The 124,024-nt window shown below is 49.0% G+C and overlaps 5 protein-coding genes across 5 annotated transcripts in view; all 5 read right to left on the bottom strand.

The window, feature by feature from the left end:
* Positions 1-2,442: 2,442 nt before the first annotated feature.
* Positions 2,443-14,582, bottom strand: CIAO3 (cytosolic iron-sulfur assembly component 3). Its single transcript, XM_078594798.1, has 11 exons — positions 14,325-14,582; positions 12,474-12,569; positions 11,445-11,588; positions 10,039-10,171; positions 8,158-8,292; positions 7,592-7,710; positions 5,908-6,037; positions 5,107-5,182; positions 4,264-4,404; positions 3,491-3,648; positions 2,443-3,403 (listed from the first exon to the last, which is right to left on the bottom strand). Exons 1-11 carry the CDS (start codon positions 14,391-14,393, stop codon positions 3,147-3,149), a joined length of 1,458 nt encoding a protein of 485 aa, XP_078450924.1. The 5' UTR covers positions 14,394-14,582; the 3' UTR covers positions 2,443-3,146.
* A 1,561-nt stretch (positions 14,583-16,143) lies between these two features.
* GPANK1 (G-patch domain and ankyrin repeats 1) lies at positions 16,144-20,520 on the bottom strand. Its single transcript, XM_078594797.1, has 2 exons — positions 19,589-20,520; positions 16,144-18,203 (listed from the first exon to the last, which is right to left on the bottom strand). The coding sequence occupies exon 2, from the start codon at positions 18,194-18,196 to the stop codon at positions 17,111-17,113; it is 1,086 nt and encodes a 361-aa protein (XP_078450923.1). The 5' UTR covers positions 18,197-18,203; positions 19,589-20,520; the 3' UTR covers positions 16,144-17,110.
* A 1,603-nt stretch (positions 20,521-22,123) lies between these two features.
* On the bottom strand, positions 22,124-72,880 carry LOC144719044 (trinucleotide repeat-containing gene 6C protein-like). The gene is made up of 22 exons (XM_078594796.1): positions 72,588-72,880; positions 60,595-60,703; positions 60,035-60,059; positions 45,039-45,371; positions 44,464-44,517; positions 36,219-37,949; positions 35,031-35,236; positions 34,466-34,546; positions 33,628-33,685; positions 32,988-33,112; positions 32,681-32,794; positions 32,387-32,506; positions 30,317-30,391; positions 29,288-29,732; positions 28,598-28,795; positions 28,195-28,341; positions 27,918-28,052; positions 27,076-27,240; positions 25,869-26,072; positions 25,493-25,578; positions 25,034-25,173; positions 22,124-24,448 (listed from the first exon to the last, which is right to left on the bottom strand). The coding sequence occupies exons 2-22, from the start codon at positions 60,661-60,663 to the stop codon at positions 24,019-24,021; spliced, it is 4,941 nt and encodes a 1,646-aa protein (XP_078450922.1). The 5' UTR covers positions 60,664-60,703; positions 72,588-72,880; the 3' UTR covers positions 22,124-24,018.
* A 7,397-nt stretch (positions 72,881-80,277) lies between these two features.
* Positions 80,278-103,307, bottom strand: LOC144718582 (uncharacterized). Its single transcript, XM_078593956.1, has 18 exons — positions 101,974-103,307; positions 101,528-101,624; positions 99,119-99,149; positions 96,618-96,662; positions 96,238-96,326; positions 96,031-96,127; positions 95,237-95,379; positions 94,397-94,566; positions 93,715-93,818; positions 92,851-93,119; positions 92,092-92,179; positions 91,506-91,578; positions 91,113-91,173; positions 88,836-89,270; positions 87,913-88,005; positions 84,853-86,314; positions 83,608-84,821; positions 80,278-82,312 (listed from the first exon to the last, which is right to left on the bottom strand). The coding sequence occupies exons 1-18, from the start codon at positions 102,137-102,139 to the stop codon at positions 80,731-80,733; spliced, it is 6,219 nt and encodes a 2,072-aa protein (XP_078450082.1). The 5' UTR covers positions 102,140-103,307; the 3' UTR covers positions 80,278-80,730.
* An 18,965-nt stretch (positions 103,308-122,272) lies between these two features.
* The window catches only part of CACNG1 (calcium voltage-gated channel auxiliary subunit gamma 1), a 9,589-nt gene continuing 7,837 nt past the window's right edge, over positions 122,273-124,024 (bottom strand). The window contains exon 4 of the mRNA XM_078594788.1: positions 122,273-124,024. This exon is cut by the window's right edge and continues 1,440 nt beyond it. The gene's annotated coding sequence lies outside the window, so the exon portion shown is untranslated.

Here is a 124,024-nt window from a genome sequence, read left to right as displayed (position 1 = left end):
TACACGTTTTATTAACATTTATTTTACCAGGTAAGGCCCACTGAGCTATTTAGCTATTTTTCAGAAGAGACCTACAAATGATAGCCCAACGAAGTGGTTTATCACGTGGACATTTTAGCAGCAGACATCTAAAGCGCAAGTTGATTCTAAATGTGGATGGAAAAAACCGGAGGACCCGGAAAAAAAATCCACGCGACCACGTGGAGAACATGCAAACTCCAAATATACAAGCGCCTAGGGTCTGGATCAATTCCACGGCCTCCTTCATACCAGGCGAGGGAGTTAACATCTCGCCACCGCGGCCAGATGAAGACGTCAGTGTACCGCTGTTGGTTGCGTGTTGACCCTGCAGCAGCCTTTGGTTATTTATGTTTTCTATTTATTTTACCGTGTATCGATCCCTCCTGCTGCCATAGGCAGGGTGGCTGTGTGGGATTGCTGCTGGGTTTGAGTCCCAGAGACCCAGATACATGCGTTCAAATCTGACAAGATGTTCCTTTTTAATGAAGCTAAATCATTACGCCGAGACGAGCAATTAGTTAATTTTGTTCTAAATCGAAAGCATTACATGTCAATGCTCGCATTGACAATCGCTTAATAACTAGAAGATTTTCACCGCAACCACAGTGGTAACACCTTAGGCACACGTCCAAGGTTGAAATCCAGCTTTTACAATTTTTGTATTATTATGATTTGCATGATGATGTTAGACCACCATTGGAACCTCATTTGCCGGTAAAAAATTGTTTTTTTACCCTTTTATCTGGCAACAAAACTGACACCTTTTTTTTTACGAGGAGTCATGTTTGCATAGGCCACAATACCTGCAGTCATAATGCCAAAAGTGCGCCATTTGGCGTCATCTGGTCCAACACCATGTGAGACTAGGCTCTAAGGAAAGCTGCCTCGGGTGTGGACCAGTCAACTTCAAGGACAGTGCATACATTATCAGAGTTATGTTTTTTTTTGCATTATGACTGCAGGTATTGTGGTCTATGCAAACATGACTCCTCGTAAAAAAGGATGTTAGTTTTGTTGGCAGATAAAAGGGTAAAAAAACTATTATGTTAGACCAGTAAACCTTACGCTCTTGAAGAGCTACGTGCGTGCAGTTGCAATCGTGACATCGCCTGATGTCCTCTGCTGAGCCTGGAGAAACGCAGTGGCCTCAGCGAGAGGCCAGCAACGCAAAGTGTCTGGGGATTCAAATCCCACCCACAGCGAGGAGCGAACAATACACGCCACATTGATGTGCCTATGATGTGGACGTATGAACGTGCGTGCCTCTATAAGCAGGAAAATGTCCTGGAGAGGAGGTACCTTCTAGAACAAGGCACCCAGAGGCAGGATCCCCGGGTCTCGGGTCCAGGTGAAGGTGTCCCTGGGTTCAGGGTTCAGGGTTCCTGCACCTGAACTCTCACCCCCGTCAGTGGCTTCCACTGACCCACGGGGAGGTCAACTCCTGCTCACGACCACCACGGGACGCTCACACCCGGAGTCCAACCGGGGAATACCCCGAACCCCGAGTAAACCTCCTCCACCACAGCCTGGTGTCGAACCGAGCGGCAGAGGTCGCAAACGGGTTTTGATTCCTTACCCGTACCCGGCCGCACCAGGGTCGCAAACGGGTACCCGTACCCGTACCTGGCCGGGTACGGGTAGCCGGGTATCGGGTAGGGTACGGGTATCAGGTACCCGGTTGCGACCTCTGCCGAGCGGCTCCTTGAGCCCGGTGGCTTCAGTGTGGAGTTGAATCTGCGTGGAGCGCCCTCGCCTGGATGCTCTGTGCGGGTTCCCGAGGCTGCGAGGTTAGATTGCACGAAAGTCACTCGATTTTGGACGATTTTTGACCCCCCACCTCTTCGTCACACGACGTCACAAAGTCAGACCCCCCTCAAATATGACGTCACAAAGCTCTGCCCCCCCCCCCCCCAAAAAAAAATAAAACATGCTTCAAATCATCATTAGACCTCCTTTGCCAGTACCAAAATAAATCCTTGTAAAAAGGTTTCAGTTTTGTTGCCAGACCCTCCACTGGCTCAGGGTTTGCATTGGAGATGAACACCACCCCATGCTGTATGGGTGGCAAAGTGATATGCCGTGGTAACACTTGGAAGCCTCAGAAAAACGGGCTTTGGGTTCAGCTTTTCTGTGTGGAGTTTGTACGTTCTCCCCCTGTTTGCACGGGTTTCTTTGTGTGCTCCGGTTTACTCCCAGGGATAGCAAAAAAAACACATAAACTGTAACTGGTATTGGCCAAACCCCTACTGGGAAAACTTGGCAGGATCCTCCAAAAAATTACGTTGAGACTTTGTGAGCCTTTCCTGGGTAACAAGCGCAATAATCACAATGTGGCAATGGCGACACGTTCGATGTTTGCACGAAATTAAAACATGTCCTTGTGAATCGATGTGCGAAGAAATTCAAAATCGTGTACAGTCGCACGCTGGCCTCCAATCTTTATTGTACACCGTAAAGTACCAGGAATTGCAATTTCGTGCGTGTATATAGATTTGAAAATTAGACTGTACTAAAGATGCATTAATATTTACATGTCAACCGTCACTAAACGGTTCCATTCAGCTCACAAGCCGCTCGCGCACGCCGGTCCACCTCCTTCCGTCACTGCGAGCCGTATCGCCGCTCCCCACAACCACCCTCAACCCCCGACCTACCAGTGTCACTCAGCTACCCAACACGGCGCAGACTCCACTGCACGTGGTGCTCGACACAGCACCTCGTGCAGTGGCATCTGCAGTTCGTGTAACAAAGTTCAAGGGTGACTCGCACCCTCTCGCACCCCACCATAGAGACTCGAGGCCTCCCTGGCACTCGTGAGTTGACGGGCTCTACCCCCTCCAACCCAGCTTAAATAGACGCTCCAAGCCTGGGGTTGTTTCATTCAGACTCTGTCTTCTCGACAGACCTATTCTTCACCTGAGGACGGCGTTGTGGCCGAAACGTCGTGAGAATTATTTTATTATGTTTTATTTTTATTATTTTATTATTTCCATTCTACGTGACTTTACCGAAAGAACCAAGAAGATCATTCGGATTAGCGATTGGCGAGCGGGCAGGCTTGCGGGCAGGCCGGCGGGCAGGCAGGCGGGCGGGCGGGCGGGCAGGTGGGCGCGCGACCACGCTGGCTACCACTTGAGGTTGAGCGAGCTGGCCGGCTTCTCGAGAGCGTGGTAGGATGTGTGCAGCGCCGCCTTGGCGCGCTCGCTGCCCTCGTCCCCCAGCCACTCGCGGTAGAGTCTCGTGACGGCGCCGTCGCCGGAACCCGGCGGCACAGGCGCGGCGCTGGAGTACGCCTCTTCCACGCGCCGCAGCAGCTCCTCCGCCGCCACCCCACCGGCCTGTACCCCCTTCGTGCGCACCTGGCCCCCGCCGTTCAAGCAGCCTGCAAGGGGGCAGCCGAGGTCGGAGGTCAACGTGAAGGTTAGGGAGAGAGGCCGGAGGGTGAGGGGCGAGAGTTCGGGGGTCGTACCAGAGGGGCAGGCCATGACCTCGACGTAGTCGTAGGGGGACTTGGCGCGTTTGAGCCGCTGCACCAGGTTCTGGATGTTTCGGAAACCGTAGGCGGCGGCGAAACGGAGGAGGACACGGCCGTCGCTCTCCAGCAGCACCTCCCGCAGATCCTTGTTCCTGTACCGCAGGTGAGGGGTCACGAAGCGGGTCAGGAGAGAGACGAGTGACCAGTGGGGATGCACGAGTGTGGAGTCAGGAGACCTGAGAGTGGGGTCAGACGTGTACAAACAGACACGCACAAATATCTACACACACACACGTAGACACGTACACACACTCACCGTTGTTAAGACACAAGCATAGACAACAACAATAATAAATTGTAACTTAATGATAGTGACGTACTTGGGTAAGCACACGTGCACATACACAGACGTACATGCGGACGCACACAATAAGACAAAGATCCCTAATGTAGCCTTGAGAATAACACCTATGAAGACCGGCATGGCATACGAGGGGGTGAGTGGGCAACACCACGCCTGGCTGCCTTTGTCTCCCCAGTGCTGATGTTTACACACCACACCAGATACTCATTTGAGGCCGAGTCTACCTACGGGAGGGGCCAGGGCCAGTTCAAATATTGTCACTGGTGTTGGCCATGAGCGCAGATGGAACTCGGATTGCTGGGTTCGTAGCACAGCGTGCTAACCATTGCAACACCACTCCTCAGAACATACGCACGCACGGAGACACAAATACATCGACACACGCGCACGGACACGCGCTCACCGCAGGGTCCTGTAGGTGATGTCGGTGACGGTTGCTCCGAACAGCTCCTGGGCGGCGTGGCGGAACACGTGCTCCAGGTAGCCCCCCGAGCCTCCCCCACCGTGGCCCAGCACGGCCCCTCCCTCATCCACGAGGCTCAGCCTGCACGGACGTGCACACGCACGGACGCACGCACACGTCAACAAAGATAAAGGCAAAGATCCCCCGTATAGCCTGTAACAGACTGTTGAGGCAAGTGCCGTTGCGAGGACATATGAAGGCTGGCACGGCACACAAGGGGTGGCTGGCCAGCACCACGCCCGCCCGCATGTCTCCCCAGTGGCGATGTTGACACATCGCACCAGGTACGCATTTGAGGCTGAGTCCACCTAGGGGATGCCCAAGACCAGTTCAGATAATCATCACTGGTGTTGGCCGTGAGCAGGAATCGAACTCGAGTAGCTGGGTTCGTAGCGCAGCGCGCTAACCGCTGCACGACCGCTCCGCACATGTGTATGTACACGTGTGTACCTACACCTGGGGAGCGGTGGTGCAGCAGCAAGCGCAGTGCGCTATGAACCCGGCGATCCGATTCCCGCTCATGACTAATAACAGAGGCAGCGAATATCTTCTCCGAGGTTGGCTCAGTCTTAGCTGAGTAACCTGGTGTGGTGTGTAAACATCAGCACTGGGAAGACAAAGGCAGCTGGGCATGGTGCTGGCTTTCCACCCCCTCCTGTTCTGTGCTGGCCTTCATAGGCGCTACTCGTAAACAGCACTTGCCCAAGCAGTCTGTTAAAGGTAGACTGGGGATCTTTGTACACGTGTGTAGGTGTACTGTGTGTGTACGTTACCAACACTCACTCCGTGTCTAGAGGCGCGGGTTCGGCTTCACGCAGAGAGACTCCCACCTCATCCTCCAGCAAACGCACCACCTCCTCTGCAACGACACCACAAAGGGTCCCCGCTGTAGCGTTAACAGACTGTTGGGGCAAGTACTGTTAGCGAGCTCCTTTGAAGGCCAACACGGAACACGAGGAGGTGGTGTGGCGGCCAGCACCATGCCCGACCGCCTTTGTCGATAATGTTTACGCACCTTAACAGGCACTAAATTATTTAAGGCTGAGTCGACCTAGGTGAGGAACAGGCCCGGTTGCGAAATCAATCGCCACCGATATTCAGTCAGACATGCAACATGTGCTCGCACACGCATCATCACCATCAGTCAGTGGGGTAAGAGGTCTTGACTTCGGGGGAAAAGATCGAGGTGATTAGAGGTGAGAGGCAAGGGGTTAGGGGGTGAGAGGCAAGGGGTTAGAAGTGAGAGGCAAGGGGTTAGAGGTGAGAGGCAAGGGGTTAGTGGGTGAGAGGCAAGGGGTTAGGGGTGAGAGGCAAGGGGTTAGGGGTGAGAGGCAAGGGGTTAGTGGGTGAGAGGCAAGGGGTTAGAGGTGAGAGGCAAGGGGTTAGGGGTGAGAGGCAAGGGGTTAGTGGGTGAGAGGCAAGGGGTTAGGGGTGAGAGGCAAGGGGTTAGAGGTGAGAGGCAAGGGGTTAGGGGTGAGAGGCAAGGGGTTAGGAAGTGAGAGGCAAGGGGTTAGAGGTGAGAGGCAAGGGGTTAGGAGGTGAGAAGCAAGGGGAAAGTGGTTAGAGGTTGGGGGTCATCCCTACCGGACGTGATGACGCAATCGACCTCCCTGGTGTCGAACTCCCGCAGGTGGAAGTCCTCGCGCGACGCCTCCAGCTTCTTGTCGTAGCACGGCATCACGGTCACATGGTACACGTGGCCAGGTGCACAGCCCTGCCGCCACCGCAACGCACGCCACACAAACACACAACACGCACGACAATATACAACAATCAAACACACAAAATGCACGAGAATACACAACATGCAAACACACAGGCAAAACAACACACATGACAACACAACACGCACAGCACGCTCTGTGTCGGCATAACCCTGTGTCTCTGTGTTCCCACGTCTCCTTGTCCGTGTCCCCATGACCCCATGTCCCCATGACCCTACGGGCACCGCGGTTGTGAGATGTTAACTACCTCGCCTGGTATACAGAAGATCGTGGGTTCGATCTCGACCCCGACGCCTGTGTACTTTGAGTTTGTATGGATGTATGCTGAACTTCTTTCGCTCTGTACGTAGCCAACCATGCTAATCGGAGGTGCGGAGTTTGCATGTTCTCCCCGCGGTCGCGTGGATTTTTGTCAGGGTCCTCTCGTTTTCCCTCCACAATTAGAAACATGCGGTTGGAGTATTTGGTTGCTTTCAATTTCCACATGATAAGCCACCTCGGTGAGCTATCATTCGTGGCCAGGCCGCTTCTGAAAAAGTGCTACAGTAGACCCTGGTTAATTCGACACATATGGGGCTCTGGCCTTGCCGAATTATCCAATATTCCGAATTATGTACAACGGTACCCCCTAGTGCCTCCTGCCCCAATACAAATACAATCACACCCATTATACTTCAGTCCCTTTCTATTACTTCTTGATGTGGGTGTAGACGACATTTCTGAGAGAGTTGGCTTGCACAGATTGCAGAAACAAGGTACAGTCTAAAGCGACGGGTCTGCACCGACGCTCACCACACTCACCACACTCACTACACTCACCACACTCACCACACCCACCACACTCACCACACTCATCACACTCACCACACTCACCACACTCACCACACTCATCACGCTCGCCACGCCCACCACACTCACCACACCCACCACACTCACCACACCCACCACACTCACCACACTCATCACACTCACCACACTCACCACACTCACCACACTCATCACGCTCGCCACGCCCACCACACTCACCACACCCACCACACTCACCACACTCATCACACTCACTACGCTCACCACGCTCACCACACTCACCACGCTCACCACGCTCACCACGCTCACCACGCTCACCACGCTCACCACGCTCACCACACTCACCACACTCACCACACTCACCACACTCACCACACTCACCACACTCACCACACTCACCACACCCACCACACTCACCACACTCATCACGCTCGCCACGCGCGCCGCCACCAGACCGAGTCGTTGTTTTGGTCGTGGCTCGCGGCATCGCTGCACGTGCGTGCCAAAATTGGACCATTTGGTACAGCAATTCGGCTCATGGCGAATTACTAACATAGAGTATATGCCGAAAGCGCAGCCGTGCCAAATTATCCCCAATTACGAATTTTCAAATACAGAAATAACAAGGTTTTACTGTATTTAGCTCAGTGGGCCTTGTCCGGTAAAATACAAAATAGTTTTAGTTTAGTTAATGTCCCTGTGTCCCCGTGTGTCCGTTGTTTGTGGGGCAGCCTCACTTGCTGCCGGGCAATATGGTCCTTGACGAGGGAGCCCATGACCTGCTGTGGTGACCGCACAGTGCTGATGAATGGTAACACCGTCGAACCCAGCGTCTTCTCTGCATAGCAAATCCACCCTGTGGCAAGGGAACGCGTACCGCACGATAGGACACCCTCCATTGCAATGTATAGCTCGTGATATCACACCCTCATCGGTACACGCTACAACGTGGACAGCCGAAGAGGGGGAGAGTAAGGGGAAAGTGTCGGCAAAGTGGTCAGGTCAAGCCAATTTTGTTTTTGTTAACATGTGGCGCCTTTTTCTAGCAAAAATCTGCCACTCAAAGCGCCATCACATTAATACTCAATATAACATTCTAAACAATGATCAAAAAAATATATTTACATACCAATCTAGACTTGTTTAAAATGGAAGATAAAAGCAAGTTGGGGCTGTGAGTTAGCTGTTGTCAGGAGAGACGAGGAGGCATTGCGGTAAGAGGGGCAGGGCTGGTGGAGCAATAGGGAGCGCGGGGCAGGGGAGGCCTCGGAGCCGTGAGGGCAGGGCAAGGGCAGGAGCGCACCTGGGCAGGCGGACGCGAGCATGGGCAGCGCTGCGGGGTCGCTGTCGCGGCGACGGAACCGCTCCACAAACTCGCGGCCACTCTCCAGGAGGCTGAAGTCACGCGAGAACGTTGTGTCGTACACACGGTGGACGCCTACCGGCAGGAGGATGTAGGGGGGCGAGGGGGGGGGGAGACAATGCAGGGTCTCGGTGACCATTGCTGCTGTGACCCCACTCCCCATCCCCCCCGGGAGTCCTCGCTTTGAATACTGGAGGTGAGCGGGTGCTGACACGGCACTCGCATGCGGACACACCAGCCGCAGCTTTTTGTCAGCTGCCCAGCCTCTTATAAAAATGTATTATTTAACGTTTCCTTGGAAACGCACGACCAAGGGATTCATATGTTAGTGAAGTCATCACCTCATCACCTAATTAACACTCCCGATGAAAGAACCGACCGCTTATCCGGTGCGGGCTTCTGGTTTGGGTCGGCGTTCGGGTGAGGGCTGGAAACCCGACCTTGCCGCGCCCGCAGTTTCAAAACGAAGTCCATTGCCAGGGTCAGCCAAACTATGTAAACCTCGTCGCCGAACGGTGTGCGAGGTCACCGCGTCACACGAGCAAGGCCAGGGCTACGATTAGGGGCCAGGTGGTGAACCAACTGCCCCAAGCGGGGCTCAGCCTCTCTAATCGGTGAACTTTGGGGGATAACGGGGGCGAGATGCCAATAAGACGAGCATCTCTCTTTTTGCAGGTGAAACTCGGGATGCAGACGGAAGAACAAATGAACCTCATGGCGGTACCCCGAGGTACCATAGTACCCCGAGGTACCATAGTACCCCGGCTCTCGCACAATGTCCGTGATGCAGTCGTTTTTAGTCTGTTGATGGTCGGCGATGCGGCAATCGACTCATCTCGACGAGCTGTACACGATGCACTATGGCGCATACGAGCGTTCAGGGTTTCAGTGCGATCGTCCTCGCTGGGTTTCGGATTGATTGGTACCCCAGTCGCAGAGTTAAGTACACCCCTGGAAAAAATTGTGTCCAGAAATAAAGTATTTAATTGCCTCGGCCATTTTGTATTATTGGTATCCCGGGGTACCGCCATAAGGATCAAATGTACAACGCGACTACAGATCGGTACAAAATTACAATAAAAAAAAAAAGTGACGAGTGTTAAAATCAAGCGCAAATAAATATTTGAAAAATAATGTACGCAAGACAAAATCTCTTGCATACGACGCAGAAAAACGTTTTCAACAAATTGTGTATTGACACACACAGTAGAACTCCGGTTATCTGGGGTAATGTGTAGAACACCTACCCCGGATCCAGTTATCCGTGGTAGTTATCCGGGGTTTCACTTGGTTACCTTGGGTTTGGACCCCGGATAAACCTGGATAATTGGAGTTCTCACTCGTATAACTCCTGCGGCCGGACAATTGGAAGAGTGAGCTGTGCGTCGCTCATCTCGGATAACCAAAACCCCAGATAACTGGACCTTGAACCTCGGAGACAGGATTTCTCCTGTACTTATTACTCGGTGTAAAGGAATTGACTGCCATGTGATGAACTTCTCTCCACCAGGGCACGTGGGATAGTGCGGTGCTCCAAATGCTGACAAGAGGTAACGCGATTGGATCTCAGAAGGAGTTCTGTGATATCTCCTTTCTTAAACCATTCTCCAACTCGGGGTGACGGGTTGCTCTCCAAGAGTTCTGAATGAATATTCAAAGGCTCATCAACTCTGTAGCCGTGATCTTGTTGAAAGGGGGAGGTGGGGGAGGGGGCATGCAAAAAACCTAGGAGGGCACGAGGCAGTCAATATGAAACAAACTTTTAAAATAAAACATCACTACGAAGCCAAGGTGATTGGCAAGCATTGTGCGTTTGAGTACCCAGTGCCTTGAGGGCCCCAGTGAGGCGGGAGGCCGTCTCCTGGAGGCCCAGGGCATAGTGCACGGCCAGGGAGGCGCGCGCCTGTGGGGAAACGGAGACCACCACGAGGCGGCGAGACGCCTCTCCAAGGGCCTACGCACACAAGCGCACACACGCGCACACACACACACACAGACGCAAACACATGAGCACACGGTGGGATTGCCACCTTTTAATTGAACAAAACGTGGATAAAGATCATGCAGAAGTGATTTACTTCAGATACATGAATCCTGGCATATAGGTATTTGTGACAATGGCGTCAATGCAGTGGAGATACGATGATTGTGAAATAGGCACTGTCCAAACTGATTACCAGAATCAGAACCAGAATCAGAAACGGTTTTAATCGCCATGTAAGTTTGCACAGACAAGGAATTCACTATGGCAGGACGGTGCATACATTTAACATATAGGAATCTTAAGAAACTTATATAAAAGGTATACACTCTAACTATACTAACGTTACAAAGTACAACTAATACTAGGGGGCTAAAATCTGTAAAATTATGAATAAGTAGACCATATAAAATGTGAAATGTAAGATGTGAATTAACCGTAATAAACAATCTTAAAATACAAAAATACAAATAAGATTACACGTTGTAAGTATGGAAAGGTGTAATTATGTAGGTAAAATGTTATAGTAAGTGTAAAAGTCATTTTAAGTGTAAAAGTCATTTTAAGCCCTTGGCCTTGTTGAAGAGGCCAACAGTGGATGCGGGTGGATGTGTGTGTACGTGTGGGGTTGAAACGGGGAAGGCAGGAGTTTTCGTTTTCGGGAAACTCGATGAATGTGTCCCATCAGCGTGTCGCAACTCCAGTCCTCGTGACCAGACACATCTGTCATTTCGCCACGACCGATATTATCTGTTCGTATGAAAAATGGAGCCACTGCTCCCACATGGTGATAATGACAAGCCGTGCCGTGGGGAGCTCCCGAGAACTGCGCGAGTGGTGTTGCGGTAGTGCAGCAGTTAGCGCGTTGCGCTACAAGCGCGGCGACCCGAGTTCGATTCCCACTCATGGCCAACAACAGTGACGATTATGTGAACCGGTGCTGGGCCTCCCCAAGGTCGACTCTGCCTCGAATGAGTACTGGGGTGCGGTGTGTGTAAACATCATCACTAAGGGAGACAAAGGCGGCCAGGCGTGGTGCTGGCCACCCACCCCCTTCGTGTGCTGTGCCGGTCTTCATAGGTGCTCGCTAACAGCACTTGCCCCAACAGTCTGTTAAAGGCTATACGGGAGATCTTTGTTTTGGGTGTTGCGGTGCACGTGGTCAGGCCCCGAGGCAGGAAGGGCCGGTGGATCTCGCAGATGACCCCACTCCTTGCCTCTCACTCACCTCTCACCTACAGCTCACCTGGTTTTCTTGGAGCACGCGGAGCATCTCGACGTGGCTCTGCTGCTGGATGAGGACGCTCTCGGCCGTAGTGACGCAGCCGCTGCACGCCAGGCAGTCGTCCAGTGTGATGCTCGCCTTCTGCAGTGGCCGCGTCGTCCCATGCTGCGTGCGCGTGACCGGCGTCGGGATAAAAATGAAGATGGTGCCACCCGAACAAACCAAACGGCTCTTGTCGTTGACCAAAACGGCTCACTGACGGATTGATCTAAACATCACAACGTGGGTGCAGGGCCCTCGCAGGAGGTCGCAGGTTTGATCCCATACCCTGACGCCTGTATATTTGGAGTTTGCATGTCTCTCTTTCCATGGTCGAGTGGATTTTTCTCCGCGTCCTCCGGTCTTTCCCTCCACATTTAGAGTATTTGGCTGCTATAGATTTCCACACGATAAGCCACTTCTCATTGGGCGATCATTTATGGCCAGGTCTCTTTTGAAAAAGAGCGATATAGCTCAGTGGGCCTGGTAAAATTAAAAATACAGTAGACTCTCGATTATCCACGCTAATGATGGCGAGGACGACCGCGGATAAATCTAAATTATCGCTGATCCAAAAATGTATATTTTCCATGGATCTCTATACCGGAAACCACTAATATAGGTATAAATTATGTTTAAGTTAAGAAAATTGATAACGGATACTAACAATCGACCAATCGATGCGCGTGTTCAGTGATAATACTTTCCTGCTCCGACACAAAGAAGACTCTGGCTACAAAGCGGATAGCAGAGCCACGCCAACAAAAAAAAATTACACTATGCCCACTGTTGTAAAGATATGCAACTACTGTACTGCAGAGGCGATCACGTGGATTTCGGATTAACCGGAGCCCATATTTGTTTGGTTTAAGCACGTGACTTGTAATACATATTTAAAAGAATAACAATGTGTCACTGTTTTTAGACGATTAATTTTGGCAAATCCGATAAAGCGCACATGGATAATCGAGAATCTACTGTGGTTGAGTGATTAGTTTAGATGGGTCTCACCTCGTCCGTCTCCATGAGAGCCCCATCCTCCTCCACAGTGATCTTCCCCAGGGTGCGTCCCGGCGTTTTCTCCACCACCACGGGCTTCACGCACTCCTGTCGGTGAGCGGCACGAGAGACATTGGTGAGGTGAGGTGCGAGATTGGTGAGGGGAGGCATGAGATTGGTGAGGGAAGGCGTGAGAGCTGTGTGAAATTGGAGATTGGAAGCTTGAGATTGGTGAGGGGAGGCATGAGAGGGGCGTGATATTGGTGAGGAGAGGCGTGAGATGAGGTTCCAGCACCGTACATTGGACCTGGGGTCAATTATAATTGCAATTACAGAAACACTCTCCGCTCAAAATTTCAAAGTACAGCCACACTGTAACTGCAATTAATCACGAAATACACAAAAACACAGCTGTCAATCCCTTACCGGTAACCTACCTTATCACAGACCAATTCAGACCTTATTGGTCACCCCGTGCCCTGAAAAATCTCAACGTTCATCCTGCAAAGTCCCATCACAAGGTGGGACTGCTGCTACCCCCTCACCCCCATGTCACTGCTACCGCTGTCACTCCGCTTGTTCCACGCGGTACTTCGTCCAGCCGCTCGACAGACATCGTTATGGATTATAAGTTCATTATTTAGTCTGTGCCCCAATTGGATGATTTGGGCGCTGTGTGCCGCAGATAAGCCTGAAAACTCAATTAGACCTGAAAACTCAATTTCCCTGTACGAGAATACGGGATAAACCGTACGAGTTGACACTGGCCAGCGACAATCAGGCGATAAGAGGGGACAAGGTGGGGTAGGTGGTGTGGAGATCTGATCACGACAGCGAGTGTTGAGAGCACTGAGAGCATGAGACAACAAGGTGATTTGCGCGAGGCTTGGGAGCTGCTCATGAGGTTGAAAACCCAAGTCCCCTTCTTCCTCCCGATGTCCCAAACCTCTCTTCCTCCTCCACGCTCTTCCCTCCTACACCTCAAGTTTGCAGGGCCCCAATTAATTATCCAATAGGTCACAGTGGGCAATGTGCCTCGGGGTCTACGAAAACTAAATTTGTTCATCGATGAAAATGAACGGCGACCTTATAAAACCGCGTCATGCAATATAATCATCGCAAAAAAAATAGTTTAAGACATTTTCGCTTTCAAATTTGGTTTTAGGCTTACTTAGGTTTTTTTTTGCTTCAATAATTGCAAATAAAATCTTACTTATCTTGCAGCACACAGCGCGCAAACCATCGAATTGGGGCACAGACTAAATCATGAACTTATCATCAATAACGACGTCTGTCCCCTTTATTACACGCTTTCTTTTAACTCACTCTGTTGTTGTTGTATCCTCAAATCTTGTAACTTAATTTTAACCCACTTCCCAATGTGGTATCAACTGCAAACTTGGTATACTTATGTCATACTGATGACAATACCATATTCTATCATAAAAGAACAATATTTGTAAACATTATTTTTTTTATTTAAAGCTTTCGTGACTGCAGGGATTCATATTCTTGGTTCTTTCGGTAAAGTCACGTAGAAGGGAAATAATAAAATAATATTAAACAATAAAAAGTATTACGACGTTTCGACTGCAACACAATCATCATCATGTGTGAAATCCACAGCAAACATTTTTGTATTGTTTTATATTTGTATTATTGCCCACGTTATGGCAAGCTTCGGGGCCACTTGCTGGGGTCGTGGAGTTCTGCCATTACTCGTACGGTACATTTCATAAAAGCGTGCTTTTTAAAAGTTTGTTTAAATAGCACTTATTTGTTTAAATTAACTCTCCAATGTATGCATCGGGCGTCATCCGCATCTTACTGCCGCGGTTTGTCTGCGGGGTGCCTCGCTCCGACCTGAGACGGAGCGATGAAGTCGTCGAGGTCTGTGAGTCGCAGCACCCCACTCCACCCGGCAGCTGCCATGGGTCCCCCCGCCGCCCTTGGTGCCCGGCACCCCCCTGGTGTCTCCTGCTCTGCTCCCTCGCTCCCTGTGCCCCCCGATCGATGTCGTCTGCGTCTCCCGCTTGCCGTCCTTCACTCCGAACGGGGCCCGTGCGTTCGGTCGCCGGCAGATGCCGTCACGGATTCTGATGACCAGCAGCAGCAGCCACTTTGAGTTCACTGAGGCCCTCTGCTGGCGGATACATTGCCTACACGCAGAGCTCACACAGGGCACCCCACCCCAACCCATCCCAGCCCACCCCCACCCATCCCAGCCCACCCCCACCCATCCCAGCCCAGCCCCACCTAGCCCAGCCCACCCCCACCCATCCCAGCTCACCCCCACCCATCCTAGCCCAACCCCACCCATCCCAGCCCACCCCCACCCATCCCAGCCCACCCCCACCCATCCTAGCCCAACCCCACCCATCCCAGCCCACCCCTACCCATCATAGCCCACCCATCCCAGCCCAGCTCACCCCCACCCATCCCAGCCCACCCCCACCCATCCCATCCCAGCCCACCCCCACCGATCCAAGCCCACCCCCACCCATCCCAGCCCACCCCCACCCATCCCAGCCCACCCCCACCCATCCCAGCCCACCCATCACACCCCCATACCACCCTCATACCCCCCCCCCCCATCCCACGCCCCTCCATGAGAATGACAGAATCAGAATCCGATGAGCTGTAAAGAAATGTTTTTCTCTCTCACACAGATGTCCGGTAGTGGCACGGGGTCAGAAAGTTCCAACAAACAATACCAACAACACGATAGAAGTGCAACGTACATTAGAGGCAAAGCAGATCACTAAAATAATAAAAGTACATTTTCTTTTACCAGCTTTTAGCTTTTTACAAGATATTCGCTTCTTTTGTAGAAGCGACCTGACCACAAATGATAGCTCAACGAAGTAGCTTATCACGTGGAAATGTATAGCAAGTCGAATAATAGAAATAATTACACAGTTGCCACAGAGTTCATACGGGACCCAATGGGCTCAGAAAGTCAACAGACGGCCCACACAGGGCCAACGTGAGAGGGCCGCATTGCACGGTCTAATTACAATATATTAACGGCTGGAGTCAAATTAAAGCCACATTAATAGCAACATGCATGCGTTGGTGAATGTTTACAATTTTGTCTTGATTTTTGGTAAAAATGCTGTGGTAATGTTGGGGGGTTTTTTTCTCTTCAGAATGACTACAGCAAAATATGTCCCTAAGGGTGTCTCATTCATCAGAGGGGGGAAATTCTTCCAAAAAAGAACAGACCCAACATCATCACAATGCACGATTGTGCTGGATGTCTTTGGACTCACAGAAGCGTTCATGCATAAATGACAATTATCATGTAATATCTGCTTCTGTTATACAAAGTAGTTCTCATTTTATCAACCCCCTGAGGATAAAGAGTCAATTCTGATCCCAGGGAGGTCGTTATATTTTCAACTAATCAAAGGAAATTATTAAATTAACAGGGCAACCTTATCAAGGCAAGGGATGTCCTGTTGAACAAATTAACTGCCATTCAGAGTGCTTAATGTAAGATTTTAAAGATTATATTACTGACCACTACATTATGAATATAACTCATACAGGTTACAGCAATTATAATATGATAGCAGCCATGTGTCTTTACATGCATCCTATGATATCTTTACCTCCATCTCCCTTATGTGATGATGAGCTTTATTAATGTTTTGGGTAACAAAAATAACACAGCCACTTATTTATAAAGTTGGATTTTTTATTGCCAAAAAACAAGAACATCAGTTTCCACAAACAATAATTTGGGTCACCGTCTCAATCGGGTCTCACCGAGTTCCGATAAACCATGTTAATTAATCTTAGCAGCATTGGAACATGCACATAATATATTTACTATTGTGATTAAAACATTGTCCTGGTTTTTGTTCCAGACCCTCACTGAAATCGTTTAAAAAAGGGACTTGGTTGACTCTTTCATGATGGCAACATGAACCACGGTGTTGTCACTGGCTGAAAGAGACGATTGCACACATCACGAAGCCAGCCCCAATCTCCCAGCATCTGTGCTTACAAAACCACGCGGGCCTCACTCGTCCCCATTATTGAATAACGTTCTGTATCTGTATGAACGTCAACACGGGTGCTCACGGCAAAATATACCGCAGGCTGCTTTAGGAATCACCATAACAGAGTTTTGTAAGAAATGTTTGATGTGCTGGAAAATGTTGCCACATCAGGCCTGCTGTTCGACATTAGTGCGCACCGCTGTCAAAACATTAGTGTGCTGCAAGCAAATGATGCCAACATGTGCATCATTCCCAACAAAAATACTGGAATACAAGGGCTATTTTGAAATCAAATTTACATTTTAGCTGAGCGGTGTGAACATTTATAGAACGATTACAGCAACAGTGCACACAAAAGTATGATTTTTATACAGCATTTGGTTTACCAGCACCATATAAACCAGCTGCTTTTGTCTCCCTAGTATTGCTGTTCACAACCGAGATATTTATTTTACTATAATAGCTACCTAGCTGAAGCCCAAGCCATTTTTATTACACGTTCCACGCATGAAATGACACAAGAATCAATTTCAGGCAGTGTGTGAAGTATGCGCAATACAATAACCACTACACCACTGCTATGGGGTCCACAGACATTCTCCACACACACCATGTTCATTAAACACCAGCTTGTCATCCTCATCAGTCGGTGTTCATGTAACTCCGCAGATCTCTCTCCCAGTCCCGTGCCCGCGCCTCCTGCCTGCTCGCCGCCCGCCGGCCCAGTGTTGCTGCTCGCTCTATGCGGCTCACAGGCGGCTGGGGCCCCTGGGCCCTACGGACAGCATCCTCGTCGTGCGCCGAGAAGTGCGTGACGCGGGCTGGGAGGTCGCGCTTGAAGCCCAGGCCAGTGAGGTCGCGCTTAAGCACTGTTTTAATGGGGAACTTGCGGCCCTTCCCATCGGGGCCCAGGCCGGTCTCCTTGTCCCAGCCGTCACGCAGCATTAGCCGGAAGCCCACGCTGCTCTCGGGGATGTGGTAGTGTGTGGGCGGCAGCGGCGCGTCACGGCTCAGCAGGTGCACGGTGCTGGCCTCGTGCCGCGAGCCGGGCGCGTCGCAGCATTCGGCGGCGCAAATCTCACACCACCGTCTGCGAGCCGCCTCCTGTTGTGCGCGCTCCAGCTCAGCACGCTCCCTCTCCTTGATCCCCGCCAAGTCCCGCAGCGCGACCTCCACGTGCTCGTGTCCTTGCCTGCTCGCCAGCCTCAGTGCCTCATCGTGCCGCTGCTCCTCCCCGCCCTCCTCTAGCAGCATTCGCACAGCACTGATGTGCCCGGCGTGTGCTGCACACATGAGCGCCGTCCAGCCAAAGGAGTCCCTGAAGGTGGCATCGCAGAGCCCCTCTGCCAGCACCTGACGTTGGCCCTCTACATCACCGAGCTGTGCGCACTTGAGCAGCCGGTGCCCGGCTCTCTGCCGCTCAGCTGGGGTCACTGCTCTGTCGGTGTCTCGCTGCCCACCTATCGGTGGGTCCTTTTCGCGCCTCCTCTCACGCCTCCTCTCACGCCTCTGCTGTTTTCGCAGTTTGTTCTCCGGGAGCTCTGCAGGTGTCGTCTGTGCTGAGTCTGCAGTCAGGAGGTGCTCGTAGAAGCTCCTGGCCTCGGTGCCACTGATGACCTGGCGTGGGACAAGCAACTCCTTCTCGCCCCTTGTCCGTGCCTCACCGTCGCACCAGCGCTCGGTAGCTGCTCTGGCCGGAGTGAAGTCGATCAGCCTTACCCTGTCCATGTCTCACCTGGAGGACAGAAAAGACAACAACAGGAACACGAAACACACATAATTAAGTAGGGCCCGATTCATGCCTTTCATAATCATCAATAAAGAGGCTGATAAAAGCAGGTTGGCGTGCTTATTATCTGAAGTCATGTGGATCAGGGCTTTTATTACTGAGTATTGTTCAGCCATGCCTTCACCAGGATGCCAGGGCGATCAGAGTAAATTTCCTGTAGTTTGAAAGAGTGACAATTCGGCAAGACTCACTTCCCCGATTTGTAAAATTTGCTCCACCTGAACAGATCTTCAGGGAAAATGTAAAACAGTATAGCTGACCTCTATGCTGACGGTGGACGTTTCTCCATCTTCATTAATACCACTTTGTAAAAAATAAACGTGGAGCGATAAATTTAGACAACGGAGTTTTCTTTAGATCAGCCAGATGTTAGGAATATGTATCTCAAGTTGTGCTTCTGATTTTCTGATTCGGCTCAATTGTTTTAGAACGGTGCTCAACTGCGCGTGGCGTAAACCCTGGGGGGTTTATAACCTCAACCCTCGCACAATCCCAACATACATTAAGGTTAAACCGGGTAAAAGTCGAAAAGCCACGATCGGTCCACTGCTGGATGAAGGCATCCCCAAGCCGCTGCAAGTCCTCCAGCTGTACAGCAATCTACCCAAACACCGGCAGTGGACGTCCTCGCAGGCGCGTTCCCTCCTCCTGGGGAGGCTAAAGCTACCTCTGAAAATAGCCCTGGACCCCGTTTCTAACACGAGACTAAACGGGAAGATAATCTTGATTTGAAGCTTTCGTGACTGCAGGAATCTATATTCTTTGGTTCTTTCGGTAAAGTCACGTAGGTAGAAAGTAAACACAAGCGTGTCCGTCATCAGGTGGGAAAGCATGGTCCTGCTGCCGAGGCAGACTGTTTTAAAAGAAACGTCGTGATTTATTTTATTGTATATCTTACGTGACTTTACCGAAAGAACCAAAGAGTAAGATAACCTGGGTTAAAGTTAACCCGTGGCTCAAGCCTCAAAGTTACCAAACGCAGAGGCCACTACTCGTTCTATAAGTTTGGTGAAAAACCCCAGAGCGAGGGCCTCACACGACAGCTCCAGTAAACGACGAATTTGTAAACAAACGAAATGAAGCCTTGTTAATTTAATAATTTCCTTTGATTCGTTGAAAATATAACAACCTCCCTGGGATCAGAATGGACTATTTATCCTTAGGGGGTTGACAAAATGACAACTACTTTGTACAACAGAAGCCGTTATTACATGATAATTGTCATTTATGCATGAACGCTTCTGTGAGTCCCAAGACATCCAGCACAATCGTGCATTAGGATGATGTTAAGTATGTTCTTTTGTAAAAGTATAAAATACAACCGGAATTACCCGTGACGAGACGAGACCGACGCTGCGTCTGAAGCCTCACCCTTGCCTAGATTCCTGCCGGGAGTCGGGTGACGTCGAGGCAGGCGGCGTCGCTATCCGACTCGGGGGGGAACTCGCGGCAGTCACAGGCCCCAGGCCTCCCTGGCCCCTTTTCGTCGCTATGAATCGACGAAACGACGAACGAATCAACGTATTGTTAATCGCTTTACATCGAATAATTACGAGCGCGTTGTTTTTGTTTTGTTTGTCTGTAATCTAATTAACAATTCGGATTTATTAAACGTCGCGAACGCGGCCCGCGCCCGATCGCCCCGTGAGTGGGATTTGGGGCCTTGTGGCCGCCAGGTGTCAGCCGAGTTCAGGGGATTCCCATCCAGAATCCAGATTCACCGTCGGTCATGGTCAATCCACTGCTGCATGAAAGCCTCCACAATCATCGCCTTCTCTGTCCTGCTATGTTCATAATCCACCGTGCCGATTTCGTCTGCTCCATCTCCCCGGTCGACGTCTTCTCGGACACGTTCCACGTCTTCTCGGACACGTTCCAATTCTTGGCTGCCACTGTTCTTTATCATCGCTGATCGTCCGTCTTGTGTCGAGCCCAACACTTCGTCATTAACCTGAGGATGTTCAAGAATCCACTTGTTTTTAATTATCTCTCAAAGTAATTCCGAGTCGTTTTAACTACAATGACCGTTAGGTTATTGACAACAGCGGTACGGCCCAGCGATCATGATCGTTGCGGGACGCGATACAATTCATCGCAATGGAATTCAACGGCGGTTGTTCTTTTGACAAGTCTCCCGTCATAGGAATGTGTAATTTCCCAACATTAATTCAGGACCAATGGATAAGAGTGCCACCCCATTGAGCAGCGAGGCACTCTTGCAATTTAAAACACATTCCTGCGGAGGGAGCTGGTAGGAACGTTGGGTTGCTCGGTCAATGGCCAGGGTCAATGGCGGCGTGGTGTATTCCGCAAATATGCCCGACTGCGAGGGCGGGCACAAGCCGGCGTGAGTAGGTTAAACGTTGAGTTTTATAAGGGCACCACGGGGTGACCAGCCCCTCCCAGCCCCACCCAGCCCCTCCCTCCTCACCCAGCCCCTCCCTGCACGACGGACGGACACAATAATCCCGTGGGCTGGTGTAACCAGGAGATTCCTACCAGTATAACTTGAACAAAATATTGACCCAGTCACGCCGAGTTTCATTTTTTTCTGGATCTGTTTGGGATGTCTGGTCATTTCTTTAATGTTTGAGTGAAAACACCGCTGCACTGCCGCGAGAACACGCACTCGCGTCTGAAAAATCTAACATTACAAACTTTATTGGAAACGGTTTCATACCTGTCAACCCCTTATCAGTGCCGACTTTATTACAGCCCAATTCAGACCTTATTGGTCACCCCGTGCCCTCATAAATATCAACGTTCATCCTACAAAATCCCAACACAAGGGAGAAAGACATTTTATTTTACGGGCAAACCGCATGGATTGACAGGTATGCTGTTTTTCGTGATACTGCATTGGAAATGGTGTACAAGCAACAAAAACTTTCGTTAATAACACTGCCCTAAACGTGTTTTTTTAATGGGCAACGTTTTAGGCAGCGGCCTTTCTTCACAGAAAATGTCCCCGTCATGAAGGGCCATTGTCGAGATTGCCTCTGAAGATGTGGCATTGTCCGAAACAGGTTTTCCATTGTGTGGAGTTGAATACATTTATTATAGCCAAGCAACCCATGTTGTACGGTCTCAATACAAACCCTCTGACCAGAGGAAGTGTCACAAATTGGCTCATCCCCTGTGCGAGCTCGAAACAGCCACCATATTCATGCATCAATCACAAAACACACAACTGCATTAACATCCTATCAAATGAGATATTTATATGTAGGGATCGTTTGAATAAAGTGCATGAAAGCACAACGGGAAAATATATAAAATGCACAATTACTTTGGCAAGATAACTTTTTTTTTTACTACAAATATCACCATAACCAGTTTTTTTTATTGTTCTGTTGTGAATGTGGGACACGTTAAGCTTATTTTTCAATGGCAATGACAGCTTCACTAAATATTAGCAGATACAATATTTGAACGTTCAGTGGCATTGCGTGGTAGGCATGGGCCCTGGTGCAAGGAGTGAAATAGGGGTTTCCTGTCCAATTTCCCTCCTTGGTAGCCTGCCACTTGCGCCCATGATCCCCCCCCGGTGCCCACTACACCGCCTACACACTTCATAGCTACACCATTGTGAAGGTAATTTTCCATTTTTTTCAATTTCGTGACCTTTCAAACTGTTTTTTTTATATTTTTAACCAGGATTTTGCTGCAAAACAACCTCAGGCTCACTTTTTCAGTTTGCAAAATGCCATCTCCCCCAAAATATGGCAGAAACTACATTGCAGACAAAACATCAGACCTGACGAAGAATCAGATCGATTGTCTCACACTGCTCACACCTAGATTAAATGTAAAAATACATAGATATAATGAAAACTACACACACAAGTGCAAAAGAGAACACGCAATGTATTTTTGTGATTTTAATATTAAGCAGCAAAAAGATAACATTTTTCCATTAAACCAGTAATTCAGAGTGCCTCTCCCGCTCACGTCCCACAAAATAGGTAAGCGGAGGTCTTTGCAGGTCGGGTCTCTCAGGACCCTGCATTGATTCACGTTTTCATGTCACAAGGCAAACACGTTTGATGCTTTCTTATCTCGTTTTTTTTGCTCAGCGTTTTAAAACTCAACGTTTCAGAGCCGCACAACTCGGCAAAAAACACAGTAACCCTACCGCACGAAAATGCTGCATCGAAAGGAAACGTTTTTCTTCTTCAGCAAAACGATAAAATAATACAACACTAATCCAACCACCCCCCTCCCCAAACAACAATGAAAAAACTGTAAATACTCAAACATTATGTGTAACCAAGCATGAGCATTTTAGATAGCCCAACAACAAAACAGATTCTTCTTAATCTAAATGCCTCTAAGGAGATGCATAGTGCGAGGCCCGTGCCCCATGGGACCCGGGTGGGCTTGAGGGTGTGCCCCCTCAAACAGGATCACCAGCCGATATTCGTCTGGCATTTGGCAGGAACCAGGGACCAGGGTTTGTGGAATACTCTGCAATGTCAGTGCTTGTTTAATTTTATTTTTAAGATTTTTTGTACTTTTATATATAATCTTAATTCATACACTTCTTAAAAACTTGTTTTTATTTTCCTTTCTTTGTAACATCCCGAAAGGTTTATTTTTTTATTTTTCTGACTCAGTGTTTCAGCGAGGTTTCCTGAGAACCAGGAACGCAGTTTTAGTCATCTTTTTGTTTTTTTTGGAAGTAAAAAAAAAGAAATAAAAATACTGGAATACGTGTTACCTTAGTATGCGTTCTACAGCCATGAGCCAATGATTTGAACTGAGTTTTAAATCAGCTCCCCCCCCCCACCCCCCGTTATTATGGAAGAGTAAACTTTCTCTGCAAGAAGGAAAAAAATATATAGAAAAAAATTACTAAAGGAACCCATGACTACGGACACACGACGACTAGTATGGGCTGTAAACACTCGGTATAAGGACTCCATGCCCCTGACGTCACCGTCAACAGTTAAAGTGCTGTCACTGGTGGCGGGCAGCTCGGCCTTTGTTGCCGTCCACGGGCCACCCATTAGCATTCTGTTTAATTCTCTTTTGTATTTTATGTGTGTAAATAACATGGTGCAATCAATACAAGCTGTAACTTTTTTTTTTATATTTTTAAATTTGTGTTATTTATCCAAATTTTTTTTTTTACTAAACTGAAACGTCATTTAAAAAAAACACTTATACACACACACACGTTTGCACACACGCACGCGCACACAACCATCTTCACTCCGAGATGTGTGAAAGGTGTCACCAGCGACGGTGAATCAATCCCCTTCGGTAAACATTCAAATGCGTACGCACGACGCCCGTATTGCGTTGGTAAGGAGAGAGAAAAGCCCAACCAGCATTCAGTGCAAAGTAAGGAGCTGGGAGTCCCCAGGCTGCCCCTGTGGGCTCGCCCGTCAGACAGGGGGGCGAACACACAGCCGTGTACCAATGCCTCCATCTCATGGGAGAAGGAGAAGTGACATCTTGGAAGAGAGTACAACGTCATCATTAACATTTTTTTTACCTTTTTCACATTTCAGCATTGGCTTGCACGATTCAAGTATTCAAGACGATATGTTTTTTGTAAAACAAAAATGAAAAAAACATATCGGACGAACCTACAAAACGTACGAGAACGTATACCTACAGTACACGCTATGTGAAGTACGGTGTTCCACATTTCACTGCACTTCAATGTGGAACCCGAGTTAAAATATAAACACTTGAAATAAAAATAACAAAAGTAGTGTAGACTTAACAGCACGGTCTTGGGTTTGGGAGAATTCTAGTGGGTGTCTCCACCACCGAGCAGGTCTCCAGGCAGCAGCGGGGATGAGGCAGGGATGCCCCGTGGCTCCTCATGCCCCACCTTGGGGGCCCCCACCCCCCATAGGGTGTCCGTCCCATAGTGCGGGGCCCCCCAGAGGGATGGGGAGGGAGGGGGCATGTCGCTGTTCCAGCGTCCGAGGCCCACGCCCCCACCGCTCCCACCCACAATGCCATTGCCACCCCCGCTGGTCCGGCTGAAGGGGGGCGGCACTGCAGTGACCCCTGCCCCCAGAGCCGAACGCTGAGCTGGGCCGGTTGGCCACCCCGATGGGGTTGACGGGGGACCCATGGAGGGAACCATTGGGGACTGGCCCTGGGCCAGGTAGCGACTCGCCTCCTCCTCGCTTGCCAACTCCGCAACGATCGTCGTGTTACCCAGCACGCACCTGGCCAAGCACATAACCCACAACACAGCTCACCACACACACTACCCAGAATGCACATCTCCATATAACCTGGATTGCACCTAGCCACTCTCTCCACCATACACACTACCATACTACCCAACATGCACTTGACTGCACTTCTCAACCAGCAGCTAAGTGAACCAGAATTCAGATATTGACCAGCATACATCTAAACAAAGATGAACTCGACTCATATTCTTGGTTCTTTCGGTAAAGTCACGTAGAAGGGAAATAAAATAATAATGATATATATATTATTTTATTATTTCCCTTCTACGTGACTTTACCTACTCAACCAGCAGCTAAGTAAACCAGAATTCAGATATTGACCAGCATACATCTAAACAAAGATGAACTCGACTCATATTCTTGGTTCTTTCGGTAAAGTCACGTAGAAGGGAAATAAAAGAATAATGATATATTATATATATTATTTTATTATTTCCCTTCTACGTGACTTTACCGAAAGAACCAAGAATATGAATCCCTGCAGTCACGAAAGCTTTGAATCAAAAAATGAACTCGACTATAAAGCCTGGCAGTGCGTGTGTGCGTTATGCTCACATGTGCAGGGACTTCTGTGCCTTGCTGGCCTCCTGGCGCGAGCTGTAGTGCACGTGGGCACTGCCCTGCGGCAGGTTGAGGTGAAAGGTCAACAGCGGCCCGTGCTGCATACACAGAGTCTGCAGCGTCGAGCCGTCGATCTGCAGCCAGAGGCAAGAGAAGGGAAAAGGAACAGGCCGGATTTATAGACAAGGGCTGGCGTAATGAGTGGTTCACTCACAATCAATAGGTCATGGGTTCAAACCCGGACGTGGCGCGACTATATAATGCCCCTGGGTCAACCGAATGAGGACATCTTTTGTGGGAAGTCAACAGTGGTTGTCAATAGAACAGAACGGTTTCTGACAAATGCATGAGGAATTTCACTCATCGGTTCTTGATTGATAATCAACACTTGTCCGCGCACACTTTAATTTTGACTTTGCAAATCAACGTCAGAAAAGAGTCTTGTGTGCCCACCTGTGGGGTGAGGTTGCGCAACACCAACCAGGCACTGTTTCTGCCTCCCCCTGGTGCTGACCCTACCTCGTTATCCCAGGCTCCTCCTGCACGCACGTGCACACACAAGAATAGGGCGCACGCAAGCGGCAACAGCACACACAGGGCTCAAACCAACCAATAATTTTCATACCTTCATAAAAATGAGCCAATTAATAAGGAGACCTTCATATATTCCTCACTTGCTGTGTAATTTAATCTAAAGCTTACTGTGATGCTCGTAGGTTGTTTCGGTAAAGTCACGTAGGTAAAAATAAAAAAAGATAATAGAAATGATAAGAGAAATATATAATAATATACATTTAAATAGGCCACAAAAGCGGGAATGTGATCTTACCTGGGGTCAAAGTTCTTGACTCGGCATTGGCCCACAGGTTCCCAGGTCCGCCCCAGGGTGAAGTGGGCTTCTGATTGGTCAGTCCCGGTGGGGGTCGCGGTGGAGGGGCTGAGCTTTTGGGGACCTTCCAAGGGTCGTGAGAGGTTAACGAGGGCGGGGCCTGGCCTAGGGTGGACCACGATGACTTGATGTCATGGAGCTTGGCTGTTTTGGGTATCGGGACACAAAACAAACATTACATCATGCCGGTCATAAAAGGAATCCTTTATGTGTGCCATTAAAATGCCCGTAACCTAGGTTACCGTGAATCAACATTTGCAGCTCTGGGTTGAATGTCTCATATCATCTACCAGAATTTCACGGCCTTCAGCCATTCCTCTTCAATGACACATAGTAAACTCATCTGTGAAAAGCCAATCTTGCTGGACAGTATTGTGGGCGATTCAAATTTTTAATATGTACACAAACATGTAAACTGTGTATTAAACCGATACAAAAAGTATTTCCTTCGTGCAGCACACAGGCGTGGTGATGTCACAAACCACGCCGTGCTGTTTTCAATTACGAATTTGATGATCTGGACCGGGTGTGGACACTAATCGAGGCCAGAACAGCTCCGCTCCAAAAAATACACTGCTCAGGGAAACAAGGCAGCAGCAGTTTGGCTCTCCTGTGCCCAACCACTGCCCTGTTAACAAGGGTCTCTGTGAGCAACAGAGATGACAAGATGGCAAAAACTAAACATGCCTGATTTTGCTAATTCCCAACCAAACACTAGCCCCTACCCATAACTAACGAGCTAATCAGCCCACTAGTACTAGCTGTCCCACTGACCCTATTGTAACCAACCAGCTAACTAGCCACTATGACGAGCTGTCCTCCTCTATGCATGTATGTTGAACTTCTTTTGCACCGTACATAGCCAACCGTGCTACTGACTTCGAACCAACTAGTCAACCAGCACAATAGAGTTGAACGTGTAGGCTTTGGCCACCCATATTGGTGGCGGGTTTAACGATGCATATATATTCATGCGATCTAACCCAAAAAAAACCTCTATTGTGTACTCGCGCCACCCTCACCGACCAACCCTACCCCCCCCCACCTCCAATGTTTCGCCAGGGCTACTCTTAACCGTTTTTTTTTCAGCTTGGCGGTGTCGATTCTCCCAAAGTCCTTGTTACAACAAACAGGCGAGCGTCATTACCTGTGGCGCTCAGGTCGGAGGGGGAGCCCCCGCCGCCCCCGTAGGCCGCACGCCGGTACACACTGGGAGAGGCGGAGCCCCCACCCAGGGACCAGGCACTCGAGCAAGGCAGGGCGGTGGGGGGCAGCGGGGGTGAGGCAGGGGGACCGCCAGCTGATACAGCCACTGGTCCCCGGTGGATAGATGGGGTACGGGTAGGGTGGCCAGGATAGAGAGGCAATAGCTCATTTTAAATGTTATGGGTGAGGCACACGTCATGATTGGATGTTTAGATGCTGTGCGAGTGAAGTGTTACGATGTCACGGGTTCAAGCGAATATTTCTTGCGAGAATTTTCCGCATTACATTCTATATTCACCAACATGTATTTCTATAATGTTTCTGCTAACATTGCATGTTGTGAAACAGTGCCTCAGATAAGGTGTGTTTTCTTTTTATAAGGAAACGATTCAAGATTAAAAAATAGATATATATTTAGATCCAACATTTTTATTGAGGATCATTTCCCGCCCTTATCACTCCTAAATTGTTATTTGCTATGGGTCTTTTCCCATTTTTTATTTCAACAGAAAAAAAATATTTGCTTCCATTATTATGATCAACTTCAAGTAAACAAGTCAACTTATTTTGCAAGGGTTGTTCATTTAATACAGATGCCCTTAATTCCAAAGCCAAATTAAATGAAAGGGAACATCAGGGATCAGAAAAGGCTCCGTTAGTGTACGTCTCCACTTCTAGTGAGTCCTCAAGTCAAGGGAGTGAGTGAGAGTGTAATTGCCGTAGAATTCAGCTCCATTCCTACTACGTATCGGGTCGCTTCACAGCGCGAGACTGTCAACTGACCGGGGCTGACGCTTGGGAACATGCAGCGGTCGGCCTGGCTGCTGGAGGTCAGGCTGCTGGGGTCACCGGTATCGCTGGGGTCAAGGCTATCCTCAGGGCTCTGTAGTCCCTTCCAGGGCTCCCCAGGGTGGAACTCTGTGTGTGGAGGAAGAAAACAAGGAAATGAACACAGCAGGCAACAACAAGCTGAGCGAACCAATCCACTAAGGAGGAGGAGGCTCTCTCTCTCTCACTGGGTCTGCTCGCTTCACCCAGGGATAATGAGAGTGCAGCGTACCGGGCGGCCAGCTCCCCGAGCTCGCTCCGTTTGACACCTTCTCTCCAGGCGCCTTTGAGCTCGACCAGCACTCCGAGGGGTCGGATGTCATATCCCGGCAGGGCGAGAGGTCGTAGGGGTCAAAGGGAGAGTCATCCAGCGGAGAGTCTGGGGGGGGCGGGTGAGAGGACAGGAGAGCGGCGAGACAGGCAAGGCTGTTATATGGAGTTGCATTTACACGAAAGGCGGAGATTTCTCTTTTTTTACCACGCATGGTTTTAAGAAATTGTGTTTTCCCTTTAAATGAATGCAGATGACAATGTGAGTAAGTGCACACGTTCACATGTTGGTGACCCACCATCACCTTTGCTCAAGGTCGATCACACTGTGTCGTCACCCACGCTGTCCCGCAGCGCTCGCTCACCATGTTTGCAGGGAGCGCCGTGGTCCATGGAGGGACCCCCATCCCCAGAGCCGTCCAGGCTGTGAGGCAGGGTCCAGCGGCGTAGGCGTGACTGCCCGGGCTGCATGCCATCCCGCGGGGAGCTCCCCACGGCCACGGAAGCCGGCCCCCCTGGCAACGGGCCGCCCAAATCACCCACGCCCAGCGAGGAGGGGAAGCCTGGGGGTGCGCCGAGGCAACAAGGGGGAGAAAAGAGTGAGACCCTACCTGCAGTTCAAAAGGAACTTGCAGCAAATAATGAGAATAGACGTCTCGGAAAAAAATACTAAAGGGATTGAAGGTGTCCTAATAAACAATGGAAGCATGAAAGCAACAAAAAGGACATTCCCCTCTGGGTAATTTGTAATAATAGCACTTGAGAGAAAAATGTAACCTTAGAAAATAATCAACATACTAATGTGTATTTACACCTAACAAAATCACTAATGTGAATTTGTTAGGTGGTTTCTGTACAAATCCATGAATATGCATCATTGTGATTGTATGGTTCTGAATGTCTGTATGCATGAGAATGCTAGTATTTGTACAGCACACTTTTTAGTGTGTATGTGCATGATAGTGCTTATGTTCGCATGCGTCTGTGTGCGTTGTGTTAAATCGAGTGTGCATGCCTTAAAGAGTGTGTGCTAGTGCCTGCATGTGATTGCGTACCCCTGCGATCTCCTGGTGGCTGTCCCTGTCTCCAGCTCTTCCGCCGTCCAGGTGACCCAAGGCTGGGCCCCCGCCCATAGGGAGCTCCTCCCCCTGGCATCACACCCATGCCTCCCCCCATCACCCCAGGACCGCCCATCACCCCTGAGCCTCCCCCCATCGGACCCGGCCCAGCCCCCATGACATTGCCGGGTAAAAAGGGTAGGCCATGAGGCGTCTGAAACGCTGGAGACCTTTGACCTTCTGATCCTGGATGCATGGGAAAGGCTGAGGGGTCGAGAAGAGAGGTAGGAGAAAGGCCATCCAGGGGAGGTGGGGGTTTGGAGGAGGCTGGGGGGCCGTGAGCGGGTCCTGGAGGAGGACCGGGAGGACGGCCGCCCAAGAGCTGCGCCAGCTGCCGCTGCTGGATCTGCTGCTGCTGCATGGCACTGATGTTGCGCGACACCTGCACACACAACACAGACGGAAGGGAGGGGCATGGACTCTAAATGTTCGGTCACAGGCGTGGTGCATGTGACACCACCAACTCATTCGATGTCCCGGCCTGTACAGGCACTTGCTAACAGCACGAGTCTCTACATTGTATAAAGACGCATTGGGGGCCATTGGCTGCGTATGCGTGTTTGTGTGGTGCGCAGGATGACACAGCGACTGGTCAGCTCACTGCGTTGCACACCTAGAAACTTGGGTCTAATTACTGAAAAGAGGAAATCGTCAGCATGTCCTGAGTCCTGCCAAGGTTGACAAAACCCTAAACGAGTGTCTTGCGTGGTGTGAATGTCAGCACCGTGTCCGCGAGAGTGGTGCTCGTCACACCACCCCCCTCTTGTTTGCCACGATGGCCTTGACAGGTGTTAAGTACTCGCAAACAGCACTTGTCCCTAACAGTCTATGTAGGCTACATGGGTAATCATTTTCTGCGTCTGGTTGAACGCATTTGCTCAAGTGTATATGCATGTCTGTTAGGATACACGGCAAGGACCTGTGTATGTGTGTCTCTGCGTGTGTCTGTGTGTGTGTGTGCAGTACCTGCTGCTCTTGGTGGCGGAAGGCAGCACCGGGAGGACGCGGGCACTGCTGCAGCAGCAGCTGCTGATATGCCTGCTGGACAGGGCACAGACGGTGGAGAAGACGCCAATACAAATTGAGGTGCACGAACAGCCCAACACAACCACTATAAGCACCTCCTGGAATCTTTATTTTACTTAATATATATGTGGAGTAATTATCCTTTAATGCATTTGTTCTCTCCAATTTCGTTTTTTTTTTTTGCCATATTGTTCTATTCCCGTTTGTCATCTCGGTGGTCCAGGTCACTCTTGAAAATAATACTATACTGGTTTGAAGAGTTCTCACATGGTTAAACAAAGTAAGATCAACTCGACTCCCACCTCCCAACCCAATAAGCACGTGTCAATTCATCCACACCCTTCACAACTCAATGAAATGTTACGATTTTAAGTTGCGACTTCATTGAAAAATACCAACTTTAATTTTGTTTCTACCGTCTCATTTGCATTGTCTTCCATGCTCCATATCGTATCTACAGTTCCTGCATGCTCAATGAAATGTACCATAATTTGTATAAATTGAAGAGTAAACAATTATCTGCCGTATGATTTGATGCATGCGTCATAAACACAAGTCGTCACTTTAACTGATGGATTGATGCACAGCTACACGCTAATCCAACGCATCACCAAAAAAATCAGGCACCACCAACTTAAAACCACCAATCGAGTCACTCCTCCTCATCACCAACTAATGAATGAACCAACCACATTAAGTCAGCAACTAAGCACAAAGAAACAATGGGCCACAACTGCTGCCCTTGCACCTATCTGTCAATTGTGTGCACATCAGAGTTGCCATGCAACAATTAAATTACAACGGGTTCTCGTGCTCACTTTTACATATCCAATCTTGTGTAGTAATTTTATACGTACAGTAAGTAGACTATTGATTATCTGCGTGCGGTTAATCCGCAAATAGGATAAACCGCACACCTGAGATTGTGGGTGGAGTTTGATTGATTTTGATTGGCATGGCGCTGCTATCCAACTTAATAAAACATTATTAGTGGTGTTTGGCATAGAGATCCACGGAAAATGGATATTTTTGGATTATCCACAATTTAGAATTATCCGCGGCCGTCTTCCCCGTCATTAGTGTGGATAATCGAAAGTCTACTGTATTTTACAATTTGTGGAAATAATATGTAAATGTGGCCTTTTGGATAAAAGAATGAATGTAACTGTATGTAGGGGACAAAAAAAACAACTCGTGAAGCCAATCGTGGCAAATCACGGAACTACGTTGGGGGAGAGCTAAAATGTTTGTCAAGTGCATATTCCCAAGGCAGCTCATTCACAAACCATTAGGTAACCACAAACCAGTCATCCAAGACAGCCACACGGCAATTATGAGGCACATAGCATCAACCACAAACCACCACACAACCACCCCCCCTCGACTCCAAACACAAGTTTTCAACCACTAACCAACTACACCACCCCACAACAGCTGTCATGTTTAATCGAAGCTCAATCAAGACGATGGCAAAAAAGCCGGAGTGGATGGAGAGACACTTTGGGGAAAATAATACATATTTATTTTATTTACATAAAAAGGTCTAAGAGCTGTTTTTCTTTATTCCCCAAAGCAGCATGCATTACGATATTTATTCAATTCCACTTTCAGGAGTTTTGCAAGTGGGATGAAACCAGAGTACATGGATGGGGCAAGCCAAGTTTCAACTAACGGATACACGGGTGCCAATATAAACAACCAAGAACCCGGAGAAAATTTTAAAAGGTGAACACAGAATAAATCAACCCACTTGCTGTTCGACCATTAACGGTCACCTAGCAACCCCACAGCTTTGGGAGTCTCACACATCTTAATAATTTACCAAGCATTTCCTCCAAAGTACTTGACACAGACAGGTGTGTTTCAAATGATTACTAAGGGTGTTGTTAATGCTTATTGTGCTTCTACTGCAGCTTGTTTGTGCTACTGACTTTGCTAGCACTACATCTGCTGCTGGTAACACGTTTGCTCTTGGTGCTGCTGTGGCTGCTGCTGGTGCTGGACACTCACGAGCTGCAGCTGGTTGAGCTGGCTGAACGAGGCGAGAGTCTGCGGCGTCACCTGGGGCAGAAGTGCGGGGTTCAGTCCGCTATTCTTCATGGCGTACTGCAAGAGTTGGGCTGCAGGCACCTACATGGAGCACACAGCAGCAACAGCAATAACCGCCAGTCAGCAGTTTGCATATGGACAGACCAAGCACATATTACCAACGCAGCAAAACATTTGCGGCAACCTCACCACCACATGCCGTGCCAATGATCCCCCCCCGTCCACCCCACCCCACACCCTTCCCCAGCCATGCACCTGCGGGTTGACAAATGGGGGCGGCGCCTGAGCCCTCAGCTGTGCAGGGGAGGGGCCGTGGCCCATTCCGCGGGATGGGGGGACATTGCACCCCCCACCGAACAGGCCAGAACCCTGGGGGAGGGGATGGGAGGGGTCAGACGAGGGTAAAAGGAAAAGTGGGAATGGAGGTTAGAAGTGAGAAGCGGAGCACAGACGACCACAATTGGAACGCGTGAATTTTATTTGCACGCATTCGCGCGCATTTGTTTCAGCGGCAAGATTGGCGGCAAGAGAGGTGAGGGGGGGGCAATCCCGACGATCGAACCTTGTCTGGGAAGAAGGCAGAGCGATCGAGGGGAGCCTCCTTGGCCAGCGGGTGTCGCGGCCCAAACTTGCTGAAGTCAACACTGCCGCGTTTAGTGCCATCCGCTTTCCGGTCGAGTAGCGCACCTGCATCGAGTGCACAACAAACAAACATTACAATAAAATCCAAATTCATATTAACTTTCTCAAGCCACTGCTGGATGATGATAGCAGGTAAGGCCCATGGATCGAGAGCTCTTTTCAGAAGCAAGCCGGCCACAAATGTTAGCTCAACAAAGTGGCTTATCGTGTGGAAATTCATATGTGGAGGGAAAAACTGGAAAACCCAAAGAAAAATCCATGCAACCACAGGAAGAACATGCAAACTCCAAATATACAGGCGCCAGGGTCGAGATCGAACCCACAACATCCTTCATACCAGGCGACAGAGTTAACATCTCACCAGCGCAGTACACCGATGGCGAGATGTTAACTAAAGAAACAAATTTCCACACAACAGCATGTGCAGGGTCTACAGCTACTTTACTTAATAAAAACGATTATCACACAAAGCCATGCATTTATCTATTATCCACAGCCCCCTCTTCCTCAGCACTGTCAACAGAGTTCATACACGGTGGAATAGTAATTGGAATACTCACTCAGCGCCATATCTAGGTTCATGCTGTTCGTCTTGAGAGCTTCCTCTGCCGGGTCTCGCTGCAGGTGCAGGAAACGAACGTCACCACAAACATTAGCTTGTGCCCACGGTAAGAAGGGCACACGCACTCCGACTTAGCATCTTGTACCCTCATCATTCATCGGAGTGATTGGCATTGAGCCACACGTCTCTCCTCATGATGGTAATCAAAGCAACGATTGCCTTGGCTTCTCAGTTAGTGGGAAATCTTCAACTGTACAATTGCTTGCTTGCTCATATCACTGCTGGTGGAAGGTCCTCCACTGGAGGAAGCTCTAGTGTACTTCCATGCTGACGAGGTCGGAGTACCCGTAATTTAACCCCACCACATGTCATCTGCCTGGAGTAACTGTGGTGTTTAACCATTGAAATTGGGTACCATCAGTTGTCCCATTAGGTCAACTGCCATGCCGGGACAGAATCAAACCAATGATCTCCGGATTTGAAAGCCCAGTGTGCTTAGAATTACACCACTATGGTAGCTGCTTTAAATGTCCTAGTTAGAAGAAAAACGGTCATGTTTCTTTACCTAGAGATTACTATATGTGCAGCCGAGAAGTAACCGTTGTTAGAATGTTTTCATGTTAGAGACTCAAGAATGATATTCAAATATGATTTTACAGAGCCAAGAGTCAAAATAGTCTGTCCCATATCTGAGAGTCTTTATACAAACAGGTGACAGGCTGTTGAGATGAATGAGTCTCAGTGGCTCTTGCTGCATGAGTGACATGGGTAATCAAGTTACATAGAGGTTATTTCTTAATTAAAAGCTAAAAGGTCAAAGCATGCGTGGGACTCACGGGGAAGCCCATGTCCATGAGTTGCCGAGTGAGTCTCTGCATCCTCCCATCGTCATGGCGATTCATGCCCCGCGGAGGACCCTAGACACACCAATACACATCCCCGTACACAAACACACACGCCCGGATTCAGAAACACAATCACAGGAGTGCTTTATGCGAGTGATGTGGCACGGTTAGGTTAACGTGTGTTACGCGGTATGGTTCACAAGTGTTGTACTCTTTAGCTTGTGTGGGTTACAAAGTGTAATGAGTTACAAGGTGCAGTAAACACGAATTACACATTGTGGTTAAGACAGTTTGGTTAATGTGTCTTACACCGTGTGGTTAACATGCATTAAATCATGCGATTAATGTGTGCTGCGAGGTTAAAATGTGGTCCAGTGAGTGGTTGATGTATGCTATGCTGTGATTAACACGTCTTTTGGCGAGTGGTTGAAGCGCGTTATACGGAATGGTTAACGCGTTTCACGGCATAGTTTACGTGTTATAGTGTGGTTATAATAATGGTGACACGGCGTCATCAACAACACGTGCGAGCTGCACATGTGCTCGAGGTGGTTACCCGGTGTGGAGGAGCTCTGCGGCCACCCCACCCCGACGAGCCCTGGTAGTGGAACCCCGGGTCGTGGCCACCGCCATCACTGCCGCCTCCCCACATGCCGATCTCGGCCTCGTCTTCGTCCCAGCTCGAGCCTCGCGGCCCCCCGGTACCTCCGGGGCGGGGGCCACCCCCTGGGCCTTCCCAACCATCACGTCGCATCCTGGGTCCTGGAAGAGAAAAATTGAAAGATTTTTGTTTAAGTCGCACCCCATCACCGATAACATAAACCATGTAACATTGTAAGTTGAAACTCCCAAAATGTGCATTCACTTATAAAAATCTTCAAAATTAGTGGAGCAGGCTTGAGGCTCAATGTTTTGAGACTCAGGGCCACAGAGAGGGGGTTTCGCGATCGGAATCTCGATTGAGACTCAGCTTCAGGACAGCAGGTTCTAGGCTATGGAGTGGGCATGCACAAATTAAGAATTATGGCTTCATTCCAGAGACAAGGCATCTGGCGTTCTCTCACCCCCCCCCACGGCACAACACGCTTCTCTCGAAGTGCTCTTTTCCCAGTTATTTCTGCATTCTATAAAATGTGTCCCAGGTTACATCGTCCACATTGTTCTTCATATGAGCATTTCAAGACTGCCTTGCTGATGAGTTCTATAAAATGCATCAGACAAAACAATGACCCTGGTTATGTTGTCGGAAATATTTAACATTTTCTGTCATGGTACCCAAGAAGTGTGCATCACAAATGTCACCCAGAAATTAGGTATCAGGATGCTCGGGGCATTGAAGTGCAAACTGCAGTGGATAACCACCACCTCATGGTCTTAGTAGAGAACTCGAGTTAACTCGCACGCCTTTTACGTGGCGGTGTGTAACCGCTCACACGGCTCTGCTTTGGTATGGGTTCGGTTTCAAACCAAAAAAACAAAAAATTATCATGCCATTGTTAGTGGCAACCAAACCCACAACCATCCAAATATTAGCCCCAATAAAGCAGTCAACCCTTTCTTTATAAAGATCAAAAATTGGCCAATCAGATTCGCTGTTTAACCATTTGCACTATCGTTATTAGCCCAAGCCGAATGGTAACAATGACCTGGCACCATGACTTAGCCCCTTCCATTTTCCCTCACTCTTCATTTTAGTCCAACTTTGCGACACAGGAAGGCGGTGGCGTGCAGTGTGGGCTATTACCTGCGCCAGGAATAGGCGAGCGCCGCTGTTGGTCCTGCTTGGCACCACCCGGCAGCCCGGCCTCCCCACGGCCTCCCCACATGTTAACCGGCTTATAGTTGTAGGCGTCTGGGTCACCCCAGGCAGACGTCCCGTCGTCCACCGCAGGCCGGCGTCGTAGAGAATCTGCCGGTGACTCCTCCCAGCTGCCGGGGGGCCTCCAAGTGCCCCCCTCCACCTCCCCCCAGCCCTGGCCCGAGGGACTGTTCCCCATACCCACGCCGCTGGGGATGACACCTCCACCGCCACCCAGGACCTCGCGGTCTTCCCCTCCATCCCAAACGCCGCCGCCGCCGCCGCCGCCACCACCACCACCACCGCCGCCGCCACTTTGCCGGTTCTCCCAGTCCTGAGTCCAGTTCCCAGAGGGAGTGGAAGTGGGACCAGATGCACCCCAGCTAGGTCGCTGCTGCCGACCTCTGGCTCCGTAGACACTCGCCGCGACTGTCTTAGACTCCGAGTCCCAACTAGGGCTGTCACGGCTACTACCACCACTAATCGCACCTGGGTAGCCACCACCGCCACCACCGCCACCACGGCCACCACCGCCATTTCCTCCTGTCCATCCACCCCGTTCACCTCGCTCACCCCGCCAATTGCTCTCCTCCCAGGCAGGGCCCCCCCTTCCGCTCCCGCCTCCCTCATCCCAACCACCCCCGGTCCCACCAGCATGGCCCAGAGTGCCTGACGGGCCCTCATCCGGGCTTTTCCAGCCGCCTGCGTCCTGTTGGCTCCTCTGCAGCTCCTCGGCTTCCCAGGCAGCGTTCTGCTTCACGGGGGTCTGACCCCAGCCCAGGTTAGAGAGCACGCGGGGGTCATAGTCCCGGGAGGGCACCAGCGCATCGGAGGGTTGTTCCGCCGCCGTCACCGACCCCACTTCCTCGCCGGGTTCTTTGCCCTGCACGGTACCGGCCGGGCCCGGCTCTGAAGCCCAGCCCTGACCGGGCCATGCGGCAGCCGTGCCCTCTGCTTTTACCTGCGTCCCTTCCCCCTCTGGCTTCACGTTGCCATTATCATCGTCGTCGTCGTCGTCTTCATCGCTGCCATCTCCCTGTCCAGTCGCGCTAAATGGCTGTTGCTGCTGCTGCTGACTCCAGGGGGTGGTGGCGGAGCTGGCTTCTGTTGCCCCCCAGCCTGAGCTCAGCTCGGCCTCACTGCCCGGGCGCCAGGACGATGGACCAGGCCCCTCGACGCCGTCCAAGCCGCGAGCCTGTGGCCTTTCCCACGCATCGCTAGAGAAGAGCCGCCCAGGCCCGTCTGGCCGGCCCTTCTCTCGGTGCTCATTGCGTCCATTGAGGCTGTAGCCGTGGCGACTACTGAACCCAGTGGGGGCCGTCCACATGGCAGGGTCGGAGGGACCGGCATCGGCGGAATCCCATGCATCCCAGTGGCCCGTGTCACTGCGCCCCTCCATGGCGACGCGCTCCGAGGTCACTGTCGCCGATGCTGTGGACGTCGTGGCAAGAGCTGTTGTGGTGTCGGCCGGAACCGGCTGCCGCTTGCCGTCTCCGGTTGCCGTCGCGTCTTGGGGAGAGAGGGCCGGCCAGGCCTCACGGTCCGAGCCGTCCACGATCACAGACTCCCAGACGGCGCGCAGGCTGGGCTCCCCCTCCCCCTGGGATGACAGGGAGGACGGGGACCCCCACGGGGGCGAGCCCTCGCGCTGGGAGCCGCCGCTACCCTGGCTCAGCCCTGCAGCATGCACCATGCAGGAGGGGTGGGGGGCGACAGAGAGAGGGAACAGGCACCGCTGTGTTAGCTACGGCGACGGGAAAAAGGCAGCCAGCGCCATCTCGAGCTCACGCTGCTCATGGTGAGAGGCGGAGCCAGGTCAGGGCTGCTGGGACTGATGAGCGCCACTTTCGCCGGCCCTCCATGGGTACCGAACAACGCCCAAGCTCAATTGTTTTTATTTCTCGTGTTGACTAAACGAAATGCTCCCTCACTATCATGGCCTGAATGAGTCGATTTAGCCAGGGCCTTGCCGTACTTCTTTCAAACACGAGACATATCCTCCCACCCAATCCAGCATAAACTCACTTCTGTTCGCGGGTCTGTTAAATTTCAATTTTCGGTAAAATCAGGATTTGGTAGCGTCATAGCCAAGCAAGGCAATTGTGGCTGAACGCAGTGTGGACCTCGCCACCAGGAGCGTACCCATACCACCCCGTCTCCGAAACAACGTGCGGCACACGTTACGCAACCACCGTACGTATCCGGCTTAGTGCCACAAAAAAAAAACAATTACCACCAGAAAAATAATGAAAACAATAATAATTCCATAATCCTCTATGTACTTTTCTTGACTTAAATAAAAAATTAGTGTAGCGGACATAGTGCCGCAACAAGGAGAGCGGCTGTGCAAGAACACAGCGGCCATCTTAACTGTGAGAGCGATCGCTTTGCGGCTCGGCGACATGATCCACGGCCGGAATCCGGCACACGACAAATAAAAACACGACGACATCAAACTAAAGAAAATAAAACATTAAAAAAATTGCAAGAAAATATTAAATGCCTCTCCATAAACTCCGGCACGTACATAAGAAGGGCGAAGCGGGCGAGCAGCCGGGTGAGCAAGCAACCGGATAAGAGAGCGGCGCAGTTCGAATCGGACACGGAGACGCGAAGAGAAAGAGGGAAAAATGGCCGGGCAGGAGGAGAGCCAGCGCGCAGACGCGAGTCCACACATACCGCGATTCTTCCAGAAGATCCTGTGCCAGGACGGGGCCTACAGATCCTGGGTGTCCCGTGCCAGCCGCCTCTCCCCCCCCCTCCCCCCCACTCCCCTTTTTTATCCTCCCACTTTATTGGGGAGGTGCATTTATGAATGCGGTGGGGGTCGCAGTCCCCCAAACCGGGCGGCCAAAATCCCGTCACCCGGAGCTGGCGCGATCCAACATGGCCGCACGCAGCTTGCATGCAGACGGCACCAAGCAAAGCAGCCACGTCGAGTGCGAAACCGCACGCGCACGTACACGCACGTACACGCACGCGCACAGACACACACATGCAGCATGCCCCGTCCCTGCGCTCTGCCGTGCTGACGGCTTGCCAAAGAGTCGCCCGAATCCGCGTGCAGGCAGGGAGGGAGCAATCGTGAACGGGAAAAGAGGATGGCGGCGCACTGCAAAAGGGACGGCGAGCGAGTCTGTATAAAACCAGGGCGAGTCGGGGAGCATGGCGTACGCTCACCAGCACGGTTACGTGCCGCCGGGCGCAAGCCTACACCGCGGCGCTAGCTGCTGCGACAGCGCCCCCTCCTCTCCGCCCCCGGTCTACTCTACCTCTCGTGGAAAACAGAGCTCCTATTCCCCTTGACGGGGCCTTCCTAACCCGGCCAAACCACAGCGCTTGGCAGCAGGCTCAGACTCTACCTAAAAAAAACCGCTTCCTCTACCCTGCTTGGATGAAATAAAACGTAAACAAGAAACAAAAACAGGGCCAAGAAAATAAATCCAAAATAATGGAAAACATCACAAACAACCGCGGCCGCCCCCCCCCACCCCTGCTCGCTGCCCAATTCCGTGAAACAACAAGCATGGAAGCAGACGTAAAGGCGAGACGCACGCACGCACACGAGCGGACGGGCGGACACACACCCGCCGGCGCCCTCGCCCCTCCAGTCCCAGGCCGTTTAGCAGGGAGCGTTCGTTCCCTTTTGAAAGGCGGCCAAGGATATTAGCGTCTCCCGTCAGCTGCCGGGGCCCGTACACAGTCACGGCCGCGTCCCGGCCCAGAGCCCGCTGACGGCAGAAAGCACACTGTACATTCCGCCGCCAGCTCGATCGCAACTAGAGCAGCTTGGGAAGTAATCGCGGGGTTGGAGGGTGGGGACGCCCAGCGTGAGCGGGGGGGGGCATGGGGGGGGCCGGGGCGGCAAGGTTTGGCAGGCACGGGGTGGCAGCAGCAGCAGCTTTTAAAAATGCAGGAGCACGCGCTGGGAGCGTTGGCAGTCACGATGGACTGGCAGCAATGCCAACTCGTGCTCGGCGCCCCAACCCCACCCCTCGCCTGCCCCACTTTACCCCCTCCCCCCCCCCTTTGCCAATCTGCCATGCACGCTGAAACAAGCAGGCAGAGACAACTCACATACGCACAAACAGACACACGCATTGATACACACATGGATACACACGCGTGCGTGCGCGCACACACACACAGGCATACAAGGGCGCGCGCACACGCGCATAGACACATGCACAAATCGGCAAGCAGGCCAACGAGCACACACGTACGAAGACACGCACGGGCTGGAAGACCCGCGTGCCAACACGCCGTGTGTGTGTGGCTCATGAAATAATTAACACGGTGGCGAGCTAATTAAGAGGAGCAGACGGAAAGGGCCTCCACGGCAGGGCAAGGCCATGAAGGGGGCCCCCCCCCTGTATGGCCCCCCGCATCCACGCTGTTGTCACGATGTCTGCGTCATCGTGTGACGGGCACGGCTACATGCACCATGATGTCTTCATCCACCGCTATCGCGAGGAAAATTAGGACGGCACCAAAAATCATCCAGCACTGGGCATCGCTAGTATTTGACATTGTTTTTACCCAAATGGGCACCTGCTCGCAAAAATGATCACTTTGTAAAATTCTATTTGCAAACTTTTTTTTTAAAGGAAATAAAACAGCTTCGATTTGGTGTTTTTTTCCTTTCTGTGGGATGAAGGCTGACTGCCTCAGCAGCCTGGCCCAGAGCCCAGCTCTAAAATAAACCCTTTTAAAGGAAAGCCAGTGGGGGGTTTGTGGGTGGGGTCCCGACAGGCCACCTGGCTGCCGTCGATGCCACCCTCACACCTCATTCCCTGTTTTTACCCCACCAGGATATGGCAGGCAGAATGCTGCCTAAGACAACACCTACGGGTGCCAGGGCAGCAAGGATGCAGAGAATCTGGCAGCAAAGATGCTGCCCTAAAGTCACACCTTGACTTCTCCCACCCAGCCGTGTTCCAGCCGCCAGCAAGCGAGACACTGCAGCCACCACGAATGCCGTTGCTGTGGCAACCAGAACGTCCGTAGACAGGAGCGCAACCCCAGTGAGTGGTGATAAGGTGCGAGGGTTTGAATGGACGGCAAAGTTAGAGGAAGCACGGAAACCACTACAAATGCCCTGATGCCCCCAGAACGGCCACTGTGAACCTCGATGAAAGCCAAATCACCACACCCTGCCCACCAGTGTGATGTCACCACCGGCTCAAACCTCCCAGCAGTCCATTTTGGTGTTCACAGCTAAATGTTGCCCTGCGTCCTTTAATGATGCAATGAGGAAAAAAACCCATCTCACTTTGTACCTATGCACTCAAGTCTACGTCCCAGGCTGTCCATCACGAGTTTGATCGTTCGTTAATGTTAAGAAAAAAAAACTGTAAAAAATGTAATCAGGTGCTTCACCATAGCACTGCACTGATGTAAATACAATGGCAATGTATAATGTGTGCCGTGATAACAGTGATGTCACTACATAAGCCATGAGGCGGCTTTACAACATCATTCACCTTCCCCAGTCACTATTATGACAGCATTGGGGAGGCCTTGGCCTGGTGGTGTCTCGTGCAACATAAATGGCCTAGTCAAGGGTTCCACGTAACTACCACCAGCGCAGAACCTCACTGGCGCCTGTCATTTACTGACGGCCTCATTGGCACATTCTTGAGATTCTCAGGTTAAACCAGGGATGAATTCTCCTGGTTTTTGGCTCTATTTAGACAGTTGCAATAGCTCATCGCGTCCTTGATTTCAACACTTTTCAAATCTTGCTGCTTTTACCAAAGTGGGGTAGTGTGCAGGTGAAACCTGTGGCATAACCTCTCGTGGCTATAATGCTCATCATGCTCTGTATCAGTAAACCGCTATTGGTACAAACGATTTGTACACGCAACATAACTGTGGACATTTTTGATGTGCACGATTTCACATTTGGGATTTTGGGGGCGAAGCAAAAAGCTCAGGATGGCCTTACAATGTCTTTGTAGAGTCGTCATCGTCGACTTTCCTGCAGACGGCACCCGTTTGTAGCCAGAAATGAATCCTTGCCTGGTATGCAGGAGATCAAGGGTTCGGTCCCTGACGCCTGTATATTTGGAATTTGCATGTTCTCCCCGTGGTCGCATGGATTTTATTTTTCAACAGGTCCTCCGGTTTTTCCCTCCACATTTAGAAACACGCATTGAGATCATTTAGATAAATTTGCTGCTATAAATGTCCAAATGATAAGCCACTTTGTTGAGCTATAATTTGGTGACCAGGTCACTTTTGAAAAATAAGTTAATACCTCAGTGGTGTTTGCCTGATAGGATGGAGATGGTTTAATTGTATGTTTCCTTTCTTGTACTTTGCACTACTATCATGTTTTTGTATTGTTTGTGGCAGTAACAGTGCCGACGTTAAGACTGAGCAATCATATTGGTGTGTGGTAATGTTTAAGAGGGGGGGGTGAGCTCGCAAGAGGCAGCGGTGAGGATGGAGAATGCACCTCACACCATGGAGCCTCTGATTCAGAGATGGATGCCAGTCTCACATGTGCGTGCGCGAGTGAGGAAGGCAACTGGTATTTCAAGGAATACACAACCCAAAGCAAGCTCTCAACTTGCTGATACACACCTCGGTAATGTGTGAACCTAACCCTTGTGCTCGACTTCTATCACACGACACCCATTGTGGTCCGCGCTTCTACCCCACCGCCGCCTGCCAACCAGGCTTCCACCCGCAGCCTTGCCGTGCATGGGGGCTCTGCACAAGGTCAATGCGTGGCCAACGAGGCCCCATGGGGCATCTGGGTTAGCCCAGAGTGTAAAAGCAGACAGGTGCGGACTGTGATGCACGTACGGGAGAGGAGGGGAATTGATTTCCCTCTGACCAGACTAAATGGATGACAGCACCGAGCACTGCAGACGAAGACGGTGTGGCAAAGTTCCTGGCTGTCTGGCAAGTTTGAAGCTTCGTGAAGGAGAAAAAAATCTTTTAAAGTTACAGACAGGTGCTTAATTGTAGGATCGAGCAACGTCACTCTTGCACATTTTAATGTTAATGCAGTGGATAGCACTATCGCAGCATAACCGCATGGCCAAATGTCAAAGTCAAGTCTATCGTCTCGTGAATGAAGATTTAAGGGTGCATTGTGTGTCCACAAGTGCTGCTGGTTATTTTGGATTGCATCTTCATGTAAATGGGTAGGAGTGGTTTCACTTTAATAAGACACATGGGGGCGATGCACCGCACGAACAAGGCCAAAGTCGAGGTTTCCACTCACGTGCATACGTCTCCAGGTACAGAGAGCCAGGATGAGTCTTTCGGCCTTGAAAATCTTTTGAAGCACAGGTCTAACGCGTATTTTGTGTAAATGAAAATTGGATTGCATAAATGCCAGTTTGTAACCAATATGGGTTCGGGCAATTTGCAGCCCTTGCAATGCAATTAACAGTCTCTACCAAGTATTGGGATACAGCAATCCATTTGATTTGAATGCTCTTCTAGAACCTGGAGAGGTAACGATCACCAATTGTATACGTGTATAGATTTTAAAAGATCAATTCTTACATAACTGATTATACTCATGTATCATGAGCTGAAGAAGAATCGATCTTCATCAATAAATTGACCCATCCACATAACAATATTTATACACACGCATGCACCCACGTATACAAATGTGTGCACATTTACACGAATATTTCAACGGACATCCAACAGTGGAAAACCCAAGGCGTTGTGACGGAGAGGCGGGTACAGCGAGGTGGAGTACAAAAACACTCGCCCTCACTTCATTCAAACCTTCAATCCCTCCCTCCCTCCCTATCCCGTTTTCCTTTCTTTACAACCCTTACGCGTGACTGCACTTGTATTTTTACAGCTCGACAAACGCACGTCATGACGGCGCGTGTCTGGGGGCGATGCGGGGTGGGGGGCGAGAGACGACGAGACGTCTGAGCAAGAGCGTCGATGCAAACCGCTTCGTCGCCTTTAATGGCGGCAGCGGCTTGTGCATTATCCCTTGAGCAAATAGGTCATTGCTGTCGAGTCGTGTGAAAATTTGCCTTGTGTTGTTGTCTGGTGTCTGGCTGGTTAATCCGTGAGAACCACTTCTAACAAGGGGGGGGATGGGGGAGGTTACAGTAAGAGTGCAGGACACAAATAAATAAAGGCGCAGTGGAAGACAGAGGGAGGTAATTAAAGCGGAGTGTAGAATGGCAGAGCGAAGACTTACCAGCCTGGGTTGACGAATGGGATCCTGCGTCTCGGATTGGAGCCATCGCTATTCCTGCACAAATGCACACCCAAGCATCCGTATGGAAGGAAAAGCACACGAAGAAATGTACAAACGTATGTACACACAAGCATATGAGCAGGCATGCATGCGCAGAGGACAAGCATGAAAATAGACCCACAAAAATACGCAAACACACATATGCATACACTCGGACACGCAGATACAATTGCCCTTACAAACACGCACGAATGCATTCGCAGAACTTGGCTATTAATGTTTACACCAAACATACCCTTTGCCTCATTACATTCAATGCTGCAATTTGAATAAACAATCTTTAAAAAAATTCAACACAAATCATAACGTTCACATGCAAGCATACGCACTGACACACACACACAAAGGCACACCAGAGAGCACACTTCCCATTTACATACACGCACATATACAAAAACACAGCAAACACGCGAGACAAACTACAATGGGTGCACCAGCCAAACCACCATTCCAGTACGCGAGCAATCATTAACCCCTGTGTGCTCTGCAAACGAGTGACAGGAACGCTGGCGCACCTTGGTGAATAGGGAGCCTGGCCACTCCGGCTTCACCGCACGCCCCTCGCCGTTCTTCGTCGCTGCCCGCGGCCTGCCCAACAGCGTCCCGGGCCTGTGGCACCAGTGTCACGCCACGGTCCGCTCCGCGTTCTTGCGCCGCCGCTGCAGCAGGCAGTGGAGCAGCGGAGTCGGACGGCGCCCAGTCACGCTGCCCTCCTCCTGTCCCTTCGCCACCCCCTGCCAGCGCCGCTCTCGGCTGCTTGTCTGGGACTCCAGACGGCGCCTTGGCATCGCCACGCCCGACCCCCGGGTCGCGGCCTCGCTCAGGGTCGCTGGCTCCGGCCGTCACTGCTGCATGCGACACGCAGGCACCAGTGGTGGGTTACAGTACAAGCAAGTGCACGCCGTGATCCGGACACGGAAAAGCAGGCTCCCAAAGGCACCGTCTGACGCGAGGTGAGCAGCACTGCCACAAGCTCTGCTGAGCAGGAGAGAGTTGAAATTGACCCAGTTTAGATGTTTGTCTTTTTTGAAGTTTTATTTTTATTCGTCCTATCGGTGTCATGAGATAAAGTGTATGTATAAATACTTTTCACTTTGCTCCACGCTCAGAGAATGACCAGCAGAAAAAGACACTGCAGAATTGCTTTCGAGATCTCTTCGAGTGACCTTTTTTTAGGCATACACTAGAGGGTGCACTTTCCCACACACCTAACAAGAGAAAGAAATGGCAGACAATCCAATATATTTTAATTCTCACAACTGGAATGATTGGCAAATTGAAAAAAATACATTAAGTGTGATTTGTTTTTGTTCCAATGACCGGACTATCAACTAGCTAAACTGGAGAACAGCCTCCTGTATTGAATCCACAATTCTGGCGGTGGTAGCTCAGCGCTAACCTCCAAGTGACGCAAATTTTACGTACAAATCTACAATATAAGTACCACGTTTTTTTATGTTTCATCCTCTGTGATGTTAATTGAACGAGTAGGTAATTACGTGCCAACATTACAGCCCAAAGCCAATTATATTTACAATTAGGTTCAGCAAAAGTGTCTTCTGGCTCAAACAAGATACTGCACATATTTCAAGTAATTACATTTGTAGAGCAAACCCGTAGCATTTCAAATTTAGCAAATACCATACTGAGTGCTCTTCTTCCCATGAGCTGTATGTACAGGATAGGTGTGTTTAAGTAGAATAAAAAATATCACCACATTCATCACTGCCCTTTGACAGGAAAACATAATACACCAATGCTTTGTGCAGTGACCCTTCAGAATGATGAATGTGCCAGTTTGTTTTATTTGCGCCTGTGCACAACTGCCAACACAGCCTCTTTAATATATATATACACTTTTTTTGTTACGGGTGCTTACATTTGTGAACAGCACAAATTATACTTGTGTGTGCAGTTAAAACTTGTCCTCAACATCCAATGTGAAGGTAAGTGCACTGCTCTATGAATCCGGCGAGATGAGTTGATTTTTCGGCCACGGCAAACATCAGTGGCAAGTGATATCCGTAGCTGTCCCCCGCTTTAGAAACCTACCCGGACCAGCGAGAAAAATGTATATGTGGTGAGGTATTTTCATGACGAACATGGCATGAGAATACCTTCATTCAGCAGTGGACTGATGTCTGGACATTATTTATAATATCTTTGAAGGTCAATAACCTCTCCTCTCCAGCATTATCACCGTTGGGAACTTTAATGGAGCACTTCATTACGATCTATCTAATAAAGACACAACCCCGTGTTTAATAATACCGTCCAGGACAAAAAAATTGTGTTAAAAATACAGCAGGTGATTTTTTTTATTGGCTACTAATGCGAGTCATTTAACTTTTATGCATGCCAGTGCAAGTCAAGTTTTTTCCAAGAAAATCATTCGGACGAATGGCAATATCGCCACCTGAAGACCAAACCAAACTTAAAACAGACATCAATGCGAGTCTCCAGACACACATTAGCTGCTGCACACTTCTAAAGTCCTAAGGTTTTCTGCAACACCAAAGCCCTCACCATAAACTGTCTTTGCCAAGGTCACGTAAAGGTGTCACCACACATCATTTTCTTTGTTCTGCCAGATGCCATATTTGTGGTACATCTGACCTTCAACGTCTGCTCTTACCATATTCTAACAATTGACGTAAGGTCTTCCCCTTGGTCAGTGACCTCTGGGTGCCACTGCCATGCCAGTCTCAGTAACTTGCCTTCTCCACCCTGCACAAGTGCCCCACCCATCACAGCCTCCTTATACTGATTATATCTGCAACAGTTTCTTTCCACGTTCCATAAAAAAACACTTCCATGTTGTTTACAACGTTACTCCATGACAATTTAGGCATCCTCCACATCAAAGCAACTGACCCATATAGCAAAATGGACACTACTCTTGCATAAAACATCTACCTTAACACTTAATCTGAATTTTTTTCCAAACCAATCTTTGTCGTCACGAGTTGTTTTTGTCAGATTCCAACCAACAAGCGATAGACTAATCAACGAGATTGGTAAATGCTACAAGCGGCTAGCGCCACAAGGATCCACCGCACCTGCTGCACTACTCATGCCTCCTCGTTGAACGCTCAACCCAGGCCTCAAGGACGTTTGGTGTCCCCGCAAGCCTTGCCGCTACCCTCCACCGGAAAAGCGCCGGGATGAAGTGAGATGCTAGTGGTCCGAATGAAGATGCGGCATGATCGGAGGCATGGTGCAAAGAACATAGAATAAGTGATGGTGGGAAAACAATTAGTTTGTAAAAAAAAATAGCATGTTTTGCGCACCCAACATTTGTCTGGCTTGGCCTCTTAATGCTCAACAGCGTGGGCAACACCTACAACGGGAGCATGTGGAGGGTTCAGGTGGATGCGAGAAGTTGTGATGAGGGCGAGTTGGTGGGAGGTACGGCGCCTGGAAAATCAAGCAGACAAAGCAAGACTCCGAGAAGATAGACTGGGGCAGTGCTCAAAGAGCCGCAGTGAAATGGCAGCGACCCAAGCAAGTCCAATATCGATAACGATGTACAGTAGTCACTCGGTTAACAGTTAGATCGGTTAATGGTTTTTCGGTTAACGTTTCGCCTTCCAGAGGAACCCATGGTTGACTAACGTAAAAAATATACTTTACGGTCATGTTTACGTTATGCACGCGGGCGCCAATTTCGTCCAATCCGAGCGCTCGCAAGTGGGGCCGAGCCATGCCCTCGGCCAATCAGCAATGCCTATTTATGAGCGTTTAGACGACTGGCTTTGTTTACATTATGGTTTCTGTTTTGGCAGTGGAAACAGCTCTCTTGCAGACTGTGATTTTTACTTATTTTTAAACTTATAAGTGAATTCGATTAACAATTATTTCGGTTAATAGTAGTTTTTGTGCAACGGATTAAAAAACGTTGAGGTACTATTGTATTCCCATACCTGTTAGGCTTCTAATAACTCACCACCTCAAATGAAATCAATCCTTGGGCTCACAACACGTGCATCGAAATGTGCACGTGACCAGCGAATATTTATAATTGTGCAAAAATTCGTAAAAATTTCTACTTTAAGTCAAACGGAACAAACAAGTACAATAAACAGGTATAAATGAGACTGTCATTGAGAATCTTGAAAATGCATCAAATGGAAGGGTGTTACATGTCTAACATTCGCTCAACCGCATCATTTAACAGTTTACTTTCACACCAGTAAGAGTTCACCCATTACCCATGCTGCAAAAAGGGATGACACACCAAATGCCATCTAATTTTATTAAAACGAATCAATTGGAATCCTGATTGGAAAGACTGAATGATATGAAAACAAACTTGAGCACACAGCTTGGAGTCAGAAACAGCTGGAGAGAAGCCATGCATACATTTTCACGAGGTCACAAACTCACATTGTACAGCAATATTCATACACTTGCACAGAACACATGCAAGCGCCAGTACACTCAAGCTAGTCAAATATGCCCTATATAGTCTTTAACAGACTTGAGGAAAGTGCTGTTAGCGACCACCTATGAAGGCCGTCATGGCAAACAAGGGAGTAGAGGGTGGCCAGAACCACGCCCGACCACCTTTGTCTCCCCAGTGGCGATGTTTACACACCGCACTAGGTACTCATTTGAGGCTGAGCGGCCGTAGGGGAGGCCGGGGACCAGTTCAGATATTTGTCACTGGCGTTGGCCGTGAGCGGGAATCAAACTCGGGTTGCTGGTTTATAGCGCAACGCGCTAACCGTTACACTACCGCTCAAACTAGAACACACATATACCACGACACTAAAACCACGAGTGCATATGCACCTGTAGTCAGCAGCATAAAACACCTCAAGTAAAATTGCCACTGATTGAAATAGTAGTCGGGGGAACTTTTCACTTAATTTGGTTTATACAACCGGGCTATGGTCGTAAAGAGACATTATGCAGACACACACAGTTGCACAACAGCGCATTCTGCCGAAAAAACCCAAGCTGCAATTAAGCAGCATGCACAAACACACACCAGGTCAGGCAAATGCGTGATAACACAAGCACGTAACCTTAGCTGTCATACTTCAGCGTCAAACTCAGCAGAGCCTAACGAACAAACTTTCCATCAAAACGTCAACATATAACCACCCCAGCCATGCAGAACGTTGTCAAACCCGCGATGAACACAGTGAAAATGCATGGAGAGACGCTAAGACCCCAGACACTCACGCCGAGATGTTGACTACATGCAGCTGCGCAAAACCCAGGAGAGGGTCATGGGCGGTCACTGGGAAACAGGCAACCGCTGTTGCGCTCGTCGCCTAGGAAACGCAGCTGTTACCAGGACGAGGTGAAGATGGTGACGGCACAGGTTGCCGTGGCCCCCCCCCCTGCCAGGCAAATAAGGCAGTGGGGGGGGGGGTGTTACTGCACCACGCAGAGTAGAAACACCACCTGATTCCAGAGGCATCATGCAGGGGGCTTCGCAATGTCTGCACATGAATGTGGCCGAGGCTGCCAGAAGGGGGGTTAAAGTTGGTTTCATCTGCTCTTACGACGACAAGTAGGTCAAAACACATAGGGCTTTCACAATTGTCATTGTATGAAGGGCAGCTGCAAGTCACTAATCCATGTGCAGTTGCTAAAAGAAATTGGACAAGATGAATATCTTGCTGCCTACGTAGTCCGGAACTCCCCTTTCCTCAGCCATCTGTGCACTGGACTCCCTGCCACTGTTCAAGTCCAATCCTTAATTTTTTCCTCTGCCTATGACTTGCCTATTTCGGTGTAAAATAATACCTCCTACAGCTTCGTTCGTATATTGAAACTTCATATATTTAATAACTTATACCTTTAGTACTATGAGGATGCAATTCCCAGCCTTCGTAGCATACTATTTCATACGATAAAAACTTCGTAACTTTCCATTCATATTGTAAACAAAAACAACTTATAATTAAAATAAGTTACATTGTACTATATTACAATTTACATAAATAAAATAAATCTAAGACATTCTTATTCTCATTTACATAGTACCAGAGATCGGCAAATGTATTATTTATTTCGTGATTTCAGTGTTTATTTATTATTTAAATGCATATTTCCTATAAAATTATAATAAAGCAAAGTCTGTTTTTACTCAAACTTCATACATCGAATATTCGCATATCGAGGTATTACTGTATACAATATGCATGCTGTTTCTGTACAGCATCTTCAGATGTGGTGGCATTTTGATGCAATATATTCACATCAGTCATGACAAATAGGCCAGAAGAGATGGCCATTTGCCTAATGCTGCTGACGTCTTGGAGACATCAGTGCATTGTCACCAAAAAAAAATCACCAACAGATAAAATTAAGTGAAATGGGGAATCCTTAAGATACATTTTCCATTCAGCATAATTCAAAGCAGCACAAGATAGGGAAAAACACTACATCACTGTGAAATTTTTGCAACCAACCGCAGTTGATTATCGTTAAGAGGGCTTGCCGTTGCCAACAGTTGCTTTGTATTTCGGCCCTCAATACCTCGATTAAACTATGGATTGTAATCTCTACATAAGAGCCATTGCCCAAAACCTCAAGGCAATGTTAATGGATAAAGGAACTCCTGCCAACGCAGTCTAACATTGTAATTTGCAGATGACTAAAAAATACACATTAAAAATCAAACAGCGATACACACTGCCGCACACGACACCTCCCATCTGGCAGCTCTCGCTGGCTATAAATAGTAAGGGCAGTGTTCACTAGCAAGCTCCACAGCTCTACTGGACCCACATTTGTGTTTGTTGGATCAGAACAGAGGGTGCTGCCGCCAAGAAGATCCAGTGCTTTGCAGGAGGGGGTGGGGATAGTAGACATTTCCCTCTGTGCCCGAGACCACCAGCTTTGCAGGTGGCCAGTAGATGGCAATAAAGCAAGCAGACGACCAATCAAGGTGTTTCCTTCAGGAGGGTCGACCCCCTTTGGATAGTTGGTCAACTGCGTTTGGAAGTAAAGTACTGTACCATGTTTCGTAAGGCGGAAGGAAACTTTGGGGTTTGGAAAAAAGTCATATCAAAATCCAGCCACAGCTCAGTAGTCTATTTATATTGGCTCAAGGCACCAGCTGTAAAAGACAATGTTACTCTACCCATACAGATTCAATCTTGATGTGAAGCTTTCGTGACTGCAGGAATCCATACTCTTTAGTTCTTTCGGTAAAGTCACGTAAAGTAGAAAAATAAAACAAAATAAAAATAATATATCACGACGTTTCGATCGCAACACAAGCGGTCGTCCTCAGGCAGAACAAATTATCCAGCAGTGGAACTGCTGAACCAGCGAGAGAGCTGTCACAACAAGGTTATATATGCTTGCCCATCGCCACATATATAACCTTGACAAAACGGGCTGAAAATTATGTTTGTACTACTCTGATAACTCGCACAAATAAAACAAGATCAACAAGAAATTTCTCAAACATCCAAATGTCAGGGCTCTAGTGAAAAGCCTCGATACAGTGAGGTCTCCATGGAGTTGCCAGACCCCAGAACCTGCATCCGAAAAGTGACTGTAGCAAAACGTTCACCACCAAATTTACCATCAGCGTTGTAAATCCACAACTGCCTTTACTCCCCGCAAACACCACACAACCAGTCAGCTCGTCCTTGACCCGACGTCAAACATGGCCACTGTTCCTGATGCAGATGCCCAATCATTACAGCAGTGCATTACCACAGTGAGCCCAATATTATAAAGCAGACGAAAGGCATTAAAGAGTATCATCCCACCATATGGTCGTAGGTGTTCCCCTTGGTCACCGGATACTTGGGAGACCATTCCAAATTCCCATCTCTGCAACGAGTCCTCCACAAGCCTGCACCGTCTCCTACCCAGTGCAACCTTATTTTCCTTAATCATCTCATATTGTCTAAACAGCATACCACCACTGTCCCGGTGTTATGGGCCAAACCCTACTTTTGAATTTTATCTCCACTTCTAAAACAAAAAAGGCGTGTCAATAACAGTGAGTTTTCATGGCTACTGTTATCCATGTCTCTCTTAAGCAGCGATGAGTCTCAACCACGCGCCCCAAGTGGTTTAATAAAGCACACGTAGTTATTGCAATAAACTCATGAGGTCGGCTCCGATTTTACTTGGGGAATGGAGGCGGCTGAGACCGAAGTGCTGGTGGTGGGGGAGGGAGAAAGTAGCCTGGGCACCCCCGCCCGTTTTAGACGCTACCCAGGGTATTTTTATAGGCGAGTAACTGCCGGGTACAATTAAAAGTCCTGGATATGCCGCTTTCCATTACACGTGTGGGGTTTGGTTTGCAAGGAGAATCGTCAACTAAACACGTGTCGTATAACGCCCGGGTATGGTTTTGATGGCCTTCCAACACGATAAGGGAGTTCTTTGACCGTACTTTACTACGCTGGTCAGTGAGTGTTTCTGAAAAGGGGGGGGTGGGAACGACATGCGATTTGAGTATTTGGTTGCTGTAAATGTCCACGTGATAAGCCACTTCGTTGAGCTTATCATATGCGGCCAGGTCGCTTCTGAAAAATAACTGTTTAGTTGAGCGGGCCTTACCTGGTAAAATGAACAGTTTAGTTTCCTATGGTGGGATCATAGAAAGTACAATGTATGTTGCTGCCCTGCCCTCTGCTGACCAGCACGTAGCATAGCCCCGAAGCCGCCTATGACATATCTGGCGTGTGTGGGTGGTCGCCCATCTCGGCTCAAACCACTAACGTTGTGAACAAATACTGGTTCACGCCAAGAAACACACAAACACACAAAACCTCAACGACCGTTGCAGTGGGCACTGTACACAACCACAGCATGAGGAAAGGTGGGATTTGTATGGTTACGGCTAGTCACGGCCAGAGTGAGCAAGCAGTTTTTGGATTAGGACCAAGGCTTAGTGGTGGTAGATCTCGGGCTAGATATAAAATGGTTGGGTTGTGTGTGGAGCCTCACGCTCTCTACCCGTAGTCAGAACCCACGTTGTTACTGGTAGGGCAATAGCGGGTGTTACGAGTGTCAGAGGTACGGCTAATAAACACGGAGTTAACGATGCGAGTTACTACCAAACATTGGGTTGGGCGTGACAGGTAGAGTTCAGGGTTAGGGGTAACGTATTAAGCCTGTCAATTTTTTTTTACCATGAGACGTTAGAGTAGGGTAGATCAATAGGGTGGAACAGTGTTAAGTAGCGCTTGTGCATCACAGAAAAAAATTATCGGTTTGATTACCCAACTCTGACGCCTTTCTGTGTGGAGATTATATATTATCCGCCTGTTCTGCATGGGTTTCCTGCTCGTTCTCAGTTTCCTCTCGGCGCTAAAAAAAACACCATCAGAATGTAATTGGTATTGGATCAAACGTCCCAACGCTAAAATATACCTGCAAATTACTCAATTGTGAACACATTCCTGCGGAGGGAGCTGGTAGGAACGTTGGGTTGCTCGGTCAATGGCCAGGGTCAACGGCGGCGTGGTGTATTCCGCAAATATAGCCGACTGTGAGGGCGGGCACAAGCCGGCGTGAGTAGGTTAAACGTTGAGTTTTATAAGGGCACCACGGGGTGACCAGCCCCTCCCAACCCAGCCCCACCCCTCCCACCCCCCACCCAGCCCCTCCCCACCCTTTCCCACCCAGCCCCTTCCCACCCCACCCCTCCCCACCCCTCCATGCACGACGGACGGACACAATAATCCCCTGTGGTCTGGTGTAACCAGGAGGTTCCTACCAGTATTATTGACAGCAACAATCATACCATTCTGGGACAACTTGGCAAGACCCTCGTGACAAAATAACATTGATACTCAGACTTTCCCAAGTACACAAAACGGAATAAAAAAAAATGAACAATTATTATCGTTATTTAGTGCACGTGTTCTATTTAGTGCTGGAATTATGTTCATGAGTCCAACATATCGTTGTTTCGTAAATTCTAATACAATAATTTAATCGCGTAATTTTCGCCGTATGTTAGTTTTTTGCAATGTGCGATATTGCTTTGGAGCTTATACTTCGCGACCACTTTAACAAGCCTGTCATTAATCTAATTAAAATAGTTTTGTTTTCACGATGCGATCACTCTCATCGATGTACACTTTACGTGATGCTGAAGTTACTTGTTTTGAAAACGCCAAGGGTCAACCCCGAGGGAGGCGAGGGCACAAAGCTCCCTCCTCCCCCCCTAGCGATGTCAACATTCGCGACGACGACGCCTGCGATATCCTGGCACAACACGTGTCCCGCGTTTGTGTCTAAATCCATCGGCAACACCGTCTACAGCGCCACGCTCACAGATAGGAGATGGGGGGGGTTAAAGTTTACATAACACGTGCACTGTACGCAACACTGTACCGTGGTAAACACAGCCGCGGTGGTGCCAGAATCCCCGCCTCCCTCCGCCTCTCCCTCTGCTCCTGCTTTCTCTCCCTCTCTCCTTTGCGCTCCTCTTCCCCCACGCGTCTGTCTCCAACCTCTTTCTCCTCTTCCTCCGCCTCTACACGACGCTAATTCTACTCCAACACCACCACCACCACCACCTCCTCCTGCCCTGGGGCCACAAAATGGAGGCCGCGACCTTTCCTCGTCAAATCTCGCGAGAAGGAAGCGGGGGAGGGGCGGGGTAGGGGGAAGGAGGCGGGGGGAGGGGGGGTAGGGGGCGGGGCTCTCACTCACCCTACCCCCGCCCCTCTCACCCCCTCCCATCCCCCACGACCCCCCAGGTCCCGTCTCACACACCCACCCCCACCTTCCCCCATGACACCCAATTCGACCAATCAGCGAAGGGTACTCGGGGAGAAGTCATGGGAGGGGCCCCAACCAGCCGCCACTCAAAGCGGACCAATCAGAAGAGAGGACGACGAAGAGGACAGAAGTCACGCCCACTGTCCAGTTCGACCAATCACAACCGAGTCGTGGCAACACCGAGGGGTATACTCTTAGTTATTTCGGTAAAGTCAAAATGAAATTAAAATTAATTTTACCTACGTGACTTTACCGAAAGAACTAAGAGTATGAATCCTTACAGTCACGAAAGCTTCAAATCTAGAATTAACACCGAGGGGCTTTGCTGGTTAAGACCGTAAATGTTCAACTAACGACAATGCGTTTATTTTTGTTGTTTTAAAATTACGCGGTTTAAAAATCCGTCTGATAGGTCCCTCGGCTCGGTGACCACAAGCCATAATTCGACATTCACCAACCGAGGGACTCCTTATTTAATTACGCAAGAACATCGATTCAGATTGTGGCACGCATCTCTCACGATAACAAAGACAAAGCTCCCCCGGTGCAGCCTTGACAGGCTGCTGGGGGAAGAGTGCCATTAACAAGCACCTATCTATATGAAGGCCGGCACACGAGAACGGGTTGGGGGTAGCCAACACCACCGCCCTAGGTGCCAATGTTTAACACATCGCACAAGGTAACTCATTTGCGGCTGAGTCGACCTAGGGTTTGGATAATCTCGTCACTGTTGTTGGCCGTGAGCGGGAATCGAACTCGGGTGGTCAGGTTCTTAGATGGGCGCGCTAACCAATACATTACCGCTCCCCACACAACCATAAATGACAAAAATCGCCATTCGCCACAAAGTGGCGGTGATGTCACCACGACGCTTGTGCCAGGCTAGGTGCACTTTAAGGCCACGTGAAGTGTCAAACACCCGCTGGCAGGAGGTCACGAGACAGACCCAGGTGGTGCCATGGGTTGACTGAGACGAGACTGGCCGATGCACCACCTGTGCCCCCTACTGTGCTAACTTGCTGCGCTTTAGCCACCCGGCGCTCCGCTCGTTGTTGTGAGAGTCGCTACTCTGCCCTCCGTTGTTGCTGGAGGGCGACTGCCTCCAACTGCCCAGTAGCAGCGTCCTTCACGAGCCTCCTCCACAGAGGCCGATCTTGACACCGCTGGTGCCAGTCATAGGCAAGTCCACATCCTCTCGCGTACCAGATCACTCCATCCCTTCTCTAACCATAAACACACACACCCCCATATAGTCTAGCGGACCCATACAAATAAAAGAAAGTGTCAGATCGCGCCCCTACGCCCAGCCAATCAGACAATGAGTTGGCAAGCGAATTGCAGGTGCACGATAACGCTCTCTTATCTTGAAAACGTGGGCGTGGAGGTGATTTTGTTGTTGTTGCTTGACCGCAATTGGTGTTTGAGAAATAGATGAAGGTTCGTTGATGACGGGAAGCAGCGCAACATTGACATAAGATTCCAAGGACCTGTTTGTGGGTGTAGAGAAGACTTGACAGATCCATTGCTGTCGACCCAAACGGTTTACCCGTATTGTTGTACAGGGATATTGAGTTCAGGTCCATTCGGCGAACAGCCGTTTCAAAACGGGCAAACATTTTTTTGTCTATTTGTGTTTCTCCCTTGTGATGGGACTTTGTAGGATGAACGTCGAGATTTATAAGGGCACGGATGATCAATAAGGTCTGAATTGGTCTGTAATAAGGTAGGCACTGATAAGGGGTTGACGGGTACGAGTTGGCCAGGTGACATCTGGGCTGGACGGAATGACAAGAAACAGAGATTGAGGCGCATGTCCAAAACTCGTCGTCCCCCACTGTTGCAATAATTCTAAATGCAGAGACTGTGTGTAGAGTAGAGAGGCGGCCACCCACATGCACATACCGCGTATGCCAAAATACTGCGGGAAAAATTAAGGCACTGGCAACTATAAACGCAAAGTGCCCTCCCCCCCCCCATTTAGCAGTGCAGGCCATGCACGGATGAGGGCCAGTGCTGCTAGCAAGGACTTATTTAGGCCAGCACGGTGCCATGGTGCATCTAGCAACACGCTTAGCCGTCTTTGTCTCCCCAATGCTGATATTTGCACACTGAATAAGGTACTTCTTTTAAGGCCGAGTTAACATAGGACAAGGCCAAGTCGCGTTGCACATGCCACTGATGTTATTGGTGGAAGACACCCAGGTTACAAGGATTGCAGCACTGAGGATGAAACCACAAAGACAAATATCCCCCGCATAGCCTGAAGAGACTGTTGGGGCAAGTGCTGTTTGAGAGCCCCTATGAAGATCGGCACCGCACACGAGGGAGTCATGTGACCAGCACCACGCCCAGCCACCTTTGCCTTTCTCGTCCTGATACACACCGCACCAGGTATATATTTTAGGTTGAGTCGACCTAGGGCAGGACTGCTACCACACACATGCCCCATTTAGCCTTGTAAACCTTTGGGGCATATGTTGTCAATGAGAACCTATTAAGTCTGACACAGCACAAGACACTAGAGAGTTGTGCATCCACAAAATCCATGAACATATTGTGTCATGCACTTAACAAAAACACTATACCACACTTGTAGAATTGCAACAATAAAGACTCCTGTTTAGCCTTGAAGACTGTCAGGCCGAGTGCTGTTTGTGAGCAACTACCAAGACAAAATAAAAACAAAGGTCCCCCGAATATCCTCAACAGACTTTTGGGACAAGTGCTCCTAACAAGCACCTATGAAGGTCGGCACAGCACATAAGGGGGTGGGGGTTGGCCAGCACTATGCACGGCCGCATTTGTCTCCCGAGTGGCGATGTTTTAAATATCGCACCAAACACTGAGCGGTCAGCACGACCGCTCCCGACACTACAGTAAATGCACGCGTCCACTCACTCACACACAAATGCTTGTGACCCCGAGAAACAGGGTCGTGATTGAAGCGAGCACGTGCAGTGGCGCATGTCCGCTCCACGTGAGACGGCGTCAACTAAAACCTGTGACACTGCGACGAAAATAAACACAAATTCCCTCCAGAACCGGTACCCGCGCCTGTGAGACCGGTTACAACGCGAGGTTGCCCCGGGAAGCGAAAGGTCTCAACAAGTCGGTTTCCTTTTCAAATCGGTTCTCAGACAAAAACATCAATCGGCGAGATTTATTTAGAACCAGGCGAGGGCGCGGCTGAGACGTGCGCGACATGTGGCGCGGAACTAACTCAAGAGTTGAAGCGTCTCTCTGCTCAAAAGAGCAAAAAGGAGGTTTGCTCGCGGCCGCTGCCACTGCTGGAAATTATTCTACAGTTGCCATCAACACAAAGCAGTGATCGTTTTATCGACCCCGGAAGCAATGATGGGCAAAGTCAATCCCCGACAGCGATTTTGACTTGTAACCTTGCAAATGTGCGTCAGTCACCCTAATTGTAGCACAAACCAAACGGGATACACTTGCGTAATCAATAGTTATTTCCATCCATTTGTCAATTCACTGCTGGATAAAAGGCCCTCCCAAGCAATGTCGATCATGACAATTGTTTGGCTATTCTTCACCACGCTGGTCAGTCTAGTTTTACAGATATCACCTGTCATTGATGTAATCCATGGCCGTGAATCAAACGAATTTTTACTGGATTTCATAAAATTATACTGTTACTACGGAAAAAATAAACAGCACAAAGGATAATCATAGAAAACAACATAGGAATGCGCATAAAACAAGTGCTGTGCTATAGAATTTATTAAATAATCAAGTGACTCTGTCCCGATGACAAGATCTGGGCTATAGCCACAGGAGTAGAGATTCAGTTTAAGGATTGACCCAGAAGTAACTTTAAACCAGGCACGTATGGGGCTGCTATGTCTAGGTTAGACTTAAGGCCAGGGCTAAACTCAGGTGCAACCTTAAACCTTACTTGAGGCTTTAGCTGGACTCAGCCATAATCCTAATCTTGATTAACTTGACACATTGGGTTAGGTGTTAAGGTGTAACTATAACTTGGTTTATTCACGTGAGCAAGAAGGCTCATCCTCCTTGAGTGGGAAACTTGGCCAAATACAAAGTTACATTCAAACCTAAAATCCTGCCCTCACAATGACAACTGATCTCACTTAAACATTGCGCAAGACTTAAAATATAAAAAATTAACCCGTAAAAACAAAGTTTTTCACTATAAATCCTTTATATGCGTGGCGGCTAGAGTCCTCTCGTCCTCTGGCTTGAGATGCCTGCCACCTATGGGTCAGATGATTGCCTGCCACCTATGGGTCAGATGATTGCCTGCCACCATTAAGCAATTGGTAATTAAATATTATTTATTTTTTCCTAAAAAGTGTAAAATGTAGGAAAAAAATTTTCACGAAAATAAATTGTCACGCACAACGAGTCTGTGTGCAAAATGTCAGCTCGATTGGATCACGGGAAGTGGGTTAAAAAACGACAGAAAGATTTGCACGGTCGTAAGCGTGCAAGCAAGCAAGTGAACTTAATATAAAGGATTAAAAAAGCGACAAGTTGAGCACATTTTAATCGTCCATCATTCAAAGTCTACGTCGATCGCAGCGAATCCAATCTCCCCCCGCCCCTCCTCTAAACTCAGGAGCACAGGGTTCAGGACTTCTGTCCGCGGAGTTTCTGTACACCGCCCCCCCCCCCTGCCATGTTGCGATTTGTTCTCCACTCGGCAACTCAACCACGACTCGTGCCCAACCACACTTTACCACAACCGCATGTTTGCGGGAAGCCTACACACGTGGTCACCTGTGACCAGGTGTGAACACAGGTGTAGACTCACCTCTCAGTGCATCCTCACCTGCGGCCTAGGGACGGGGAGTGAGGGCGACACACGAGACAATCGGCGGTTAGACAGCTCACATGCGTGTGCAGGTGAGTGAGCGAATGAGTGCAGGTGAGTGAATGAATGCATGTGTGCAAGTGATTGGGTGAGTTCAGTGTAGGTGTGAGTGCGTGCATGCGGGCGAGCAGGTGAAGATGAATGGGTTGTGGGTGAATGGATATGTGCAGGTACGTGTATGCACAAGGTGCACTTGGCCTGGCACAAGCGTCGTGGTGACGTCACCGCCACTTAGTGGCGAATGGCGGTGTTGTAGTTGCATACATGGGCAGGTGATTGTGTGCAGGTGTGCGCATGCAGATGAGTACATGTGCTTGGTGAGTGAGTATAGATACGTGCAAGAGAATGCTGGCGAGTGTTTGCAGGTGAATAAATGGAGGCAGGTGTGTGCAGATGCATACATGTTCAGGCAAATGAGCATATGAACAATCGCTCATATATACGTGTAAGAGTGCGTCCGTCTGTGTCTGCGCATGCGTTGGGTGCTTGTGGGTACTTACCGCCCTTTGCGAGCAGCCGCCCTTCTTCCTGTGTCGCTCTTCCTGTTTCTTTTTCTTCTTTTCTTCCATCAACTGCTCGTCGTGCTCCGTCCCCGTGTCATGGGATCGCCTGTGGGGACGGGGGGGGGACAGAAGGGAGAGTGGTGGGGGGGGAGTGGAGGACAGGAGGCGGGGGGGGGGGAGGCACATGTACATGTCAGCTCTGCCTGTAGCGAACCCTGTCTGGATGAGAAACTTCAAAAACAATACAACATAAAAAAAACACTTTGCTATAATAAGACCCCGCCCGGAGCAGTGTGGTGAAGCACAATCAACACAACCGCCATGTGTCACAGTAGACGACAATTTCACTGCAATTCAACTGAGTGGATTTTATGGGTGCGTGTGTATATAAAACAAAAACACCCCGAATTGCCTCAAGATACTTTTTGGCAAGTGATGAGCACCTATGAAAGTCGGAACAGCACACGAGGGGGTGGGTGGCCTACACCACTCCCGGCTGCCTTTGTCTCCCCAGTGCTGATAAATATCGCACGAGATACTCATTTGAGGCCGAGTCGACCTAGGAGAGGCCTAGGACTGGTACAGTTAACCGACACTAGTGCTGGCTGTGAGCGAGAATTGAACTCGGGTCGCTAAACTGCACATGTCCACTTATTCTTGTAGACTCTTATGGCAAATAGTTTGCAAGCACCTACTCAGAGGCCGACACAGCACATGACGGGGTGGTGTTACTAACACCACCCCGCCATGCAACACCTGGCAACATTCGTCTCCCTACTGCTGACATTGACACACTTGCACTCGTTACTCACTTGAGGGGTAGCCCAGGCAAGATGCTGATCCCATGTAACACTGGTGGGGGTGTGTGTGGCGAGGAACGTAGCCCTGGATAGTAGCCAGGATCGTAACGCAGGCATGCGAACTTATCCACCGCCGCCTCCCTTGTTTGTGCGTACTATACACAAACTCGCCACGCACCGCCGTGTCACGCGAGCAAGTGTTCTGTCGTTGGGTAACGTTGGACTGCGGGATCTTCACACCGAGTACCCTGGACCCGGCTTGCCGTGCTTGTGTAAACCTCTCCGGAAGTGTCGACACCCTCCTCGAGATTCAAATCTCGTCTCTCCTCACTCCTCTCCGCCCTTTGCAGAAACACTCGACGCCAATATTTGATGACCATCGCACACCAGCAACAAAACCTGCACGCTGCTCATCCTCCTGCTGCTGATGCTACCCTTGCAACTGATTTTTCTGCTTCTGCTGCTGCTTCTGCGGCTACCACTGCTGCTATCCCTGCTCCGACTGTGGCTACCGTAATTGCTGCCGATTTCGCTGCTGCTTCTGATGCTGCCGCTACCATCCAGGCTACTGCCGCCTCTACTCCAACTACCTCGGATGCTGCTGCTACAGGATTTGTGATTTCTACAACTGCTGCTCCCTCTGCTACTCCTCTGTTGCTGCTGTTGTTAATGCCGTTGCGGCCCTCTGTTTCCTGTTGTAAGTGCAAGTTGCTAAGAGACGTTTGCTCGTTTGAACGAGGTGCCGCTCTCTCTCTCTCTCTCACCCAGCTACCTTGGGTTAGTTTCAGCACAAGGGCAAACGTTATTGTAAAGGCTATGGTCAGTACGATGGTTCGTGTTGGAGTTAGCAGGAACATAAAGAGTCCTTAGCGTTAAGCCGAGGGTTAGTGTTTAGATTAATGTAAAAAACTAGGGTGAGTGTTAGAGCCAGTGTTAGCATTAAGCCTAAGATTAGTGTTGTCATCAGTATAAAGACGAGGGCTAGTGTTAAGGCTAGATACAGGGCCAGGCAACTGGATAGGATTTGCGGCACCTATGTTCGTGACTCGCCATTCCCTCATCGCCATCCCTCCCTTCCTCGCTCCCCCTCCCTGCCCCCCCCTCCTGCCGAAGTCGAACCACCCACTCAGACCCCTGCGGGGGCCCCCTTCCTGCTGCGTTTTTCGCCAAAACAACACCGGCCATCTCAGCATGGCCCGCCTCATCCCAGGCAGGTCCGACGGCTGCCCCATCATGCCCTCCCACGGGGGGCCGTGGACCCCCTGAGCCGAGCAAGCGAGACCTAAAATACCAGTTCTGCGAGGTCGTGACGACAGCCGCAAAAAAACCAAACAAGGGCTCCGAACTGAACAGCCACATCAACAGAAGGGCCGGCCACTCTTGAGTCTTCCATTACACGTTCAAATTAGAGTTTTAACTAAGCAGACCATTACCCTGCCATGTGGTGATCTCCTTCCACGTGTTGAACCTTCGATAGGCTTTATACTACCACGGGCTGACCTTACCACTTGTTGACCCTGCCATGCACGTTGGTAGATCTGCTGTGCAGGAGAGGTGTGTTGACTCTCAATGGTACTCCCCAAGTTAAACAAATTATGAAGCAAAAGTTAAAGTGCATCAATGCTCAAAAATTCGTAACGCGGGCGATTTCCCACAAACCAGTTGTGGAAATTAAATATGCTCTATGGCAGAGCCCAGTCTCCCCGTAAGACGTAAAACAATCTACGGTGACTTTCCACAAGGACTCCACCTCAAAAGGGATTATGGGTCGAATCAGCCGCCAACTGGGGATTTAAACTCACAACGGTTGAGCCGAGTCGGTTTGACACGTGGGCTTTTACGACCAATATAATTCATAGTAAAGGTTTTTTTCGGTTAGATCGCAGATGTATAAATGTGCCGTTAACCCGCCACCACCCGACAGCCAATGAGTAAGATTTGTCACTTAAACAAAACGTACCAATTAGTTACTACTTCAGCTCACCGGTGTGTTGGAGAGTAAATCCACAACACTTACAATTTGAATACGTTTCGCTGGTAATTACATCTAGCATCATCGGGCGACAATTCTGGCATAATAAAAAAAACATTTATTATGAAAGCTTTTCCCGTGAGAAAATCATTCCATCTACACGACGGATGTTCTTCCCCGCACACACCTGTGTTGCACACAAGGATGGACAGCGCTGCAAGGGAGTCTCTCTGCGTTTGAAGCTTTGAGCGGCGCGGGGAGAGAGACGTCAAGTCTTGGGGCCTCGAAATACAGGGATGCATTCGCAGCTCGCAACACCACAATCCAGCCCCACACATTGTCCCGACCCCAACCTCACCACTACAACCAGGGGCCACACACAAGAAAAATCCCAGTGGGTGGCAGCGCTGTTGCCTTGCGGTGCTGTGAGGGTTGGAACTGCGCTGCAGACTTCAGGGATCTGTCTGTGGTCTACAATAAACTACCTCCTGACCGCAAACACTACCAACACCATCTTCATCTATAACAATAAACCTAATAATGTTACTCACCCTACCTCTTCGACTAATCCTACCCCTATGAATAACCATAACTCTGAACAATAACCACGCTCTCTCTATCCATAACCCTACCCCTAACAGTACCCCTGCCCCTAACATTATACTATCCGTGCCAATACAGGACTAATATTGCCCAGGTCTTGCTTGGAAGAAAGCGAAAGTTTTAGTCACAATGACTCTTGCACAGCTAAATACAGGGTCATAAATAAAATGTATTTTTCAAGCATCTTTCACACTACAATGTGCAAGTTAATTCACACAAGTTATGATAAAACAAGAATCATGAGAAATGACCAACCAATCCAAACCGATCCAGTCATCATGGGCCAAGTCGGTCAAAACTCGGAAGGACAAAAGGGGAAAAACAGGTTTAGGACTGATAGGAGACATACCCAGAATAGATAGGAACTGACAGGAACCCACGGGCACAGGACAAGCTGTGGAATGATGGGCATGCCAGGGAAGGATCAGGGAGAGACAGAGAGAAAGCAAGAGACAGGGAGGGACAGAGGTACGGGGAGAGTCGGAGAGACACAGATAGACAGCAAGGGATGGGGAGAGATGGGCAGAGACAGGAAGAAACAGCGAAGGACCGCATTCCGTGTTCGTCAGTGAAGAGCTTTCTGGCGACGCTCACCAGAGCTGCGCACGAAGCCGTGATATCCCTCATAACAGCAGCAGTAGCAGGAAGAGACGTGCGGAGCAATAACGCCCACGCTCCCACCGCGATATCCACGTTGTGAAAAGCGTGGCACACTGCCACATTCCGATGTGGGGCGGAGATAAGGAGAGCGAGGCACCCAATTTCACCCCCGACCCCGACGCACTCCCCAGCCTGGTTCTCACACAGAGGGAGTCACTGTGGTGGGAAAGGAGGTGGACCAAGAGGGTGACCTCACAGCCGAGCTGTTCCTCTCGACGCGTTCTCTCTCTCGGCCTCCTTCTTAACATCCCACGCCACCAAAGCCAGGAGCTCCTTGCTCTCTGATGTCTTACCCACGCTGGTGGCAAACTTGCCGTGTCTTAAGTCCTCCTCTGTTCAACGCTCAACACTTTTGGGTGTACGTTGTAGGAGGTGGTTAGATCTTGCCAGAGGTCAAGGACCTGCTCTTGAGATCAGAGCCGGTGCAGCAGCGGTATCGTCGACGTTTATTTATATGTTTTACTACAGGAGGTTGTGATCTCAGATCGCCAGGGTAAGGGGACATCAGGTGGGACAGCATAAACATCATGAGGAAGGGAAAACATCATCATTATATTACGGGATTTTTCCGGTCATATCGGACTTGCAGAGCGACACGCAAGAGGCCTAACTCTTGCGAACGACTTCATGGGCCCCTCTAACGCACGATTCACAGCCGACAACACGCTTGTAAATTCTGGGAGCGGTCTCGGAGTTCAAGCGATTTCCTGCTCAAACCAGCATAGGGCGGTGCTCATCTCTAGTTCATAGCCCAGAGCCAGTGCTGGAAATTCCTACGGTGGAGACGCGAGTCGATTCACACAGGACAGCCAATGGTGACTTTGCCGTTAAATTGTATTCATTTTACAAACCTCAGGAGGGATGGAGGAGATTTGAACTCGCTCTATCGACAACTGCTGCTCGCAGCTGGACAGAGCAACCCAATCGCTGCACAACACCAAGCCGGTGTAACGAGCAGCCCAAACGGTGAGGGGTCTGGCTCTGTGGCCATGGTGAAAGTAGTTGGGATACCAAGCGCCACCCGGGGCCACAAAGTCTCTTTTTCACAAGGAATGCACCGACATTTCTTGTTTGCTGGCCAGCGCGATCATTCCTGCCGCCACTCCCCGATCATTCCTGCTGCCACGCCCCGGCCATTTCTCAGCCCTGGGCACCACTAGAGCCGCTTGCTCCCATCATAGCGGATGGCCTCCAACGCCAGTGATGGTGGCCACCTGCACACGGAGGGGTGAGGTGGGAGCCGGTCCGACGGAATCGCAGACGGAGGGAGTGCCGTCAAGATGGGGGTTCCTGGTGCCCTGGTGTCCGGTTTTTCCATTTAACAGTTTGCTGGTAGTGGAGGCGAACACTGCCCCGTGTTTTTTTGAGTGAAGATTCCCCTCAGACGCGTGACCGATTTATATCGAGTTAAAGGTGGGTGTATAAGAAATAAGACAAATAAAAGCTAACACAGCAGGAGACTTTGGTGCAAAGGATGGAGACCAAGAGATGGCCATCATCAATGGCCTTCAACTGCCTCATGCAAGCAGCAAGGAGATGCTGTCCACACAAGAGCCGGATTAACGGAGGACTTAAAAGAGATCAAGCGATCGCCATGACCGGAGAAAGGGAGCGGAATAAGTTCGAACAACCTCAATATCAACCACCATGGGATGACTGACACAAGAGAAGAGGTGACGATAGTTGGGTATGGTGGAGCACGCCTGGGATCCAGCCCTTAGGAGATGAGGGTTGGTTTGGTAGATCACACAGGGATCACCGTGTGATGAGACCTCCCCCTGCTGCCAGGTGACCAGGTGGTGGCAGTACTGCAAATGTATTGCGGACCTATCTGTATAGATTTTGAGCGTTGGCTATTCATAATACGTGGGCCCTCTCCCGATACTTAAGCGATTAAGCAATTGCCAATAGACCTCAATGTGACAGGACTCTCCTGAAAACTGTACTGAGACTAAATTATAATTTTCCAGGATACATTATTATGTTTACGATCATGATCGGTGACGAGAGGTTGCGTGCGAGTGACTTCATGCGAAGGTCTCGAGACGCATTCCATCGTATTTTGTCACTTCACAAATCCCACTTTGAACTCTGTTATATTGTCGATGGATGCTAAATGACTATATGCTATCATCATTTTCATGAGCAGGCCATTATGAGCTGATAATTTGGAAATTGACGTTATTTAAATTGTGCCGAACTTAGTAAGCTTGCAACAGCTTCCCTCATCACCCTGGAAAAGAGGTAATTAATCCCAGTGGGCTCACACCTGGTTAAATTAAGGCCAATTAATCCTCTCACCTGCTGATTGCCCCTCACACATGAACACACGAAACTGATATGGCATCTACACCACATTAAAAAATGTCAACCCAATTGGGTCTTCAACAAGCCTTCACAATCTTTACCGGACACTGCGTGAAAGTGTTTTTTCATGTTTAATATTCATGTTTTGGTTTCATATACTGTAATCGCGCTGTCGTTCATACACGTTGCATCTTTCACAATAGCTTACGAGCCACGGACAAGGGAGAAGGAAGCATCCTCGCTCGCTCCTCCAGTCTCTCGTTAACAGCCGACTGCAACAGGCAAGGAGGTGACTTCACAGACGCGATGAACGCACACAGCAGCTGCCGAGTGCGAATACACCTGGCTTGCCCCCCCCCCGCCGACTCCAGGTAAGAACAGCTGATGGGGGATGGTGGGGAAGGGAAGGGGCCGCCCGGAGCTGCAGACGGTCGTCGTGGTGCGCTTGGAAACGCGTGCGGTGAGGACGGCCCCCAGCCCCCCTCAGTCACCTCGTTAACATCGTTCAATCAACCAATCAGTGTCCAATGTCTTTAGGGAGGTGAGAGTCAATTGAGACAATTCGTTTTTTTGCAAGGGAGACTTGGAGCAAAAAACAACCGCTACGTTTTGAAAATATGTACCAATGTGAAGATAAACACCGTTGGAGCAGAGATAATTAATGGATGTGAAACTAAAATTGATTACAAAATAAATAGAAATATCCCAATTTACCAAGGAAAGCCTAACCCAGTCTCAAGACTTGGTTTCAGGAGGTTCCTGATAAATTGGGATGTTGGACTCTTCCATTAATGACCGTTTGCCGTGGGGTAAGAATCAAAGCTCCACACAGATAGATTTAACAATCCATTGCTTAATATCATCCCCTGGCTACCTTGAAGAGAGCTTTAGAGTTCAACCAATGGTCGAGGTCTGAAATATGAGTGGTGAAGAGACAGCTGCTGTAGGCAGTAGGAGCAGCACACGACGAGTGACCTCTCTTGCTGCAGAGGGAGGCCGGGAGCAGTGAATGTGTAGGCGGCTGTTGCCGAGTTATTCTTAGCTCTGTCGTTGCTGCTGTAATTGGGCCTCACCCACACTGGCCCAGAGCGAAATGGATCACGGGTAGGGCATGACCACTCCCCTAGCGTCCGGGTAACCTCGGTAACCCACAGGTAGCCAGGGTAACTGTGGGCAAAGGGGACTTCAACGAGATGACACTGCCGCCCCATTCCCAACCGCGATTAAAATGTCGAACCATAAAACACAGGGTCGAGGCAGGCAACACTTACGCCGCACGGCATGCTGGGTGGTAAAAACCGTTCCCCAAAATGCTGTGCAAGGCCCTGTGGAAGGTGCATGTGTGCGTGATGGTTCAGCCTCAAATTAATACGTAGTGTGATGTGTAAACATAGCCACTTGGGAGACAAAGGCATCGTGATGCATTCCACCCACCCCCGCTTGTGTGCCGTTCCGGCCTTAATAGGTGCTCGTTAACAGCACTTGCCCCTACAGTCTGTTAAAGGTTATAGGAGGGATTTTTCTCTTTATCTTTCGCGATGGCTCTCCACGTATGGGTGCGTTCGCCCTCACCTTGGCGTGCATGACGGATTATTCAATCGCTGCATCCACGCTTTAAGCTGGGTTTATCCATGACCGCGTGCCACAAGTTGGCAAAGTGAAAAATCCGGTCATTGTGGGACGTTTTTCAAAGCGGATAACACCAGCGGTGAGCGATATCTAAACCAGCCCTGGGCACCTCCCCCTTCACTAACCAGCATGGTGAAGTATGGTCTAACAACCCTTATGAAAGGCGTCTTCTTTTGTATAACTGATGTAGATGCAGAGCAACAACTACAATTTCATATTCAGGTGGTCAAGCCACATAACCATGTCACGAGTAGCAGAATATATTGCCGTGATGTCTCCTTCACATTTGTGGATTGGGCATTGCATAGTTATGTTTGGTATGGTCCGATCTGCATGACCACAGTCGCACACTGTTTATATATTTTCCATTTGTGCATCAGGTATCCGCATCTACCATGGTTTGTGCAGATGTGGATTAGGGTGGACCATGAACTCCCTGCAAGATCAAATTGAAGGTTTTTCTGCGATGGTTCTTTCACAAGATGTTTGTGAGTTCTTTTGAACTCTATTCAGCTCACCAAGCTTCATTGGGGTTGAACTTGCATTATTGAAGACTGAATGCAGAGGATTGCCACAGGCATGAAAGTAATGTATTGTTACTTAATGTCGGGATTAGTTAATATTATGTAACCTTTGTTAAAACTGTTGATACTGAAACCCATCCCTGCCAAATCCTGTGGCAATTGCTCTGTCACAAGTCATTTTACTTTCGAGTGATTATTCTAGGTTTCATGTTTTCATCATCAACATCAGCCATGATCAATCCACTGCTGGATGCAGGCCTCCCTGAGCCAACACCACCTCTCACGATGCTGTGATGCAACGATCCATACAGCACCGTGAACTGAACTTATCGCTCCTTGGCTGCCACTACTCCGTCATTATATTTGGCCGTCGCCCATCACCCCTTCTAGCCATGACGCGTCCTGCCCAAGCACAACTCACTCTTCTTACATTTGAATGATGTCATCAACCTGAGTGTGTTTTCTCATCCAAAGGGTTCCTCTTTCTTTCTCTCAACACAATTTCAAGCGTTTCTCTCTCCACACTTCTGTGGCACGCTTTTCAGTTTTTGTTCTCTATTTTTTTTTGTCATTGATCACATTTCTGAGCCCTGTGTGTCACAGGAGGTAATGTTTTATTTGTGCGAATGCTTTCTCTGATGTAAGCCGAGCTGCACTGTCGCGTTCCCTACACCGCATTGTACACGTCTACCCTCGTGAAGGAGACACGTCAACCCACCGGGCTCTCATCCTGTCACGGCCGTCCACTCATCAATTACCTCTTCACTCAAATCACACAGACACACACGCACGGCTGTGGACTAATCAATTACCTCTTCACTCAAGCACACACTCACATACAAAAACAAAAACCCCCATGGAGCCTACAGAGGTTGTTGGCGCAAGTGCTGTTAGTGAGCACCTATTAAGGCCGGCACATGTGGGGATGGTGATGTCAACAACACACGTGGCCACTTTAGCCTCTCAGGTGCTTATGTTACACACCGCACATGGTACCTACATCAGGATGAGTCTACCTACAAGTGGCCCTAGACCTGTTGAGATATTTGTCACTTATGCTAGCGTGACTGGGAATAAAATTATTTTCGCCGGGTTCATAGCGGAGTGCGATAGCCACAACACCACCCACACAAAGTGTGCATACACAGGCACATCACTTCTGCAAAGAACGTACACATGGGGTTATGTCTCCCCCAAACTAGCACATTTACACACTCACCGGGCGTACACTCACTGGGCCGCCACAGAACGCGAACTACTAAGATACCGCTCTCCTAAATGTAAGGCAAGACAAAGATCCCCCGTATAGCTTAAACAGACTGTTGGGTCAAGTGCTGTTAGCGAGCACCTATGAAGGCCGGCACAGCACACGAGGGGGTGGGTGGCCAGCACCACGCCTGGCATCCTTCGTCTCCCTTGTGGCGATGATTTTACGCACTGCACCATGTACTCATTTGAGGCTGAGTCGACTTGGAGGGGGCCTAGGACCGGTTCAGATAATCGTCACTGGTGTTGGTCGTGAGCGGGAATTTCAGGTCCCCGGGTTCATAGAGCAGAGCGCTAACCGCTACACTCCGATTAGCACGGTTGGCTACGTACGGTGCGAAAGAAGATCAACATACATACACTACCGCTGTCCTACACACTACATATATATACATACACACTACATACTGTAAATACATACACACATGAAGTTTGCCTCTTGGTGAGATCCCACACTAAGGCAGGATCCTCTTAGCAAGGAAGACCTGGAGTGTAGACAAAGTACAATATTTCAGGGCATGAAAAACACAGCCATAACAACCAAAAAAGATAACCGAAACACAATGTCACAAACAAAATACAGGTACACTATATTACACAATTTGCACTCACCTGCATAATGAAATATGGTCAAACAACTTTAGTAACTGGCACGGCATACACAGGCCTTCAACCAGCAGTGAAGGCCCCTTTATCTTCTTGCACTGCTGACAAAGACACCTCCTGTGTGGTTTTCTTTACCCAGCTGTGTTTGTGTGTTTTTGGCCAAGTGCGTGCGCGTGTGTGCGCAATTACCATTGTTGGAGGCGGTGGCGCAGTGGTTAGCGGGCAGCACTAGAAACCCGGTGACCCCCAGTTCGATTCTCGCTCACGACCAACCAGAGCGGCGAATATTTGAACCGGTTCTGGGCCTCCCCTAGGTCGACTCAGCCTCATACGAGTAACTGGTGCGGTGTGTAAACGTCGCACGGAACTAGGAAGACAAAGGCGGTCGGGCGTGGTGCTCGCTAACATCACTTGCCCCAACAGTCTGTTCAGGCTATGCGGAGGGATATTTTGTCTTTGTGCTCTTCAGCTCATGCCTGTCTCACGAACCGAGAATGAAAGGTTTGTACCTCATTCAATAAGCCAGTCACCTCCTCCAACCTCAAGCCCTCAACACACCAACACCGAGGGGCCCTCATTTCAAGCGTTCTGCCAATTTAATGCCGGAAATTTTCGTGAAAGCCACGAGTTCACCACGTTCGCCACTGGGGGGGGGGGGGGGGGCACCTTAGACACCGCCACCACGAGGAGGGGTAAGAGGAGAGAGAGGAACTTCCGCGTGACCCCTATACTGACTTAGAGGGGGGCCCCTTGCAGAGGGGGGCCCCTTGTAGAGGAGGCCGTGACTGGCACCGGTGGCTCACCACCCCGCTAGGGTTACAGGGGCCCCTTTTGAAAACCCTTCCACTCCAGGATCCCTACCAAGGGTACCCCCTTAACCCAACGCTTCATACACCCCCACCCCCCTTCATTTTCACACGTGTTTTGAACTTATTTCGCATCGTACATCTCCTACCAGAGCTCTCTTCACAACTACCCCTACGCAGGGCCCCCCTCTCCAGAATCCCTACCCGGGGACCCCCCTTAACAAACACTTCTTACACCCCCCCCCTCTTCACATGTATTATGTTGAACTATTTTCGCACCGTACAACTCCAAACACAGACCCCCCCCCCCCTCTCACAACCCTCTCCAGTATCCCTACCCGGGGACCCCCCTTAACAAACACTTCTTACACCCCCCCTCCCTCTTCACATGTATTATGTTGAACTATTTTCGCACCGTACAACTCCAACCACAGACCCCCCCCCCCACAACCCTCTCCAGTATCCCTACCCAGGGCCCCCTTACCGAATGCACCTCCCGAGGGGGTCCCCGCCCCAGGCCTCCACACTCCCCACCCCCCAACGTGGATCCAAGGCACGAAACAGGGAAACAGGTGTGGGAGCAGCTATAATTAGCACGGGAGACGAGGGGCCGGGTGAGAGGGTAGCGACACATCGAGTTGTAGAAGTGGACCTGGGAGCGGGCTAAGTGGGAGAGGTGCGGGGGTTGGAGTCGGGGTCGCGTTTCGACGGCACAAACACGACGAGCTCACTCATGGCCTCCCCTCTACCTCAAGCCGAGCCGGGGTCTCTCGCAACACCCGCCACGGTACCGAGAGCCTCAACTCCCGACCCCCACCTGCTCTGCTGCCGACGCCGTCTCCGCGCAGCCGAACGCGGCAGGGAGACGCCACAGGCAGGGGGCGCCGCCGCTGACTCCGGGCGAAACTCCAAGGGGCCGCCTAGTCCCCTCGTCTTTGCCGCGCCTCGTCCCCGGGAGGGGAGGGCCTCGCAGTGGCCGGTCGCACGCCTGGTTGGCTTGACTTGGGAGCCGGGCCGCTTACACTCGGCGCCCTTAGACGAAGACGACCACGCGGCCACGCACGACGACTCCCGCTCTGCGTGTGACGGCGACTGTCGTGAGGCTCGGCCACCCCCCCCCTACCCCTACAAGCATAAGGCACGCCTACTTTTTTTCTACAGCCAATCAGTGAGCTTAAAGCTCTGCGCACCCCCACCCGCTGTTTTCCTGCTCGCCACGCCCTACGAGTGCCGTGCTCCAATAAGAGCGCTGCCTTACCTGCGAGCCACGCCCATCCCCCCCACGAATCAAGGGCGACGCCCACTTCTCGATTAGCCACACCCGTTTCCGCCCACGTCCAATTGGCGAGCGTCGCCTTCTCAACGACGCCCACCTCGTGACGTCGATCTCGACACGTCCGTCAACACTGTGGCCTCAAAAGGGTTGTACGGTACTGTGCAGTACTATGTAGGGCCCCCTTGCTGTACTGTACTGAAAAGTACTGTACCGTACTATAGTGGAAATACTGTAGTGTTAAACGTACTGTACAGTACTGTATAAATTAGGCGACGTTTCCAGCAAGGGCATTCATAACACATGGACGAACGGCGCTTCTTCATATGCTATGAAGGGCCATTGTCCCAAACGTCGACTAGACAGTATTATATATTGCACGTTTCGGGAAAACAGCCCTTTGTGCTACGAAGAATGGCCATTGCCCAAAGCGTCAGCTATATTACATTGTCCTCGAATGGCCACAGCGTGTGTTGAGCTTTTGTTGTTATTTGTGCTTGCACTCCCACTACCAACGCATCAGCAGCAGCAACATCCCCAACTAAATAGCCTGTGGGTGAACTCCCTGGCTGAGCCAATCAGTGCAAACAGCAATCGAGTAGGCGGGACCATGTCGCGCAGTTGTGATGACGTCTTTGCATTCGGAGAAATCTATTGGCAGCCGCTCACGACGCAGCTTTCAATCTGGTACCACAACACACTCCCGCTCAACATTTCAGCCCAACCAGGGGTCAGAGGTGGCTGTTGCTGCGGGCATGTCTTTCTCCAGCTTTGAACAGCAACTATGAACTTTAACCACAACAACTTATAGACACTTCTACACTCCATCATTGTATCCTTTTAAACCCTATCTTTGTCCCATTACTTCACCAGCACTCCTTCCAAACTTCATTCTGCTCTTAAAAATAACACCATCTGTGAGCTGCTGCTATTCGTCCAAGGTTCGTCGCTCTTCATCCTTTCACAGAAAATACCTGTGCAAACTATTAATTCTACTTTTCTTATTTCTGGGTGGTATTGAGCTTCATCCTGGCCCAAATGTAAAGAACTCATATAATTCTGTAGATTTTTCTGGCAGAAAAGGTGTTGGTGTTCTACATGTCAACATCAGAGGGCTTTTGATTAAATTAAGTCAACTAAAACTAGAAGTAGCAAATCTTGACCCGGACATATTTTGCCTAACAGAAACATTTCTCACTCCTGCCGTCAATGACTTGCAGATTACGATTGACAACTACAACCTTTTTCGGCTTGACCGAGGATCTAAAGGAGGTGGAATTGCCATCTATGTTCGTAATACTATTGCATGTTCACCAGCTCACTCCTTGTTTAAAAAATGTTGCTTTGAAGGTCTGGCTCTCAGAATAACTCTCCCTAATAATCAACACATATTGGTAGTGTGCTGCTATAGACCGCCTAGTGGTAAGGATGTTGAAGCTGCATCTGCACTGAGAGAGCTTCTTGGGGGCCTCCCTAAAGGTGAAATAGTTTTAGTGGGTGATCTAAATTGGAATTGGCTAAACCCGCCGGCCGTGGCCACAAATTTTGCAGATGAATTTAACCTGTTTCAATTAATAAATGTCCCCACAAGACCCAACCTAAAAAATCCGGGACAGTCATCTCTGCTTGACGTCCTATTGACAAATGCCCCTCACAATTTCGCACTGACTGGTGTTCTAGGTAATAACCTTAGTGATCACTCCTTCATTTTTGGGGTGAGATCATCAGCCAGACACAAAGCCCCCCCTAAATTGGTTGAGAAGCACTCCATGAGACACTTCAGCATACAGGCATTTACTAATGATGTGCTTCACTCGGATATTGACAAGGTCTGTGATATTCCAAACCTGACTACGGCTTGGGAGACCTTCAGGTACACGTTTCTACAAATTCTTAACAAACATGCTCCGTTGGTTAAATTTAAAACTAAAGGCAATCGTCCACCATGGTTTGATCCTTTGATTACAAAACTCATGAAAACTAGAGACAAGGCTTGGGCATGTGCTCAGAAAAGTAATTTGGTTAATGACTGGCTAGAATACAGGATTTTAAGGAATAGATGCGTCAAAAAAATACGGCATGCAAAAAATGACTACTTCTCTTCTACTCTCCTTGAATCTCATGGAAATGCCAGGATTTTCTGGAAAACAATCAAATGTATCGAAAAAGCATCCAAAACAGATCATCTGCCCGTTCAGCTTAACCGAAATGGGGAATATTTTTCAGATCCCCAAAAAATAGTTGACAATTTTAACCTTCATTTTTCTGAAGCTGGTACCCTATTTGATAATCTATTGGGAGTCACCCCTGCTCATGCAAATTCCTACACCCCTATCCAAACATTAAGCGAATTTAGTTTTCAGCCAATCCACGAAAGTAATGTTCTGAAACAACTGTCCTTCCTCAAAGGGTCCTCCTCTACCGGAGCAGATAGTATTCCCGTCTTTGCTCTACTAAGTGTTGGTCACCTAATATACAAACCTATAGCCCATATTTTCAACCTGTCCATCAAAGAAGCATCAGTTCCTCTAGAATGGAAACATTCCTATGTTCGTCCACTTCACAAAGGGGGCCCTAAAGATGATCCAAATAACTACCGACCTATCTCAATTTTGTCCCCGTTGATGAAAATTTTTGAAAAATTATTGAACTACCAAATTATCAGTTTCCTGTCCGCCAACAATCTATTACATCTAAAACAATCTGGGTTCCGAAAAAAATACAGCACCACATCTGCTGCATTAGACTCTATGAATCACATTTACAGTAGCCTTGATAATAAGCAGTACTGCGCCTGTCTTTTTCTTGACTTGTCCAAAGCTTTTGATACAGTAGACCACAACATCCTGCTTAGTAAAATAAGTTGCCTCGGTTTTTCCGAAAACACAGTAAAATGGTTAAAAAATTACCTCTTTTCTCGCACCCAAACTGTATTCACAGATGGTTGGAGGTCAAACAGTGTTAAGATAACAAAAGGGGTTCCACAGGGTTCCATTCTCGGCCCCCTCTTGTTCTCTCTTTATGTAAATGACTTGGGCACTGAACTGGATTATTCCAGGGTAAATCTTTTTGCAGATGACACGGTACTAATTACTGCTGGCCGCTCTCCGGATGACGTGATTGCTAAGCTCCAGAGTGATTTCAACAAACTACAACATCAGCTAGTTGCTCTTAAACTAGTCCTAAATCCTGCCAAAACCAAGGTGCTATGCTTCTCACCAGGACTAAAGCGGGAAGTTATTTTCCCCAAATTACATTCCTTAAATAATGATCAAATAGAGCAAGTTAAGATCTATAAGTATCTTGGGATCATCCTGGATTCAAAACTGAATTTTGAAGATCACATTGATTATATTGGGAAAAAGACAAAAATTAAAATTGGTTTTCTATATCGACACAAGCACTGCTTCCCCCCTATGTTCCGTTTGGAATTGATTAAAGCTACCATACTGCCTCTACTTGATTACTGTGACATTGTTTATAAATCAGCCCCAAGTACTGTACTGAAGAAGCTTGACTCAATGTATCACTCGGCCTTAAGATTTGCATTGAACTGCCCATATAGGACTCACCACTGTGACCTCTACATTGGGTCAAACTTAACATCTCTGAATGTTCGACGGCTTGTGCACCAGATCTTATTTATTCATGATGTACTTGCAAAAGAATCTGCAGATTACCTGCTGGATCTCATCTCTGTTTCAAAGAACAAATTTGACCTAAGGTCTACACTCATTTACCAGCTTAATATTCCCTATTGCCGTACATATACTGGAGGAAGGGCCTTTGCTATTGATGCCCCCAGGGTCTGGAATGCTGTTGCCAATAAATTGAAACTTGAGTCACTACCTATGAGATCTTCACTCAAAACTGCTCTAGAGGAGTTGTACACCCCTAGCTGCCAGTGCTATTCAGTGACCTAAAATAAAATGTTTCGCTCCAGATGATCGCTACAAAGTATGACCTGTGTTTTGATTTAGTGTGCTGATCTTAAAGGTGGAGTGACTCATGCAGCCAGCTATGGCTGCAGGGTTTTGGTAGTACATGTTGTTTATGCCATTTATTGTGAAAATTCTGTCACAGTTCCTATGATTGCTTTTTCATTGCTTTCATGGCTTTATTTTGGTGATTTCGAAAAGTTTATTGGTTTAGCCATGTTTGTTTGTTGTAGTACAGAGTTAGACTGATGGCCTTAATTTAAGCTGTCTTGTGGTTGTTGTTGTTGTTGTTTGACTTGCATCCCACTGGGATTTTTGCACACAGCGTTGGTGTACGGTGTTTTTTCTGCAATATTTTGCTGTCTTTTCTTGGATTTTCTGTTTGCACTTAGTCACATATTCACTTTAAGATGTTTTTTTGTTCATGTTTTTGTTTTTTGTTTGTTGCGGTTGCACCCGATTCAAGAGCTGAATGGCTCACAGGGCTATACCTAATAAATGAACTTGAACTTGAACTTGAACCACCACGTCTATCCGCTTGCTTGAATGCCTCCGTATGCCCATCACCATCTTCCATGGCCCGGTGATGCCACAAGCCATCTCCGTCCCGCACACACGCCTTCATCCTTTCATCGCCACGGTGTTCGACCTTCTGTCCATTCCCTTTGGCTGTCATTCTGTTCCCCGTCTCATCCATTAATCGTCTGCCCTTCTCGCCTGGCCAACCTCGCATTTTTCTAAACAATGTCTCTAATTTGACGAGATCTCATCTGGTTAAATGGACGTGCAAATAATGGTTGCTTCAGCCAATTTACCCTGGTTGAAAGTTAATGTCATTTATACTCTTTGGGTCTTTCGGTAAAGTCACGTAGAGAGAAAAATAAACACATTCCTGCGGAGGGAGCTGGTAAGAACGTTGGGTTGCTCGGTCAATGGCCAGGGTCAACGGCGGCGTGGTGTATTCCACAAATATGGCCGACTGTGAGGGCGGGCATAAGCCGGCGTGAGTAGGTTAAACGTTGAGTTGGAAAGGGCACCACGGGGTGACCAGCCCCTCTCCACCCAGCCCCACCCCTCCCACCCCCCACCCAGCCCCTCCCCACCCCACCCAGCCCCTCCCCACCCCACCCAGACCCTCCCATCCCATTTTTGGATGCACGACGGACAGACACAATAATCCCCTGTGGGCTGGTGGAACCAGGTGGTTCCTAGCAGTATAAAAATAATAAATCACGTTTCGATCGCAACACAAGCAATCGTCTTCAGGTGAAAAAATACAGCAGGCGGACTGCTGAGGCAGGAATAAATATAGCGAGGGCTACTGCAGCCAAAGGTTATATAGGTTCGAGATGGGTACAACCCAAGGCTAAGTGGGCGGGGCAAAAGATGAAATTTGCAAGTAAATGTAAAATTGCAGAGCCAGGCATACCTCGGCCATTGTTGCTAGATTAGCATATCAATCTGTTAATGTAACCCCACGGCTACGGTGCTGAAGAAGCCATTGTATTGCTCGAGATTAGAGAGTAGCATGCCAATGTGAGACGGCTCCCGCAGCAGCGGCTGTGTTAATAAGAGATATTCAGCATATTAAACGAGCGCCACCGCCACATTGAGGAACAGCGGCTATGTGAGACATATAGCCCTTTAATGTAAAGACATTTAACAAGGTAATGTAACTCAGAGTCGGACATAACTACTAGCATAGGCAGGTAGGATGGAAGCATCACAGCCAATTATGACTTTACCTGGTTAATAAGATCCTTCAAATGATTGCTCAGTTTGTACCCATCTTCTCGGGTGAAATTGTCTGTTTATATATCTGAATAGCTTCATGAACAAATATTTGTTGATAGCCAGTGGGTTTGCATAGTACCTTCGTCTTGGAGAAATAAATTCAATGTGTCCACAGCGTTAAAACAATGATCAGCAACGGCAAAGGTGTTGGTCCTAACGTGTTTCAGATCCGCCTTGTGTTCGCAAACACGGTCTGAGACATGTCGCTTAGTTTCCCCAATGTAACTACTGCCGCAGGCACAGCTTAGTTTGTAGACGCCGGGGTATTGTATGTCAGGGATAACATCCTTCACAGATGGGATCAGATCACAAATTTTATGTACTGTTGAATCCGACCTGGATCTTGTTTGCTCATGATTTTGGAAATAATTTTGGTGACCCCTGCTATGTATGGCAAGGTGATGGTTTCAACAGAGATTTGTTCATGAAGCCATCCAGATATATAAACACACAATTTCAACCGAGATGGGTACAGAGCAATCATTGGAAGGATATTATAAATCAGGTAAAGTCATAACTGACTGTGATGCTTCCATCTTACCTGCATATGCTAGCAGTTATTTACAACTCTCAGAGTTACATTACCTTGTTAAATGTCTTTACATTAACAGGCTAAATGTCTTGCATAGCTGCTGCTCCCTTTTCCTCGATGGGGCGGTGGCACTCATTGTGTAATAGACTGAATCTCTCATTAACACCGCCGCTGCTGCGGGAGCCGTCTCACATTGACATGCTAATCTCTAATCTAGAGCAATACAATGGCTTCTTCAGCACCGTAGCCGTGGGGTTACATTAACAGATTAACATGCTAATCTCTAGAAACACAATGGCCGAGGTATACCTAGCTCTGCGATCTTACATTTACTTGCAAATTCCATCTCTAGCCCTGCCCACTTACCCTTGGGTTGTACCCATCTCAAACCTATATAACCTTTGGCTGTAGCTCTCTCGCTATATTTCTTCCTGCCTCAGCAGTCCACCCTGCTGTATTTTTTCACCCGAAGACGATTGCTCGTGTTGCGATTGAAACGTTGTGATTTTGTATTATTTTTCTATCTACGTGACTTCACCGAAAGACCCAAAGATTATTAATTCCTGCAGTCACAAAAGCTTTAAGTCAAGAATGTCACTTATTTGTGTCAGTCAATGAAGGTCACTTTCGCTTACATACCTCTGAGTGTGAACAGAAGTCGCATTCGTGAACAGATCTCTCGAGGCAATGGATGTTGCTTTGCAAAACACATCTATTCGAGTTAATGGAGATCGCTTTAGCTGATATGGAAGAACGTGAATTGAGGTTGCTTCAGCTAACGGATCTCAAATAAAAGTTAATGCAGGTTGTTAGCCAACAGATCTCCAAGGAAGTGAGTGGTCACTAAACAGATGCTTAATAGTTCTCTCGTGGCATCTGTACTGGTACCAAATGGGTGATGTGACAATAAGACTAAATCAACCAGACCAGCGGACATTGGCAACAACGCAAAACAAAGCAGGGCTACAGGTGAGGTGCAAAATAAAAATCTCTCACTTTATTGGGAAATCGCAGCAATTACAGCACAGACTCCACCACCTACAGTAAATGAGCACACAAAGAGCCCAGGGTAGAGGTGGTGGTCAATAATTCTGACCCACTAGTAACGCGCATTACACGCAAGGGGCTTTTTTTCTCCGGCAACCGAAACGGATTAAATGCCCTCAGATGAGACTGCCGCAATACTTCGCAAATTAAGATTATTATTTTGAACGCACATGGGGGAAGTGAAATTTATTTTAAAAACCTAAAGAAAACAGCCTTACAACAACGCAAAGAGGGGTGCCAATTTTCTCAATCTACACAACCGTGGCCACTTGGACTCAAGCGTAGATATCCGACATTGACTGCACGGTACTGTGCATTCCCGCGCCTCCCAAACGCAAAAAAAATATTTACAGTGCAAGAGACGACGGTTCGACGCTCACACGGGCTGCGCCTCTTCGCGCTCCCTCTTCTCCCGCTTGGCTTTCTCCACTTCCTCCCTGGTGTCCTTTTCCTTCTTGTCCCGTTCCTTGTCCTTGATGTCCTTGTCTTTGTTGTCTTTTTCCTTCTCTTTGTTGTCTTTGTCCTTTTTGTCCTTTTCTACGTCCTCCTTTTCTCGATCTTTGTTTTTCTTTGATTTCTTCCGCTTGTGTTTGTGCTTGTGGCTCCGGTCACTGCCCGAGTCGGTTCCCACGTGCTGCCGTTTGTGTTTGCGGCCTCGCTTGCGCTTCTTGTGCTTCTTGCGCTCCTTCTTGCGACGCTTTTGAGTTAGGCTACCCGAGCTGGGGCTGCCTCCGCCACCCGGACTGGCACTACGCTTGCGCCGCACCCCCGTGACCCCGCGCTCCCCACCGCTCCCATCCCTGCCGCCTCCCCTCCCATCCTCGCTCTCCGAGCTACTGTCGCTCTCCGTCTCATTGTAATCGGGCTCAAACGTGGCCTCGTCGAGACGGCTCAGCTCCTGTGTCGACCCCTCTCGCGGCCGGCCCTTCCCACTGCGCTCGGGCCTGCCCCCCTCCTCTGGCTGTGCCCTCCTCTTGCCGTCTGGGCTGCCCTTGTGCCCCCCATTGGCAGATGCGCTGTCCCTCCTCGCCAGCTTCTCCAATCCCTCAGTCGTTTCTGGCACGGCCGACCCCAGTTTGCTGCTCCCCTCAGCACCTTCCACTCTCTCCGCAGCGGGTGCCGTCATCCTCTTCCCCTGCTCTGCTGGTTCCTTGCTCCTGGCAGGGTTGTCCCCGTGCTCTTCCGTATGGGGAGGTAAGGCCCGGTCGACTTGGCCAACATCGTGCCTCCGCTCAGCTTCCTGCCCCTCATCGGTCACTATCGCATCACCGAAATCGGTGCCCTTGCCGCTTATCACCACCCCCTCCGGCTGCCGGTCCCTACCATCATGGCTGGACACCTTCATCCTATCAGTCTCTCTCTCCAGCTCCTTGGAGCCGGATCTGGAGTCCCCATGGTCATCTCTGTGACCAGAGGATAGCTTCTCGGCAACATCCTTGGCCGCGTCCTGCTGTGGGTCCTCGGGTAGTGCTTCGCTGGAACCCCTACCACCCTGCAGGGCAGGTACTGCATCCACACCACCAGGCTGGCTAACTCGCTCGCCACCCCCAGTGCCTTTGCAATCACCTACGTCCACCTCCTGTTTGATGGCCTCGGCCGGAAGAACCCTCACACCACTCCCAGGAATCCTGTCTACTGTTACCACCAAGGACTCTTCGGTGGGTTTTAGGCCACCAGTGGAAGGCCCGCTCGCTCGCGACGGGGGCAGCGCCCCCCCTGTTGGTCGGCCCTGGTTGAGCCCAGGGACAGCAGTGCCCACGGCACCGAGGGCCCTGCGCTGCGGCTCCTCGTCAGGCTCCCAGTCGTCACGCTCCCACTTAGAACGCGGGATGTGAATCATGACGATCTCATCGGCCGCTGGCGCCGTTGTGTCGTTGTTGAACTCCTCGATCGTCTTCACCACCACACGCCTCGCCGCAGCAGCAATGTCCTCATGCCTGCACGGGCTGCTGTCTCCACTGTTGCAGTTTCACACACGGGTGGGCATGGGCAGGCACACACAAGTACCAGTCATTTACACAAGCATATGTACTCGCCCGTTGAAGAACAGCTTAATGTAATGCTTTATCCATTCATCATCCACTTTCAACATATTTGTGGTAACAATTTCTGTTCACATGGTTTCCTTGTATGGCATCTTAAGATGCTTATGTAGTTAGATGCTTTTAAATACATGTTATTATGGTCATAATATAACGCATCAAACTGGACGTGAGAATCGATTACTTCCAACTCACAATATTGTATCAAACTGGTTGATGGCAACCATAAAGGTTCATGCAAATTATGTAGCTGCTGTAGTTTGCGACAAAAGAGGAATTGAGTATCATACCGAGGCAGATGTGTGACAGTTCATCTAATAATAATGCACAAGGTGAATCGTTACATGCCAAAACTACTAACTTTCATCAATAACATTGCCTAACAAGGGAAAATATATAATAGGCGACATTTCGGACAATGGCCCATCTTCATAGAACATAGAGACAGACAGTGGATACAACATGAGGCCTGATAACAATTACATTAAAAAAATGTTTCTGAATGAACAGTTTTCAAATTGTTATATGAAGTTAATGATTAGTAGTTACAAACCCTTTAATAACCAACATGTATCACTCAAAGTTATATCAGAGTAACTCCTTAGCACAAGTCAACAAAAAACATGTCAAACCAAAACACTTACCATAAAGAAACCTGAATACGCCGGGTGAAACACGTCAAAAACAGCATTGTATTGCTTCATAATTTGCGACAGATGGGGTATTTCTTTTTCTTAAAATAATTTCATGCAACCTAATTATTATGCCCTATTGACAATTACAAGCATTAATGCTGTATTGATCTCAATATACTTTTTAACCATCCACAACTTTTGCTTGTTTAGTTTCTCTCCACCTACCATTGAGCAATGGCCCTTCACAAAGAGACACCCGCCTCACTTAGATCATGTTTATGGCCTCGGTGTTCAACCCAAGCTGGGTTAAAGTGCTCCAACGACAAAGAGATAAGCTCAAAAACCCTGGTCAGCTTGACTCAAGCCAATCATATCCCTCCAGGGTCGGTGAGAGAGACGACTTACTTTTTGGGAAGTCAATAGCGGTCGTCGTACGTACAAAAATAACCTCTTGCCACAGGAATATGGACTATTCACATTACACAAGAATGAAACGACCAACATATATGAGCGCCACCCTGGGGCGTGCTGGGTTGGGGAAACGCTCGAAGTTTTAAAGAACATGATGGTGCTTACCTGGACTTATCGATCGCCGCCACCACTGCCCTGGCGCTGCGGTTCTTCTCCTTCCCCTCGGAGGCGCCGTCCGTCGGTGGTGCCCCTTCAGCTGAGCTGGAGAGCTTGCGCCCAGTGTCACGGTTGATCTTGATCTTCTTCGGCTGCGGTGCGTCAGCAACAACAGAGCCCTTCAGCCTTTCACCTGCCTCCCCAGTCGGGCCACGGGCCTTCTCCGGGCCTCCCTGGAACCCTGGGCCACATGCCGCCCCCACCGCTGCCTCCTTGGACGACGCGCTCCTCTCCTCCGGCGAGCGTTTGCGCTTTTCAGACTTTCCGTCTCCTGCCTTGGCGTCGGGCTTCGAGCTCCTCACTGCCTTCACATCCTCCGTGATGGTGCCGGATTTCTTATCACTGTCCTTGCTGCTCTTGGTTTTGTCGCTCTTGGGTGCGTGGTGCTCCTTGCGCACATCGTCCGAGCTATGCTTCACTGTTTGCCCCTCGCGTTCATAACGCCCTCCCATCTTCTTGCCTGTGTCGGAGCGCTCCCCCTTCACAGCTGGCGCCAGCTGCGACCGTGAGTTCTCGCTCTTATAATGGGTGTCCTCCCGCCGCGAGCCAGAGCTGTTCTTGTCTTTCTCCACCTCCTTGTCGAATGGTTTGGCAGATGATCTGTCTGAGTACTTGTCTTGGCCCGAAGCTCCCGATCGATCTTTCCTCGATGACTCACTGCTCACTTTGCGCTTGGACTTGTCCGACTTTGACTTGGGTTGCTTGTCCCGGCGGTCCCTGTCGCGGTCCCGTTCGCGGTCTCGGTCACGTTCCCGGTCACGTTCTCTATCTCGGTCAAAGGATGATTTGTAGCTACGTTCGTCCATCGGTTCATCACGCACGGGCGTAGCATCTCGGCTGGTTGGTGCCAGGAGCAATCCACCACCACCACCCCTGCTGTCTCCGTGCCCATCTCCTGAGCGGCGGCCGTCTCCTCGCGACAACCGCCCGTGCTTGCTGCTGCCACCGCTGCCGCCGCCGCCGCCGCCGCCGCCGCCTCCTGCGTCGGTGCCACTGCCCTCTCCGTCTCGGCCACTCCGGCGCTTGTGATGTTTCTTGTTTTTGCTGCTGCTGCTACTGCTGCTACTGCCACCAACTCCTCCACTGCCATTTCCACCACCACCGATGCCACCACCACCACCTCCACTTCCCCCACTGGATCCGATGCCACCCCCACCGCCACCCCCACCACCACCCCCCCCCACCACCCCCACTACCACCACCTCCACCGCCCCCACCTCCACCGATCATAGTCATGCCAGACTTTTCACGCGCCACCTGCACTGTCACTTCCATCAGTGGCTTGATGACTTTGGGTGGCTCCATGAGCGGTTTGACTAGCTTGGGCACCTCTCCCTGTCCCGGGGGTGCCATCGGCGGCTTCAGGAGGGAGGGCAGGGGGAGCAGCGGGCCCTTGCACAGACGTCCATCCCGAAACATGAGGGGCTCTGCGTGAAAGAGTCTGCCCCCACCCCCTCCTCCCCTCCCTCCCATGCCCCCCCCACCAAGGTGACTAGGCAGGCCTACTCCACCCCTCATGGGACCAAGGATGCCCATTCCACCCATTCCGCCCCCTCCACGCCCGGGGAGCATCGGTCCGCTCCCCACTCCGCCGCGCATCATGCTGGATGGCCCACTCCTCCCTCCGCCTCCCAGAGCGCCCATGCGCCCAGCAGCCTCGGGGCCATGGTCCCCTCGCCGGCCGTGCGGAAATGGTGGTGATCGCTCACGCCGGATCAGCTGATTGTGCGGCACAAGCCCCGAGTAGTGCTCCGGCAGCTCCAGGAAGCGGTCGCGATGCACAGCGCCACCGCCACCACTGCCAGGTACCACTCCGCTCCCGCCCGGTGGCAAGGGGCCGCTCCCTGGAGGACCCCCGCCCTGCTGAGTGGGTCCCCCCGGGGGCACCGGGCCCCCCGGACCGGGGCCCGGACCCAGCCCCGGACCCAGGCCGGGGCCAGGACCGGCGGTGGGCGGCGTACGGGGGGAGCGAGACCGAGATCGTGAGCGACGGCCCGGGAATGACTCGCCGTAGTAGTCCTTGACCTGCTCGTACCACTCGCGGTACTCTCGCTCCCACTCGCGCATCTCACGGTTGTAGGGTTCGTTGCGCGCTTCGTGCGCACGCTGCTCGTAGTAGTCATGGTAGCGCTCGTAGTACGCGCGGTCGTACTGCCCCGGCGGTGGCGGCGGCCGCCGGTAACCACCCCGAGGGGGACCCCCGCGCGGACCCCCTCCTCTTCGGAGGCCCCCTCCCCTCACATCACCCCTCACTTCACCCCGCACGGGGCCCCCCCGAGGAGGCCCGCCCCTCAACATGGGCGGTGGTCGGAAGCCGGAAGGCCCCATGGAGCGCGAACGCGAGCGGGAGCGGTAGGCTCCGTGCCGGGGCGGCGGGGGCGAGCGGGAACGAGAGCGGTACGGGGCGAAGGACCGCGAGCGAGAGCGGTACGCACGCCCGCCCCGCCGGCGCCCGTAGGCCGGGGAGCGCGAGCGGGAGCGCGAGTAGGAGCGTGAGCGAGAGTACGAGCGGTGCGAGCGGGAACGCGAGCGAGAGCGCGAGCGGCTATGGGAGCGCGAGCGAGAGCGAGAACGGGAGCGAGCCCGGGACCGGGACCGCGAGTATGAACTTCGCGAGTACGAGGAGCGCGAGTAGGAGCGCGAGCGGGACCGCGACCTCGACCTGCAGCACACACACACACAGACACATTCCCCATTAATTCTCATGCACATGCACAGCACTGCTTTTCAATCCACTGCAGGATAACTGCCTTCCGACACAGAGTTGCTCGTCGAGTTTGTTTGGCCATATTTCAACAAATTATCGAGTGCGGGTTAGTGAAGGGAGTGCCCAGGACAGATTCAGATATCAATTACCGCTGATTTTAGCTGTGGCTGGGAATCAAACTCATAGGGTTCAATGCGCTAACCAATGTGCCACTGCTCCACTCCAATACTCAAATAACAATGACAAAGGCTGTAATAGAGCAACTACTCTAAATGTCAGCACAGTACAGCACCACCTCTTTCTCTGCCGCGCTGTCTACACACACCACATCAGGTACTCAGCGAAGGCCACACAATACGTTCAGATAGCATTAGTCCAAAACCGTTTCTCACATACACAAAATCTCCGGACCATAAATTTTGGAATTATAACGACTGTCATGATTTAAAGACGCAAGTTGCGAATCAAATCTTTTTTTTATGCTTTCCAACATGAACGAGCTATCAGTATCTGTAATATTGGGTCACCACAGCACTCGTAAAGATACATTAAACTTTTGGTTAAAGATCAACTTGGGAGATGCGCTTACACCTTCCACAAATGGAAGGCCAAATAATCGCTGTGCTGTGGTGAAGTCCAAATCATCAAACTTCACTGACGATTGCACCTTCCATGCAGATCCTGGTGGTGTTGCTGAAATCCAGTCTACGGCTGCCTACTTGGATTGGTTGAGAGAAAAATAACTTTTAACTATAACATCTTTCACAACTGTTTCTTTTCAATCCTGCCATAAGAAAAAAGTACAAAATTTGTATTGCTATTCGGGACATACCTTAAAGAACACCAGCCAAATCATAAAAGTTTTTTTGTTAAACTTAGCGGAAAAAAAATAGGCCGCGAAATGGATAAGACATTTTAGCCAAAGAGCGATGTCACGTGCACCGTGCCTCCCCATGTCACGACGCGTAACATCATCCTGTGACACAATGCATCACGGGCTGTGACGTCAACTTCTCGTGCGGCTGGACAGTTAACGTTTTTATCGCTAATCAAATAATTCCGAGGACAAATCCAACAAACGAGATTTCCTCATTTTTCTGCATCGCATTTTCTCAATCCTCCAGTGATGTGAATTCATCGTGATGCAATATCTATTGTGATATACCTATGTCTAAATCTGCAGAGTTCAAGCCATGTATCATGAGGATTAAGAATCGACATTAACCGATGTTACATTTAGTCCATGGGCCTGAGAAAAAATTGATACCAAATATTAGCAGCACTCATTAATTTATAAAGCAAAGAGTGGATTATTTGATTACCCACTTATTTGAAAATGTTATCGTGAATCACTATTGTTGTCCACAATGACGTTGGAAGCAATAAGGTTATGCTGCCACCTCAGGTGGCACCGACAAGTGAAACATCTGGTCTGGACTCAAGGACCGATTGTGTGTAAAATCCCAAACACACACCCTGCAACCGCAAAACCGCCAAAGAGTGGCACGTGGCAGAAATTAAGTGTGGCATCAGCCCCGTACCTGGACAGTGACCTACGCCGGTCGCGCTGTATCTTCTTGTACTCAAGCAGCTGCTTGGCAAAATCGTCGGTCATCTCATCCAGTTTTGACTTCTTCTCTCTGGAAAGTGGAGTGTACGCATGGGAAATTCATCAGGCCATCATAAGCAGCCACGTAATTATTCACCTCCTTATTGATGTTGACTCATAACGATTCAGCGGTTACAATTATATTCAAATAATTGAGTTTCTATACTGATTGTAACCATCTGGTTTCTATTTCTTTTTTTATTGCTTTCTCGATTTTGTAAGCCTAAATGTAACATTAACATATAATTTGCATATAGTTGGAATAATCCAAAATCTATTTTTTTACACAATTCCATTCACGAGGCAACAAAATGTAGTAAATTTAATAAAAGTTGGAGGAGACCGAGACGCCGGAAAGAAAATGATGTTTTGGAAGAATTGAGAGAGAGAGAAAGTAAAGCCCCATTAGGATCGGATGGCAGCCAGGCAGGAGATACGAGATGAAAGGTCAGGGGTAAACGAAGGAAAGGAAAATAACATTTGGGTATCGTCAGTAAATAAATTATGCTTGTGCAATGGTAATGCAATCTTCTAGAATGTTATAATTTATCTTTTTCACAGTAGCCTCGCAGACCACCAGGGGGTTTCGTGGACCACAGGTTGAGAACTGCTGTTCAAGAAAACAGAGCGGAAATTGGCCGATTCTTCCAACTGGGTAAAACATATTTTTTAGGCTGCGACGCCAACAGTGGCTGCCTCACAGGCAGCGCTCGTTTTTAAAACCGCAGCAGGGAGACTGTGCTGGGCCGAGTTGACCCGCAATCGATATTTAAACTCACTACTACCAGTTTAAAGGATGTATAGCGAGATATGTCTTTAGAAAAAAAATGAGTGATGATGGTAGCATGTGTGAACACGCACTCCTCCAGCAGACGCCGCTGCTCGCGGTAGAATTCCTCCTTGCTAAGCATCGGCGGGGTTGGGGCGCTGGGGGCCGTCACCACGGTGCCTGGCGCGACAAGGGGCCCAGGGGGTGGCGGCGCCATGGGGGTACCCCACTGCGGCATCACAGGCATCATTCCCTGAACGTGCGACTGGTATGAAGGCGCGTTAGGCTGCGGAGGTAGCACGTAGCCCGGCGGCACCATGTGCTGTCCCGGCGGCAGATAGTGCGGGTAGCTGAGCGGTGGCGGCAAATTTGACGGGAGGGCCATGGGGGGCGGCTGTTGGTAGTGTGCGGGTGGCAAGAGATGCTGGTACATCGTCTGCGGCGTGAGACCCATCGGGAGGGAGGCCTGCGGCATCCGAGGCAACATGGGCCTCTCAACGTTGGATGGGACGATCCTCAGCGGAGGCCTGCAACAGTCCGGGCATGCGGGAAACACAAGGCATGCTCAGCTGCTGCGCACTGCAAGGCACGTCAGGTCTCACAAGAACAAACAATCCACCAAAATGTTGGCCGTTTCCCTTCTGCGGGCCGTTCTCCTCAGCCTCCGTCGCTCTGCCCAGCCCCTGACATGTTTGTTCCCTTTGTCAGCCTTTGTGAACTTGTCGCCACCTGGGTACCTCCTCTTTCCGCCTTCACCCCAACATCTTCATCTGGAGCTATCCATGGTCATTTCCAAAACTCACCACACCTCTTCCACCCTTGACCCCATTCCTGCCACCTTGTTCCTTGCAAACTCCTCCCCTTTATCCTTCCCTACCTTGTATTCCTTCTAACTCCTACCTTTCCAAAGGTGCATTCCCCTCTACTTTCAAATCTATTATTTTTCCACTCTGGAAAAAACCTTTCCTTGACTAATAATCCTGGCAATAATCACCCTACATCTCATCTGCCTTACTTCTCTAAAATTCTATAACCTCTTTTACATAACCGGCTCTCACTCCACATTTATTCAGATCTTTAATTTCAGTTCAGTTTTCGCACTCTTCGTTCCACTGAAATAGCCCTTCTCAATGAACCGAACCATCTTGAAAATTCCTTCCAGGCCGGCCTTTCTTGCATTCTCATTCTTCCTGACCTTTCCTTCACCTTTGACACTATTGATTACCCCACTTTTTCCCCCCACTCTCCAACCCGGCATCTCTGCCCCCCCGCCCTCTCCTGGCTCAAGTCTCAGATGCTTTTTTCTCATACTTCCTCTCTCCTTCAATCACTATATTTCTGCTTTCCTCATAATTAATTTGCTGACGATACCCACATCTTATTTTCCTTTCCTTAATTTACCCCTGACCTTTCCTCTCGTATCTCCTCCTGCCTGGCGGCCATTCGATAATAATGGGGCTTTACTTTCTCTCTCTCAATCCTTCCAAAAATCTTTTTCTTTCCGGCCTCTCGCTCTCCTCCTCCATTCCCAACCATCTCCTTCCCTCCTCTCTCTTTCACTCCTCTTTCCTCTGCCCTCAACTTTGATGTTACCTTCGACTCACTTTTTCCACCAACATCTCCACTACTCGCTTGCATCTGCCGCTTTCATCTGTTAAACAGGAAAACCCGCCCTCTCATTTAAATTTTTGCTGATGAACTCCTGGTTTATTCTCTGATCTTTAGCCATCTGGACTATTGCAATGCTCGACTTCTTGGTCTCCCTGCCTCTGCCCTCACTCCCCTACAACAAATTCAAAATGCTTCTGCATAAGTGATTTTCAAGCTCCCCTTTAATTCCCACACTTCAACTCTCCTCTTTCAACTCAACTGGCTACCACATTTGCTAGAATGCTGTCTTTTCAAATACCTGACGCTCATCTTTAAATCTCTTCATGGTCTCGCCTCTCATCTCCTTCCATGTCCCCTCCTCTCTTCCTCTTCGTGCACAATCTTCTGTCTCTCTCTGTCCCTCAGTCTCCCTGTGCCCAATTCTGTTTTCAGTCCTTCTGTCTCCTTACACCCCTCCACTAGAATAAACTTCCCTTGTACATTAAGTAGTTCTCCTCCTTAAACTTACCTCTTCTTTTATTGGAAAATGATCTTCCCCTTCTCTCAGTCCTCCACTCCTTCCAAATTCCTCCTCTGCCCTTACGTGATCCATAAGTACCCTCTATTGTTGTCACTCATTCTTGAACATTGTACACCCCTGTCAACTACATCATCATTCCATTCTGTCATCATTTTGTAAAATATGCCAAGCACCTTGAGTGAAAGCGCTCTATAAATATCAATTAGTTTATCAGTGTACGGGATGCAGTCAAACTTACCCAAGCCTGGAAGGGGCTTGGACGGAGCCCAACATGGTCATGCCCGGTCTGCCGTGATGCACTAAACACAGATTACATTACACTCAGTCAGTTCCTCAATTTATACCAGGTGAGAACCTTAATAATAAGTGACATCGGTGACCGTTTGCATAAGACAGTGGAATAACCCCCTTTTATTTTAAGGCAGTGTTCATAACAAATTTACTCTGGTGTTTTCTATTTTAAGGCAAGGTTAAACAGGAACGAGGAGCCAAGTTTTTTTATCATTAGTGTTTGTGCTCCTCTGCAGCACAAAACCCTCAGTTTTAAAATCGCTTGTCAAAAACATTCATTAACACACAGCGGTACGGAGACTGTCTCATTGCTCCGTACGACTACACGGAGCCTATTTACCTGCAGTGTACGCCATGGTTTGGTGGTGAGCCAGTCCCTGTCCAGAGGGTCCATGGTGCACAACCATAGGCAACTGTACAAAGAACACACACAGGAATCCCTCATTTCGCCTTATAGACCACAGGGACATGTTAGTACCTATAATGCCAGCGCGGCATACAAGAGGATGGTGTAATCACCAACGCCTACACAGAGCCTCCCCAGTGTTGATGTTTAGACACTACACCAGTTATTTCCGGCTGGGCTGATATCGGGAAGGGCTAAGACAGGTTTACCTAAGTTTTTGCACTGAAGTTCTGGCACACAGTCTGGAACTGAAAAGAAGACTAAGATTGTAGCACGGTGCACGTAACACTCTGCACCATTCATATTTTGAAGGATGTACGATGATGTGAATTACATAGACCACATACCATTGAAGAGAAAACCCATAGAAACATGCGAGCCCTAGCAAACCTGCACGTTCACTGGAGCCACATTATTTACCCACTTTGGTCTCCATGGAAAGGTGTGAACTACTTAAATGCCCATGACTATAAAACAATATTTGTCACTGTGCACCATGTAACATGACTGAGATTATTACCTTGCGATCTGATGCACCGTGGGAGATGCTGTTGGCGGCAGCAGGTCCCGCAGAAGCTGCAGAGCCAAGGCGGCCTCTGTCCACATCGCTGGGTCACAACAATTAAGCGCGAAACGTCAAAGCCACATTTGAATGGCAAGGTTTATTCTCCATCAAAGCACAACCACCCTGGAACTTCTCGTAGAGCAGTACTCGATTTACCGACCATAAAAAAATGATGACCCGTGTCTACTCCCAACCAACATTTCAATTAATAACCTTCCACGTGCTGGTCTTGTGACGTGTCACACTCAAGCCCACTTTACTTGACAGTAAATACAATGCATACAACTTACGCATGTTCTCTGACCAATGTGTTCCTATTTAAAACTATAAAAAAATACTATTTTTATTTTAACAGGTAAGGCCCATTGAGCTATATAGTCTTTTTCAGAAGCAACCTGGCCATAAATGATAGCTCAACAAAGTGGCTTATCATGTGGAAACTTAGAGCAGCCAAATAGTCTAAACGCATGTTTCTGAATGTGGAGGGAAAAACCGGAGGAACTGGAGAAAAAAATCCACGTGACCACGAGGAGAACATGCAAACTCGAAATATACAGGCATCAGGGTCGGGATCACGCCCACAACCTCCTGTATACCAGGTGAAGTAATACATCCAAGCATACACCTCTATGCATGGGTTCCTTAACCTGGTTATGATAAAAGGCAATGAACAAGGGCTAACAGCCTAGAGATTCAAAGACACAAAGGACTCACGTTTTATCGCTGTCCATAGCACTGGCAGCAACTGCTCCAGAGGATGCGCTGCTGCTGCTGGCGGCAGCAGTGGTGGACGCCACGGACACGGTTGCTGGAGCTGCCGAAGAAGGCAATCCTCCTGTGCCAGCTGGCAGCCTCCCCGGCTGGGACGTCTGGTTGGCTGGTGGGGCTGCAGAGGCTACGGCCGCCTGGGCACCCTTGCCCTGAAGGCCAGGCCGCCTCATCTTTCGGATGTATCCGGTTTCATTCCCAAAGTTGTTGACAGCCTGAGGGTAAACATTCACATACATACGTACAGATTAGTATGTACACATGTAAACATACCCATACACACAAAAAGATCCCCCATAAAGCCTACAGGCTGATAGGGCAAATGCCATTTGTGAGCATCTAGGAAGATTGGCAAAGCGCACGAGGGAGCGATGTGGCCAACACATCTGGTCTCCTTTGGCTCTCCAGTTGCTCGTGTTTACACACTGCACCAGGTACTCAATTAAGGTCGAGTCAAACAAGCTGAGGTGCAAGGGCCAGTTCAGATATTATTGCCACCGACATTAGTCATGGCTGGGATCCCAACCCAGATCGATGGGTTCCTAGCAGTGTATTATTCTCTTTGCCACGGCGCACTCCGACATATACAAAAATAACAAGTCGCCATTCACCACTAAGTGCCAGTGACGTTACCGCAGCGATTGTGCCAGGCTAGCTGCACTGAGGCCACGAAAATTATCGAAGGCTTACTGGCAGGTCATGAGACAGATCGAGCTGTTATGGGTGAGATGAACAGCAGTAGCACCTATGTTCCCGACAGAGACAAAGCAGGGCCCTCCACGTACTGTAACGCACCTACGCAACACTCACCTGGCGCAATACTTTGTTGGCGATGAGCGCATCGGGCGAGACGTCACTCTGGTGGCACGTAGGGCACGTGTGATCCTCCGAGTCGAGCAGCACTGTGCGAACACCTGCAACGGAAAAATGGTCAGTGGGCTGAATGGCGTTACCTGCATTGACGTGGGAAAATATGCGAGATCCTGGTTTGAATTTGCACCCAGTTGCCCGAGCGTGCTGCAAGAACTGCATGGAGTTGGTAACATGAGCCAACAATGGCAACCAGCTGCCCTCCCTAGAGTCCATGTTTTGCCCCCATTTGACAATGATGGAAGGACATATGCTGTGCTCTCCACAATAGCCTTCACTACAGTGCTATGACAGGCCTGACCGTGATTAATATCTATTTTTATGAAATCTATATTCTTTCAATTAAGTGAATTCCCGATCTGAGAATTAAACATTTCAGTTTGACCGCCATACGACGCACTTATCTCTGAAGTAGGCTCCGTGGGAATGTACATCACGGAAGTGTGGTAAAGAGGTCACTTGAATGCATGTCAGAAGTAGTTTTGTGATGATGTTCTTCCATGAGCTCTTAGAAACGGTGGGGGGTAACGCACTGCTCTGCAATAGTTCCGATAAATATTTTGTCCCATGGGGTAACTGTGGAGCCTGGAAGGGAGCGCGCGATCACCGCGCCACCACTCACAATCGTCGCAATAACTGTTTCCGCAGCAAGGGATGACGACGGCGTCCACCATGAGGTCCTTGCACAGGAGGCAGAGCAGCTCGTCCGGGATGGGGTCCTCATCCGATGACGAGGACGACTGCTCAGTGACAAACGGGGGCTTTTCCTTCTTCCCCACAGCATATGCCTGGCTGCAGTGCCCAATGCATGCACGAATATTTATGACTTTTTTTAAACCAGTCAAATTACATTCACGTACGGTATGTTACATTAACAGAGAAAACACACGAGACAACAAATAATTGACTTTGGATTGAATCACAACCCTAAATTGTCATACTTCATCGAAGAGCTCAGTGGCGAATCATTATGCCAAGTATCATTCACACTTTCCTCTGAAAAATATAAACAACTTAAATTTCCAACAGCATTTCAGCATCTTGAGATACAGCTGCAATTTGATGTTGTATACAAATTGTAAATGGAAATTTGAGTACACTAATCAATAGCTTGGTATCCCAATCTAACTTCTCATTGGCAGGGAAAGCAATGCCTACATGTTAGCATAAGGGTGCCTTAGTGTACACCTCAGCCAAGGCAAGCATTCATTCCCTGCATTTTTGAGCCTGTGCACTGCCCTACCTAGCTATTAATAGCTTCTAAAACACAACCTAATATTCATAACCAGGAAGCCTTCAGATCGCACATTCATGGGGTCTTCAATGCAAGTAACCATGTCTGCAAATTCATACCAGCGTGTGGAGTACGGAACTGATTCTCATACTTCAATTCCACACTGCACAGATGCCAACCATCCCTGCCACCCCTGAGTGTGAATGTGCGCGACTGTGCAGCACTCACGCGTCGATGGTGGGCACGGCGTACTTCCCCGTGTTGGTGAGCATGACACCCTTGATACTGGGGTCATTGACCTCGGTCATGAAGCTGAGTGGAATGCCGGTGCTCTTCTTGAGCCTCGGTACTGATTCATAGCTCTTCTCCTGCTGCACACGCCACGTACACACACGTTTCGATGCATTGTCTAGATCCCGGCTCGGCTTTATATGATTCACAGATTGTTTTGCCATTGTGGTTCAAGAAGAATACAGATTTCAAACTTTCCAATCAACCCAATTGCAATACAAATTTGGACCCAATTCTGACTTTTATAATTCAATCGATATAAAGCTTTAGTATACATTTATTTTAAGCAATCATCTATAACATTTATATGATGCATTTCCCACTTCAAGTCTTCGCATTCAATTCCTAGCATGTCAATTGTGTTGGCGGACACCCATTTTAATTTAATTGTTGGAATATCCGAAAACAATGACATGAAAAGGAGCATAACAGTTTCTATAAAATATAGCTACCAACTGCCTTTTTGCCAACATATCAATAAAGTCAAATAGTACAAAAGACGGCTCCCACTAAGTCACATTTGCTGCTACACTTGTAGGTCACCACTCATCTGACTGAACAGCAGACCAAGATAAATCATCTTTGATTTCAACATAGAATCCTGTAAAAAAACTCTTCTAATCTGTAAAAAAGACACATTCGTGCATTTGCTTTGCAAGGTTAAAGCATCATATTTATGACCAAAACCAAACTCAGTTCATCAGACCTAGCGCTGCCACGCCATCACATACCGCGTTCAGCGGGCAATTCTTGATGTAGTGGCCTGGCTTCAAACACCGGTAGCAAGTATAGGAGGATGGCGGAGGGCCTAGCGACTTCTTCACGTAGCTGTTTGTGGAGAAAGAATCGTTTCAAACACAGCCGGCCACTCGACACATTCCCCGAGACAAATCAAAGAGAGGTGTGAGAAATGTAAACACGTATTTGCAATCGCTTACTTCACGGGATCGTAATCCTGGCCAGACTGGTTCATCACGGCTTTGATTTTGTCCTCTTCTGACGCATTGGCTTCGGCGATGTTGGCAGTCTGACGAGCAACCGAACACACACGTGTCTAGTGCAGGCGTGGTGGTGTGGATGGCACAATCCGCCACATGCTGCCCAGTGGCACCGCACTGCACTGACCGGGCACCCCAGCTCACCACAGGAACTAGCTCATTGGCCATGCCTACCAGCTCTCGCTGGTTAAAGTGTGTTAGCAGTGGCCGCCCTACTCCGTAACAAAGCGGCTGTTTTGGACAAGCTTCGGGTGTGGCGAGTGGCGGTGCAACTCCGGTGATGTAACGAACAAGGCTGCTATTGCGCGTTTGGGATGTACCTTAATGAGACGTGCCATCGACAATGATGACGTAGGATCATCGATCTGTTGAAGGAATTGCATAAAGTGAGAGTCGGTTACCAGTTGCATTACACAGTACCCTGTGGACGTCACTGCACGCAGAGCTACCAAGTCGACTTGTGCGTCCGTCGTCACATCAACATTTTTTTTAATGCAACCTTCGGTTTTGCAGTTCCGGTGGTGGTTTTGCAAGGCATGCAGTCCCAGAAGCCAAAACACCCACCTCGGTCTTGTGTGGACAACCCTATACTCTTCCAGTTTCAAGCGTGCGGCATTGCCTAAATTTAGGCAGTAACCACAGCGTATTTGTATTTACAATATGCCAATAATGTACCACTCAAAATTACATAAAAGGCTATTACTGTATTACTTCAATTATGTTTCTGCTAGGTGAGCATACGTAAAGGCATACACATGGAATCACCACTCAGACATCAAGCAAAACACACAACACAGGCACACAACACGCTCACTCACCCAAATAAGGCTGCGGACACAAACAGGTTTCTATTGAAGAGTAACGTGAACAATGCCTTGTTCAAAAAATCCAAATTAGCAAATGGCTCTGTGCTGCATCAGTTCAGCTACATTTAATAACAGCCGAACAAGTATACTTATTCTACAACTTGTGCAGATCCTTTTTATCCTTGTTTCTAGATTGAGGTTATCTGATCAAACTTGAAGGCATGCAGCATCTGTGCCACTGGAACATAACAATATACACCTTTTAGGCGAATATAGCAGCAGAGATGGCCACAACTACTAATTAGATCGCTCTTAATAAATATATTTATGGGGCTTGTATATGCATTTGCGACAAAGCCGTGGTGTGAGCACGACACGACAATCAACCAAGGAATACTTCGTCACTGCACACAGAAGAGTGATGCCACGCAGCACCAGGCAGCGAGTGCCAGAGGTGGTGGCGACAAGTGGGGATCCACTGCACACAGCCTCACGATTGTGAAGGGGTCACCCCAACCATAGCAACCGCTGTACCGACACATGTTCGCCCGTGACAAATGCTGGCGATGACAAATGATGACGGCAGCCTCAGTCCCTACACCCAACTAAATGCTCGCCTAATGCTCACCATTGAAATTCCTACACTGCAATTTTGAGTGGTCCCATTCACAAGAGAACATTGCGGGAATAGCTTTAGCTTCTTTTTGAAACAAGCCCTGGCCTCAGCAAAGGACAATCAACAGGAAAGACACCCTTCCACGACTCTTTATTACTTTATTTGCATGTGACACAACACAGTACTGTCGGGTTTTTTTTTTACCCCGTGATTGACCGCGACGGGCAATGAAGCAACAGTCATACAGTGGCGAGGGGGGAGGCACATTTGGCTGCGGCATTCTCACAACTGCACTGCGATCGGCAGGGCTGGGACGAGGCGGATGAGACGGGGGGAACTGCGCGCACGCGTCTCAGCGCGGCAACAGCTGTGGGTGATCAGTGTGGCTCATGCAGAGCGCCGTGCACGAGAGCCACCTCAACATTCTCGGCGCTTCGTGAACGCAAACACTGGACGTTACATTTGCACGGCAACAAAATGCGCGAGGTAAATAAACGAGGCACTTTTGTGCATACTGTGATTTAAATAAAAGCACGCATCCCAACACATACGGTACAGGTTACCAAATTCAGGCCACGTCTCGTCGAAAAGCTAGAACGTGCCCAAGGTACACATGAAGGTGAATGGTGTCAGCACAAAACGTTCCCACCAGCCTCCCATCCCCGTGCAAGAGAACACATCGGTAAAAGTCATACTTTTGACGTCATGCGACTGTATTCGTTATGATTAAACGTCAGTTTGATAAAGTGCTTCTAGGTTCAGGCAGGCAGATAATGAGTCGCCATAGTCATTGGGTAATTCTATGAATACTTTTCAAGTATTAACCCACTCTCAATAATCTTTATTTTTTTTCCACACCAAGTAAACCATATAGACTGCAATCTCATATCATGTTGTTTTTTTACCAATGTTTTGAAGCAACACAAAAACCTCCTGTTAGGCTCTTGGAATTCAACATTAAGAGTACTCGGTATCCTGCTGCAGGATTACATACACAGAGGGGTTCACTTGCAAAGGAAATCAGGTATTTGCACAACACAGCTCACAGGAATTCCACAAGCTGCATTGGTAGCACAGCATCAAGATCAAAATGGAATGTTTAGATCTTCATGCGATTACTCATAAATACATCACATTAAGATTGCAACTTAAAATAAACTGCAGTCTTAAGAGAGAACAAAAACAATTAGTCCTGTAAGATGCTTTTGTTGACACAGAACCTTATGTCATGATAGCATTTATTTGAAAATGTGGGTCACACTCAGGTCTTCAACTCCTAAAGGAAAAACAATATTGAAAGCCCCCTTCCCAGTGTGCGTGATGTTCTCACAAGCATGTGACTATATGTGAGTATAGGCAAAGGAGGTAAAGAGAAATAGAAAATACTTATGTTACATACTGCTTTTGCTGGGCCGGGATCTGATCGCTCTCTAGAAAACACAAAAAAATCGAATCAGCATGTGTCTTGGAAGTCAGGGAATGCACGGTTCTACACCTACAACATCACATTGTACGTATTAATTTAAGCACGAAAATACAACATCCCAAGACTACACAGAAGTGGAGGGGTAAACATTGTGGAAACAGGTGAATGAAAGCACGAGGACACGCGCGAATTATTAATGTAGCTACGTTAGGAAAAAAAAATTATCATGGGCAGGAGTACACAGCCGAAGCATCTACGAGTGGGGTAACAATTCCCCCCCCCCCAGATGCATTTCAATGTTGTAGTTCAATTTGAGAATCAATTAGTTTTTAATACTGTGGTACATCCCGACAGCCTCTTGTGACTGGAGGGGGTCTAAAATATTCACGATACAGCACACAAATAGGGTTTATTCTTTTCTGCTGTAATGCTGTAATTTGGTCTCGTAAGCCCTGCAACCACTAAAAATTACATGTACCGCAACGGCAAATTGTTATTGAATTTAATCGTAACCCTGACTTATGGGCAATGAAAATACGAAGGAAGCAAATCGTTACATGCCCATGGCACCATGTAATTATATTTATTACGAGAGTGTACTGTGTTTACATAATAGATAGGGGTTGGCAAGTAAGGTCGGGTTCCATCCAACAATGCCTCAAGTTAAAGAGAATTGGTTGTAGCTAGAAGTTATTTGAACACACTTCATCCGCACACTGGAAAATTAAATGATTGTTATTAGGGACAACCCAAGCCATTAAATGGCCAATTCAATAGTTGTGCCCACATACTGATAGCGTAGGATTCGGTCTACATTCATTTACACAACGTGCACAGAGCATAAAATCAATGCGTGTTCGCCGCAAAGGGGACATTAATTAATCATGAATGTGTCTGTTTCGTTATGTCAAACAAGTCATATTTAAGTCAATGGACATTCTGGACCACAACGTAATTAAAGTCATCATTATCAGCCATGGTCTATTCATTGTTGGATGAAGATGTTCATTTACTACCAACCCCTGCGGTCTTGCGATGTCAATTCATCACACTCCTGTATGATCTAATCTCATCACTCAATCTCATTGAGATGGAATTTTGTCACCAGTCTCATCCATCAGTCGTCATACTCCCTTCTAGCAATGTGTCCTGCACCCAAGCCCACCTGCTTTGCTTGATAATGTGACATGTGTAATTTACAGATATTCCACAATATACAAATCCCCATACTTTTACTTAATACTATTCAGCTTTATTTTGCCAGTGTAGAAGTGTGTGACCCATGTCATAGCAGTTAACATAAGGACTAAAAACTTTCAGTCAACAAATAATGTTTGTTTTCATTGGTATCAAGGTTCACTTTAATAATTGCTCTAGCTATAAATTGTGTTGTTTTCCAATCGTGGCCCTCCAACAATGAATTTCTTTATTATTACTGTACGTTACTCTTGTTTTGCTATTTATATTGAGTCCAACATTTTAATATTTGTATTGCCAAGTTCATTTCTCTAATCCAGTTTTCCAAAAATGTATTGCCTTTGTGAATAGCCTTGGTGACAGCATACCTCACTGGCTAACTCCTTGTTACTTTCCTCATGCAATCTCAGTGGAGTGATTACCGTACATTATTTGTAAACGGTTTTGATCATTTCTATACCTCTATATTATATTGAAGTCTTGGTTTCTGATAACTTCGATGATTGCATAAACTTTCACTGAATCAAACGCCTTTTTGTCAGGAAAACCGAAATGCCTGACTGATTAAAAAAAAGCCAGGTAAGTTGGAAATTGTCAAGTCGTTACTTTAACTTAGCGGTTCTCAACCCGTGATGAACATCCCCCTCCCCCAGTGGTAACGGAAACGATCGTTATGGGGGCGCAGGCTGCGGCATAGATACCGTGCTGGAGAACTGTAGACTGTGCGGGGAACGTCAGCGCCATGTCACGGCGACAAAACACGCTAATTAAACACATTTCTTATTAGCACCCCGTAGAGCAGTAGCATGGTCTTGTGACCTTAATGTACTCTGGTTTTAAGTGTTTTAGGGTCTCGGGAGTCTGGGGACCAGTGGTACTGATGGGGGGGGGGGGGGGGTGGCACTATACTAAAAGGGTTGAGAACCACTGCTTTAAACAAATGTTGTTCTGGAAGGCCGTCTGGTTAATTGCCTTACGTGGTTTTATTTATACGATCAGTAATACATTTTAACTGACAATGTACGAACAGTGTACAATGGACTGATCTGTGAGAATTCGTCAAACGTGTTAATTGGGTAAAATTATTTTTGTATTGTCATTCTCATGGTAGAAACGGCACGACTCATGTTTGCCTTGCTTGGCATCACGTCGAGTGGGGCACAGGGTGCTGGGGACGCTACTTACACAAAACCCTTGTTGACAGCCCGCACCCCTCCGATGGGGATGCGTTTTACGATCACAGACGAGTTTTTGGGGATTAGTGCAGTGTCTTCCGTGTATTCTGCAGGGAACAAAGATATTTGGGGGCATCAGAACACCATTTTGCAAAGTCCGAGAATACTCAACAAACATCTAACCTGGTTTGAAATGAATATTAAATTGTGATGCAAATTCCATATTCCAAATGGCATGACATATCAGTCAACCTACTGATTGACCGGTTGACTTTTCAGTAGTATTCATTATCTCAACCCAAGTGATGGCAGTGGACCCTCGCCCACTATTTGATCCCGTAGCTTTCAGATTAGAACCGACGCAAGCTCCGACCGAGACATCCAATTGCCAGTCTTAATGCCACCTCTGTTCTAAAGGGGTCACTGCCTCATTTAACAGAGGAATTGAGGCATTACCTTCTTTGTTCTGTGCGTTGGTGATCTGCAGGTCGCAGTCGGCAGCCTTGAGCCTCTCCCGGGACATGATGGACTTCTTGAGATCGGCCAGGGAGATGTGCAGACCGTCAAACGTGACCGTGTCATAGTCGAGCTTGGAAGAGAATTTGTAGTGAACGCAAGACATGGCTCCGAGTGGGCGGGAGAGCGGCAAGGGTCGGACGGGCGGGTGCGTGCGATGTAGCGGCTATGTCAGGCCGATCTGCGGACCTAATGTACGGGTTTGGGACAGACGACGAGCCTCTTCGTAGACGAGGGGTCTTCGGGACGCTGGTGGGCGGAACGATCGAATAAGGGGAGTCCAGTGGTCAAAGCGGTGTCCGTGACGATGGATGGGGAGTCCGTGGCTGTGGGGGCCGCTTCGGGTTAAGCGGCGCTGCGTGTGAATGTGCGGTCTGATGCTGAGCACAGCGTCAACCTTGAGAGACCTACAACTCTCACGAGACCCGTGAGAACCCCACACCCCTCGATCGCACACCAATGTGCCCCCTCCTACACCTCCTCCACCTCAAGACTGCTACAACCACACAACCCCTAACCTAAGTCTCGGACACCTGAACCCCTCACATACCTACTACACCTTGTACCACCAAGCCCACAGAAACCCTTAACACCTCAAAGACCCCTACGCACACCCCTATGTCTGTGCACCACACCCCTACAGATCACTGAACCCGACCCAACCAGCCACACAACCCCCCTTACATACAACCCCTCAAGACTCCTTGCACACCCTTCTTCACACCTCTACACTCAAACCCCCTCAAGACCCCTCAGGACCCCCTCAAGTCTCCACCACCCCACGCACCCCTGAGGGGGTTCGCGAGTCCGACGTCGCGAGGCCTCAAGAGGCCCAATTCCCGTCACGGGGGCTCGGCTTACTGTTTGTAGTCTCGCTCTAAAGAAGCACTCACACTGTAGCAGTGGTTATAATGGTAGTTACTGATAAGTGTTATGAATAATAATAATAACAGGATAAGAAAGGGGTCACTTCTCCGCGTGCTGCGGAAGCGGTGTTGCCCAGGCCAAGGCTTGCGGCCTAGCGCAGGCCTCCGCACCCCGCGCCTCCCTCATGCCGGCTCCGGTGCTTGCGGTCCACGCTTCTTCTTCTTGTGGACGACGACGGCAGCGGCGACGATAACGAGTGAGACTCAATCCATCCGGCGACGGATAGAAGCGAACGTCGAGAATCGCTCGGGCGACAATTTTTTTTCCTCTGATTGTATTGTGCCGCTCGCAAGCAAACTGCGGGCGCCGCCAAAAAAAGCAAATGGCGGGCGCGGGGGCGACGGGGTTTCCGGAGCTCGAGACGCAGGGGGTGTGGGCGGGGCGGGAGAGGGCGGGGCAGCGTGCCCACGTGACTCGCGAGAGGTTTCACAGCACGTGGTGAGCGTTGGCAGGTGAAGGCGCAACCCCCGAAAGTTGCTCGCGTTCAGCACTGCCGGCGGGAAGGGCCTTTCCACTGGAGGGGGGCTCTTGTGTGTTAAACAAAAAATAACAACAACCCACCCCCCCACTTCTTACAACCTTAATACAGGTTTTTTTGGGGGGTTAGGGGCCGTCCATAAATGACGTCACGCGATTTTGGACGATTTTTGACACCCCCCCCCCTCGTCACACGGCGTCACAAAAAGTCAGACCCCCCTCAAATATGACGTCACAAAGCTCTGCCCCCCCCCCCCCAATAAAATATATGAAACATGCTTCAAATCGCTTTAAACTATTGTCACTTTAGTGCGTATTTAATGTGCCGCTGCACTCTGATGTTGTAGGAGAAAACATTGATTAAAAAAAGTATATTTAATTAAGTAGAACGTGTTGTCGAAATGTATTTAAAGTTGCGCATTTTGATAGGCCATTGCAAGTGTTTGTTCGAAAGGAATAGATGTAAGATGCATAGAACATCTGTAGGCTGTGCTAGTTTACTTGTTAGGAAGCCATGCTTGTAATTATGCATGTTAAAAAAGATAGGTCCACCCGGATTGTGGATTATGGCTACTAGTATAAGTACAGGCAATGCAAGTAAATTCACGTGATGTTTGAATCTCTTTTAGCTGTTTGAAAAACATATTGGCCCTTAGGATTTCAATTTGCGCATATAAAAAAGAAATAATATGAAAGTATTTTTACAGATTTTTTATAAACATTGTCGTAATTTAAATGCGCTAACAAGACTAAACCTTGAATCACATCCAAAAAAAGGAATCTGTGTCTGTAATGCCCACAATTTATAAATAATTCCAGTATTGTATCCCTATTGTACACATACATGATTTCTGTCTTTGTTTTGTACTTGTAATATGTTGGATAAACATGTTGAGACAAAATTGCACCAATACATGTTAACCTGCTGTTCCTTTTCATGGTTCTTATCTTTTTCATGGTGATCGGTTGACTTAACGTAAGTTAATTGTGGCACCACGAAGGCATGATATTGAGTGGATTAGAAATAGAAAAGTTATGGCAACAGACATTCAATATAAGTATTTTATTTAGTAAATCCAAATCATTTTTATCCAGATATTTAGTAAGCTTATATCAATTTCACCCAGACAATTAGTAAATGTAAATCAATTTCACCCAGATCATTAATACATATTAATCAGATTCCACCAGGTATTTAGTAAATCTAAATTATCATTGCTCAGATATTTAGTAAATATAAATCACTTTTCCTTGTAAAATCTATTTGGATTCACACAATTTTTTTAGGCTATATAACTCATCATTTGGCATCCTATTACTAAATCCAACACATTTTAACTGTTGCTTTTATTACCATGTACTTATTTTTAATTATTATTTTTTAGTTAATTTATTCAACACTTTTTATTCAAATTTATAGTGCTTAAAATCTATTCAATTATATTACGTGTCACTTTGTTGCCATAATTTTTTTAAGTAACAATGGGTCACATTTTTTACAGTGTGGTTTATACTTGAATGCGCAGTGCACCAACCACTGCGCCACCGCTCACCCAGGTGAGACATTTGAGAATTGCTGAATACAAACGCAGAGATGCTGAATAAAAACGCAGAGATGCTGAATACAAACGCAGAGATGATGAATACAAACGCAGAGATGCTGAATACAAACGCAGAGATGCTGAATACAAACGCAGAGATGCTGAATACAAACGCAGAGATGCTGAATACAAACGCAGAGATGCTGAATACAAACGCAGAGATGCTGAATACAAACGCAGAGATGCTGAATACAAACGCAGAGATGCTGAATACAAACGCAGAGATGCTGAATACAAACGCAGAGATGCTGAATACAAACGCAGAGATGCTGAATACAAACGCAGAGATGCTGAATACAAACGCAGAGATGCTGAATACAAACGCAGAGATGCTGAATACAAACGCAGAGATGCTGAATACAAACGCAGAGATGCTGAATACAAACGCAGAGATGCTGAATACAAACGCAGAGATGCTGAATACAAACGCAGAGATGCTGAATACAAACGCAGAGATGCTGAATACAAACGCAGAGATGCTGAATACAAACGCAGAGATGCTGAATACAAACGCAGAGATGCTGAATACAAACGCAGAGATGCTGAATACAAACGCAGAGATGCTGAATACAAACGCAGAGATGCTGAATACAAACGCAGAGATGCTGAATACAAACGCAGAGATGCCCTATTCCCGAATGTGTTGTGCGAAATGCAAAGCCTGTATTGTTTTCGTGATTTGGGGGAATAGATAGACGGCGTTACTCACGTGATGTACAACATCTGAACACTGAACGCATTACAGCTTGTGTACATATGCATCCATTTATGTTAATCCACTACGTGCCGTGTTAGGGCCTTCTCACACCGTGTGAGTCGTGGGAATTATTAGACCAAACTTCGCCACGCTGTTCAGGTGCAGGTTGGTGCAGGTGCTAATCATAGATGTGGGAGCATAGCAATACTACTCAGTGCTGTACAACAATACATGTGTCTGCATTTCTGCTCACCACGTAGGCCCGCAGCCTCTATAACACCCGATACTCTTTGATTCTTTCGGTAAAGTCGCGTAGGTATAGCAGTTCCACTGCTGGATTATATTGTTTTCCGCCTGAGGATGACCGCTTGTGTTGCGGTCGAAACGTCGGGATTTATTGTATTTTCTACCTACGTGACTTTACCAAAAGAACCAAAGAGTATGGATTCCTGCAGTCACGAAAGCTTCAAATCTACAACACCTGTTATGCATGATAGTCGCCTATCCAACCACTATCTTGCCTTGCACATGCTTAGCTTGCGAAATCTGACGGGATTGGGTGCATTCCAATTGATGTGGTCATAAGCGTGCGTAGCTTGTACGATTTGGAAATTAGCATCGCAATTCCCTATGCGCCGCATAATATCTGGGAGATACAAGCCCAGCATCATGAACAATTTACAGTGACAATTCATGAGGTCTGATCCTGCTTGCCAACACGCAATCTGTTTCCAGAATTGTGACACTTGTCAACACACAAAATGTCATTCCACTGCCAAGGATTGTAGAAAATGTGCTGTCTTAACATTAGTTTATTGTTGTAATAAATAATATGCAATGCTCTGCTCCGCGACCAAAAAATCAAATACCGTGTTGGTTCATCAACCTATCCAAATTTTGGAGCCAAAGTTATCCAGCAGCATTTGATTTAATGGAAAGTCGTGGCCTGGGTTTTACTTGCTCGGAGGCCACAACAATGCTGATGAAGACTCAACATGTCTAATCTGGATTTAAAGCTTTCGTGACTGCAGGGATTCATCATCTTGGTTCTTTCGGTAAAGTCACGTAGAAGGGAAATAATAAAATAATAAAAATAAAACATAATACAATAATTCTCACGACGTTTCGGCCACAACGCAAGCAGCCGTCCTCAGGTGAAGAACAAGTCTGTCAGACGCTGTCTTCCCGACAGACTTGTTCTTCACCCGAGGACGGCTGCTTGCGTTGTGGCCGAAACGTCGTGAGAATTATTTAATTATGTTTTATTTTTATTATTTTATTATTTCCCTTTTACGTGACTTTACCGAAAGAACCAAGATGATGTCTAATCTGGTCTTGGGGTTTAATGACTATATACACTTTGCTGGGATATGTATATTGATCCAGACGACACCTACCAATAGATCTAAATGTTTTATCTTTGGTGGAAAAATACACCCTTGTGATTAAGACACAATAGGTTTCCATACAAATTCAAGCAAGGTAACATGCAATCTGATTACACAAGCCTGTTTTACGTTTCTTTAATTTGTAGCGGTTTCCCCCAATTTTGTCTCAATTGTACTATCGATACGATAGCATGAGACAAATATTAAATTCGGGACTCTCGGAGAGACACGTGTTATAAAGATCACAGAACTACCGTGTGGTATAAATTCAAGCGACGTCTGATCACTCAAGGGCTCTTCACTCTCCGCTCCCACCCTGCTACACGGAGTAATGTTGGTCGCAAACCGGATTTGTGCAAAAAGTAAATATTTAGAGGGTTTTTTTTAATCGTTGGTTACCAGGCTGAGACCATCAGCTCGCAACAATTGAGAATAATTGGCGGTTGCCTACCATAGAACCCATGATCTCAGCGGTGCCATATCGGTGCTGATTCCCTGGGCTTGATAAAAAAAAAACACATTCCTGCGGAGGGAGCTGGTATGAACGTTGGGTTGCTCGGTCAATGGCCAGAGTCAACGGCGGCGTGGTGTATTCTGCAAATATGCCCGACTGTGAGGGCGGGCACAAACCGGCGTGAGTAGGTTAAACGTTGAGTTTTATAAGGGCACCACGGGGTGACCAGCCCCTCCCCACCCAGCCCCACCCCTCCCACCCCCACCCAGCCCCACCCTCCCCACCCAGCCCCTCCCCACCCTCCCCACCCAGCTCCTCCCCACCCTCCCCACCCCACCCAGCCCCTCCCCACCCTCCCCACCCCACCCAGACCCTCCCCACCCTCCCCACCCCACCCAGCCCCTCCCCACCCTCCCCTCCCCTCCCCACCCACCCAGCCCCTCCCTGCCCACCCAGCCCCTCCCTGCACGACGGACGGACATAATAATCTCCTGTGGGCTGGTGTAACCAGAGGTTCCTACCAGTAAAAATCTGATTTGCCAATACCTGGACATATACTGTATTGGGTGTATGTTCCGCCAGAGGGCGCAATGAAACATATGGCGCCGTACTCACAAACCCTCAGCGTTGACCACTTACTATATATACTGGACTGTAACAACCTGTGTATACTGTTGACAGCCTGACTGCCGGTGTTGTGACAGTGTAAGCGGCTGGTGATGGTGTGTTTGACTGCGATGGTGCGTGTATAAAAATGTGTGTGATGATGATGTGTTGATGATGGTTCCTGCCTGTGATGGTGTGCGTGTGAGAGTGATGGTGTGGGTGGTGGTGATTATATTTGCCTGTGATTGTATGAGAGTGATGGTGCGAGTATTGGTGATGATCTCTGTCGGTGATGGTGTGTGAGTGATGGTGCGGGTATTGGTGATGATCTCTGCCTGTGATGGTGTGAGAGTGATGGTGCGGGTATTGGTGATGATCTCTGTCTGTGATGGTGTGTGAGTGATGGTGCGGGTATTGGTGATGATCTCTGCCGGTGATGGTGTGAGAGTGATGGTGCGGGTATTGGTGATGATCTCTGCCGGTGATGGTGTGAGAGTGATGGCGGGGGTATTGGTGATGATATCTGCCTGTGATGGTGTGAGAGTGATGGTGCGGGTATTGGTGATGTTCTCTGTCGGTGATGGTGTGAGAGTGATGGTGCGGGTATTGGTGATGATCTCTGCCGGTGATGGTGTGAGAGTGATGGTGCGGGTATTGGTGATGATCTCTGTCGGTGATGGTGTGAGAGTGATGGTGCGGGTATTGGTGATGATCTCTGCCGGTGATGGTGTGAGAGTGATGGTGCGGGTATTGGTGATGATCTCTGTCGGTGATGGTGTGAGAGTGATGGTGCGGGTATTGGTGATGATCTCTGCCGGTGATGGTGTGTGATTGATGGTGCGGGTATTGGTGATGATCTCTGCCGGTGATGGTGTGAGAGTGATGGTGCGGGTATTGGTGATGATCTCTGCCGGTGATGGTGTGAGAGTGATGGTGGGGGTATTGGTGATGATCTCTGCCTGTGATGGTGTGAGAGTGATGGTGCGGGTATTGGTGATGATCTCTGCCGGTGATGGTGTGTGCGTGATGGTGCGGGTATTGGTGATGATCTCTGCCTGTGATGGTGTGAGAGTGATGGTGCGGGTATTGGTGATGATCTCTGCCGGTGATGGTGTGAAAGTGATGGTGCGGGTATTGGTGATGAACTCTGTCGGTGATGGTGTGTGAGTGATGGTGCGGGTATTGGTGATGATCTCTGCCTGTGATGGTGTGAGAGTGATGGTGCGGGTATTGGTGATGATCTCTGCCTGTGATGGTGTGTGAGTGATGGTGCGGGTATTGGTGATGATCTCTGCCGGTGATGGTGTGTGAGTGATGGTGGGGGTATTGGTGATGATCTCTGCCTGTGATGGTGTGTGAGTGATGGTGCGGGTATTGGTGATGATCTCTACCGGTGATGGTGTGTGAGTGATGGTGGGGGTATTGGTGATGATCTCTGCCTGTGATGGTGTGTGAGTGATGGTGGGGGTATTGGTGATGATCTCTGCCTGTGATGGTGTGTGAGTGATGGTGCGGGTATTGGTGATGATCTCTGCCTGTGATGGTGTGTGAGTGATGGTGGGGGTATTGGTGATGATCTCTGCCTGTGATGGTGTGTGAGTGATGGTGCGGGTATTGGTGATGATCTTTGCCGGTGATGGTGTGTGAGTGATGGTGGGGGTATTGGTGATGATCTCTGCCTGTGATGGTGTGTGAGTGATGGTGCGGGTATTGGTGATGATCTCTGCCTGTGATGGTGTGTGAGTGATGGTGCGGGTATTGGTGATGATCTCTGCCGGTGATGGTGTGAGAGTGATGGTGCGGGTATTGGTGATGATCTCTGCCGGTGATGGTGTGAGAGTGATGGTGCGGGTATTGGTGATGATCTCTGCCGGTGATGGTGTGAGAGTGATGGTGCGGGTATTGGTGATGATCTCTGCCGGTGATGGTGTGAGAGTGATGGTGCGGGTATTGGTGATGATCTCTGCCGGTGATGGTGTGAGAGTGATGGTGGGGGTATTGGTGATGATCTCTGCCGGTGATGGTGTGAGAGTGATGGTGGAGGTATTGGTGATGATATCTGCCTGTGATGGTGTGAGAGTGATGGTGCGGGTATTGGTGATGTTCTCTGTCGGTGATGGTGTGTGAGTGATGGTGCGGGTATTGGTGATGATCTCTGTCGGTGATGGTGTGAGAGTGATGGTGCGGGTATTGGTGATGATCTCTGCCTGTGATGGTGTGAGAGTGATGGTGCGGGTATTGGTGATGATCTCTGTCGGTGATGGTGTGTGAGTGATGGTGCGGGTATTGGTGATGATCTCTGCCTGTGATGGTGTGTGAGTGATGGTGCGGGTATTGGTGATGTTCTCTGTCGGTGATGGTGTGTGAGTGATGGTGCGGGTATTGGTGATGATCTCTGTCGGTGATGGTGTGAGAGTGATGGTGCGGGTATTGGTGATGATCTCTGCCGGTGATGGTGTGAGAGTGATGGTGCGGGTATTGGTGATGATCTCTGTCGGTGATGGTGTGAGAGTGATGGTGCGGGTATTGGTGATGATCTCTGCCGGTGATGGTGTGTGAGTGATGGTGCGGGTATTGGTGATGATCTCTGCCGGTGATGGTGTGAGAGTGATGGTGCGGGTATTGGTGATGATCTCTGCCGGTGATGGTGTGAGAGTGATGGTGGGGGTATTGGTGATGATCTCTGCCTGTGATGGTGTGAGAGTGATGGTGCGGGTATTGGTGATGATCTCTGCCTGTGATGGTGTGAGAGTGATGGTGCGGGTATTGGTGATGATCTCTGCCGGTGATGGTGTGTGAGTGATGGTGGGGGTATTGGTGATGATCTCTGTCGGTGATGGTGTGAGAGTGATGGTGCGGGTATTGGTGATGATCTCTGTCGGTGATGGTGTGAGAGTGATGGTGCGGGTATTGGTGATGATCTCTGTCGGTGATGGTGTGAGAGTGATGGTGGGGGTATTGGTGATGATCTCTGTCGGTGATGGTGTGAGAGTGATGGTGGGGGTATTGGTGATGATCTCTGTCGGTGATGGTGTGAGAGTGATGGTGGGGGTATTGGTGATGATCTCTGTCGGTGATGGTGTGAGAGTGATGGTGGGGGTATTGGTGATGATCTCTGTCGGTGATGGTGTGAGAGTGATGGTGCGGGTATTGGTGATGATCTCTGTCGGTGATGGTGTGAGAGTGATGGTGCGGGTATTGGTGATGATCTCTGTCGGTGATGGTGTGAGAGTGATGGTGCGAGTATTGGTGATGTTCTCTGTCGGTGATGGTGTGTGAGTGATGGTGCGGGTATTGGTGATGATCTCTGCCGGTGAGGGTGTCAGAGTGATGGTGCGGGTATTGGTGATGATCTCTGCCGGTGATGGTGTGTGAGTGATGGTTGGTGTATTGTTGATTATATCTGCATGTGATGGCGTGTGCCGTTGATGATCTGTCCACATGTGATAGTCCGGTGTTCTTAACAACGCCTCAGAAGCTTAGGTCATTATAATAACAGCTTCTTAGCCTTAGCTGATGGTGCGGCTGATATTTTTGGCTGGAATGTTTCTACGCCACAATATACAACACTCATGCCAGGCTAGGTGGACTTTAACAAAAGTGACGTGGTAAAAGCATACAAAGATCCCCCGTATAGCCTGAACAGATTGTTGGGGCAATTGCTGTTAAGCGAGTATCACCTACGAAGGCCACTGCCACTGGCACTGTGGCACGCGAGGGGGTAGATGGCCAGCACCAAGCCCGGCCGCCTTTGTCTCCCCAGTGGCGATGCCCACTACACACCTCACCAGGTGCTCATTTGAGGCTGAGTCCGTGAGCGGGAATCGAACCCGGCTCGTCGGTGTCCGTAGCGCTGCGCGCTGACCGCTACAACCACCGCTCCCCGCACACGCGCACAGACACAGACCCAGTCACGCACAGGCAGACCCCATCATCATCCATCAACGGCTCAGCCTCCTCCTCACAGCCTCCCCCCACCACCACCACCACCCCACCGCCTATCCTGGGTCCCGACCTCTCACGGACAAAATCAAGATCAATTGCGGCAATAAAAGCCGGGCGGGCGATGCTCGTAACTCGCGGGCGGGGAAACGTTTTTTTTCTTTAGCGGGGAAACAAAACCCCGACATTGGGATCGTGATCCCTCTCGTCCCTCTCACACACACACACTGAACAATACTAATAACAACAAACAACAACAACACCAACAACAACGGTGATGTGCGTCTCACACACATCTCACGCATGAGGCGTGTGTCTCGAGGCACTTTGGTCTAGTCCTCACTGCTGGGACATCTGTGAAGAAAATAACAAAAAATTGCTTCGTCGCTCATCGGATTCATCCAGTGTAAATGAATATTCTGATTCTGAAAAAATATGCAGAATCTAAATATTCAAATATATTATTGTGAAAAATGTTAAGATTCCGACTTGCTGTGCCCTCTCTCAGTGTAGCTCGCACGGTGCTGTAAAGTGATAGAACGGAGTTGAGGAAAAGGGAATCTTAGAGACATTATTAAGATTCAAATTCCACGCTCGACCCCATGCTAGATCCCGGGCGCCACGGTGGCAAGATGTTAACAACCTCGCGTGGTATACAGGAGGTCGTGGGTTCGATCCCGACCCTGACGCCTGCTGTATGTGGAGTTTGCGGTGTCTCTTTCCCCGTAAGTCGCGTGGATTTTTCTCCAGGTCCTCCGGTTTTCCCCTCCACATTTAGAACCCACGTGCGTTTAGATCATTTGGCTGCTATACATTTCCACGTGATGATAAGCCACTTCGTTGAGCTATCATTTGTGATGGCCAGGTCCCTTCTGTGGGCCTTACCTGGTAAAAATAAAACATAGTTGATATATCGCGCCACAATGCCACAGCAGATTATCACGCATTGCCCGTGCGTGAGAATTACCCATCACATAATACTGTACACACATCTCGGCCAGGCTTCCCAAGAGTGTTTGGAAAATGCAGAGGTTATCATTTCCGCTGGTTTCTCACGCAGCCACGAGTAAACCGCACTTCAAACACTGCACACTCACGTATTGAAAACAAGTCGGCGATTTATTCTCGCTCTAAATTAGCACGCGGTGCTTAGCGGCTCCCGTTTAAAGCCCTGAAGCCAGTTGTGGATGTCCACGTTTTTATGGCAGACTTGAGTCTATCTATAGGACAGCGGCTCTTGACTCCCACCTCACCCCCCTCAAAGTGGCACTAACTTTCTTCGACCCTGGTGGGATGATGGGCTAATCGTCTTATTACATGCATTTTTTGTTATTAACCAGTGCTAATTTATCTGAATTATTTTTGACTCGCTGATAGACTGGAATAAATAAGCATATCCAAGTCAGTGTATGACGTCTGGCCAATGCAACGACCAACGTTGACCGAACGTTTGCATTTTTACTGGGTAAGTAATTAAATATTGGCTTTCCAGACCCACATTACCAAGCAACATTTGTTCAATTAAACAAGCGAACGATGGAGCGGTTCGACCTTCTGAGTCTCATCAGCAGAGTTAGGCTTGTTATTGGCAAGAGCACTCCGTATACAATACGCCAGAGGTGTGGACTCGAGTCATGTGACTTGGACTCGAGTCAGACTCGAGTCATGAATTTGATGACTTGCGACTCGACTTGGACTTGCATAACAATGACTTTGTCCCACCTATGAGATGTGGACTCGAGTCATGTGACTTGGACTCGAGTCAGACTCGAGTCATGAATTTGATGACTTGCGACTCGACTTGGACTTGCATAACAATGACTTTGTCCCACCTATGAGATGTGGACTCGAGTCATGTGACTTGGACTCGAGTCAGACTCGAGTCATGAATTTGATGACTTGCGACTCGACTTGGACTTGCATAACAATGACTTTGTCCCACCTATGAGATGTGGACTCGAGTCATGTGACTTGGACTCGAGTCAGACTCGAGTCATGAATTTGATGACTTGCGACTCGACTTGGACTTGCATAACAATGACTTTGTCCCACCTATGAGATGTGGACTCGAGTCATGTGACTTGGACTCGAGTCAGACTCGAGTCATGAATTTGATGACTTGCGACTCGACTTGGACTTGCATAACAATGACTTTGTCCCACCTATGAGATGTGGACTCGAGTCATGTGACTTGGACTCGAGTCAGACTCGAGTCATGAATTTGATGACTTGCGACTCGACTTGGACTTGCATAACAATGACTTTGTCCCACCTATGAGATGTGGACTCGAGTCATGTGACTTGGACTCGAGTCAGACTCGAGTCATGAATTTGATGACTTGCGACTCGACTTGGACTTGCATAACAATGACTTTGTCCCACCTATGAGATGTGGACTCGAGTCATGTGACTTGGACTCGAGTCAGACTCGAGTCATGAATTTGATGACTTGCGACTCGACTTGGACTTGCATACCAATGACTTTGTCCCACCTATGCAATACGCCAATATGATTAAAGCAATATATCTTCTTGGTTCTTTCGGTAAAGTCACGTAGAAGGGAAATAATAAAATAATAAAAATAAACATAATAAAATAATTCTCACGACGTTTCGGCCACAACGCAAGTAGCCGTCTTCAGGTGGAGAACAGGTCTGTCAAGTAGACAGAGTCTGAATGGCACGCTGTCTACTTGACAGACCTGTTCTCCACCTGAAGACGGCTGCTTGCGTTGTGGCCGAGACGTCGTGAGAATTATTTTATTATGTTTATTTTTATTATTTTATTACTTCCCTTCTACGTGACTTTACCGAAAGAACCAAGAAGATGAATCCCTGCAGTCACGAAAGCTTTAAATCGAAATTTAAGCAATATACTTCCCCATTGTGGTCCATGGTGATGCTGACACAGTAAACATAGAATATTAGACCAACGTTCATCCGACGTCGCCCGACGGTTCCAACCACACGTCGTTGGCCCAACGTGGCATGTTTACTCGGTAATTAGTTTGTTCTAGATTTGAACCTTTCGTGACTGCAAGGAATCATATTCTTAGGTTTTTTCGGTAAAGTCAAATAAAATAAAATAAAACAACATTTTATTTTATTTTATTTTCATTAATTTTGATGGTTTACCTACGTGACTTTACCGAAAAAACCTAAGAATATAATTAGTTTGTGCATATTAATATAGCTGGTTACAGGCAGTCATGAAGTTACTAATTCAATCGTCATTTTAAAGTGCATGTTGAAGACCTCTGTCCACTCCACCCATGACGAGTGGCTGCCACATCCATCCGCTACGTTCCTCCGTCACGCCAAACACTCATTGATAGAATTGTCCAAACATTCAAATTGGCCCTTTTGAAAACTATTCCTGAGACACCGATGCAGCTTTCTTCCATACAGGTAGTTGTTTTTATCTTACCGCAAAGCTCACTGCTTTTCCCATTCAACAAACCGCTTGTGTATTCAGTGTATATAATATTGAGATGTCCTTGCGTCTAGATGCTTAATGAGTTAAATTGTGTCATATCTTCCGCTGACATTAACTCCATGAGCCTTGAGAATTAACATCGGCTCCTACAGAATATCTCCATTGCAGTCTGGGTTGGAATCTTGGGGATTCAAAGTGACTCCTAAGAATATTGGGTACGTCAGCTTGGCTGTCCGAGCCTCAAGGTTTAATAGGCCAAATTAAGCCGACACATTCTGGTGGTTCCATGTGTCCCCGTGAGCCGAAGTTTTAACAATGTGACCCAAAGGATCATAAGTGGTTTAATCTACTTGTATACGCCTCATAAATTAACTATGAAACATACCATTTTCAGGGATTTTTTTTGGCGTGTGTTGTATCATTTATACAATAATGCAATGTATTCATTAATTTATCTCGGAGAGCCTCACAGTCTAAGGCAGGGGTCGGCAACCTGCGGCTCCGGAGCCGCATGCGGCTCTTTTGAACCTTGACCGCGGCTCCGGGGCGGATGCTAGCGAGGGGAGGAGGCGCACTGTGACACCTGCTCTGGCGTTGCCGCTGCTGACAGGTCGCCGCTCCGCTCCACACTGCCCGCCCGGTGACAGGCAATAACGTTGCCGTTGCTTTGTCACATGTTTGGAAGAAGTAAAAACCTTCCTGGGCAGCAAAGAGCTCACCTTTGCTGAGCTGGAACAGCCAGAGTGGCTGGAAAAATTACATTTTATGGTAGACATGACAGCACATCTAAACACGCTAAATACAACCCTTCAGGGGAAAGGAGGCACAGCCCTGCACATGCTGGAGGAGGTTTTGGCATTCGAGCGCAAGTTCACAGTGTTTGTCAAAGATTTACAGAGAGGTACACTGTCTCACTTTCCCTCTTTGAGAGAGTTCAAACAAAGTCATGATACGATAAATTTGGAATATTTCAAGTCTGCAATCACCACAATGCAAAGTTCGTTTGGGAAACGATTCTGTGAGTTCAGAGAGGAAAAAACGACATTATCCTTCCCTGTCACTCCCCTGGCGATCGATCCATCCCTATTGAATATGACTGCATTTGCAGGTGTAAGTCAACCTGATCTTGAGATGGAACTGGCCGATATAGCCGACAAAGATATATGGGTGTCCAAGTTCAAATGCTTGACCGCTACTCTTGAGGATGTTGCCCGTCAGAAGGCCATTCTGGCTCAGAATCATAAATGGAGTGATATTGAAAACCTTCCCAAACAGGACAAACTTGTATTCGAAACATGGAATGCCATCCCCAACACATGCATACTTTTTCATAAACATGAAAAAGTATGCATTTGGAGTCCTGTCGATCTTCGGCTCCACATATGTATGTGAGCAGGTCTTCTCCAACATGAACTATATTAAAAACAAACATCGATCACGCCTCACAGATGACAGCTTGCAAGCCTGTGTGAAAATGAAGGTGACGTCTTACAGCCCTGATGTGCAGACACTGTGCACTGAGGTTCAGGAGCAAAAATCCCATTAACCAGGTAATTTAGCTATTAATTTGCAAAAATATATTTTACATTGTTAAGTGAAAAAGTCCTTTTTTTATTCAGATTGACAGCTGACTGCACGATCCTGTATATAGCAATAAGGTAAGAAACAATATATGCAGTGTTATATTTGTTTTAAATGTTGCAATGGTTTTGCGGCTCCCAGTTTATTTTTTCCTTCGGAAACGGGTCCAAGTGGCTCTTTATGTCTTAAAGGTTGCAGACCCCTGGTCTAAGGGATAGAAAATCGGAGTAGTGCAGTGAGTACCAGAAGAAAATCCACCACGATGAGAAGAAGGTAAAAAAACACTTAAAGATCCGCACAAATGGTTTCATAAATCTACTTCCTGTATTGTGATCTCGTGGTGTTTCGGACTTTCACAAATGTTAGTGAGCCACTAACCAGCCCTTGCCTCCAAAGCACTGGCTAAGAACCGTGTCATGATGTTATGCATCTTGTCGGGCATGCTTTAGTTTAGCTCCGTGAGCCTTGGGCACTTCTCCAGAATCCTGAGGCTCCTGTTATATTTGCCCTGGTGGACCAGGATGGAATTTTGGACGGGGTTTCTGCGTAATGCCTTGCGGTGTAAATATGTTTGACCGCAGCGCGTGGCGGCTTCAGTGAGGCATGAGGAACAACTGGTGAGAGACCATCAGGGCAGAGAGCGCGGAGAGTGGGGAGAGAGCGGGGGAGAGGCAACAGGGAGGAGAGAGAGAGATGAATAGGACAGAGAGAGAGAGATAGGCGTTAGAGGGAGAGAGAAGGGAAGGGAGGGAGTGGAGCTAGATATAGATTTTTAGAGAGGGAGAGGTGCTTACAGGGAGGGATGTAGAGTGGTAGAGAGAGAGGACGAGAGATGCAGGGAGGAGAAACTGAGCAGAGGCAGATAGCGGGAGGGAGATATTGAAAGGGATGGAGATAGGCGACCTCGCGATGGGGAGGATATAGAGAGAGAAAGGGAGAGGCAGGGTGGGAGAAAGAAAGAAACAAGGATGGGAGAGAGATAAGGCGGAGAACAGGGAATCGGCGCTGGGAAAGAGGCAGAGAGGAGGGACGGAGACGGTGGGGGAGTGGGGAGAGGAGAGGGGAGCTCGTTCCACGTGGCTGGGTCCGTCTCGCCACATCAATCCGACACGACCCATGCCCGCGGCCCACAACGCGTGCCTTTTACTCTCCCCCCCCTGACTCGTCTTCTCTTCCTCCTCATTATCATGTGTCTGTCTGTGATATATGTGCGTGTGGCTGCGTGTGGTATGTGTGGGGAGCGGTAGTGTAGCGGTTCGTGCGCTGCGCGACGAACCCGCCGATCTGAGTTCGATTCCCACTCACGGCCAACCCCGGTAACAGCGATTATCTGATCCGGTCCTGCCGCCCCCCCCCCCCTCTAGATCGACTCAGCCTCAAATGAGTATTTGGTGCGATGTGTAAACATTGCCACTAGGGATACAAAGGCGGCCGGGCGTGGTGTTACCCACCCCCCCTCGTGTGCCGTTGCGGGCCTTCAGAGGTGCTCGCTAACAGCACTTGCCCCAACAGTCTTAAGGCTAAAGTCACGTAGAAGGGAAATAATAAAATAATAGAAACAATAAAAAAATTGTTTCTTAATTATTGTTAATAAAATTATTTATTGTTTTATATTTGTAATATTTTTTTTATTTTTGTATTTCCCTGCTACGTGACTTTTACCGAAAGAACCAAGAATACGATTCCCTGCAGTCACGAAAGCTTTAAATCAAAAGTCTTAAGGCTTTATATGTATGCATGTGAGTGACCTCTTGTGTCGTTGTGTTTGCACGTGTGTGTGAATCCGTGCGTGGTATATAGACTGTATACTATACGTGTGGTGTATTGTGCGTGTGTGTGTTTGCAGCGTGTCGACTCAGCGTCTCCACGCCGACACTGGTGGTGTGAAGGCGATCACCTCCCAGCCGTCAGTCAGAGGCAGCCTTAATAGGTGCTCGCTAACAAGCAGGAAGCATGTAGGAGCTGGGAGAGTTGCTATTTGTAGTTTTTTTGGGGGGGGGGGGGGAGTCCCAAGGCGACCTTCGTTTATGTCCACGCTGTCTCTCTCGTCCCCTCTCCCCCCTCCCCTCCTGCCCACCCCCAGCCACGGATTAGGGGCCCTGAAGCGGGGCACCAACATATTTATACCAGGATATGGATGCACCTAGCTTGGCACCAAGCTAGCCGTGCCGTGGTGGTGGTGCTGCTGCTACTTCTCTCTCTCTCTCTCCCACAGACACAGACCTCTCACATTGTCACATCAAAGACAAAGATCATCCCCGTATAGCCTGAACAGACTGTTGGGTGTTGGGGAAAGTGCTGTTAGCGAATACACATGAAGGCCCGCACGGCACACGTGATGTTTACACACCGCACCAGGTACTCGTTTGAGATTGAGTCGACCTCGGGGAGGCTGTGAACTTGGCTCGCCGAATTCGAAGCGCAGCGCGCTAACCGCTCCACTGCCAATCCCCACATTGTCGCATCTCACAACCCTCACCGCCACACCCGACTCACACCTCTCTCACCGTGACATCTTTCTCGCTCTCTCCTCTCTCACGCTTACACATCTCTCTCTCTGAAACACATCTCCCAGAGATACTTCACCTCGCGCGCTCACACCTCTCCCACACTCACACACTCACACCGTCACTCACACACACTCACACCGCCTCTCCCACACTCACACACCCACACCGTCACTCACACACTCACACACCCACACACTCACACACTCACACACCCACACCGCCTCTCCCACACTCACACACTCACACACCCACACCGCCTCTCCCGCACTCACACACCCACACCGCCTCTCTCACACTCACACACTCACACCGCCTCTCCCACACTCACACACCCACACCGTCACTCACACACCCACACCGCCTCTCCCTCACTCACACACGCACACCGTCACTCACACACTCACACACCCACACCGCCTCTCCCACACTCACACACGCACACCGTCACTCACACACTCACACACCCACACCGTCACTCACACACTCACACACCCACACCGTCACTCACACACTCACACACCCACACCGCCTCTCCCTCACTCACACACGCACACCGTCACTCACACACTCACACACCCACACCGCCTCTCCCTCACTCACACACGCACACCGTCACTCACACACCCACACCGCCTCTCCCACACCCACACCGCCTCTCCCACACTCACACACGCACACCGTCACTCACACACTCACACACCCACACCGCCTCTCCCTCACTCACACACGCACACCGTCACTCACACACCCACACCGCCTCTCCCACACCCACACCGCCTCTCCCACACTCACACACGCACACCGTCACTCACACACTCACACACGTACACCGCCTCTCCCGCACTCACACCGCCTCTCACACACCCACACTCACACACCCACACCGTCACTCACACACTCACACACCCACACCGCCTCTCCCGCACTCACACACCGACACCGCCTCTCCCGCACTCACACACTCACACACCCACACCGCCTCTCCCTCACTCACACACGCACACCGTCACTCACACACCCACACCGCCTCTCCCACACCCACACCGCCTCTCCCACACTCACACACGCACACCGTCACTCACACACTCACACACGTACACCGCCTCTCCCGCACTCACACCGCCTCTCACACACCCACACTCACACACCCACACCGTCACTCACACACTCACACACCCACACCGTCACTCACACACTCACACACCCACACCGCCTCTCCCGCACTCACACACCGACACCGCCTCTCCCGCACTCACACACTCACACACCGACACCGCCTCTCCCGCACTCACACACTCACACACCCACACCGCCTCTCCCGCACTCACACACCCACACCGCCTCTCCCGCACTCACACACCCACACCGTCTCTCCCGCACTCATACACGCGCACCGTCTCTCTCGCACCGCGGTGGCGAGACGTTAACTACCTCGCCTGGTATGCAGGAGGTCGTGAATTCGATCCCGACCCTGGCGCCTGTTGTGATATTTCGAGTGTGTGTGTCCCTCTCCCCGTGGCCGCGTGGATTTTTCTCCGGGCCCTCCGTTTTTTTCGTCCCTATTTAGAATCAACGTGCGTTTCGAGTATTTAGCTCCTATACATTGTTTCACGTGATGATAAGCCACGTCGTTGTGCAATCATTTCTGACCAGGTGGCTTTCTGACAAAAAGCTATATAGCTAATTTGACATTACCTGGTCAAATAGAAAAAAGTTATTATAGTCTTACTATAACGCCGATGCACATCTCTCACACATCTCCGTCTGATCCCTCCTGCACACCTCACATCGTTATCACCCCAGCACCACCTCTTTCTGTCCCACTCATTCGGGGTGGGCAATTGTTGGCGGCCATCCAAGGACGCTAAGCCGTTTCAGGGGCGGCCAAGAATGCTACAGTCCTTAGCTCGCGTTAGGGAGGCGACGTACGGCGTGCGTATGACAGGCAGCGCACACACACGGTGGCAATATGTTAACTACATCGCCTGGTATACAGGGGATCGTTGTGGGGTCGAACCCGACCCTGACGCCTGTTGTATATTTGGAGTTTGCGTGTCTCTCTCCCCGCGGTCGCGTGGATTCTTCTCCGGGTCCTCCGGTTTGTCCTTCCACATTTATAATTATCAACGTGCGTTTATGGTATTTGGCTGATATAAATTTCCACGTGATAAGCCACTCCGTTGAACTGCTATTTGTGGCCAGGTAACTTAAAAAAAATAGATATATAGCTCAGTGGGCCTTATCTGGTAAAATAAAAGTGGTATGATTCATAACAAGTTTATAACACACACACACGGAGTCGCGAATGTTAGAGCAACTTTCAGCACTCGCTCAATTCTTTGTTTAGCCGCCAATCTACGCTGGTGCTGCGGAGCCTATAATACAACGTGCATACCAGGCATGGGCAGAGACAGTTCTCGAAACTTCCCAAGGCGGGGAGGTGACCATCGCCCTCCCCCACCCCATCCTGGATCCACCACTGGGCATGGCCATACTTTGGTTCTTCAAATGCGTGCTTAGACAATTCCCAAAGCTTTGGGTGGGAAGGGACATCCCGAGGTATGAACAAGACGCAAAATCCGCCGGACACCCTCATCACACAAAGTAGACTGGAGACCAAGAGCGGTTACAGCAGCGTGTTCAAGTAGACACAAGTACAGACAGTCCTCGACTTACGAACTCCCGACTTACAAACACCAGCACTTACGAACCAGCTTCCATAAAAACTCGATTTTTTTTTTTACTTTGACTTAAAACGCGAACTCGAGCTTGCAAACTGAACCGCGGAACTATTTTGTTCAGCTGAGCGATCCTCCGCGAGATGTAATGAGTCAGCCTCGTGCTGGGCGTGAGTGTGTGTGTGTGGTAATTTAAATACAGTACATTATTGTGTCCCGACTTACAAACCGCTCGACTTACGAACGGGTCTCGGCAACGAATTATGTTCGTACGTCGAGGACTGCCCTAGAGTTTTTTGACTGGCTTGGCCTCACGTATTATCGAAACGTATATATAATAGGCGACGTTTCAGGCAATGACCCCTCTTCACAGCACACAGAGAGGCCAGAGAGGTATGCTATGTTCTTTGAAGAAGAGTCATTGCCTAAAACATCACATTATATACTCTTTATTTTTAGGCCACAATATTATTGACGAAGATAGTTTTTTTTTACTTGTTATGTTTGCTTGTGCACCACTGCCAACGCAGCAGCAGTATTACCAGATACATCACAGACATCGGTGTTTAGATACAAAAAAAATGACACCAGTTTTCAGCACTTGCGTTATTTCCCCTGACGGTTCCGAGTTGGTGCCAGATAGATTTCACGTTCTATTAATTGGTCTCTGTCTCACGCCCAAACCCTGGGGTCACTACATGCCCCGTACAGCTACGCAGTGACACCACAAAAAGAACAATCAATGGCCTGCGCTTTAATTCCAACGTCGGTCGTCGTGCTCATAACAGATCTTGCCGCCTATAAACGGGGTGGAAAATTACGAAGGCGATAACTGAACACTCGGTTACATTCCAGCAGGATAACACGAGTATAATATAATGCGACAAACTTCATCGCTGCGAGCTCCAAAACGGGTGAGCGAATCATAAGTGAAATGGGGGGTTGGAGAGAAGATAAGAGGCCAGGAGACAGCGATTGTGCTAGGCCATCGTGGTTAGAGATCATGTTGCAATGCTCTGTGTGTTGAACTTCTTTCGCACCGTACGTAGCCAAACGTGCTAATCGAAGGTGCGGGGAAGGACAACAAATTGGAGAAAGTGTTTCGCCCCCTGACGCTGATCTCAATTAGAAATGGTTTTCAGATGTTAAAACAAATATTGATTTCGGGATTTTTTGTTTGTTAAGGTCAATGTTGGATAACAACAACAAAAATTGGACCGTCAGATGTTTGGATCACAATGCAATCACGTGACGTGGCTTCGTACGAGAAAAGTAATGTCGACCGATGTCACGTGACGTGAAGTTGTGGCAAACTTTCTCATCAAACCAAAATATTCCGAAAAAGAAAAAAAATCCGCATCATTTGAAAAATGTCATATTGAGGCGCAGTTTAGCGATTTTTTCACATTCTTAAAAAAAATGGTAACATCCCAAATCTCCATCACTCGAGCCAAACGTGGCTTTTCCCCTCTTCTCAACCTCATTCCCTCCGAAGTTTTCAGCGACGCGAGCACTCCACCAACACGCGGTCACACGAATCCCAACATTTTGCCCACAACCACCACCCCCCACACCCCCCACATCCCGCGTGCCCCACGTCCCCACTCGACGATCCCCGTAAGGGGGGGGGGGGGGTCCTCCTGGGGGGGGGTCCCCCTACAGAGCGATTCCGTCACTTGGCGTCGATCGCTGGAG

The sequence above is a fragment of the Lampetra planeri genome, chromosome 5 (genome assembly GCF_965212315.1).
Source record: "Lampetra planeri chromosome 5, kcLamPlan1.2.h2, whole genome shotgun sequence".
In the NCBI taxonomy this organism is placed as follows: Eukaryota; Metazoa; Chordata; class Hyperoartia; order Petromyzontiformes; family Petromyzontidae; genus Lampetra; species Lampetra planeri.
Note: the sequence above shows the minus strand (reverse complement) of the source record. Positions and strands in the feature narration are given on the sequence as shown.

Excerpts from the sequence above, each read along its gene's own strand:
- CIAO3 (XM_078594798.1), bottom strand. The coding sequence starts at position 14,393 with ATGGCAGCTGCCGGGTGGAGTGGGGTGCTGCGACTCACAGACCTCGAC. Across the intron at positions 10,172-11,444 it reads GCGTGCTCCAAGAAAACCAG|GCCCTTGGAGAGGCGTCTCG; the intron begins GTGAGCTGTAGG and ends TTGTGTGCGTAG. Across the intron at positions 4,405-5,106 it reads CCCGCGCCTCTAGACACGGA|GCTGAGCCTCGTGGATGAGG; the intron begins GTGAGTGTTGGT and ends ACGTCCGTGCAG.
- GPANK1 (XM_078594797.1), bottom strand. The coding sequence starts at position 18,196 with ATGGACAGGGTAAGGCTGATCGACTTCACTCCGGCCAGAGCAGCTACC.
- LOC144719044 (XM_078594796.1), bottom strand. The coding sequence starts at position 60,663 with ATGGAAGAAAAGAAGAAAAAGAAACAGGAAGAGCGACACAGGAAGAAG. Across the intron at positions 27,241-27,917 it reads GTTCCCAAGCGTCAGCCCCG|TGGCTGTATCAGCTGGCGGT; the intron begins GTCAGTTGACAG and ends ACCGGGGACCAG. Across the intron at positions 25,579-25,868 it reads GTCAAGAACTTTGACCCCAG|GAGGAGCCTGGGATAACGAG; the intron begins GTAAGATCACAT and ends ACGTGCGTGCAG.
- LOC144718582 (XM_078593956.1), bottom strand. The coding sequence starts at position 102,139 with ATGTCTTGCGTTCACTACAAATTCTCTTCCAAGCTCGACTATGACACG. Across the intron at positions 96,663-99,118 it reads ATCCCGGCCCAGCAAAAGCA|ATCGATGATCCTACGTCATC; the intron begins GTATGTAACATA and ends TTCCTTCAACAG. Across the intron at positions 91,579-92,091 it reads ACGGTGCATCAGATCGCAAG|TTGCCTATGGTTGTGCACCA; the intron begins GTAATAATCTCA and ends TTCTTTGTACAG.